Source organism: Acanthopagrus latus, chromosome 20 (genome assembly GCF_904848185.1).
Source record: "Acanthopagrus latus isolate v.2019 chromosome 20, fAcaLat1.1, whole genome shotgun sequence".
In the NCBI taxonomy this organism is placed as follows: Eukaryota; Metazoa; Chordata; class Actinopteri; order Spariformes; family Sparidae; genus Acanthopagrus; species Acanthopagrus latus.
The window spans coordinates 8,303,557-8,411,647 of NC_051058.1; the positions used below are offsets into that span (position 1 = coordinate 8,303,557).

General features: G+C 42.3%; 8 protein-coding genes, 1 long non-coding RNA gene and 1 other non-coding gene across 14 annotated transcripts; 4 read left to right on the forward strand and 6 right to left on the reverse strand.

Moving 5' to 3' along the window:
* Positions 1–7,986: 7,986 nt before the first annotated feature.
* On the reverse strand, positions 7,987–8,059 carry trnar-ucg. The gene has a single exon. It is a non-coding gene; the product is annotated as a tRNA-Arg (tRNA).
* A 7,837-nt stretch (positions 8,060–15,896) lies between these two features.
* On the reverse strand, positions 15,897–18,673 carry msrb1b (methionine sulfoxide reductase B1b). 2 transcript variants are annotated; one of them, XM_037082368.1, is made up of 4 exons: positions 18,450–18,673; positions 17,313–17,455; positions 17,103–17,220; positions 15,897–16,959 (listed from the first exon to the last, which is right to left on the reverse strand). In XM_037082368.1, the coding sequence occupies exons 1-4, from the start codon at positions 18,502–18,504 to the stop codon at positions 16,943–16,945; spliced, it is 333 nt and encodes a 110-aa protein (XP_036938263.1). In that variant the 5' UTR covers positions 18,505–18,673; the 3' UTR covers positions 15,897–16,942. The 2 variants fall into 2 exon arrangements, with proteins under 2 accessions (XP_036938263.1, XP_036938264.1); XM_037082369.1 differs by lacking the exon at positions 18,450–18,673 and adding an exon at positions 17,856–18,172.
* An 869-nt stretch (positions 18,674–19,542) lies between these two features.
* Positions 19,543–21,735, reverse strand: neurl2 (neuralized E3 ubiquitin protein ligase 2). Of its 2 annotated transcripts, none has more exons than XM_037082367.1 (3): positions 21,605–21,735; positions 20,740–21,522; positions 19,543–19,881 (listed from the first exon to the last, which is right to left on the reverse strand). In XM_037082367.1, exons 2-3 carry the CDS (start codon positions 21,489–21,491, stop codon positions 19,857–19,859), a joined length of 777 nt encoding a protein of 258 aa, XP_036938262.1. In that variant the 5' UTR covers positions 21,492–21,522; positions 21,605–21,735; the 3' UTR covers positions 19,543–19,856. The 2 variants fall into 2 exon arrangements, with proteins under 2 accessions (XP_036938262.1, XP_036938261.1); XM_037082366.1 differs by having other exon boundaries at positions 19,545–19,881; positions 20,708–21,522; positions 21,605–21,733.
* A 3,551-nt stretch (positions 21,736–25,286) lies between these two features.
* tex2l (testis expressed 2, like) lies at positions 25,287–43,170 on the forward strand. Of its 2 annotated transcripts, none has more exons than XM_037082364.1 (12): positions 25,287–25,403; positions 30,670–32,110; positions 34,717–34,917; positions 35,918–36,236; positions 37,294–37,568; positions 37,824–37,973; positions 38,681–38,780; positions 39,389–39,521; positions 41,107–41,238; positions 41,628–41,837; positions 42,433–42,553; positions 42,654–43,170. In XM_037082364.1, exons 2-12 carry the CDS (start codon positions 30,701–30,703, stop codon positions 42,825–42,827), a joined length of 3,225 nt encoding a protein of 1,074 aa, XP_036938259.1. In that variant the 5' UTR covers positions 25,287–25,403; positions 30,670–30,700; the 3' UTR covers positions 42,828–43,170. The 2 variants fall into 2 exon arrangements, with proteins under 2 accessions (XP_036938259.1, XP_036938260.1); XM_037082365.1 differs by lacking the exon at positions 25,287–25,403 and adding an exon at positions 30,081–30,099.
* A 9,887-nt stretch (positions 43,171–53,057) lies between these two features.
* LOC119009842 (NADPH oxidase organizer 1-like) lies at positions 53,058–56,507 on the reverse strand. Its single transcript, XM_037081520.1, has 8 exons — positions 56,337–56,507; positions 56,155–56,235; positions 55,611–55,683; positions 55,293–55,476; positions 55,018–55,205; positions 54,796–54,909; positions 54,338–54,455; positions 53,058–53,993 (listed from the first exon to the last, which is right to left on the reverse strand). The coding sequence occupies exons 1-8, from the start codon at positions 56,409–56,411 to the stop codon at positions 53,348–53,350; spliced, it is 1,479 nt and encodes a 492-aa protein (XP_036937415.1). The 5' UTR covers positions 56,412–56,507; the 3' UTR covers positions 53,058–53,347.
* Positions 56,508–70,064: 13,557 nt separating this feature from the next.
* On the reverse strand, positions 70,065–76,271 carry LOC119009412 (glucose-induced degradation protein 4 homolog). The gene is made up of 6 exons (XM_037080665.1): positions 75,831–76,271; positions 75,368–75,427; positions 74,642–74,749; positions 74,455–74,556; positions 74,241–74,371; positions 70,065–71,785 (listed from the first exon to the last, which is right to left on the reverse strand). Exons 1-6 carry the CDS (start codon positions 76,131–76,133, stop codon positions 71,722–71,724), a joined length of 768 nt encoding a protein of 255 aa, XP_036936560.1. The 5' UTR covers positions 76,134–76,271; the 3' UTR covers positions 70,065–71,721.
* Positions 76,272–76,417: 146 nt separating this feature from the next.
* On the forward strand, positions 76,418–79,652 carry atpaf2 (ATP synthase mitochondrial F1 complex assembly factor 2). Its single transcript, XM_037080664.1, has 8 exons — positions 76,418–76,798; positions 76,891–76,935; positions 77,118–77,266; positions 77,457–77,554; positions 77,703–77,783; positions 77,873–77,985; positions 78,112–78,227; positions 78,706–79,652. Exons 1-8 carry the CDS (start codon positions 76,681–76,683, stop codon positions 78,841–78,843), a joined length of 858 nt encoding a protein of 285 aa, XP_036936559.1. The 5' UTR covers positions 76,418–76,680; the 3' UTR covers positions 78,844–79,652.
* Positions 79,653–79,835: 183 nt separating this feature from the next.
* On the forward strand, positions 79,836–94,199 carry tom1l2 (target of myb1 like 2 membrane trafficking protein). 2 transcript variants are annotated; one of them, XM_037080662.1, is made up of 15 exons: positions 79,836–79,990; positions 80,420–80,504; positions 81,234–81,312; positions 81,566–81,715; positions 82,814–82,948; positions 83,074–83,223; positions 83,982–84,098; positions 84,238–84,371; positions 84,536–84,587; positions 86,761–86,929; positions 87,982–88,111; positions 88,540–88,615; positions 89,449–89,508; positions 90,800–90,836; positions 90,944–94,199. In XM_037080662.1, exons 1-15 carry the CDS (start codon positions 79,939–79,941, stop codon positions 91,090–91,092), a joined length of 1,575 nt encoding a protein of 524 aa, XP_036936557.1. In that variant the 5' UTR covers positions 79,836–79,938; the 3' UTR covers positions 91,093–94,199. The 2 variants fall into 2 exon arrangements, with proteins under 2 accessions (XP_036936557.1, XP_036936558.1); XM_037080663.1 differs by lacking the exon at positions 89,449–89,508.
* Positions 94,200–97,929: 3,730 nt separating this feature from the next.
* On the forward strand, positions 97,930–100,828 carry LOC119010439. Its single transcript, XR_005071967.1, has 3 exons — positions 97,930–98,853; positions 99,805–99,899; positions 100,764–100,828. It is a non-coding gene; the product is annotated as an uncharacterized LOC119010439 (long non-coding RNA).
* foxl3 (forkhead box L3) lies at positions 100,400–104,360 on the reverse strand. The gene is made up of 3 exons (XM_037082591.1): positions 104,018–104,360; positions 102,239–102,407; positions 100,400–102,072 (listed from the first exon to the last, which is right to left on the reverse strand). The coding sequence occupies exons 1-3, from the start codon at positions 104,212–104,214 to the stop codon at positions 101,599–101,601; spliced, it is 840 nt and encodes a 279-aa protein (XP_036938486.1). The 5' UTR covers positions 104,215–104,360; the 3' UTR covers positions 100,400–101,598.
* Positions 104,361–108,091: the final 3,731 nt, after the last annotated feature.

Sequence of the window (108,091 nt, forward strand, 5' to 3'; positions counted from 1 at the left end):
ACAACTCACTCTACATACGTTAACCAGTGAACCCGTGCCATTCCAATACTGATAGTGGTTACAAAGATGTTGGGGATGTGTTGGCGTTGGAATCGGCAACAAAACTGGAGTCAGCGAGCCGGCTGTCAGGCCTCCCGGTGGAAACAACCAGGGCAGACAGACAAACACGGACAAAGGTCAGTCAGATGACAGGGAACAGGGTGCAGAAGTTATTTACAGCTGCTTTGACTCAGAGGACAAGAGGACACGTTGGGTTCAGGTGGGGACACGAAGGTGTGCAGCAGGAGGAGGAGCAAGAAGGAGGTCGGGGAACCAGTCCGTGCCGTCCTCCAGAAGGCCTGAGCCGGGGTCAGAACAGCAGGTCTGCTACCAGCGTATAGACAGAGGACAGCGACTGAGCGGGACACTGTGCTTCACCACGAAGCTGCAGCTGCTGGGGGCGATAATGACAAACATAAAGTAGTACGAAGGGTCAGAAAGTCTGCATCGCAAGGAGGTCAGGGTCGGCTGGGTGGATATTTCCCTAAACCTAACCGAGAAGTTTTGATGCCTTTATTTTGAAAGTGTAACCATTGTGCTGTTGCTTTCCCAGATATCCCTGCAACACACACACGTATTTGTTTGACATAACTTTAGATGACAGGGCAGACAAACACAGACGCCCACAGACATACGTGATTTACTTTAAAATCCGATTTATTCTGTAATCCAGAAAAAAAACAAAACAAAAAAAAACTGTGATGACGGAACGCCTCAGTCATAAAGTCCAAAAATCAGGTTTGTCGTCAGTCTCTCAGAATGTCTTATCGGAGCTTATCCTCCATTAGACACAGGTGATGAACAACCATACGGGAGACATCCATCACAGAGGACAGAGACGGGCCGACTAGCCCCTCTGACGCCGTGACACACCAGCCTGCATCATAGCAGCAGCTGGAGTCTTGGCAGATGTGTTGTTGGTGTATTTTACAGAACTGAAACTTGTCCAGAGTTTCAGGTTGGACTCATTTGGGCCATGGGTGAGTTATCTTGGGTAGATCTTATTAAAATCCATCTTTGCTTGAGCTCACACCTTGCCTTCGTTTTCCCCCCACGTAGTTTTCTGACGATAAATGTGTTACAGTATAAATCACAATTTATCGGCACCTCCACCGTACATGTTGTAATATAGGCGAGGTGCTACATGGCAGAGCGTCCATATGGATGATAAATCTGAAGGGGATGACAATATCCAATCGACCCGGGCTTCTTCCAACCTGGCAGTCTGTCAATTTCTCCGAGTCTCTAAACAGAGAAGGCATCATTTACCCTTCTGTGCTCTCCGAGCTCTCCTCCGTATTGATCCGCCGCGATGTTGAAAAACAATCGGAGACGTGCCACTCTGTAGTCAAAGTGATCAATAATGTGAGCTTGCTCTGTGTTGTATAATGTGTTCTGTACAGAGCTGATCGGGGTCTTTGAAGGCAGTTTCTTTAATTTTTTTTTTATTCATACGTGTTTGTCCCAAATTGTTAAAATTGAAATCTTTCAGCATCCTTCTCCTTTATTTAAAACATACAGTATTATGATTATTTATGTGATGGAGTTAAAGGATGGCTGTATCTACTTGATAGTTATTATCTGGCTCATTCAGTGTAATCCAAGTGTCAAGATCCCAGATTGATTTGAAAGATGCTATTCACATCCTTCACACGCGGTTGAGCTCCTTCACCCAGATCAGATGGGATGCGTGCTAGCACTTTTAGCTGGGCAGCTACAGTGAAGATTTTGGCTTTAAAAGAAGTGGAAACACATTTTAATGAATCTGAACAGTTTTGAAACAAGTCTCCAGTTACTTCAGTTGTAGCTGTTCAGAATCTTGAATTGCTGATTTGTTGTGTGGCTCCAGAATTGTTTCGTGGACTACAAAACTTCACCTGACTCTCCATCTGCATGGGGGTGAGTAGCTAATGACTGAAGTTTCACTTTTGAGTGAATTTACCCTTTAAATCTATCACTGTTTTGCTGGTTAACTTTCTCTCCATCCAATTTTAATACTGAAATCACTCCGATAAATTAATTTACGGATAAATAAATCAGTTTTTTAACAAACCAAATTAACAACCAAATTGTTGGAATTAATTTGAGTCAAACGCTAAATATCTTCAGCAGGAGTTTTGCAGTAGCAGGGTTTTGTCTCCTGATTTCTCCTGGTTTAGCTAAAAACTCATCTAGTTATGTGGAATAATCAACTGAATCACCAAGATATCAACACGAACATTTATATTCTTAATAACAGATAATATTGTTTAATAATAATATATGATATATAATAATATTGTATTGTAATATTGATACAATTGTTTTTGGGCACTTGATATACAACTGTGTTTCCAAAAAAAGTTAAGATGCCAGAAACAAAAAGTTCATAAAAACAGCATGCAATCATTTGCACCATTTTACTCCTGAGAGTGACATCCAAACTGATTTGTGAGACTCTAAAACTTGAGTTAAACATCAGCCATGAAGCAGAACATGTAATCAAGAAAATGAACCCAACCTCTGGATTAGACAAATACTGCGGGCACATCTGTCTGATCCAGACTGCCTGATGTATGGGAACTGATGTACTCTCTATGACAGTTTACAGGAAAACACCTGAACTAAGGTATTCTCCACACACACACACACACACACACACACACACACACACACACACACACACACACACCTGTGTCACTGACGGACATCCTCTGCGTTGAATTCCTACCGGCCTGTCTAAGGTCTGAGCTGTGGGAAGACAGACAGCTGTGCAAAGCTCGCTGACCGTTCTGGTCTGTAATTCAGGCTAAAGTCCCTGTGACGACCTGCAGCGCTGCCTCAATGACAGGAGGCCTTCCTCAGCACAGACTTGGTCCAAGTTCTGACTTGTGTGGTCGGAAATTCGAACTTGGCAGGTTCACATTGGGAATCCAGACTGCTGTGTGATCCGCTCGCGAGCTCAGCTGGGCTCTGGCGATCACACTTCAGCACAACTGTACCCTACTGCACCGTCAGCAAATAATCTCAACCCAAAGCTATATATATATATATATATATATATATATATATATATATATATATATATATATATATATATATATATATATATATATATATATATATATATATTTCATCTATGAGAGTGACCCCAATTTATTTCTGTAAAAATGTTGATCAGCCAGTCTCCCCCTGGCTGTCTAAAATTGTGTAGCTTTTTATTTTTGCCTTGAAATAGCAGCTTCAGAGTCTTTGTGATGGTACAGCGTCTTTATCTCATCACTTGTTTCTGCAGTTTTAACTTCAGTAAGAGGGAAGAATCACAGCGTGACGTATATGTTTACATCAAGACACAAGTTTTCAACACGTTGCACTCAGAAAACTGTGGGGGTTGCAAAAAAAAATCTCTACAAAATTTCTACATAATGTTGCTTTAAATTTAAGTCACTTAATATGAACTTTTGATAAAGCTCAACAGTGACTTTTTTATTTCTATTTTCCTTCAAAACCCTTAATGTAAGGACTTTCTGGAACATCCATTTCGGATTCACGTCCTGAGACAAAAAGCTCTGCAGCAGAGATTTCCCCTCAGCGGATCGATGTATGTATTTTCCACAGACGTTCTGTTTTGTGTCTTCTTTCAAAAGGGCTTTTCTGTTTTTTTTTTTTGTGTTTGTGTGCTCTTCACAAAAGCGAATCCCCTCGCTGTTTCAGGTCAAAGTGAATACGCCAGACTTCTCAAGTTGTCCTGAAGGGCGTAGCAGTCATTGTCCTGCAGGAGAGGAGAATACCAGGCATTGTCCCGGTGTTGTACTGGATCAGTGAGGATACAATACATGTGAAGAGCTGTCTTCAAATGGCCTGTTAACTCACCTGGATGGAATGTGTGTGTCTCTCTCTCTCTCTCTCTCACACACACACACACACACACACACACACACACACACACACATACATAGAATCATGTCACTAAATTCCCCCAGACATCATCACCATTAAAGGCCAGAGAGGATTAAAGGAAGAGTTACAGGCACGGCTTCTTTTTAAAGTCAGTCCAAGAGATTCAATCCAAATTTTCTGGAAGAAGCCGTCTCACTTTCCGGGCTGTGATCCTCGTGTTCAGACGGTCACCGCGTTTTTTTTTAAATGTCGGCATCAACCGCAGTTCATTTTCAGACGATCAGCAGTGACGGTCGCCGTGATGGGCTCCCCGCTTCATCTGACTGATAAGTAGCAAAATTAGCGAGTGCAAGACCGAGTTTTCTCCAAGTTCCATCTTTCCTTGAATGCAGCTTCCACTGGTGGTGGCTTTCGCTGACATACAAACCACCGGTTTGTTGACATGAATGGGATTCTCTTTTACCGAGTGGGAGATAAGCTGTCAGAAATTCCAGATATCCCTGACGCGTAATTACAAGACGGATGAGAAGAGATTTTCCTCCCTCGTCTGCTTGTAATTTGAACCTTTTTGACGTGTATGTGGCGCGGGCCGCGAGTGTATTATTAGAACTAGGAATCAAAGTCAGGGATGGCACCGACTCCTTCCAACGAGGAGTTAGTTCATTTCCTGCCTTGTTTCCATGTTGTGTGGTCCGCTGTACAAACTGGAGGCATGAGCATCTCTCTCTCTGCACCCTCCTGATTATTGCCTTAATACAGAGATGATGTCACATCTTTGAAAATAGCTTCATTTGGGTCTTAAGCCCAAATTTTGAGTGCAAATCCTTGTTAGCAGTGCAGTTATTTTGCAGTGCTTTGAGCTAAATGTTCGCGCTAACATGCTCACAGTGACACCCTGCATGTTGGTTGGTGATTTCTCTGGCGATACTGCGGCGATCCTGGCGCTATCACAATGCTGTTCGTCGTTTATCTGATGGAGACAGAGAAGGAAGCATGGTTTCACTTCACAATTGATTGACACTTGATTGATAGCACCGCTAGCAGCGTTTTCCCCCTGCAAAACAAGTTATTTGAACCCAAACCATGATTCCTTTTTTCCCATTCTGTCATTCAACGATTGTCACGGGTGATGGAAATATGAAAAGAGATTTTACAATTCAGCCTGACGGAGCATGAACACACCAGCCGTCTGCCGGACATCCCTTGACTCGTGCTGGTAGTGCGGTTAAAAATAACTGAAATTTACTACTATCATAATTGCTATAAATGCCTTCGAGCTTGTTTGTTGTTGGACGCTCAGACCGTCAAAGGATTTTCAGAACATTGTTGTTTAATGGGGCTCTGTGAGAAAAATGCCATCGGGCCACAGGCATTTTTTAAGTCGGCGTAGCGCGGTTTGCCACTGGGAAAAAATGACAACAATGCTCTTTTTCTGACTGTATCCAGCTGTATCTGCGAACACAACTGCTGCTTCAGCACCCTGCTGCGATACTGCCACGCCGCACCTGGGGCATAAACCTGGTCTGGACACACCTCTTTACTCTGTCAACAAAACAACCTGGATAAAAAAAAGCTGCAGCAAAGACTGCAGATCTTTGATTGACAGTTAATCTTGTTAGGCGCAGAAAACACAGGAATTTGTGTACGTCTTGAAGTCAACAAACCCCTGCAGATTGCCAATTTAAGACAAAGCACAGACATCCAGCAATAGGAGAGCCTGCGCAGCCCCGGCATCTGTGCACTGTGACTGTTGTGTGAAAGCCAGTGGCAGGGCCATACTCTGAGCCATAACTGCAGGGCAGAGCTCTGCGGCGGGCTGGGTAAGTATAGGGCCCGGCAGCACTGTACATTATCACATGGGTGTGGCTACGAGCTCGCTGCTCGAAAATTGTTTTCAAGTGAGGAGTAAAGACGGCACGTAAAGTGCCAGGCATGCCTGCACAGGATCGTCGCCTCGCTGTGTGACACGGGGAAACTTTGGAGGGTAACTATAAAAAACTGTTTGCTGTTTAAAGATGCACTACGTAAAAAACTACTACTACAAACTAAATAAACGTCTTGGTTTTCACGGCTGAATAAACAGAATAAACAAACTGACCTTTTACTTGTTTGTTTATATGCGGCGGACCCTGCCACCTTTCTAGCTTCAAACAGTATTCTGGGGACATTATTGTCCACTGAGAACAGCTTGTTTATTCAGTTATGGAACAAATAGTTGTTTCTGAGTTTGTAGTATTACCTCATTAATATTGTAAATATCAGTTTTAATTTCTTCTCCTGAACCACAGAGTGCCCCTTTAAAGCTCATCGCAGAGGGAACAGGTGAGCGTGGCTGCTTCCATGAAACTCGACCTGATGCCCTCCCGTCTTATCACGTTTCCACATTTACTGCAGGTCATTGTTGTTAAACAGCGGCCTTTGTCCCTAATGAAACCTCACAGTTTATATGCGTTGGTCAAAGGGAGCAAGGGCAGCCTTTTTTGTGTTTACATCCTGACAGATTTTTTAATGATTTTTCTTTATCTTTTGCTATTGATTGTGTAAACTGTGCTGGAAAAAAAGCACCTTGGCTGAGAGAGGTGAAACTGGTGGTTCCTGTTTGTCGGAAACATTCTGGTTCTGTACTCAAAATAATTTATCATCATAAAAATCCTCTCTGTGTAATAGGATTGGGGAGAAATCCACAATAATCTGTAGATCTGTGCTGACAGCATGCTGACAAATCGTATGACTTCAGCTTTTTTAAAGTTCTTTTTGGGCCCGTTCAAACGGTGCAGGAGGAGATAACGCCGTTCAGACTCAGCTGTGTTATGCAGCGTTTGAGGTCCAGACAAAACATCACGGAGAAGAAATAAGTGTATCTCTTGACAAGATCAAGAGAAAAAAATGGATGAAACAAAACGTTACATTCGCTGAGACGAGGAGTCATGTTCTCCTGCAGTTTGACAAAGCTTTAAAAACAATCCCCCGAAATAGAACACCATACAATACGGGCTGAAAAAAGGGGGATGTTTTCTCATCTTAAAACTCTTGATTTTACAATGTCCACTTTTTTGGAACAGGAAGGAATACAGCTGTGCATTTTTGAGGGTTTGAAAAGGTTTCATAAACCCAAAGTTTTTACAATTTCCTGTCTCCATACAAAACACAGGGTCCTTGAACTAACACAAACAGCACCAAAACTGGAACTGAGACGTCTTTATGCGCCTGCATTCGTTCGTCGAGGAATTGATTTCTATCGTCAAGATCAGGCGTTTTTGTGAGGGAAGATTGCGAGCAAAGGAAAACAGATTGCCTCCTAAAAAAAAAAAAAAGAAAAAAGAAAAAATGGAGGACATTGTCAGTTTTTTACTGTTTTAGTGGTGATGAAATGAGAAATAACATGTTAGCTGAGCCTCTCTGAATTCAGGCCATTCTTTCGCTAAGTGATCCAAAAACAGCTGAGGAAGATAGGCCGAAGTCAAATTTAGTCATTTCTCATTATGTTGATGCCGGGATCTTTACAGAAACATCACAGTCATTAAAGTTGGTAGCTAACATTTAACAGTAAGCTTACATAAGGACGTTAGCTTAATGTAATTATGTATGGTAAAATGACTAATCATTTGGGAAAGGACAGGTAAGATGCTTGCTGACAGATTTTAAAGATGCTTTAAGAGGCCTTGTGATTATATCCCTCTTGAAGCTATGCAGTGGTGTAGGGATGACATATTTTTGTGCGCTAGCCCTTAAGTTAGCATCGCCCTGGTTCCCTGGACAAGAACCCTGTGGGATTTTTCCCTTTGGATTTTGGTGAAAATCTCTGTGGCAAACATGTTTTGTTCACCCAGTTCACAAATGAACGTAGTTAAATAATAAGAGGTAAAAAGCCAATGTTTGACTTGTAAAGTTAGAGTTAGTAAGTAAGTTTGAAACTAAAGTTGGCCTGTAAAGAGAGACTAGTGGGTAGAATGAATTACCTACATTTACAAGACACTTTTGTCCAAAGCAGCTCATACTGTAACTGCCACTTTAGGTGCAGTATCTGGCCAATGGATGCTTCAACATGCATTCAAACTGACACAAAGATGACCACGAAGGGACTCGAACCCTCAATCTTCTGATCCGAAGTCAGACGCCTTATCCATTAGGCCACGCGGTCAGGTGCTGGTGTGCTATTGTCCCATCTAGCCACTGTTTTTGACTGAGTATGAAAAAAATTATGCAATTAAAGGTACCATATGTAAGAATAAGTCACGTGTCAGATCTGACTCAAGACAAATGGAGCAACATTATCAAAGTGACTTCTATCTGTTGCAGGACTGAGGTTGGAGTACAGGTGACGTCAGACCCTTTTAACGACAGCAGAGCTATCAGCTGATCTGTGCTTGGCTCCGCAGCGGTAAGCAATCAGCTCGTCTGATAGGTTATCTAACAGGTGTAACTCAAGCTAATAAAGACCACCGTGTAAAATGCGCCGATTAGAGCTGCCTCCTGCTCTCAGGTTTATGTGAGTCGGCCTGTGTGTTCCTCCCGTGCGGGCGTCACCCCGCTGACCTTTTTTCCCCATCTGCATCAAAAAAACCCAAAAACAAACGCCGAGCCAAGAATCTTGGACTGCGCGCTACGGCTCCTGTGCGATTTACTGCGCCGTGTTGTAGAGGATCTCCAAAACCATACGATTTCCATGATCTCCGGTCATGATGTCATTCATGCAACAAAAGACTGGCCTATAATCATCCTGGTCACTTCTTCTTCTCTCTGCGATGAAATTCCACAGAGGAGGATGATATATCAGACTCCGGACCTCGGCTGTAAATATAGAGCCACGCCGCGCTGGTAGACCATCTGAACCATCGGAAGCCAAGGACAAAATGAAAGTGACTAATCCTCTCGTCAGTGTTTGTGGGGCTGCCTAAAGTTGGGAAACAGGAGCTTTTCTTAGAGCCGTAACTTCATCAACACACCTCAGAATCTTTTTATTTGACTGTATGACGCTTTAAGCTGCATAAATCACTGGACTGTGGTGCACGAGGGGGGAGAAACTTCGAAAACTAGCCAGATCTCCAGTAGTCTCGCTGCAGAATTATACCACTGTGAGCTTCAGTCTGACCGACTGAAAGAGACAGGCAGCCTAAACAAACATGACCCCCTTAACCACCAGAACCACACACAAACAATGCTCTCTCACACACACACACACACACCAGTGTCTGCTCTCCAGGTCTGCAGCAGGAGGCCCAGAAGAAAAAAGCTCCTGATTAAATAGTTTCAGAGCGTGCGTCGCTCCGGCTCGGGGGGAACTCTGCGGCTTTGAAGCCAGCGTGCTGTGTTTGGCTGTTATCAGCGCCCGGGCCTGAAGATAACGCAGTTGGACAGGACTCAGAGACGGTGTTTACAAACAGTCAGCAGCGATGTCAGGAGGCGTTCAGCGCGAGGCAGAAATGCTGCTCGGGCCGCACGCTCAAATCAGACGGCGATGATCGGGCTATATGTGGCATGAAACCTGCATGTGCTTCTACCTACAGCTGCCAGACACGCCAAGGGGCACTTTGTGTAAACTTTGAGTCGATTCAGAGCTGCTCCTGTTCTTCCATCTGGTGGCTGTTAAAGGGTCGGTTCACCCAAACTGGACTTCTCAAGCAGTATTTAGAAGTGCAGATTTTCTGAGCCCCGATGCAACGGAGATGAAAAAACAAAACATTCATAGTTCTCAGAGCATCCAAAATGAACATTTTAAAACTGTGGCGACCGCACCGGTTCAGCTCAGGTCTGGCATCGGGCACTCTATTGCTCGCCCATCTGTCATCTCACTCTCCTTCACTTGCTGTCATCTGTCTACTTTAAACGATCCAATAAATGCATAAAAATTCCCAACAAAATCATTTTAAAAGCTCATCTTTCCAGAAACAATGTTGTGGTCTTTCAGCATAGCTGTTTTCTACCAGGAAAGCAGCCCCTGGTGACCCCAAAGGCTCTCCACTGTGTGCTGTGTTCCAATGGGAAGCCTTATCAACCCTGTAAGCAAAAACAATGCAAAATATATTAAAATATATCTTTTAAATTAGTGTCTTGAATGCAGACTTAAATAAAAAAGTAATGCATGCGTTGGAAAAATTCAACAGCAGCAGGAGGGTGAGGGATTCTTGATCGCAACGTCAAAGGTGTTAAAATTAAGGTTGCAGCATCTGAAAGGCCGTTCTCGCACTTCTTTCCAATGTGTGACCGTTTGTGTTTCTGAAATTGACATTTTGACAAAAATCTCCCAGAGAAAGACAGCAGGGTCTGAACTCTCTTTATTCATTCTACACACTGTTTCTTGTCACTTTCCATCTGTACAAATAAGTGCAGCACCATGAATAAAGACCGTCTGACCTTCTGACAGGGTATTTCGCAGCACCTTCGAGTACCTGAAACAGTGTTGTATGCCTTTAGACCATCGCTGGGTGACATTTTGTACATGTCAAGTATACTCTGGCCTTTGGCTTCCAACTGATGTCCCTTTCAATTCTCTGGACTGAGTTGCTGCTGGCTAGTCCTTCTGGAAAAACATTCATTATACATCTGAAACACACTCGAACAGCAGCATTGTGAAATACCATGGTTACATGCAGAACATATAGACACTCAATCAGAGCCGTTGTGAAACGTCACAGAAAGGCAATATGTCAGTAAAGTCCCTTGTTGCTTTCTAACTCAAATCCCATCCGGAGTTGAAAGGTGTCGATACGTCGCCGTTTGCGCCGCCCGTTCACTGACTTATTGAGCAGCAGCTCAATGCTGTGGATCTGCGAGGATGATGTATGGGGGGAATGCGTGCAGGATCTTCAGGGACCCAAGAGATGCTGCTGACTGACACTGGGGATGCAGCGGTCCCGGTGAGCCGGGGCGCTGCGGTCCACAGGCACCGCGTGTCAGGACATCAAGATGGATGGTGCAGATAGACTCTGCGTCCAGAGGCTTGGGGCTAATTCAGCCCAGATGCTGAGTGACTCTCGTCCCATCGATGGACTGGTTAGCTGACTGTCGGACTCTTTCAGACACATTTCAAGATTTCGTTAACAGACCGTCTTTTTTGAACTCATCGTGCAAGTATGAGCTACTCATTCACTCATGTGGAACACCACTCAACCCACAAAGAAACAGCTTGAGTAGCATAAAGTAGGATTGTCTCTGATTTGGCTTGAGACTTTAAAGTTTGTGGAACCCTATATTTCAGGGTTAGGGTTGATCGGATGAGTCACATAAACACTTTGGACTTCTTTTAACTTGCTTCTGCAAGTTAACAGTCGTAACCCTAACCCCAAAACTACGACAATTCTAGCATTTAAAAACCCTCTGCAAAGATCAAACTAGCGGTAAAACATGGATTCTGAGAAACAGATTTGAAATTATTAAAATGGACACTCCTAGTTTGGCAACACTGACAATAATGTTTAAAGAAAAAACTGAATGGAAATACAAAGTTAGAAAAAAAAACACTTTGCAACCCAGTATGTGCCCGACCTCTGGACCACGTCTCACACTGGAGACTAAAAGGTCAGAATATCTTGTCGTCTGCGGCATTTTCACAATAAATTCCCTCAATTTTATGTGGGTGTGGTATTCTGTCGATGGAATCTCCCCTTCAGCCATCTACCATCTGAACAAACACAGAAAAAAGATTATGTCTATGCACACTTTCTCACACGGTGCTTCTAAGTTACTCCCGCATCCATCAAATTGCATCATTTTGCACCAGTGTTTAACATTAATCATCACAGGGAAAATAAATCAAAGTATAAGACATCCACCCCGACAGAAAACTATTGGGCTGCCAGTAGCCGTTAAGCACAGTGTTATTACTTTTGCGCAAAATGACATCACACATCTCCGACTGACAGCGAGTTCGGGCCTGACTGGTGAGGTGTCTTCACTCCAAAAATGTAAATCACAACACATTTGTGGCATCATCCTGAAAACAGAGGTTATCTGACTTCCTGTCAGCCACGACACCGCTGACACGGCCCGATGCTGGTGTGGTAAACCCCTCGGTGTGAAGCAGCTGCCCCCTATGAGTCGAGGCATTTCCATCTAAAGGTTTAATGTCTCTGTGCGAGTGTTTGTGTGTGTGTGTGTGTGTGTTTTGGCTGCCGTGCCCCTCTAATATGCCCTAATATCCATGATTTCATCCACCTGTTTTATGGATCGGGGGGGGCAGCGATGACTGATGGGACAATTTTGGATAATCATCTTATCTGATCTGGAGCTCATGAGCTGAAACCCGAAAGAAATTACAGGCCGTAAATTTGAAAAGTTGCCTATTCCGAAATACTCTGGGGGTTTATCCACTTTGGGAAAAATTGTGTTTCTTCAAGTCTGTTTCTATGAAATAATGTTTATCAAGTCTGGGAAAAGTGTTTGTTTTCATTAAGTACATGAATTTAGTTTAATTTACTCTTTCAATCATTTTGCGGTTAGGGGATTTCTATCTGAGCTGTTTGTGTTTAATGGAAGGTTCACCTGTACGGCCCAGAAATGGAAGGTGAGGGTCCCTGAATGCATCATAATGCTGAAGATGCATCAGAAACGACCCTTTAAGAGGTGCAGCTGCCCTCTGAATGGCCTTTCCTTTTATTGTGTAGGTAGCTCTTTCATGTCTACGCAAAAAACATAAAAATTCTCTCACTGAATCAAATATTAACCTGTCTTTAAAATGTCTCAGGGCCGCCAGGTTAATGCAGCGCTTGACTGACCCAACGGTGTATCATCTGACCTTTGTGGAGATTCACCATTAACCCCAAGTTCTGTGTAAAAGAGTTCACACTTCTTTGACAGAAAGATTTCTCCTCCATGGATGTCGACAGAAAGCACAGTGTGAAACCCAAAGCGTGAGTCATACAGCTGTGATGAGAATGTGAATTATCGCTCATGCATTTGTCACGTAGTTGAGCGTGAATCGCCAAGAGGAAGCATTTTATGAACCACGTCTCTGTTCAGCTCTGTTTGGCATATTTGTGGTCGAGACACCTTGTTGGTGCCAAAAACATCCCTTTGAATTCTGGTTTACTGGGAAGTGGACTTGAAACGCAGTGACGGGAAGGTTGCTGTCATTTATCTCTGTCAACCTGAGAGGAAGGAAAACATGTATCATAGTGTTTTTTCTTGGGAAATGGGGAAAAAAAGACAACAGGGCTAAAAAAGAAGAACATCACAAGAGAGAAAGGTAAGTCAAGACTCAAAGGGTCAAAGCAAAGCATCTTGGGAAACACTGAAAATCACAAACGGCAATGGAGATACAGTGATGAAGCTAAAAATGAAAAGTATAGCAGCGGTTTTGACAATTTTGGGAATCATACGAAGTCGAGAGGAGAAAGTAGAGACTGAAGGAAAATAACAAAAAAAGGAAAAAAACAAACACAGGAACACAAACACACACATGGTTGGTGCCTACATTAGCTAGCTAGCATATATTTTCTCAATTAGCACATTGCTTCCTGTTTCAATACCATAATAACCTTAATAATGGTCCTTCTTTCTCGTTTCATAAAGCTTCGTCAGTTTACTTTACTCAGTTCTTTGGTTCCACTTTCCTGTGATCAGTGCAAATAAAAGAAAATGTTAGCATTCCAGGTTTTTACAGTCAGGTGTGCTGAGTGGATCAAGCACATGATGTTGAACATCATGTCCAGTGTGTGGGTAGAGGTCCTTAATTTTTTATTTTTTTTTTAACTTTTAGATCTAGTGAATTCATTGTTTTCAGGTACTTACAGGTACAGAACATTTTTCAGTTATCAGAGTTTGGTATGGTCGAGGTAACAAAACTATCCAGTTAGGTTGAGGAAAAGATTATAGTCTGGATCAAAATAATAAGTTGCTTTTGTTCTGTTGTTGTTTTTGTTGTTCTATTGATAAGGACAGCCTTACAAGTGACAGGGTCTTTTGATATGGACTTGTAAGAGGTACTATCCTTAGTCACTTCATTACCTGCATGAGGGAATGAATCTAAAAGCAGCACACAGCACTAACAGGCAAGCAGAGCATTTTACTGCTAAACAGAACCAACAGAAAGACACATTTTGGCCACGTAAAAGAGGGCCTGAAAACTGAAAGTCAGACCACAACGCACCAAACTTCACAGACCGATGGAAAAAGCGACGCAAGACGATTTGATTACAGAACTCAACCTCAGTTATCTGATCTCATCTCCTCTGTACGCACTTTTACGCTCATCTCGCACAGCCACCGGGCTACTGTGGAGTCTGACAGGCAGGGCATATAACACAGCCGCTGCCAAGGCTGCGGGTTTGATTGCTAGCGGGACCACCTATATGCTAAAAATGCATGCGCAGAAAACACCCACCGAATGGGACTGCGCTGTGCGAGAGGAACAAACTGCAGAGCGCTCGCCTGCCAGGACAACACAAGATGGAATTTACTCAGCCGTGACAGCCTCGGTGCAAGGTCGGGCTCCTCCACCACACTTGAGGGCTGAAGCTCATTTGAATACCTTTGGCAGCCTTGCAGAAGTCGAGCTGGACGGACGTGGAGAAGGGGCGCTGCAGAACATTCAAATCGTTGATGCTGAGGGTTCAGCGACATCGTATGAATGTTATGATGACCTCTCGTAATTGCACGCTACAAGGAGTGATGTTTTGAAAGAAAATACGCTTCAAACTTTACTTGTCTGTGGTGAGAGCAATAAAACAGAGGTCTGTGCGTGCCTATTTGTGTGTTTTAGAGTCTCTGTGTGTGTGAGAGAGAGTAATGTGCATAAAGACATCAATGCATGCGGTAGCTTAAGGTGAAAAGAGATGTGAGAGATGTGCGGTGTCCAAGAAGAGAATGGCAGACAGTGTGTTGATTGGCACATGTGTTTTTCCTGGGATTTGTATTTGTGTGTGTGTATGTACTTCCTTTGTAATGATAGCCCTCAGTCTCTCTCCAGGCGGCCAGGCTACTCCTCTAAACCTCAGGGTGTTTGCCAACCACCAGAGCCCAGAGGATATGGCCTGCAGCTGGGCCACAGAGAGAGCCTGAGCCCCGGTCCGCCACCGACACAACCAGTATCATAATTAATGCACGACAACAAACAGTCTGTGTTCATATATGACAGGAGGCTTCTACAGGTGCAGCGGCGGGAACATGCAGGTCGCGCGCCACATACGTGTGTCACAAATTGTGAAAATCAGACTTTTCAGTAGCTGGTGAAACTGGGGGACCGGCTCCACCTGTGAGGAGTGGATGCGACGTAGAGGGATGACAGCTCCACCTAGAGGTCCATCTGAAGAACACCTGGTTATCGGCTCAAAGTTGTAAGACTGCCCCACACACCTCCGGCAAGGCCAGTCAGATTTGATCAAGTCCAATCCAATATCAATGTCTACAATCCTGCATTACTCTAAATATTAACCCAGACATAATTAGTTAACCATATTTTATGTATGCTCGTGAAATTACAGATACCAGCCACCTAAATACCACTGTTTTTTTTTCCATGAGGATCCATGCATTATTCCCAGAGAAATTAATGAAAATGTAAAAAAACAAAAAAAAACAAAAAAAAAACAACACCCTATCTTACAATGTTAAAGAAACCATTCATCTGGATTTGCACTTGAAGTTAATGGGGTTCTATTATGGGCCGAGGCCCATCCTCCACCCACATTTCGTTTAAATCTGTTTAGTGGTTTTTGTGTAATGGTGCCCACAAACCAACACACAAACAAAAGAACTTGGAACATGAAACACAAAAAACAAGACCTCCTCTGCGAAGGAAAAAATGATGACATAACAGATCTCTTTCATTTAAGTAGCTATATAACACTGCAAATACAGTCTGTGAAAGTCCTGAATTGAAAATATTGTGTTACTAGGCAAACGTGCTTAAAGTATCAAGAGTATCGAAAGTTATACTTGCTCGCCATCTGTTTTGAGTGTTAAATCTTAAAAGCATATTTCCCTTTGATTTGCAGCAAAATACCTACATGTAGTAAATGAACAGAGAGAGAAAGAAGACGTAAATCTATCAAACTATAATTTATTTCTGGTATCGTTATTGTTTCTCCATATGAATACACTGACAGTGGAGGATAAACACAACCTATCCTTTTATCATACTCAACTTAGATGTCGATGTGAGTTTTTCAAAGTAAAATACAAAAACACAAGAGCTCTGAGAGACGGGGCGCCCCCAAAAACCTTTAAACCGTTTTATTTTATTTTATTATTATTATTATTTTTTTTTAATTAGAGGGCTAGAGGTGGTCACTGAAAATGTTGGGGTGGCTACAAAAAAGCCAGGGTTGGATACTAACAGATGGTGTAAAACCACCTGGGTGGCTACTCATTTAATCTTATTTAAATCATTGATTTACTGGAAATGTAAAGCATCAAATGATTAGCATGATACACACAAACTTCTCATGACCCCCCCAGACCCTCCTTGGGGACGCCACTTCGCTGTCACTGATGATTTCGCACAGGCAAAACATATCGGTTCAAGTAAACCGGCTTACATTCGGTGACTAACAGAACAGGGTCATGCGGCAGATTAACAGTGTTTCTTTTGCTATTGCGTATTTGTGAAATAAGTATACAAAAGTACAGCCTGATGAGAAATCTGGATTCTTCAGTGCATATAACATAGAAGTATGATTACATTTATCTTCGGGAAGTTGTAGAAGTAAATGACGCAATATAATGTCAAAAATATAACATTATAAACCTGCTACATGATTTCTTAAAAACAGCTTTGTTGCTAAAATCGCATGCGTCTACTGATACTTCTCTTAAAAGCGACATCATATTAATAACAAATCAAAGTTAATATGTATTTAATGAGTAGTATTTATGAGGTATTTGAGGAATGTAACTTCTTTTTTGGGAATATTTGCAGTGTGTGGTCCCGTCACTGTGTCACAGGCCGGTCAAATACTCTTCGGCGGACAGGTCGTCCCTCTCGGGCTTTTTCTCCTGTCCACGTCACCCGCTGACCGGACCTGGTCACCGATCCTGGACCGAGCAGCAGATACAGCAGCTGGAGGGGAAACTCAGACCTCGCTCTTTATTGCTTGTCGTTGCCTGCGGCGGAGACGGAAGACAAACACACTTAACTGACACTCTGCAAGCATGTGGATTCTCAGTTACAGCACAACTTTTCATAATGTGGGAAAACTAGCCCACCCCACCTGGCTATGCCTCACTCGCGTCTGTGGTCATCTTACCTTTGCTGGGGACAAACTTGAGCGAGTGGCTGAATATTCAGAAACGAGAGACTCCCTCCTGTGGGCCGTCATTCACAAACTCGTGGCCCAGACCGTTCCCACACTTGCCACACAGAACCTGCACGCATGAAACACAATCACATCAGCAGTAGTACAACAGGGAGGGCTCATAAAACCCACTGGTGGCGGATATGAGATGTTAAGTCGTACCTTGAAGGCGGTTAGAGACTCCATCATCTTGGTGACGCTGTCCTCCCGGATGGTGTCGGTGAAAGCCGGCCAAGGAGATGAGTGGGGGAACTTGGACCGGCTGGAGAACAGCGGGTGGCTGCACTGGGAGCACACGTACATACCTGCAGGGGACGGTCACTGTTAACAGGCGGTGTATTGATTCACTTGCACCTGAAAAAAACACCTAAAGATAAAATAACACTACAGGGCAGTGGTTACCAGCGTGGGTATTGGGACCCCCGGATAAATGCCAAAGTAGGTCTGAGGGGTCACAACAAAACTGTTTTTTATTTTTTAGCTTTTCTTTCTTTCTTTTTTTTGCATTTCTTTCATTGAAATACTCAATTAAATGACCCGAGAGGGAGAAAAAACCCTGAGCAGCTGAAAACGTGTGCCGAATTGCTTAAAAGGTGCATTACACAAGTATTTTGGTTTTAAACGTCAGAAATTGTCAACAGGAAGTGAAGAAATATGCTTTTTATGACGGCTGTGTATCGGTGTCGCAGAAGTTAGCATGCTTACCAGCAAGCCTCGCCTGCTCTCGGTCAAAAGCTCCAGTGTATGCCCTCCAAGTCTGCACCGGTAGCTACACGGCTAACTGAGCTAGCTAGCTAAGGGCAGCTACAGTTAGCAGCAGCTACTCTGGTGATTTGCTGCCTGGTATTTGTTTTGCATCTGACAGGAGGCCAGTCTTTACATACTGCCCCTTTAATATACAGGGGTCACACTTCCACTTTAAGGTTAGAAACACCATAATAGGGTCATTTAACTTTAACTAAAAAACTAAAACTACTAAAAAAAAAAAACAAAATAACATATATATGACCGGTCTGTTTGTGACCGTTATCAAATGTGACCAAAATAATGGAGTAAAAATAAAAAAATAAAGGTGTGCTACTCTTCATGGATGGCCTGTAACCTCAGCTGTCGTCACACCACCTGACCTTCGTCGTCACTCATCACTGTGATATAACACAGTCACTGATCGTCACTTTGCACATTAAATATAGTTAATTTGTATCCGATAAGTATTCACACAGACAGGCCTGACACAACAGCGTCGCTCCTTTTAAACCAGACCACCTGGAGGTTACGTCACAGCAGCAGCCTGCTCACCCAGCTTGAAGTGATCCTTGTAGATCTCGCTGCCGATGAACCGACAGAAAGACATGTCTGCGCGGATCGGAGGCAGGTCGGATAGATCCTGGTCTGGATCGGGGTTTCCCTTCAAATGGAGTTTGACAGCCGACCCGCGGGACACGGTGCTGCTGTCTGCCTGCTCCTGCTGTGTGAAGTGATCCAGGCTGGAGGGTTTAACAGCGGCTCCGCCCACCGCTGCGGTCAGCTCCGCCACCAGAGGTCAGTGTCGGACAACAGGAGGACCACTGGGGCCAAGATCAGTCATCACTGAGGGGAAGGATCAGCCTGAGACACACTGATCCTCCTATTTCCAGTTATTTATGTGATTTTGGATAGTAACATCTATTTCTACAGTAGAATTTATCATCTGCATTTGAGTTGCCTCTTCAATCGATCCATTTACGGTTAATTGTTTTTCCTCGTGTTGTATTCAATTTTAAGATGAATCTGAATCATCAAATGACCATATTTTCCAGTAAGCTCATCGTGACTGTTCATCATCTCTGTTACCATACTGTTAGACATAAAGTTATTGGGTCACTCAACTTTTTATATAACATTCTGACAATGTCAAATTGTTCACATTGTACTGTAAAAACCCAAAGCCTCAGGGAACATTCCATGTAAAAATGTAAATCTCGACCATAATCTCGACTGTGTCACATTCAGGGTTAAAGGACAAATTTGCCCCAAAGTGATAATTCAGTCATGATCTGCTCACCCTGATGCCGAAGGCTGAGCTAAAAGAGTTAGCATGCACCCCGTTTCATGTTTTAAAACAGGTCCTCGTCGAGGCTGCTTAGAGAACAAAAACGCATGTGATGTGATGATCTGATTTACTTGTTATGTGATACGGATTTTTTTAAAATCATCATGCATTCAGTAAACAAGTACTTACCCACTTTGTTGTTAAATGTGTTTGATAGCTTTGAAACTAATATACCTCCATCATCATGTAACATGTAAGAGCACACTCTGTTCTTTAGTGTTACTGAACGAGAGAAAAAAATGATGAATCATATCACAGTTACTCCCTAACATACTTATTGCGAGGGGAAGGTAGAATCACACAGACAGACACTGAACCAATAATATGAATTTATTTCAGTAGTTGTCATCTCAGATGAATGCCTGTGTTATCTGTGCTAGACATTTATTAAGCGCATAGCCCTGTTTGCTTTTTGTGTTATAAATAAAACAGAGTTTTGTCATGAAAATTAATATCCTTTTCTTGGTAGAAGCCAGGAGGGAGCTCATATGATATTTATCTGTCCATTGCAGGTCTGTGTTCTTCATTCATACTTGCAATAATGCTTAAGCGCCTCTGGCAGCTCCAGCCAGTCAATGGCCATCCTGTGGACAATGTGCTTCTGGATGGCCTTCCTACACAACGTCTGCAAGGATGAGACTGAAGCAACGGAGACGGAGGCCAAAAAAGACAAAAAGACAACGGATTAGCAGAATAAATGTTGTGATGAGAAGTTAGATGTTAATAATTGGGAATGTAGCTAAAGCATTAATTAATTGGTGAATGGGTCCCTGGGCCAGAGACAGTTACTATACCTCTTTACAGCAAAGTCAGTCAGAGGACTACAAAGAAATTTAAAATGATCACAGAGATGGTAATGAAATGTCAAGTGATGTAGAACAACTACAAAGAGATGTGAAGCGACCACAAAGGGACTTGAAAACAACTACAGAGACTCAAACAACCACAAAGAGATTCAAAACAACCACAAAGAGACTTAAAAACAACTACAGAGACACAAACAACCAGAGAGAGATTCGAAACAATCACAAAGAGACTGAGAATGACCACAAACATTCAACTGACCAAAAAGACATGCAAAAAACCACAAAGAGACACTGAACAACCAGAGAGAGATGCTAAACAAACAGAAAGAGACACAAAATGACCACAACAAGATGCTAAACAACCACAAAGAGACACAAAACAACTGCAAATAGACTCAAAACAAGCCCAAACAGACATGAAGTGACCACGAAGAGCCTCAAAATGATCACAAAAGAACACAAAACAACCATGTAGACACAAGGCAACCACAGAGAGATGCAAAACAGATAAACAACATCTCTGAGTGGTTTCTGTGTCTGAGAGCTCTGGTTCACCCGGGAAAGAGTCTCTCACAGTGTGCACATAGTAACATGTCTGTGCCCAGGGGCCCATTGTTTCATTATTAGTCCATGACTGAAAGTATCACTGCGACACTCACATCCATACTCCACCTGGACGATTTGGACGCACTTAGTTGCAGCGAAAACATCCACCACAGCGTAGAGAGGCTGGACGGCCGGGATTCCTTTTGCGGAAGCTCCCATGTCCTCACCGTTGATGATGATGTGCATGTCAGCCAGGTCTCGCCCCTTCTGCACGTACATCACTCCTATCCGGCTGCGCCTGGCCGTGGGAGGCAGGGCGTTGGTCTTATACAAGTCGTCCAAAATGTGGCTGTAGCGTCCGGGCCTGCTGCGACCGACCAGCTTGTCTCTGGGGATCCGAACGTTCTCGATGTACAAGTGAGAATCAGTGAAGAAAGTCTTTGGTTTATTGTTGTCGCCCCCTGCATCACCGCCTCCACCTCCAGCAGCATCTTCAGCCTCCCCTCGCCCGAGCCTGTGGCCCCCAGCTAGTCCTCCGTCTCCAGCCTCTGGAGCCTCTGCTACGACATCCTCTATGACCTTGTTGTGGTTGCGAGTGATGGCAAACACCCAGCTGTCTCCTAAGTCCATTAGGTCTGGGATGGAGTATTCAGGCACCACCTCTAAGCCCCTGGGGTCCTTGGCAGTCAGGCCGACCCGCAGGTGGCCGCACCAGCCCAGCTCCTTATCCTCGATCTCTATGAGGAAAATCTCCCCCGGCTTCAGAGGCTGTTTGCTGAAGCACACTCCATTTGCAAAGCTCTCCACCCGAGTGGCCTTGGTTCCTGAGAGGTCCAGTCTGACGTTGGTGCCATGGATGGGATGGAACTCCATGAACTGGTCACAAAAGGGCTCCATTTTCACTTTCGCACCGGTTCAAGCAGTCACTCTGTTTCAGGAGAAAGAAATGGTCAATAACTTCCCAGTGGGATAGCACTAAAAAAACCCACAACAAACAGAGACAAACCTACCAGAACTCTACGGTCAAACAGTTTCACGGCGGGTTTGTGAACGAACACATGGCCAGAGTGGAGACGCAACAACTTGCACAGACGAGATCCCTGCTCTGCCTATCTGTGGGCCACTCACAGAAGCTTCTGGTACAGGGCTATTTTTGAACAGCTGCATATGTCAACAGATGGCAAGGTATGTGTGTGTGTGTGATGAGGGGGGTGGCCAACATGCACTTGCCTACAGTCACTCATGCACAAAGATTGAGGTGGGGAGCCACAAAGCCCCCCCCCCCCAAGGCCCTGCCGCTCATTCAATTTTTCAAACCCATGTAACTGAAGTAACGGCTGTGTAATTATCTTAATACTGTATGCCAGGGAGATATGTTAAACAGCGGGCCCCCCGACTCTAAATATAGTCATGCCATGCAAATACAGTCTGGATTTGATTCATATGTAGAGCAGCAATTAAAACCATACACCAAGATAAAGAGGTCTGCTGAGATTTATTGTGATAATGGAATTACAGATTAAGAATTTGAAGAGGGTGTATATTTAAAGAGGGGAAAATCTCACAGCAGATGCTTTATATTCATTACATAAGGAGAATCCTGCACATTATGTCACTTGATATACAGGGGCCCTGTCATATTTGTCGAAGGGAACAAACACACAAGGCGTCTCTGGCCCCAGTTGTTGTGGTGTGTCCCGCACCGTCAGCACTAGAAGGCCCTTGTTGGCGTAGAATTAATCTAAGCCCCTTTTCCAGTGCCACTTTTTATCAGACACTGTCTTGATTAGAAGTGGCTATATATGGGAGAGTCGTGTCAAAAAGTCCTTTCTTATCACAACAATGGTTTGTATATCCTCTTGTGACAAATACAAACTAGGGTTGTTCCCTCCATGCAGTCTGATGTTGGCTGCAGCCGTTTGTGGTGCGTTCAAGTGCAGCTTTTTGGTTGAGACACGGGCAACAAGAGGCAATGCAACAGTCAGCTTTCAACACAGCTAGGTCTTTCTGTCAGTTTGGTGTGTCTGAGCTAGAACGGTAATTTTGTCGACTCATATCAGTTAGACATACAACATTTTGAAGTAATTTATCCTATGTCTTTTTAGTCGATCCTAAGAAATGATTTCCGTGCAGGACGTGGGACAGAGATCACTGATCAGGATTGAAGCTTTAAGGAGGCAATGTGAAAGAATTTGAGCGTAATCAGTCAAAAATGTATTAAAATTGTCGACATATCATTATGACATCTATGTATTGTGTTGCAGAGAAATCTACCGAAGTTAGCATGCTAACCTGCTAGCCCTGGCCGTCTAGTCGTCCAAACACTAATGCTGCCCTGTTCACCGAGCTGAACCGCTAGCTGCCCAGCTAACTGAGCTAACCAGCTAATGGCAGCTACTATTAGCAGCAGCGATAACTCTGCTGATATGCTGCCCTTTATTTGTTTTGAGGATGAAGACTATGAGAGTTAGCAACTTTTCTGATAAAGGAAATTACCGGTGCAGTCTTCAAACCTAATTAAAACCAATTTTGAGAAATAAAACACTCACTCACATCAGTAGCTATTGGTCAACTTATGTTGGCTACTGTTTGCTAGCTTCAACAAACTTTACATAAATACTGCTATTTAAATTACATTATTGGGTCACTAGCATTAGCATACTATTATATACTACTTGTCACATTTCTGACTACTACTTTGTGATTTAGCATTGACCGTTGACAGCAAATGGATATGGAGTGCTCAGGTCATCAGAACGCTAGAGATCTGTGTTTCTTATATTTTGATTATGGAAACTGTTCTGTAGTCTTTAACCTCCAGCTGTTCTGCTCTCTGTGGATGTAACAGTATGTTCCATATGCAGAGTGCAGCACATTTTCCTCTGCTTGGCCCTGAGTTTCAATGATGAAACACATGGTCATCCATCTCCCCAGGACAGAACGAGTACCCAGCAGCCTCAGTGGCCTGTCTGTGTGCAGACCACCAGAAGTCATGTTACATATTCTATTTAATTTGTGGTGTGACGTCTGGTGGTCTGCACACAGACACCAGGCTGAACAGCAGACACTGGATGTGTCAAAAGTCAGTAAGTTTGACTCATGTCCGGGTCACAACCTTAAAACTGTCAGGTTTGAGGTCAGCATGTGTAATCCCCCTGGACCTCAGCTGGCAAAGGCCTGTAGTCTATCCTCCATGGAAGCATACAGGCTTTGATCCAGCAGCTCAAAGTAAAGCTAGATGAGATCCTTATCAAAGAAAAGTCCATTCCACCCCATGATATTGCAGGTATCTGTCTCCAGAGGTCGCAGCCTCTTCAGGGTGGCAATTTCCTCTCTGGGCTGTCGAGTGATTTCAACATGATTCTTGTTGACCTTAATTGCCAGTCGAATCCTCCACCTTGTCACACCTGCCAGCTGATACAGGTGAGATGAAATCACTTTGTCTTACAGAGCGCAGCAAGGTAAAGAGTGGAACATAATATTACAACACACCACCAAGACACAAAGGGTGTGTGGTTATTATCTGTTTCAGTTCTACTTACTGCTGATGCTCACACTCCTTCATCTCACCTCACACACACCTGAAGGTGTTTTACTCACATATCCACAGGGATTAGATCGTGGACTGATGTTGCTGCTCTGCTAATATCCCATCATGCTACAACCGTTGTGTGTACACACTGTGGAATAAAGCATGAGTGTCAATAACACTTTGATTATAAAGATATAATACAGGAAAAGAAGAATGATCTCATCTGATGATGTCAAAAATTGAATGATGTATACCGTTTTGCTGTGAGGCTCCAGAAACACTTTGCAGACTACGAAACCTCCCGTCTCATCATCGGCATGAGGGTGAACACATAATGACTGAATTTTCATTTTTGGGCGAACTCATCCTTTAAATGCAAGACAAAGGTGACAGATAATAAACACAAGATTGAGGGAGGATGTTTGGGTAAAAGGGAAGTGATTAAAATCTCCAAACTTTTTCTTTTTCTTTTTTTTCATTTATAATTGTGGTCTTGATTGAGTTTTGTCCGTTGTGCCTCCACCCAGCCAGTCAGTGATGGATGGGGGGTTATTGTCTCTCTCCCCAGCTGCAGCCTGCACCACCCTGCCCCGTTCTTCATGTTGTCATATCTGGGGCTTCCACTGGGTTTTTATGTAGGCCAAGATGGAGGGAGGAGGGAAAGAGAGATGATGTGGGGTCAATTATTTCTTTTTTTTTCCCTCGTTTTTCTTTCTTTCTTTCTTTCTTTCTTTCTTTCTTTCTTTCTTTCTTTCTTTCTTTCTTTCTTTCTTTCCTCTCCGTTTGATTACAACATGATTACTCAGTTGTTGCACGGATGCTCACCATGATAGAAAACAACACTATGTAATCCCCTGCAGGCTGAACTTCGCCCATGTTTTGTACAATTAGGCAGCATTTACACTCTGGATGCGGAGTCGTGTGGATGAGTCTGTTGGGGCTGCAGGACTCTTAATCTGGATTACCACGCAGCACGGCCATGATTTTTTTTTATTTTTTTATTTTTTTATAATCAGTTTGGTTGAGCTGTGATTCTCGGCAGCGCGTGGCACATCTGGATGGAGGCAGTCGGTTATAAGGGGAGGTGTGTGCGCGTGCGTATGTGTGTGAGAGCGAGCGAGCGAGCGAGAGAGAGAGAGAGAGAGAGAGAGAGAGAGAGAGAGAGAGAGGGCGATGAGACTCCTCTGTCGGCGGTCTGTGCGCACACCAAATGGAACGGGAACTATCGGCGGAGCGGCGGGTTTAGTCACACTTCCATGCGCAGAAATATTTTCCGGGTGAGTATATCTTCCCAATCTGCGTTTAAGTTGCTATTCTCTTTTAATTTTGCGAAACATCGCCAGCGCTGCAGATGTGTGTATTTGTATCCAAAACTCAGAGACGGAGATAGTCTGGTCACACACACTTTTTTGTGTACTGGCGGTGCGCATTGAAATCGGTAACTTCTCCATCAAGTCTGCATGTCTCCGTGTCCCGTGTGGGTGAGTCGTGCGTAAAGAGAAAGGCTGAAGGTGTTTGTGCCCTGAACATAGCAAGCGCACAAACAAGGGGCCACTTGCTGTTTTGAGTGAATTCATATTTTGTAAGCAAAAAAAACAAAAAGAAAGAAAGAAAGAAAGAAAGAAAAAAAGAAAGCCAAAAAAAAAAGAAAAAGAAAAAAGCTGTGTTGGGCTCTTGATTCTGTGGCAGAATTAATATTTCTCCAGAAAGACTGAAAACCAGAGGGTGTAGCATCTCTCTGATGAATGAACGTGGACAGGGTGGAGTCAGTCATGTGCAGGTGTCCACAGCCCCAGACTTGAATACTCCCACTACCGTGTTTCCTGTCCGTCTCCTCACATACACTTTTTTTCTGTTGCCATACATCTCCAACTTGGACTCAAGAATAAATAAGACTTAATTTTTATCATTCACTGTGAAATCCTCAACCATATGTGCTTGTTTCACCTCCTGAGAAAGCGTTAGCCGCCCTCTGAGTTCACCACAGGACAGCCACTCTCAGGACTTTTGCTGATTGGACTTGTTTATCTGGCAAATTCTCTATCTGTGAGGAACTTGCTTTTCTTTCTCTCAGGGGGACTAGACTTAATTTTCTGATGCTGTGGTGGTCGTGCTCTGGATACAACTGGTCCAGCTTCTCTAAAGAGACCTCCATGCACAGCTCCCTTAGAAACCACTAGTCTGACCATGATCTGATCCTGGCAGAGCCCCTGTTTTGTTTAGAAAATTGGATTTCCGACCTGTTCTATTAATTGCTGAATCAAAATCTGATTATTTCCAGGTTTATCAGACATTATTAGGGAATTGTCAACGTACTCCTAGACTTTTGGACTCAAGCACATTTTAGCTGCATGTCTTATTCGCCTGACAGTCCAAAACTCAGTTTACTGGGTTTACTGTCATATACTCAGGCCGGATTTAAATGGAGAGATGACAGCAGACAGACGTAGAGAGTATTTTAGGGCCCCATGGCACACACACATTTGGTAAACAGACAAAATGAGTCAAATGCCACATGTTTATTACTGTTATTGTTAATTTATATAGGTATATATTTGAACCTTTCTATTTCAAGATTCACACACTTGGTTAGACGTGTACAGCATTTTGAAGAAACGTATTCATAACGCTGTGTATATATTTTCAACAAATAAATAAATATATGAACATAGAAATAAAGTTTTAGATCAGAGAGTCCTTGAGATTTCAGATGATTTTGATGGGGTTTTTTTTCTCCTCTGTCTTGGCCCTAATGCCTGTGTATTAGAGTAGTAGTTCTGTTAATTCTGTTCCGTCCCGCTGTTGTTTGAATCCTATGCCCCCCTCCAATGGTCGCCAGTTTGCCGTACTAGCTAACATTGTGAACACTGACTAATAAACGTAAACGTTTCTAATGTTTGGTGGCAAATGTTAACACTGGTAACACGAGCGTATTAAATTTAATGTTGCTAACACAAGGAGGCTAACGTTGACATCGCTAACACCAGCTCACGGTTACATCGTTAGTGCTAGCTCGTTAATGTTAGCGCAATAGGCTACATTATACAAGGTGCTGTCTATTTTACGATTCTTTTCCACAAACTGGCAACTATCTGGACTCTTGATCGCTGGTGTAACACAGATGCCACGTATTACCAGCGGCGTCATTCACACCTTTGCTTTTAGATTCGGTCCTTTCACTGTGAGAGAAAGACAACTATTAATTTACAAGCCTTCCTACAAGCTCTGTAGACGTAATATTTTCTACACAAAAGTGTTATCCATATGACCTTTAAAAGAAGAAGGAAATGCTTTATTTAACAGCCCACATACCCAGTAATTATCACAACTGATGCGAAAACATTTAATTTCAGTTGAATATCTTCTGCAGGTGTTCCCGTTGGTTGACAACTCATCAAACCACTCGAGGACGCCCGGTGTGCAGTACAGATGTAACTGCACGCATTCCTTTGCTCTTTTTTTCAGAATTCTCCTTAATCGTCTGTATGTGTCTTTTAGCACAAGAATAGGAGCAGTGACAGTAAAAGGGCTCTGAAGGATTGCGATGTCATTAATAACTACAATCAGCACGAAGATGAGCAAGCTTGGAAATACACCCCACCAAATGTTGGTTTTAGACCATAATCCAGCTCTGTGATTTGTCAGATTTCACAGTAAAACCCTGCATTAATGTTAATCTGAGATTGTTACTGTTCGTGTCCGATCAGAGGTTGACACACACACACACACACACACACACACACACACACACACACACACACACACACACACACACAGACAGAGTCAGAGACATGCTGTTAGGCTTAACTGACCATCACTCATTGAGAATGTAAAGGATTGATTGAACACATTGCGGTGAACTTAGAGCAGATGTGTGCTGTGTTTTGTGCCACAGTAATCACATGATCCGTCTGTATGTCACAAACAGCCGTATGGAACGCATCACCACATGTGAGGCCCCGTTCACAGGCCCATGGTGTCATAAAATCAAGCAGATATTGATTCAAAATATACAGTACCACATTTATCCCACTCTTCCTTGTCTTGTTGGGTTTCTTTGTCGTCCTTGTTCAAACCGGAGTTTTGCTCAGCTTCCTGTGGCCTCTGGGGTTGTCACAGCTGAATTCTTTCAACAATGCAGTTAAACCAAAACCCAAAGGACTGAGTTAGGAGAGTCAGTGGAGCTCACACAAACACTTCACAATAAATTGGGTTTCTTTTTTCTTTGGGGGGGAAAAGCCTAAGTAGAATATTTAAAAATGGACACAGACAGACTGATTTATAACTTAAAAACAGAAAGTAGAACATGTTTAAGTTATGCTAGCAGCGAGGCCCAGCGTTGGTCAGTGGATCCCTCTATCTCTGTGGTCCACACAATTTCAATTCATTTTGTACACTTACTGTCCCCAGAGTATTAATCCTACTGACTATGTTGATCCTGACAATTCGTTCACTACTTTGGTTAATTTGTAAATGTATCATAAACTAATATCATTCCCATCAGCCTCAGTTTCACTTTTGGTTGAGTGCTAATTAGAATTTTCCTTTAGCAAGCTAACATGCCAATAAGATGGCGAACATGGTTAACATTTTATCTTCTAAAAATCAGCATGTCAGCAGTCCTAGCAAGAGTTTTAAGCTTGCAGATGTTAGCATTTGGCTAGCTAATAGCACATCTAAGTAGTAGCTCAAAGAGCTGCTAGCATGATACTGTGTAGCTGAAACAATATGCACCCACTGGATGAGTTAACACTAGTGCCGTTATTTTTTCAACTTGGCTAATTTGAATATATAAGTTTAAAGCATAACACATTCCAATCAACCTCAGTTTCAGCTGGCTGCTACTAGGAAACAAAACATGTTTGCTAACACGTTGGAATTGTTCTTGTTGTCCTTTTTCAAGCATGCTGATGTTAGCATTTAGCTCAGTGCAATTCTGCACCTAAGTACAGACTGAAAGAGCTGCTAGCATGATACTGTTGTAGCCCCAGGCCTACTTTTACTCCACAGTGGATATTACTGCTTAGGACCCCTAAAAATATAGCTTCACTTCTTTATTTGGTTCTTTCATAATGAGAAAAAGATCTATTTCTTATTCAGTTGCAAAACGACCTGACTTGCAGCTGCAGTGATTTGATATAAAACCATTTGGATTAGCAGCATCTGGAGCTTAAACACAGCAGTTTCATAACTAGGCAATATGGCAACATTTTCCAGTCCTGTAATTAGCTTGGACAAAACATAGTAAGCTTAACAGTAGTTTAGTGTGCCTGCTGCGTGTGTGTGTTTTCTGGCACCTCGCAGATTCTGCACCCTCTTCCCACCCCATAAAAAAAAAAAAAAGCCAAGAGAAAGGTCTAATGCCGCCTGGCTGCATGTGTGTCCGTGAGGTTTTATCTCCCCACCGTCCATTTTGGGTGAGAGCAGATTAGTCAGAATCCACCAGCTGCTGTGGAATTGGTTGAAATTGTGCCACACAACGCTGTAATACAGTTACGTAAATCTGACCAGTCAGAGGTAGGGTTTAACTCGCATAAAGAGCAGGGCACTTGACCCAGAGAGGCAACGAATGAAAGGGTCCCCACTGGGCCTTTGTGCTGCCTTTCCAGCTTGCTCTCTTCTCCCACAAAATGACAGCAAATAATGCACATCGCCTCTCTGTTCTCTGTTGGCTTTTGTCGGTATCGTTTCGACATGTCAGTGAGTGGTGGCTGCATAATGTGCTGCATGGAAAACGTGCAACCCCACTGACACACAGAAGCCAGTTCGAGGGGGGGTGGACAGAGAGCATCTTTGAACTCTCCTCACTATTCATCTCAGGGTTACATAAGTAAGAAAAAAGAAAAAAGAAAAAAAGAGGGTTGAGACTTTGGGTTTTTTAAGGCTGACAGTTAGCTCTTTGGGGGATGAGCCTGGAAGACACAAGTTGTTACCTCGGGGGGCTGGATGGTGGGCTGAGTATTACCTCGGAGAGTGAGTGTGCTGATGCTTATTTAGTGTTTGTTTGGGCATTACAGTTCTGCTAAAGCCATGCATATACTGTCATTGTTTTGTATGGAAAGGTTGCCCCTTTACTCAAATTACAATTTTGTTCATGTGCAAACAAACTCCCTTCACATAAATGGAGTGAATTCTATTTAAACTGCCAATCAGCCCCGGAAGACATTAGAGACAAGCCAGGACTGCCCTAGTTTGTGCAACATTTGGGGGAGACAGACTGTCTTGTCTATTTTTGCTCGCCTCTAAAACTCCCTCAGTATGTGGAGCGACAGCTTTGGGAGAGGTACTTACTTGGATCGGATTCAGGCTCGCTAGTATTCGTAATGTTGATTCCCACAACTCCTCTGAGCTGAACTACGTGACATTCACACATTAATGTGTAGCTGGCGCTGGTAAGCAGTTTCTGTGAAAGTGACGCACAGCCACCGAAAAGACTCCTTTGCTCTCTCTCCACTGCTCGTCCCCCGACTGCTTTTATTTGCTCTGCCTCTGAGGCTTAATAATGTAGCTGACCGTGTTCTTTATTTATTCTCTGACTCTTAGGTGCCTTGGCCGTGCGATGTAAAGTCAAAAAATGGCAGAGAGTGGAACGAATGGGGAGAGAGGAGGCGAGGATAAAGGAAGAGGAGGTGGCAGACCTCGACAGGAGCCCCAGAGCCCGAATCTTGGTGTTTCACCAGCAAACACCCCCTCCCTTGGGGCCAAGAGGCATCTCCCTCGAGGGATTGTGATCCAGCTGACTGGGACAGAGGGAGACTGGGACAGTCTGGATGACAGCGAGCTTATCTTCTCCCTCGACCACGATGAAGACTACCCCTCCATATCTCTCTCCAAGGAGAGGCAGCTCTCTGTTGAGGATGGCAGGGGCTTGCAGTCCCAAGCTTTCCACGTTCCCCTTTCTCCCTCATCTCCTGGCTCTCTCAGCAACTGCTCTGCCATTGGCCCCAGCTTCCTCTCCCCGGGTCCCTCTTCCCCCACCCACCGACCCCTTGCAAGCCTGGTCAAGTCTCTCTCCACAGAGCTGGAGCCTAAAGAAGGATCCACCCTGAGACCTAAGCCCTTTCTCAGCCTCGTGAAGTCGATCTCCACGGAGATCTCCCGCTCAGAGCCCGAGGTGTCGCAGTCCAAATCGGACTCCCGCCTCAACCTCCACCTGTGGAAACAGCTTACCCAAACAAAAACCCGCAGCAACGGGGACTCTCGCACTGCGCCCCCTTCTCCTAGCTCGCTCTCCCCAAGTGCAGAGGGTTTGAAAGGGGGCTTCTTCAAAATGGAGTTAGAGGACACCAAGAGGAAGCTCTCGGAGGCCGTGCACGAGCCTCTGAGCACCATGTTCAGCAAGATCATGAGAGAGGAGAGTATAGGCAGCCCCAAACACCAGGGGAGGACCCAGGGGGCTCATCAGGCCAGCCCCAGAGGTCTGGGCCGTGAAAGCAGCACGGACACGGTTCTCTCCGAGTCTCCTGTGAGGAACACTAGAAAAACGGATGCTGATGTTTTGCCTGTGTTTGACTGGCCTTCTGTTAGGCATCCTGGGAGAGGTTACCGCAGCCACTGCCCAGTGCATCGCAACAGACACCACCACAGGGACGAGGAGCTGGAAATATGTGCAGACGGTGACACGATGCAAGTATTAGCCACTGAGACTTACCAACCGGCACGGAGCTCACCCGCTGGTCCTCAGGTCCTGGCACCACCCTCAGTTAGGACTTCGCCCCTTCCTCAGCCCCCTCATCCTCTCCCACGCATGAGTTTATTTTGCATGGCAGTCTTGTCCTACGGCTACTTCATCTTACCTCTCAGTCCATACTTCTCCGGCCTGGCTTTGGGATTAGCATTGGGATTCCTGCTAGGATTGCTGCTCATCAGGATGGGTTCCTCCAGAACTCGCTGCTCAGATACTCCATACAGACCTCCACAGACTCTGCTGGGGGAGGGGATTCTGACAGGAGGCACATTGAGCAGGGAGCCTAATACCCTCAAGGTAAATGGATGAGTCATGAAGGAAGAAAATGTCATATTCCTTTTCTCACCTTATTTTCAGCCACATCTCACTCCAACACCGGCACATTTCTCAACACATTTTCAATCTCTAACATCTGAGAAAGCACTGATAGGTGTGATTAAGTCTTGAATTTAATTTCTTTGTTCCACCCAACACTTTGCTTCCGAAGGAGTATTTGTCATTTGGGGAAATATACCTCATGTGCTAAGGAGTGGTATCGATCTTCTCAATTAAGTCTCTTCAAGTTAGATTAGTCTAGATACCATCCAAATGTAGTGGAAAATGTTAACTGATTTTCTAGAAAATCAGCAAAAGATAAAAAAAAAAAAAAAATTGAAAAAGTTCAAATTGAATAATTGAGTTTTGATCCATTCCTGTCATGATATGATGTTAGGATTAGACTGGATTGGGTAAAAAAAACTGGTGGTGTGAAGTGTCTTGTCCAGATCCTTCAGACCACTGCAGAAGAAGAAGGTGCAGCTATATGGCATCATTAAAAGAACGCCAGTCCTCAAACAAATGAAAAACTATGTGAAAATTTGTGATGGACATATGAAGTTAATGTTTGTATATGTTTTGGGGTCACAGGGTCCTTATTGGTCTTATCAGTCTTATCTGATGTTTTTGTCTCCCTAGCGGCTAAGAGGCGTCAGCAGAGGTTTAAGTGACATGCTTAACATTTGTCATAATTCATTTGTTGAGTCACTTTTCATCGCCCTTTTTCATATGTTCGTTTCATCGATACACCGAGAATTGCGAGCCTACAGCCTTTTTCTAGCAATCTTTCCTACTCTGGATTCTCATGCACAAATTGAAAAGGCATAAAAACGGGGACAGAAACGCGCTTATTGCTACAGTACATTGTTACATAATAATACATTCATTTAAAAGAATGGCCATTTTGGGATTGTTGCCATAGCAACTTCAGTATGAATACACCTTAGCAGTCATTTTTTGATCCGTTTCAATAATGCCCCTGAAACTAATAGGTGCTAGAGAACTGTTGTAGAAATTGCCTTTGAAGTGAAAAAAGGTTCAAACCAAACTGATATTTAATATCTTTCTGAACTGCGTACCACTCATCGACATACCTACTTAGTGAGGGTGACTGATTTCTGAGTGAACTTTTAAAGGTTGCTTAAAGGCTATGGGAAATACAGCACCAAGAGTACCTCTAATTAGTTTTTCAGCCGTGCAAGGAGAACAGTTAGAGCGGTGTCAAGCCGGCGTGTCACTTAACTATCTCTGCTGACTGTTTCCTTCAAAGATTAGAGCTTCTGAAAGTGGCGTGCAGCTGCATAAGGTACCCAGAATGCAATTAAAAACTTTCAATAATAAAAAGTGCCCAAGCCGCAGTGGTAATTACTCCTCTCCTCTTGGTTGAGTTTGACACAGGGCAACTGGGTAGGACAGCTACCACCCAGACTCTGTCAGTTCCAAAGGCAATTAGTGTTGGATGCAGGCAGGAGGAAGCAGTAATTTGTCATGTCTGGAAGCAGGAGAATGGGGCTGATAGTGACGGTTGGATATGGGGGGTTTATACCGTCTCAGTGTTGAGATAATTCCCCTGTTTGGTCATTAGCAGTTTGGTTTCAGTCTGAGGAACGTTACAGTGTAAAAGTCAACCAAAGGATTTGTGAGGTATTTGTAAGGTCTTGGGGTAATCAGAGGACAGATCAGTTCTGGTATTTGGTCTGAAATACATTGTTTGCATCATGATCACTTCAGCATATATTTCATGCGAGCAAAGCTTTATCATAAAGCTCGACCCAGCGGGAAGAATAATGTACATTTCTGCAAATTTCAGACATATTGAAACTACTTTTCTATTTCTATGTTTTACCTTTCAGATTCTTTGGGTTGGGTTTTCAGTGTTTTGTTGTGACTTGGTTAGGGTCGGGAGAAGATCATGTTTTGGTTCTGTCGCTGAATTGAAGTGACTACTTGTGGTCGTGCTGTTGTTTTTCGGTTACCAAGAAAGTCCAGGAAGTTATTGTGCCAGGCAGTCATTCCCCAATAATAGTTACAGTATGTAACTCAACTCGGTGGATCAAAGTCTGTCTGCTTTATAAATACATTAAAACAAAACAAAAAAAAAAGGTTCCCTTATAGACGCATTGGTTAATTTGCTTTGAGATCAATTTACTAGGAATGGTTTCTGTGTCTACCCCAATCCTTTACCATCATTAACTTAAAGCCTTTAATTGGTATTGTTTGCTGACAGCAGTATAAAGCCAGGAAGGACAGTTTGCATGGGAAGGCAAATCCAAGACACAATGTTCCACCAAACAAAAAGCTACTTTTTGTTATATTTCATGCATATTTCCTTGCACTAACATTTATACAGATGACGGCATGATGGCAGCCTCACATTCTATATTGCACATTAGTAAATAATTATGTTGAAATCCACTGAGAGACTTTGTCCCTGCTGTTATGCTGTATCCCTCACTTCTGGGCTGATTACCAACACCAACAACTGCATTTTTAAGATTGAAATGAATCACCATCACTTGTTTCTTCTTCCCACTTGGAAGTGTGCATAGCGTTGATTGAAATTGACCCTCACTTCCTACCTTTTTCAGGGCTGGATGAATGAGATGTGTGATTACGACCCAGAAACCTACCACCCAGCTCTGACTCACTCTGTGTTTGCCACCCTGGAGGGCTCCTGTCTCCGTCTGGACTCCCCACGCACCAACATTAGCCGCAGGGCCACATATGATGAGAGAGTCGTCGAGGCCACCTTCGTCAAGTCACGCTCCTTTCAGCTTGCAAAGAGCAAAGTATGATGACTGCCTGAGTAACTGTGTTAATGAGATCTGTGTTGTGTGTTTTTTGGGGAGTTACACAGAGGAACACGAAGGACTCATACATTTTGGGCATTGTTGATGTTCTGTAACGGTTTATAGTCACTTTAGAGCTGGAAGATAATATCAGAGCAAATCTTGATGTTCTTGAAGATTTGAGGTGATTTAAAAGGATCTCCTGGCAGACATGGAAAACAGTATTCATAATTGTGTTTTAATTTCAACAACCTGAAGGTAACAGTTCAAATGTTTTGTGGCCACGATAGGGGAGGGAAGTTGAAAGCGAGGGGTATTTCGTTGGTCTACACTGTAACCATTAGTTTCTTATGGATGAGCACGGCTAAGATTTTACAGCTGCAAAACTGTGTTTAGGTGCATAGTTGCTTACAGCTAATTGCTAACATCATCATGCTAACATGTTCACAGTGACAGTGGTGACATTATTGATGTTATGTGTTGATGTGTTTACCAATTAAGTGTAGCTTGGTAGCATGCTAACAGTTTCTATTAAGAACATAACCCAAAGTACAAACAAAGTACATACAACAAGTGAGCGAATAGCTGCATGAAGTCAGATGATCACCCGAGTTCTTACCAGACCTGATGGTCGACAAACCGACAGACTGACATTACCATCCCAAAAAGCTGCATCGCTATCATGGCTGAAAAAGATGCTAATCTGTCTCCAGGGAACTTGAACAAAAACATTCAGTGTCCAGTTAATGAATGCATGAGACTTCAGGATTATATGATATTGTATTTAAGATTCGTACATTGCCTGAAATTGTTGGTAAGATCTGGGTGGAAACACACAGATGTGGATATTTGCCAATATGAAAGAAACTGTTAAATTGACTTCTAATATCCATTAAACAAACATCAATTGATAATTTATAAATGGAACATTTGGCTGAATTGCACAATTATCAGCTGTCTTTTATGCTGATATAACAAACTCTGCCACTGTTCCTTAAAGGTATTCCTGCTGCCATCTGTGTTGGCTCGGAAGAGGATGTGGAACCCGAAGTACCCCATCTGCATCCACCTGACAGGGGGAGCAGACTCTGAGGTGGATGAGGGAGGAAAGTCGGAGGATAGTTGTGGAGAGGACCTGGGAGCCGAACCAGCAAGTCCACAACGAAGTTCCTCCAAAGATGCCCAAGACCTTCCCATCACTATTTACCTCTTCGGCCGCACAGGACGAGAGAAAGAAGAGTGGTTTCGTCACTTCCTGTTTGCCTCCATGGATACAGAGAGGGAAAAGGAGAGGCCTGGCAGATGTGTGTCCAGATCGGGTACGAGACACGTTGATAATGCATTAGAGAAGAGAAGGCTTCCAGATAAGGCATCTATACAAATGCCATATATGTGTGGATTATGGATTACATGCTCCAATTCTTTGCATTTCAAAGCCGATCCCTTTAGAGGGAACACACAGATCTCGCAGCTGACAGGGTAGAGGCATCAGAAGAGAATCATCTAATGCCCCACAGGCACCAGCTTTGTTTTGGAGAATTGAAGAGAAGAGATGCAACCACAAACATATTACTCATATTTGCTTTTCTGATGCAAATCCTTCACTTAATCTGACATCTTTCACATTCCAATATCCTATTGTGACACTCATGGGAAGTGCTGGTGATTAATAAGAGGACAGATTTTGGTTATTTAAAGGACATCTTGAACATCTTGGGAAATATGCTAATACTATTCGCTTTGGAGTTAGATGCGAAAAAGTAATTTAAGGAGCAATGTGTAAGAATTGGTCAAACGAGGCAGTATATCACCAGAGTAACCACTACTTGCTAACTGTTGCTACCATTAGCTAGCTATCTTGTTCAGCTGTGTAGCTACCTGTCTGTTCTGAAAGCATGGGGCGCCAGGGTGACTGTTAGGGTTTGGGCTAGCTGGTTAGCATGCTAACATCACTACATATCTCTTCAGCATAAAACATAGATAATGCCAACTTCACAAACACACACATTTAAAAAAAAAAATCCAAATAAACATATTATACCTTCAAATTTTAAACATGATTCCATAAAACTGGCATGAGAAAATGCAAATAGCCTGAATGTGATTTTATGCACCACAAATAATCAGAAAAACTGCTGGTGGCACTAATTTCCCAAAATGTGAAAGTATTCCTTTAATTAAGTGCAATTAAACTCAGTCAAATTAATTTCTCATTTCACCCTCTAGAACATTATCTCTTGCTCTCAAAAATCACGCCAGTTACTTCATCAGTAATAGATTAATTTAACCAACAGGCATTCACTTCCAACACACTGATAATAAAAAAATTCCTCTGCCATGTTTATCTTCACCAACCCGGTAAATGTCTCCCTTCAGGTGACCCAGCGCCGGCACAGAGCGTTGGCGCCTCGGGCAACGTACCAATCAGCAGAGGCCCCAGTAGAGTGGACAGCAGCGACGACGACGCCCCCTCCACGCCGCCCCCTTGCAGCTCTTCAGCTCATATCAGTAAGACCCCCAGTAGCACCAGGGGCCTTACTGCTTTGGACTACCCGCGCTACATGGCTCGTCTCCTCGCCACAGAGGAGCTGACCCCTCTCTCCAGTCCTGGAGCCAGCAGTGCAGAGACAAGCCCCACCATCAAAGGAAATGTGAGTCATGTTTGCAAAAAAAAAAAAGAAATGAATGGAGAGAGGCTTTAGGACCACTGCAATGCGAGAGGAATTGCAGTGACCATTATGAAATGGCATCACTCATGAAAGTGGGTCAGCAGAGAACAGAGAAATTCTTAGCTTTTGAAATAATTATTATACTCTTCCCTTGTTTTCTTTTTCTCTGAATTTAATGAACCTGCACATTTCTTGTCCTTGCTCAGCTCTTACCCAGGTGTCTTCTTTTTTTTACAGTGCACCTGTGATCTAGCCGAGCAGCCTGGGTCGAGCCAGACTGCCTGGGCTAACGCTTTAATTGGACGAATCTTCTGGGACTTTCTGCGAGAGAAGCACTGGGCCGACGTGGTTTCCCACAAGATCCAGAAGAAGCTGAGCAAAATCAGAGTGAGAGCTTTTGTATTGAAAGTCACAGAAAAATTTAAAGGTGCAATATGTAAGAATTGGCCACACCTTTAAGTCATACGCCAAACGCATAGGAGACATCCTATCTCTACCAAGTAACTAGGTTAGGTAGTTAGCTCGGTTAGCCATGCAGCTAGTGGTCCAGAGTAAAAGATTGGATTGGTATTACAAGAAAGGCTGGGGCTAGCTTGTTAGCATACTAACTTCAGTCAACACTGCATATCTGCAACACAAATCACACATCAGCATATTTGCCATGATGCAAAGTTAATTAAAAAAAAACTTTTTTGTAAATTAAAATTCTTACATAATGCACCTTTTAAATGGTAATATGAAAGATTTTTTTGTTGAAAACATTGAAAAATGAGCTAAAATTATCAACAGAATGTGAATAAATGTATAGTGGTGTATAATGTGTTTGGTGTCACAAAGATATTAACTGATGCTAGCATGCTAACCAGCTAGCCCTGTCCTGGTTAAAAGTTCCTGTGCTAGTGGTATATGCAGTAACACTCTCCTGGTCCACAAGCTCCAAGTCAGAACTGCTAACTGCACGGTTTTCTATGCTAACTAGCTAAGGATAGCTACAGTTTTGTGAATGAATTTAACTGGCGAATTCCTACATATTGCAACTTTAACTACAAGTGTGATCCATTCCATACCATTTTAAACTTCGATTTTCCTTCCAGTTGCCTTACTTTATGAATGAGCTGACTCTGACTGAGTTGGATATGGGCTGCGCCATGCCACAAATCGCCACTACCTCCAGACCGGAGGTCAACCACAGAGGTAAGTGCAGACTGGAGAATCGAACACTGCAAAGTGTTCTCCGCACAGCCACACTCAGTAACAGCGATGAGCGATGAGTGAGAAGATGCCAGTGTGATTAGAGCTGAGCACCGCAGAGCATCAGATCAGACGCTGTTATCCTGTTGTAATCTCACAGAGCAGGAGAGCCATTAGGCCATGGCCTTCAACATTCAGAGCATATTGGCTTGTGTGTTTGTGTGTCTGTGTGTGTGTCTGTGTGTGTGTGTGTTTTATAATCAGGTGGTCTGGCACACATCACTCCTAATGACGAAGGGGATGTAAGTGTGTCAACGTGTGGGATTTTTTTTTTTTTTTCTGTTTCTCCGCCTAGTCGACCGTTACGCAACTGTCGACAAACGCTCCTGTTTTCATCTGGTTGTTGCCGCTCGGCCCACATGTGTCAGCTCCAGAGGGCGATCTATAATCCGCTGTAATTTATTATAAATTTAATTTCAAGGCTCGATAATCACAGTGAAAGCTGTTTAATCTGCCCACTAAGCGGTGTGGGTCCAGATTAGGCTGTGTGCATGAGCGTTGTCTTAATTTTGGAGGTCTGGCCGTTGACCTCATTGTGTCGCCCCCTGCAGGCCTGTGGCTGGAGCTGCAGCTGGCCTACACTGGTGCTCTGCAGATGACCCTGCAGACCAAGTTCAATCTGTCCAAGCTGGGGAAAGAGGGCGGTCAGGATACAGACTGTGCGATGGACACTGGTAGCCCACGGTCAGTGCTGCACACAAAGCCATCACAGACACCAGGCTGCACGCACACACAACATTCATTACAGCTGTCGACTTTGAGAGGATTTTCTATTGAGTTTTAATTAAAGTTCTTTTGGTGTTTGAATCTCCTGTTCCATATGAAATAATGTAATTGCTATCGGATGTAGTAAAAGCAGGCACTGACTGACTTAATTTCACAATATATGGAAATTTGTATCGATATATATATACACTGAGTGCACAAAATAACCACATTGGCCTGTCTGTTTGTGGCTGATCCAGTGAATTAAAGGGGCACTATGTCCCCAGAACACAGTCTGAAGCTAGAAAGGTGGCAGGGTCCGCCAAATATAAACATGTCATGAAAACAAAGAGAGGTTGTTTATTTAGTTTGTTTAGGAATAAACCTCACTGACGATCTTCTTCGCTGATAAAATCTTCCCCAAATCTAACTTCAAATAACCCAGCAAATCCAGATATTCGATCATTTGAAGCAAAAGTCTAATTTCAATATTCCACTGAAGCAGTTTATGACTTTGATATAAAAGGGGTATTCAGTATTTGTGATTACATTTTTTAATGGTGAAAAGCGGCACAGGTGTCACAGGCAGATGTATCCCAACTTTAAGTCCTCAGTCGGGCTTAAAAAACACCAGCGCCTCCAATCACCATTACGTAACTTTACAGTGGCTTTAATTGGACTTTCCCAGCTTGATGGCAGCATCAGGGGTATTTTCTCAGATTTTAGAAAAGCTCCATCCAAAACCAGGACAGACATCTGTTGGCCGAGCTGAGATGTACTCCTCGTGATGAGTGAACTAAATCTGTGCGGTGAGAAGAAAGATGAAAAAAATCGATACCTCAGTATTTCTATCATCCTAAGGTGCATTTCATCATACTGCCCAGGTCTATTATTAGGAGTTATTGCCCCAATAACAGTAAACCCTGTATTTTCATCCCAATCTTTTCTAATGTGCGTGCACATACAAACACGCACATACGCACGCACACACACGCACACACACACACACACACACACACACACACACACACACACACACACACATCTCCCTTTCTATCCCCTGATCCCTCTAGTCTCTGATCCACAGAGCAGAGATTCACATTACATTGATTAGCGTAGACCTGCCTGTCGTAGGCCCACAGTGGTGAGGATTAGCGCCCGAGCGAGGCTTAACATCAGCTGCCGGTGTTGCATGTGAAGCTTTACACAGAGTAAGAAAACTTTTCATCTTTTCTCGCCACTTACACTTTTAGAGAGTTGCGTCTGTGTGTAAGGCCATAAAGGTGTCAACAGGGGTTTAAATCTGTGTTGTTGCAGATAGAATATGCTGGAATTCTGCATTAAAATGTCTGAAGAAAGACCTTTGTCCAGTGCTTAAACACCTAAAAACAGAAGTCAGTTCCACAGATCGCTGTTGCAGTCTCAAAGTAATCTCTGAGATCTCCTCCCGTCGGTAATTGGCTACAGATCAGAGGAGAAACTGATGTGGTTTCAGGTGTTTATTCCTCCAGGAGGTCTGGCTCTGCAGTGCATAATTTTGCTTTCTATCTGCCCGCTCCTACAGGCCCATCTTCAGCGTGTTGGCCGACAGTGATGAAGAGTCCTCCAGCGCTGGTTCATCTGATGAGGAAGAGCTGCTTCTGTCTGAGCCTCAGGGTCCAGTGGGGGAGAAGGGATCCACACCGGCTACTGATGGGTAAATGCTGATTTAGTATTTTCATTCAGCTCCAAATAAGCTGATGCTGAAAGTGGGTTTTGCCAATTAAAGAAAGTTAAAAATGAATATGTATGAATTGCTACTTTTGTGTGCCAATTATGCCAAAAGACTTTTACATGAACAACGCCTTACAAAGCGAGAAAGTGTAACGTTTAGTAACACCATGTGGTGTGACTTCTTCACAACAAAGGACGGTTCCTGTGCTGTGAATGTTCATTTCTCCAAAAAACAAACTGTGCTGACATCACACTCCAGATGGCTGCAGCTTCCATTAACATTTCAGACTCTCTGCTCTCCTCAGATTCTGGCATTCCGAAATCCGAATTTACCCACAAACTCCTCTCTCCTCCTCTAATCTGCTCTCACAGGACAGCGGGCGGGAAGACTGGAAGGAAGATTTTGAGATTTGTGGACAAAATCGCCAAATCCAAGTATTTCCAGAAGGCGACGGAGAACGAGTTCATCAGGAAGAAGTTCGAGGAGATGTCCAACACGCCGCTGCTGCTCACCGTGGAGGTCCAAGAGCTGTCAGGGACGCTGGTCGTCAACATCCCGCCGCCCCCCACGGACAGGATCTGGTAAGTTCTCAGGCTGCAGAGCAACATGGTGACCCTTTTTCATTGCAGGGCGTGGCCTTCAGTACTGATGTATATGATCCCGCAATTCTTGCGCGTACAAACAGAAACCATTCAAAATCAAAAATTGTTTCGGCTTTGCATCACACCGTAGCTGCTCCAGCGGATTAAAGGAGAGGATCGAGCATTTACAATCCAGTCCAACTCTCAGCGGGCTCGGCTAGTGAAGGATTAAATGTAACCCTGGATTGTGTAATCAGATTACAAAAATAAGTAACTATAATCATTCCGATAATAATGAATTGCAATTGATTTGCATATACATAGACATAGCTCTATGTGTATTTACTATACTTTTATTACATTCAATGCGTACATGTTTACACTCATTGTCACGCTGCTGTAGGTCACAAACACCCTGCAATCTCAGAATCAACGCTCAGTCCACCATGTTTAGCAGCAGCATCAGGTTGGGTTTTGCGACTCTCATCTCCTGCCAAGTGAACATTTATTTATTCCCCTAATTCCACTTTAAGTTGAGCACAAATACTGAAGTTGTAAGAGTCGATGGCGTGGCGATGTCCTCTCTCTCCTGTAGGTACAGCTTCTGTGTGCCTCCCAAGTTGGACCTGCGTGTCCGTCCCAAACTCGGGGAGAGGGAGGTGACCTTTTGTCACGTGACCGAGTGGATTGAAAAGAAGTTGCAGGATGAGTTCCAGGTACAAAAAAATGAATAAAAAATGCTATGTACAATGTTGTCATCTCCCCCAGCTTTCCCTCCCGTTCTCTCACTGCCATGTGTCTTCCCTCCCCTCCCAGAAAGTTTTTGTGCTGCCAAACATGGACGACATCTACTTACCCCTGATGCGCTCGGTGGTGGACAGCCCTCAAGCCTCACAGCGTCTGTCCTCTCAGTCCCAGCGGTCCCAGAGCTCCTCCACAGAGTCCATCGAGAGGATCCCACCCGAGGTCTCCGGGGCAGAGTTGGACTAGTGCCTCGCTGCTTGATAACCGAAGGAGAGCTGACCCCCTCGCAGAGCAGATGTGCACAGAGAGAGAGGAGGGGGACGGACAGGATGTAATGTTACTATTTGCCTCTATAGACCTCGGTAGCTCTTAGGCAGACTTACTGAGCCCCGGTCTGTCTGAGCTGGGAGCTTTCTAAAAGTCCGATGTTTAGCGCTGTACGTGTGACGAAGAGTCTGGACTTTATTTGTAACATCTTAAAGAGCTTAATGACGTGGTGTAGTCCGAGTGAGTTGCAACAGATTACTGTACTAACAACTACAAGTGATACCTTTTGCAAATGTTTACATGTGAATGATTCCTATGAGATTATACATATATATATATATATATATATATATATATATATATATATATATATATATATATATATATATATATATATATATTTATTTGCTGCTTTCCTGTTTACAGCTCAGTGTCACTTTGAATATAATGCGATGGACATTATTGAATAAAAGCTGGACAAAACAGCCGCCAGTTTGATTTCTGAAACTTTAGTGAGACATATCCTTTATAAATCTTACATTTCCCCACCAGCTCCCTCTTTTTCTTGCTCATACTGTAAAATTACTTTGGTGTAATTCATAATCCGTATCAGTTGAGATCAGAATTGTTTCAGCCCCTGGCATCAATAATGGCATAAAATTGGTTGTGCTCTAATTTCAATATCTCGAAAAAAAAAAAAAAAAAAATTTGAGGATAAGTTCACACAAAAACGAAAATCCAGTCATTAGCTGCTTGGCCTCAAGTCAATGAAAACTTAACTTTAACTAAATAACATAATTTACGGTTATGAACTGACAAATTTGGAGCATATTTCAAATGACTGCCATCCATCATCTGCTGGCCTCATTTAACAGGAAGGATAAGATGATCTATAAGTCGGAGGGTGGGGGATGTTCTTCTTTGTTCTTCATTCATGGGCCGATGCTTCAGATTTTCTTTTCCAAATGCAGATCTCTGAATTTAAGATGCAAGAACGGAGGATACTTCCAGCAAGCGCCCGAGCTCGCCTTGCAACTGGGGAGAAACTGTGTGGGAGAGTTTTTCGATAAGGTTTGGCCAGTCGGGATGGAATTCAGCATGGAGATGAATGATGATGAATAGCAACAGAGGATAATGGCAACACGCGCTCATTGGTTGAAGAACAAACTGGTAAATCGATGGCACAAAGGACTGGACGGACAGCGGAGATTTTCAGATGGAGTGTGTGACAAAACAACAACAGAGCGTGGTGGAAAAAATACAGGCAGCCTGAGCAAAAATTCTAAACCAGAGAAGTCCTGATGCATAAAATGGAATCACATGGGAAAGAAGTGTGATAATGTGTGGGAGGGTGTGTGTGTGTGTGTGTGTGCGTGTGTGTGTGTGCAAGTGTGTGTGTGTGTGTGTGTGCACATGTCACTCTGCGGGATACTGTTGAGTTATTTGCAGTATGGTTCATTAGACAGGCCCCAGGACCGAGTTTGAAACTGTTATGAGATGCAAATTCTTCGCTGCAGTGAATGCAATTATTTCGCAGCGGAAACAGTCGACATTATGAAGCCATTTATAATATGAACAACTTATTCACTGCACTTGTTCTGTGAGCGAGAAAAGCCAGCTGCAGGGTCGACGTCTCAGCAGTGCTTGGAAGTGGAACTGGAGAAAACCCCCGGACGGATCAGGCTTTTATGCTCAAGATTTAAGATTAGGAAACGTTCCTCTGCCCTGACCTTAGTGGTCTTCACACGAAAGTTGTTAAAGGATACGTTCAGCCAAAAATGAAAATTTCAGTCCTTATCTCCTCACCCTCATGTCGATGGAAAGTGGGGTTACATTTTGTCCATAAATGCTTCTGGATCTTCACAGCAAAACAGCCCTTCACTGTTCTCCTGAATAACTGAAGTAGGTGGGGACAGCTACATTTAAGTTTTCGGCTAAACAACGACTTTTCAGATCACCTTGAGATCTCAGTGAGACTTGGATTGCATTGAACGAGCTGCATGGAGCCAGTCTTTTTATATATATGGTAGGCTTGTCTTGTATGAAGGTGGAAGATGCATTTTAAGTGGTTTCACCTATTTTTTTCTCTTGATTCAGCATCATGCTGTTTGAATAAAAGAGAAGTCTGTGAAAGAGCAATTCTGTATGGTCCTCCATGAGGTCTATAGTGGGATATAAATCATGTAAGTTGAGACGTAGGGACTACAGGCAGGCAATAGAGGGCAGCACCTGTTCACCATTTAGCATCATGCTAAAGGCACACCTTCTACCTGCCAGCAGTGTGTCTTTCTTCCCATCTTGCGCTCCTTCTTAAAGGAAATGTTCAGGTATTTCTTCTTCAACTCTTAACCCAGTTCCCACATGTAAAGTAACAGCATTATTGTCTGCTGTAATTGTTCCTCTTCTTAGCGCATGTCCAAGGGAAGTGATGGGGGAACAGCACAGCTCTCAGTCGTACCCAGAAAAAAAAATCATATTTTTTCCTCCTTGCTTGAATCCACGTGATGAATAAATAAAACAGCTGCTGATCTGGCCTTCAAAGTAACGTTACATAAAATAATGTAAAAAAAAATATGTAAAATAAATGTAACAGTGAAAAGTGCAACATTTGCCTCCAAAATGTAGAGTGGAGGGTAAAAACGTAAGTCAAAATTCAAATACTCATTACTGTCCTCAGGGCTCAGGGTTGTGACAAAGAGAGAGCACACGCAAGAGAGTCAGCGTGAAGTGACACAAGTCATTTGTGAAGGCAACGCGAATGTCAAGACGACCAAAGACAAAGCCGCAGGGCGAAAAAGGCAGAGAGTGAGGGGCTGACAGCCACAGGGTCATGTGCTGTGGCAGCCAGAGCAGGTGAGCTGAGCTGAGCTGATGACCCCATCTTCGTCCCCACCCTCCATCCCCCAGGCTCCAGGAGGGAGAGGCCGGGCTCCGGGCCATCCACCAGCCAGGGGCCGAAACACCACCGCTGTCAGAAATACAGTCACTTAGGAGGATCCCTGCTCGATGTGTCTCAATTAGACAGCTGAGGTGTCATAATAGCTTGACTTGAAGGTGAAGGTGAACGTACCACATTCTTGAATGTAATAAAACAACACTGCCTCTCCTTGCGTTATATACTACAGTGAAATATAGTCTACTTGATACATAATATTTGGCCTCCTGTTTATCAAGCACATGCTAATTTCTGGGCTGAAGCGTACCAGTTTGCCAGAGCTGCTTCTGTTTTCTGCAAGTCTCTGACTACGTGACAGAATACGTGTTCAACATGTACTGAATGTGACATGAACTACATGTCGCTTAACAGCAAAGGTACGACATCTGTTGTTTGGACGGTAAATGCCTCTGTAAACATTTCAGCTCATATCTGAAGCAGTGTCCACCCACTGTTTTATTAATTAGATTTGATTTATTTTTAAATGTGAAGTTCTGGTTTGGTTTTGACTTTGTGAGTGGGACATTGGAGTAGAACACTACGGAAGCCGAGAGCGGCCATGGATTATTCCTTTTTTATACACTGTCATCTTGTGATAACAACTTATCATCTCGTTATCTCAATATAACAAAGGTTGTTTACTCGTGATAACAAATTAATTAATTTTATTATCTCCATTTAACAAAGATTGTTTTTCTCGTGATAACGAATTAATCAATAATGTGTTCGTCTTGATTTCAACCTACAAGAGCTGCCACAAACGGCTTCTGTAGCCGGCTGTAGCTGTAGCCTACAGGTAAGTTCCACTTTACGTGAGTTTGTTTACTTGACTGGGTTTGTTTAGGGGCTACCTGTTAGCAGATGAGAGGCTGACAAACTCTATCCAGATGCTTCAGCTAAGGTAACATAAATGTAGGCTAACATTAACTTAGTAATGTAATGTGAAATGTAATTAAACATTTACTAATTCATTTAATATTACACATCATTTATTAACTGGTTATCTTTATTATAAGGAGATAACCAGATAATAAGTCATTATCATGAGATAACACTGCATCAAAAACACTGATGCTTTGGGGATTGTAAGTTGGGTCGGATGGCATCCAGAAGTGTGCTTATTTGTTTGGGGGTTTTTTTGTTTTTTTTTATCAGAATAATTTCACTGTCTTAACTCTAAACCAAACTTTTGACTTTGAGTTCATGATAAAATCACACTGAACTATAGTATAGTGTTATGTATATGGTGTTATGTCATTTAAGGTTAGTGATCATGGGAAAAAGTTTGCTTGCACTCTAATTAAAGTTTCTCATAGTGTAATTGGCAGCAATGCTGTCACTAGTCATAAACAGATGTGACTCCTTCAGGGAAGCGCGCCAAACACGTTCCTGGTTAATAATCTCCTCATCTGCAAATAAATGGTGGACCGTGCGTGAGTTGCAGAGCTTCTAACGTTCTCAGCTCTTTTGTGTTTTTACTCAGAGAGGGAATTTGCACACAGTCTTTCCCATTTTATTGTTCTATTGCCCCACATAAAAAAAGAAACATCTGTTTAAATAAGCAAGAATCGTTCTGCTCCTTTCCCACTTCGTGGTGACGGACACACCTCAGTCACTTCTGCTACTTCCTGAACATCCCTGGTTACTGTAAATCCAAACCCCAGACAGAGGTTATGTCATAAAACTGACCTGATGATTATAAAAAACTGTTTGAACCCTAAGGCATCTTTTCCCATCAGCGGCACGTTTCTGACTAATTATTCACCTCAGGCTTCCTTGTCTTTGTCTGTAAACACAATAAATCCTCAACAGCTTTTCGAAAAGTAATCTGGGGCTTTGGTGACTATTTGTAAGAGAAATAAACCGGATCTATATCCTTTGACTGCACGACAGGCAAATGATGATTTGTATATGTATATATATAGACAAAACATAACAATTTAGCTGCATAACTAGATTTCAAGTATGGTTGTAGCATCAAAACTAAAACTGAACTGCAACACTGTGGTTATAATTTGCATGATTTAGTTTCAGTTTGTTTTGTGGCAGACTGGAATAATATCAGAGGCAGATTGTTTGATAAGCATGCACGGTTCTTTGATTTGGCTACACTTATCACTATCACTTATGTCAACAATCGCCTCCCACAGTACATCGGGTAATCACGCGCCACATGTGTGTGTCTATTGCGGCCTAATCCAACATTGCACAAGTACCTGAATGGGGATAACATGGCTCACATTTCAACTGGGGTTTTTTGTTTGACTTTCGAAATCTCAAAAATGCCTCTGATGTCGTCTTGCTTCTCGTACTAATTTTGTGATACCTGCCTCTCGGGAAAGAAATGTAAAGAGAAAAAACAAAACCTCTTCAAGAACCCTCCCCTTTCAGGTGTGTAGGAGTGGATTACGGGAAAAAATGCCAATGGCCTTCCTTGAGCCAATAAAAGGGTGTCTACACCTTTGACCACATTGTGTGCAGGTCTTGGGGGGCAGGCTACTGCTGTGTATGTACAAAAAGTAGTATAAAGCCTTTTGAGGCTCTAGAGGAATCTGAGTATGATCTGATAAATTGCATCCTGTGATGTCATGCTGCAGTTAAATTGCATTGTGGGTAATGTAAGCACATTTGCTCTCGGCCCACTCGCAGAGTGGCGAGTGGCCGAACATTGGCCTCTCTCCGTGGGAATCTCCCTGGTTCACTGAAGCATCAAACTCGTGTCCAATCTGAAGAATATTTCAGCGACAGCACTGGAAATGTAGACCTCGCAGTCAAACTCTAATTGAAACAGGTAGTGATTTCAATAATCCTGCAAATGGATTATTTAGGGAATGTATGACAAATCCAATTAATACAACACTAATGTCCACAATAACATTCTCATATTCTGATAAAAAAAAAATATGAATCAGAGCAGATAATGCTGAGGCATCAGATGTCTAACTGTCCATCATATCACACCATCCAGAATGATGCATAGAAACTCTAGTGGTGACTGCCCTCTTGAATAACTCTATGGTAGATTAAACATATTCAAGTTCACTCTAGGTTGCTTTTCCACTGGACAAAACTGTACAGTGGTTTCTATTCACTATAAACCTATCATGACTTTCTTTGCTTCACCAGTTTAACTGGACTTGACGCAGTGACCTCAATCTCTTTTTAAAAAAAGCATGATTATGGACTTGAATTCAGTCACAGTCGCTCATGTTTGTGGTTTGGTTGTCACACCTGAACTCACCGACCGTTTTCAGTGTGCTGTAGGCTACGTGCAGTGTACGGGTTCCAGCACTACACTTCCTGCTCTAGTATCTATAAATATGTTTTCTTCAATATGATGCAACTTCAAAAAAAAGAAAAAAAAAAAAACAGGTCAGACCTTGTTTGCCATGGAGCTCTGCGGTTAGGTCATCTCAGCCAACGAGATGACTGATTGTTTGATCACTCCCTCTCCATTATTCTTCAGTAATAATTCAGCATAGGCTTCCTCATTTAACCATTACTTATGAATACATGAATAAATAAATATATGATATATATACATACACATACACAAACAAATATACATACGTCCTGCAAAACATAATTTAATTTGTCAGCCATTATCTTATGTATTATAGCTTAAATATTGATTAATTTTGACCTCTATAAACATGTACTATTCCCATAATTCATTCTATATGTTATATTCATTTAAGCATGTATTCTCCAGCATCCACTTACTCACCATGAAGGTGATTAAAGGTGCATTATGTCAGAATTGGCCACCTATTAACAGGGCAGTGACAGCTTATTGCTGCTTACTGTAGCTGTGTTTAGCTCGCCAGCTTTGTTGGCCACGCAGCTAGCGGTCCAGGTGGGAGCTCGGGGGAGTGTTGTGTGTACACCAGTAGCAGAGGAGCTTAAGACCTTCACGATAGGGGACTTGCTGGTCAGCACACTAACCTCAGTAGATAGCTCTGCAACACAATACATGGGGATCATAACGTCAAAACTGTTATTTCTTTATATTATGTGGACAATTTAAGTCATTTTTTGAATGTTTTCCATAAAAAATCTTACATATTGCACCTTTAAAAACACTCATCACAGCGATGGTAAATACCATTAACAGGCTGTATGCTAGGTGAACCTTGTCAAGAGAAGAAAACAACTAACTGCTACTTGGAGTTGACTCGCCAGTAGCATTACATTGGCCTCCAGCATCATCATCACCTCACAGGGCTTTAAACAGGTGACTTTCTTCCTCGCAGCTAGCCTCGTTGTTTATTTTAGAGTAGAGATGAGCTGTTGAATGAACAGTTCACCATACCTGTAGTGTAAATAACCTGAAAACAACAGCAGACAGAATGTTCCTCCTGTTGAGAAAGGCTACTTTATATCTTTGGTAAGGTGAGACGTCTGTCTGAGCAAAAACATGTTCGTCGGCCGCCTTTTCGACAGGTGTTTGATTGATGGCAGCAGCTTTAGCGGTGACTGTAACTGGCACCAAACCACAGGACGTGTGTATTACAAATGACAGCAGAAACATTCTCCATTCAGATTCTGCACCAACAAGGCATGTGCACCTCTGGGCAAACACATCAGAGACACCGCCAGTTTGTTGTCTCTTTTATCGGAGAAATGCACTTTTTGTACAGAAGGCGAAATTGCATTTCTGAGAAGCTACTGTAACCGTTTGAGTCTTGTTTAGGCTGTCAAGTGAATTAGTTAGAAAAACTAGGAGAGTTGAATCCAACATTACCTTTTAGGTTATAGATGGCAAATGATTGACCAGATCGTGCCAGATCTTTTGAACAACAACTTTTATTAGGGTGACTCTTTTATGTGCCTGGTCTATTTGATCTCTCGGTGTATTGATTTTTATTGCCGCTTGTCTTATTTGAAGTCGTTTTTAATGTTTGTTGCATTTGTGAAGCACCTTGCAACCTTTGGACCACACTGCCTTGATCGGCCATCTGAAAAATCAGATGTTGGCATCAGTGACGTGGCTCTTGACTGGTTCATTTCCAGTCCTTCTCTGTTATGCTTAGATATTCCTCCCCTCTTTTGTGGGGTCCATCAGGGGTCTATTCTGGATCTCCTCTTATACAGACCGCCTCTGGGACAAATCAAATTGATTTCTTTTATCGCTACAGAGATAACACATGTTGCATGCATGTCCCTTAGCAGCCTCTTAAACCGATGTATCATGTATTATGCCTTGTCACGCTAAAAATTAAGAACTGGATGCGCAAGAATCTAAATCTGTAGTTGAATGACCCCCAAATTAGAAATGATAACGTTTAAGAAGAGGCCCAGCATAGGTGTTATTTTCAACCGAGGTGAAGTCCCTTCTTTTATCTGTAGATCATCAAATGGTCATTTGTCATTCAGTCTCACTCAAACGTGACTATTGCAACACAATATGCAGGCAAAACATACAAACACTGCAGCTGACACAACACTGCCACCAGGCAGGCATTCAAAGAGAAACTCCCATATCACACAAGTCCTCGACTGGTTACCAGTCAGTTTTAGGATTGAGTTTATGATTTTACTGCTCGAGGCCTTTGCTGGCCAGGTCCCACATTAACCGGGGGTATTTTTTGTAATTACTTCAATCATTTTATCCTCATTTGTATGCTATTTTTTTTTTATCATACAGTACTTTGTAACTTTTCTATATAAATAAAAGTATTATTATACAAACAATTATCGATTTTATTTAATTACTTTTGACCCTCTGGAGGAAAATGTGGCCAGACGGGTAGAAAAACATCACCTGTGGCCAGTGTTGTTAAAAGTACCCAAGAGTCATACCTGAGTCAGTACAAATATTGTGTCCAAATATTACTTCAGTCCTAATGTGTTTGACATCTCAGCTGTCTCGGCTGTAATTTTCTGTTTGTAAATGTACTCAAGTGTCCACAGTGTACATAAAACTATGATATGAATGAATTTCCCCATTGTGGGATAAAAAAAAGGCAATCTTAATCTAAATCTTTTTTACATGTAGTACATATTGTATGATGTAAATGATAGGGCGGCTGATTATCTGCCTGGCCAACTATTTGATCCAATATTCAGCATTTGGCCTGTTTAAAATCAGTGTTCTTTTATCTAAGTGCAATAAAATGAATGCTACGACCCTGAGCAGAGAGGAGACATACTCAGGTGAAGTGCCTCAAAACTGTAAGTGCAGCGCTTGTATTCAGTTACATTCCATCAATGCATGTAGCCGAGACTTCAAACTGCATTAACCTGTTGCCAGAAGAATCTCTGGTATGATCAGAATTGTATTTTTTAAAATTCAGACATCTGTAAAAACTCAACATAGTGTGACTGTCTCTCCGTCTGCCAGGAATATTTTATGTAGAGGTACCTGAAAAGTTAAACCCAAATACGAAACCCGCTCCTCTCTTCTACATTCATTAAAAAGTCATTGGTGAGCGACATCTTGTTTCTTTCTTTTTTCAGATTTTATTGACCTGTTTACTTACACATGAATTCGTAAACATGAACAGATGAGCTCTTCCAGGTTATAATGTACTATGTACATAAAAGGTGCAACAACATATTGAAACCACAAGGGGGAAACAAGGAAGAAGAATGTAAACATGGAAGGAGAGGATGCTTTTAACCACTGCCATCGGATTTGAATGCTATGATTTAGCTCTAAAAATTTACATCAGTAGAAACTATTTACACACAGTACTAATATATATATTATATATATATATATATATATTATATATATATTATATATATATATATAATATATATATATATATATATATATATATATATATATATATATATATATATATATATATATATATATATATATATATATATATATATATATATATATATATATATATATATATATATATATATATATATATATATATATATATATATATATATATATATATATATATATATATATATATATATATATATATATATATATATATAAAAATCTGGGTAAATGTAACACATTTAAAACCCAAAGTACCATTACAAGTGATGTATCAAATAAATGGTACATAATAATTTAGCGGTAATATTATCCTTTTTATCTTTCATCGACAGGTCAGAACAGCTGTGCATTGATTAGTATTACAAACTGAGAGAAGGATGAAATGATAGATCAATAAAACACAGTAAATATTTAACCTCTTCAACTCCTAAAAGCCGCAAAAATTTCTCCTTCAAAACTAGAAAGGAATTTACAGAATTCCTCATTTACGAATGAGTAAAATTGTCACCTTAGCATTTTCTTCTACCTGCTCTGTTTAACGCTTCACTGAAGCTACATTATTCCTACACCGAGTGAAATATTCATACCCAAGATGCCATGTTACATTTGATCATATGGGAAAGAAAAAAAATGTCTAGACGTCCTCATCTACCTTGTATACACAATGCTGCACAAAACGCATTTTACTGGCAGACCCGTGAAAAGATCTGTGGGGTTGAAGAGGTCAAATATTTTACATATATACACGATTAATCAATAAGACTGCAATAAAAGACAGCGTGCTCAAGAATTTAACTTAAAGTGCTATGGTGTCATGCCCTAGCGGCCGTGGATGGACTCTGGCTGAGCCTGAAGCCGGGTCTTGGTGGCCAGAGCTGCCTTCCGGGTCATGGTGGTGCAGCGGTTCAGGATCTCCTCGGTTTTGGGTCTGGGTGGCACCCGGGGAGCGTTTGAAGCCGTCTCGCTGCCTCTGGACGTGACGGACCCAGAGCTCTCTGAACTGGCGCTGGAGCTGCGGCGCTCTGGGAAGCTGTCGGCAGGGGTGCTGCGCCCACTCCCGCCGATGTTAGGCCTCGCTTCCTCTTTCAGACTCTGGGTCGACTCGCTATCTGAGGAGAGGCTGGAGAAGCTTCCCTCGCTGCTCGTGTTGCTCATGCTGCGCGTGCGGCCGTCTGACGTCGAGGGGTCGCCCTCGATCTGTGTTTGCGACCGGGTCTCGGAGAGGACATCAAGGGATCGGGCCTTGTGGAGACGCCCAGGCACGCCTCTGGACGGACCTGCAGGATCCATCCGTGGGCTGTTTTCTTCGCTGGTGCTGGCTGACCGGGAAGCCTGAAGTCCAGCGCTGGTTGCCAGGTTCAGAGTGGAACTATGCAGCTTTCTCTGCAGGCTGAAGAGGCCGGCACGTGGGTTGTTGTATGGTTGCAGGTACATGGAAGGGATGTAACCTCCCTTGTTATTGAACCTAAAGAGAGGAATGCAAGGAGAAGAAGTTATTTCAACCCGTATGTCATCATATCATTTTCATTTTCTTTGACTCCCCTGAGAACAGCTTGTTTACTCAGTATTCAAGAAACTAAATATTTGTATTATTACCTCATTAATATTGTAAATATTACAATTCTGAGTTTGAATTTCTTCTCCAAAACTACATAGTGCCCCTTTAATGAGATCAACTTCCAACAATCAGATATTTGTTCAGTGTTTACGTGTAAAGACACTGGCGGGGCACTGCTGAACGCCTCACAACGTGTTCCTTATTTCCCTATTGTCTATTGTTCTCAGTGCAGACAGTGAGGATCGGGATACCTGATGAGCCACCAGCCGTTGTCAGACTTCCTCAGCACCTCGACCACAGAGCCAATGGGCACAGACACCTCGTCATCCTTCTTGGCCGAGTAACTCCTCGCCGCACAGTACAGGGCACCTGACGGTCAAAAGAAAAAAAACAAGCTCGAATGAGGAAGCGGCCACGGCTGCAAATTTACAGTCTCTCATGAAACGTGACAAATGAGAACAAAAACACATATTTTCTCCCTGGCTGAAGGGATGGACGCATGTCAACTTCCTACAGTTAAAGAGCGCTCCCCAGTGTCGGTTGTTTGTAATAACTGGGCTTCAAAAGATGTTCAGTATGTACAGGACGGTCAAAACCATTTAATGTCAATGCTCACACTGATGCCAGGCTTATTATTAAAGTGCAGCAGTGTAATCAAGCTTAAATGAGATATTTCTGTTTGACAAGTGCGCAGGTGTAAGAATCGCACCTCCGAGCTGGAATCCAGCAGCATCATCATCATCTTCCTCTCCCTCCCATAACTCCAGGTAGGGAGCAGGAAACCAAGCCAGGCGCTTATCCTCGTTCTCCACCAGCCACCAACCTGTGGGGGGGGGGGCAACAAAAAAACACTTTCAGAATCACAGTAAAGAGTGTGAAGAGGTTTTGCATGTGTTGAGATCCAACGCCGCATGAAAGCGACAGCACTGACCTGCAGGGTCTTTGATCAGGACGTCCAGCTTCTCATCCACGGCCGTCTTGAACGGGCGATTCTTGGTATCCTTCGTCTCATAGGCTGCCACGCAGCGGTACGTCTGGGTGACAAACGGGTGGGTGACGCTGCTCGCCACATTGCCCCCTCCTCCGCCAGAGGCGTCGTCGGACAGCAGGATCATGATGCTGATGACAGAGATGTGCCGTTGAGAACAGAACTTCTACAAGATTCAGATAATAATTTGAACCTAACGCTGAGCGTGACAAACCCACCTGTTCTTGGTGTAGTCTGGCTGCAGGTCGTGGTCTTTGGGCATGAAGAACTGCCTGACCTCTGAGCTCTGGGTCACAGCGGCGTCGCACTTCAGCAGTTTGTCGCAGTAGCTCTCCAGGAACTTAATGCGTTGGACGGATCGCTTGGATTCCTTCTGCTGGCGGCTGCTCCTATTGGCCTCCCCTGGACGGAGGAGAGGAAACGGCTTCAAGATTAATTTGCAGAGACGAAGGTGAGCAGAAGAACTCTGTGTGTAAAGTCAAGCGTCAAATCCGTGTCAGAGCTGCTTATTGGACACGCAGTGGAAAAAATCTTACCACTGAATTTGGGGATCATTCGGTCTTTTTTCCGGAGCATGTTCTGAAGAGGGAATCTCTTTTTCAGCTGCCTCTGTTTGGAAAAAAAAAGAACGAAAATACATTATTTCTTATATCTATGCTTTTTTTTTTTTTAATATCAAAGGAGCACTTGTACTTTTGAAGAAGGTATTCAAACACAGCAATGTAATATCTGCAGTATTAATGAATTAAAATGTATTTTTATTTCCATAACTGAATAAACAAGTCGTCCTCAAAAGGAAATAAGGTCCCCAGAACACTGTTTGAAGCTGGAAACGTGGCAGGGTCCGCCACATATAAACAAAGTAAAAACAGTATGAAGTTGTGTTTTCCTTTCAGAGTCAGATTGTTTAATTTAGTCATGGAGACAAAGAGAGCCTCTTTCTCTATCAGTTTATTTATTATCAGTCGATGAAGGTCTTTCTCTTCTGGTTAGAATGTCCTCCTCAAAACTACACAGTGCACCTTTAAAGCTCCTACAGCATCAACAGCGCTCCGAGTGAAGGAAGTGTTTGTTACTTACATGAAACTTCTTGAACTCCTGGAAGGATCTGTAGACAATCACCTCTGCCTCGTCAGACCATAACACAGACATCATGAACACCTGCGCACATTAAGTACACATTAATATATAGCGATGGAATTCAACGATTAAACACGACAATCACAGTAGGAACAACAATGATCCCTGAGTCGGTGGCTCACCTTGAGTTTCGGCGTGTCCCTGTGGACGGACCCGATCATGCGGGCACTGATGACGAAGCGCTGCTCGGCGGCCATGGTGCTCCTCTCTGCTCTGTGCGTCTCTACTCGCTGGAGGACTATCTAGTGTTTGGACTCCTCGGTTCGACTCCCTCGGTTGCTCTGCCCGACCGAGTGCCCAGCTGCGGTTAATATACGTTCAGCAAGAGGGGGGCGGAGACATGAGGGGAAAATCCACCTGAGGGCGGCTGGAGGAGAGGATGCGCACACTCAGGGCGTGTCCAGCGGCGGCAGGTGAGTCAGGTGTGTTTCAAGGCTGCTGTAAAAAAAAAGCTACTAACATCACACGAGTTCAGCAGGAAGAACTGGCGAGGGAAAAAAACAGCACAGTCTCAAGAATACCAGCCTGTTCCTGCTGGCTCCGGTGCCAGATTATAGGTAGAAGTCAGTAATGAAGTCCCCCTAAATTTGTGTTTAGGCCATGTGTTCATAATAATAATCAACCGCTTTAAAATACGCCAGGCTTCTTTCACAGTCACCGGTCAAGGTAATATAATAACTCTGTTAAAGGGGCATTACACAGTTTTGGAGAGGAAACCACAAGCTGGTCTCAGAGAGAGAATAAGGTCCCCAGAACACTGTCTGGAGCAAGAAAGGTGGCAGGGTCCGCCAAACACGCAACGCTGCCGCTTGTTTTGCAGCCACTGCAGAAACCGCACTGACAGTAGCTGTGTGTGAAGCATGCAGGGCATTCATTCAGACAGCCTGTCAGTCAGGTCTGTCAGCAAATCCCCCCCTCAGTCACACTGATTCTATTGGTATTCCAGCATGTCACCCCCCTCCCTCCTCAATCCACAATGAATAACACCTCTTGTACATATATAGAGGCGACATACAAGTAAGGTGTTAATTAGTAAGCTTACCTTTCCTTTCTGATTTCTCTGTTTCCAGTCCATTTAGCTATTTAGCCAAAACACATGGGAGTGTATTGATGTTTCTAGGGTTACTGTCTGCAAGGTGCCTGTCAACATTATAATTCACACGCCAGTTGACAAACCAAGCTGTTTTCTTTGTCAAACAGTTTGTTATTTTTCTCAAGAATTCATGACAGCGTCAGATGCTCCCCTCCCATCTTCCTCAGCCACTTCCTGGCATCTCACGCATCCTCAGCTCCCGTAATTAAAACTTTTTTTTTTTTTTTTTGCACGTGCAATCACTTGACACTTGTCATCTGGCAGCAATATCCCTTATCAGGAGCTGGTGTGGAGAGCTGTGTGTGTGTGTGTGTGTGTGTGTGTGTGTGTGTGTGTGTGTGTGTGTGTCGGCTGAGGCTGACCAAGCAGACGTGTGTTTCAGGGGGGAAGCAGGTGTTTCTTCAAAGTGAGGACTGCATGAGAGGGCCCGGAGTCGGAGGGGGTTATCCCGACCACTCATCAGATGGACGTGGGCAGGGAGTCCTTGTCTGAAGTGGTGCCAGCATTTTATCAAACACACACACACACACACACACACACACACACACACACACACACCGTGGTGTGGTGTAAAAGGTCGGGACTGTCCAGCTCTGTGTACCACCCGAGGAGATGTCAACACCTGAGTACAGCAGCACGAGGTTTCCCAAAGTGAGCACGAGGACCATGACTCTGAATTCTTTTGGGCATCTGTTGTGTCCCAGAACAGTCGCTCGTGGACTGAATGATTTGCTCACGTACATTGTCACAAAGTATATTGTGGTCACACATGGAATTCAAGTCTGTCATTATACCTGATGGGTAGACAATGATTGTCAGCGTCTCTCACCCTAACATTTGTCTGCACTGATGCTCCATTATCAACAGTACCGGACGGTTGGGTGGTGTCAGGGCTTGCAGCAGTAGATCAGGAAACAACAAAGAAGAATGTGATATAGTGCCAGTCAAAACAACACCACACACAAGGTGAGGTAGCAGAGAGCAACCACAACAGGAGTGTGCCCGCCCACAGAAGTGTATTTTGAGATCTTATCTCAGGTTCACGGATGTAGAATTAAAATTAATCTTATCAGAGGGGGTGACTCAGGTGAGGGTTACGCATTTGTGGAAACCTGGTTTCAAACCTCTGAAATTCTACCCATATCTTCTTTCTGATCACATGTGTCAAACGATGCACAGATGATACATTTTAAATATTCGTTTCCATTACGATTCAGCTGTCAGCGACTCCAATACAAATAGATTTTGATGCATCGCGAACTTAGTGTAAGGCGACCTCGCTGAATCATATGACTGCACGCGGCGTCTTTTTCTTCATTTAAATCCCCCACTTATTCAGGAAGTCCTTTATTAATAATCAGACTACAGAAGTCTGCAAAATGAGAGCTGCATCTTTTCAGTACATAACCATTAGAAAAACAATGCATTTATCCATCTGCAGTGCCTCTCGCATTTGCTGTAATCTATAATAATGTTGTTTTCACAGCTTTACGATAAGGCATTAATTGACTCTGCTGCACACACCTCTCTCAAAGTTGATAGCGCTTGTTCAGATCTCGACTGATTGGCTTGCTGCAACAGTTAATAAAATTTATGGCTGCAGACGTTAGCTTCAGGTGAATATGGCTAACATGATTAATAATTGTTTTGGGGCAATGTCTCAGCATTGGTCTTGTCCAGTAAGGCCATGAAAGCCGTCATGTCCGTTTTGGAAAATACTCGGACAGCTTATTTTTTTCTCTGACATACTTCCTAAGCACCGTTAGCCTAATGTCCGGTTTCAGTTCAAAGCATGGGAGCAACCTTATCTCAGTTGGCAGTGCGGATAGACAGACTAATGGGAGGGTTGGTGTTCACACTGTTAGCATGGGAGCTTTGGACCAATGGGAGAAAGTTGTTTTCCTTCCTGGGGCTAGCGAGTTAGCGTGCTCACTTCAGTAGATGTCTTTTTGACACAATACATAGACGCCTTTGATGTGAAAATGGTTTTTGGCTTTTGACTGTTTTAAAACCAAATTCTTATATATTGCACCTTTACTACGTGGAATCAGACTAAGATACGTAAGTATACGTATATGTGAGACACTGTGTAAATACAGGAGCATCTCAAGTCTGTTTTCTAGATATCTGTCCCCAGTCCTGGACCCCCAGCAGCGGTGTAAAAACCAACAGTTCCCTGATGTACCAGGCCCCCAGTCTGGGCTCTTAGCTGTGCAGCTAACTGAGCTACCTAGCTAATGGCAGCTACAGTTAATGGTTAGTAATGTGCTGCCCATGTTGGTTTTGAGTATGAATTCAAGAGGCGGTGAGTTCTTACATTAGGCACCTTTGACGTCCAAAGATCAACATTAAAGTTAAAACACTTACTCATCAGTCTTCTGCCTGGCAGTGCGATGAAAAGACTGTGGCTGGAATAATGCAACATTTTATATATTTATTCATTTAAAGATCATTTTAAAATGTACACATTACATATTTTGACATTTGGAGTAATAGTCTATTGATATGATCTTTATTACATGGAGTTTTATTTTATTATTAAAATGTGTAGGTGTAGTTTCTGGTAACAAGGGAATGGTTGTGATTCATCATGGAGAATTTAGCCTGTTCCAAGTTTACATAACCAGGTTGTACCAGCATTGCGTCTTCAGAACAATAAACAATAGTTAGTTAGTTGATCCATCAGCATCCATGGCACTGGAATTTGTTGCATAGTTTGTTTCGGATTGGAAAAAACTCATTGATCAAGCCCTACCCCTGTAAAAAGCCCTGATCATATTACTGCAACAAAACTGTCCCACGACGTGAAAAGATAAAAATAACATTGGTTCTAAATGACAGAGTCTGTCTTCTGTGATTTGTGTGCGTGCATTCCAGAGGACCGGTGAAGATCATGTCAAGGCTCACAGATCCAAAGATTTCCTTTCGTTTTGTTTAATGAGCATCGGTGCATATTTCACTCTGCTGTTAGATTAATAAATCTGTCAGTCAGAAAGACCGTCCTTCCTCCTGAAAAAAGAAAAGAACAACAAAAACGCCTTTTCGCCAGGCTTTTTTTTCTTCTTCCACACAGCACCATAGTTTGATTTGGACTGGCTCGACAGTCACTTCATTGTTCGACTCGTTTGAAACTGACAATGGAGGCGTTTTTGCAGGTGCACTGGCTTTCATTTTCCTTTATCTGTGCTGAACATTTACAGGAATATGTCACCATCTTGCAAAATGCGGTGATGAAATGAAAACGAAAAAAAAAAAATGCAAAAAGTTCACCCACAACCACGTCATTATCTACTTTTTGTCGTCTACAAAATGACTCTCGACTCAGAAGAACTGAAGTAGATGGGGACTTGTTTTAAAAATTAAAAAAAACAATAGGAAAAATAAAAATTAAATGGCTACATGCAGCTAGTCAGATGTGATCTAAGCCCGTGGAAGCCCAGAGATCCCATATTTGTTTTGAAAATACACTCTTGAACTCTTGCACCCACTTCAGGCGGCGTGTGCGCTCATGCTTTTAGCTCAGACTTTCCATCACTATGGGGGTGAGTAGATAATGACTGATTTTTTTTCATTTTTGGGTAAACTTGTCCTTTAACCTGACAGGTTCCCTCACATTTATTTTTTTATTATTTTATTTTATTTATATTTGGGAGCATTTATTGGCAGTCGTATCTCGCAGACTTGGTCTCCTGTAAATTACTGTGATTACAAACAAGGATAAGGGAGCAGTTGGTTTCTTCTAATGAGTCAGAAGGTTATCTGGTTTTATGTGTTTATTGATATATTTGGTCAGTAATGCGTGTAAGTGTTTTACTGTATTTGATCAGGAAAAGAGAGAGGGGGAAATAACAAACCAGCAATGTGACATGGAGGACGTGACACGGAGCACAGCTGAATGACGAATTCTCCAGGGTGTCAAAAGCACTACGTGAGGAGGAGATTGTTATTGGATCTCTGAAAAGACTTGCACGTTTCAGTAGTGGTATGCGCCCGTAGAAATTTGACTCTGCCTTTGATATCATGAGTCTATTTGAGATAAACGCACATGTATCTAGATCTCTGAATGCCAAAACAGAATGTGTGGCACAGTTTGGCCTCTAGCCAAGACTTTACTGTGTATACTGGATGTGTGTTATCCAAATCTGGGACAGCTGCCATGATAAAAGTTTAAACGGCCTGTAAAACACCTATGACTTAGAAGCTCTATTTCAATAAATGCTGCAGATGTGAACTCAACACTAAAGTGTCAGTTTACGCTGTTAACTGATGGCGTTTTGGTAATGTCACATTCTTTTTAATCCTCAGATGTCTGGAGCCACTTCCTTCTGGATTCTCTGCAGGGACGAAGGTGAGGTCTGTGGATAAGGGCGTGCAGCTACTGAGAATTTTCTCTGTGGCTGTTATCATAAGCATACGGAAGCTGTGCAAAAGTAAATGATCCAGTGACCGTAATCCTGTGGTCAGTGCCAGTAAATCTTGTTTGAGGGATACAACAGCAAGTGTACGGCAGCAGTCAAGGCAAAATTTATCTGCACTCGGTACACCCTGCCTCGGGAACGTGACTCACAAAAACATAACACGCAGTCCTGATATAAGTCATGTGATTCGCAGTTTCTGGAGATGCTTTATCAATATTTTGCTTAAGTTCTATTGTTATTATGTAGTTTTAGAGAAGAAATTCAAACTCAGAATTTTAATATCAGCAATTTGAATGAGGTAATAACACAAACTAAGTAAATAAGCTGTTCTCAGAGGACACAAAGGTCCCAGAACACTGTTTGACACTAGAACGGTGGCAGGGTCTGCCACATATAAACAAAGTGAAGTAGTATGAACTTGTGCTGTCCAATAAGGTCACTTTGTTTGTTCATTTTATTCAGTCACTGAAAAAAGGAAGAGAGTTTGCTAACTGCCGTTAACTGTAGCTGTAGTTAGCCATGCAGCTAGCAGTGCGGGATGTGTTTTTATTTATATCACTTACATTGGAGCTTTAGACCGATCAGGCCAGAAGCTAGCTCGCTGACATGCTAACTTCAGTAGATACCTCTGCTAGACAATCCACAGAAGGACATTCAAAACCGTTATTTCTTCAGATTATGTTGAAAAGTTAACTTTTTAATGTCTGAAACTACACTTCTTAAATATTGCACCTTTAACTACAGGTATCATGACCGTGTTCCAGGTTCTTCTTCAGATGTCCGGGAAAATGCCCTTTGGCCAGGCCTTTGTTTTGTTTTGGGTGACCTCTCACACACATTCCTTCCTTCATGTGTGACAGTGAGAACGTTGCCAGTAATAAGCTCCACTGTAATGACTTTATGTAAGCATCCATCACTGGCCAAGCCTTAAATCAGGCTGACACACCAGAAAGTCAAGCAGGAGAGGCTCCCACCCGACAGATTATTTTTGCGGGTGCTTTTGTGTACCTTTTTTTCCTTCTACCTTTTAAGAAATGTAGTTTGTTTTGGTAACTCTGATGCTCTTCGTTGTTACAGGTTTTAAAAAGCTGATGTTCACGACCACTGCTTCCACAAGATAGGCCTCTTATGTACATGTGGCATTTTTCCTCACGAGGCAAATTGTAGGTTAAATGTTTAGATAGCCAGTTGTGCAGAAGGCTGAAACTGATATCTGACAATGAGTCACTTGTTGAAGAACTGACACTCATACACTAAACAACTTCCTTTAACTCAGTTGGGATCAAACTGCACTTGTGTAACTGTAAATCCAACTACTTGGTTTCAGTGAATGAACTGTGTCGTAGTTGGGCAGTAACTTGAAACCATGTAAGTGAATGATTTCACCTTAGGATATATCTGTACATATTCTGATAAATCAAACAGAGAAGTGTTAACCTGACTTAAGACTTGAAGTATACAGCCAAGCAAGCATCCTAGGATGGCCACCTTAGATTTGTGGATAAAAAGGGTCACTCTGGGGGGGCTTGCCCATTTTTACCAGTTTGGACTGACCAATCAACATGAGGATGCAGACACACAGTAAGTTTAATTATGTCTTAATAACATTTATTCATAAAGATAACAATAACAAATGTGTTGTATTAACACAACTGGAGGAAAAAAACTGTTTCGCAATCTGATCTGAATTACTTTGCACCCCTAACTCTTGGGATGAAATAAATGCACACACACGCACACACACACAAGCACACCCCTGATGCTGACTGCATAAAAGTTGCAGTGGTTGCATGTTTTTGTTTGTTTGATACAACACCTTGATACGAGAGATTTTCCCCGGACACAAAACGCATGCGGCGGAAAAATTGTCTCCCTGGATCGACCGTAAACATTCAAACTCCGAGAGATTCGCCCAGTCAGGGATTGTATATAGTATACTTTGTTGGTTTTTTTTGCGCTGGTGGCTTGCATGTATTTGCTCCATCTCCTTCCTCGTCCGTCGTATCTACTGCCCATTTCAAATGAAGACGCTAAAAGCACTTTGAGCATTGGATGGAGGTGGGCACACGGTGCACCTCATCACGTGATTGGAGTTTTGCAACAAAAAAAAGTGATCTTTGAGGAAAGTAAGCTCTGTGCCAAACAAAGGTTTAAGATACTGGCATGCAGTTCTTGTGCCTTGACTTTTTTGGGACATGATTATCACAATTTGGCATGTTAGCATGCTTACATTTAAAGCTAAGCACCACTGAATACTGCTAAGGCTGATGGGCCATTAGTTTTGCAAGGATGCTGACTGTGGAAGAAAAGTAAGGGGGTCACCAAAGTCATTAGGATTCATTGTCTGGGAACCATGGGTGTCTGTGCAAACTGTAGCTATATGCCTAATAGCTGTTGAGATACAGTATTTCAGTCCAAACCAAAGTGGTGGTCGACTGATAGTGCCATCCATAGCCACATGCTGATAGCGTGGCTTGTTTGACATCAATTTCCTGTACTCTGTAACACACCAAAGCCAAGTACCAGACTCCAGGTAGCCTTGAGTTTAAATGCTTGGCTAGTCTTCTGTTACTTTTGTGCCACAGCATGTCCTAATGACTACATCCCCTTTCTCTTCATCTTACTGTATGATTAATGCCATTCTTGGCAAGGAAGTGGCGCGTACGTGCCAAGAGTAACACTGACATAACACTGGTGTATTATCTGGCATCAACTGTGGTGTGCTACATAATAGGATCATCCTTGAAACCACAACCAATAAGAGGCTGACAAGCACACAGAGTCAACTGTGGTTATGTAGAAAGTGTGTTAAACTAATAATCGGGTCCAAACCTACTAGAACGGTTGTCAGCCCTCACAAGGATTGTTTCACCACAGATCATTTGACCTCTTTAATCTTTTAGCCGACACTCTTAAGCTCCTAAGAATGGGCCCAAACCACATCTTTTGTTTAGTGTATTACTTATACCGATACATTTGATTTGTACTATTAGGCTGTTGCTAAGTCAACTTCAGCTTATATCTGCAACCCTGCACACATTATTTATGCTTTTCAAGCTTGAAGCTTGGAAAACTAAGCCGAGCTAAGAGAACTCAACCTCCTCAGTTCAGTCCGAGGGGTCCTGGTCATTGCCCGGTGCAGGTGAAACGACAACATGGCCTCCCTCTGCTGCCACCCTCAGGTCAGACTGAGTCGCTGCCCCACTGATCGTAAAGGACGTGAGAATACAGAAAATGTCTTGTTTGCTGTAGGGCTTGTTTGACTGTCCCACCTCTCCACATTCCTGCACACACCAGAAGAATGTTGCGGAACTGTAACTGGCACACATGTCAGTCAGCTTGATAAGTGTCACGGCATGTTTGGCCTGCAGGTAACATATGGATACACACACACACACACACACAGGTAGGCTGATGCTCACACAAAGTATGATTATAGATATCACGTGTACTTTTGATCTGTTACACCCTGTGTAAATGATACATACACATGGACTACAGTGCCTTAAGACAATCCTCTGTCGTGTCGAAGGGCCAGATGCGTCCTCTTTCTTTCTTTCTTTCTTTCTTTCTTTCTTTCTTTCTTTCTTTCTTTCTTTCTTTCTTTCTTCTTTTCAGTCAAGTTCTGCACTTAAAGGGCAACTGCACCAATTTTACACATTAAAGTGTGATGCAGGTTTTGGGGAGTACAACTGCATATTTGAAAAAAAAAGTAGTGCAACGCCTTTTGTTTCTCCAGATGAAGCTGCATGTAATCTGATGAACTGTCTCCAGTGTTATAGGGGGGGAAATGAAAAAAAAGAAAGGAAAATTCCTTATGTTGCAGAAAAAAAGAGACACTCAGGAGGACCTTCAATAAACATCACATCCCAGTTCACTTCAAATCTAGCAACAACCTGATACAAAAACTTGTCCATCCAAAACACAAAACACCCTGGCATGAACTGAGTAACATAGATTATGCTGTTCAGTGCAGCCAGGACTGCACAGATTTGTACACTGAGAAGACAAAACAACCTGTCCGAAAATGATTAGCACAACACAGGAGGGCCGAGTCTTCAGGTCTAGACCCTGCTGTCCACTAACATCTGGAGGAGAAAAATCATGCCTTTGAGGACAATGCTGTAAACGTCTCAGCCAGAGAAGATAGACGGTTTGAAAGAGGAGTAAAAGAAATCATCTACGACAACACTTATCATCAACCTACAAGTGTGCTGAATTACCTCCCCAGACAGCTTTGCAACCATTCACACCTGGGCTCACCGAGCCCTGGCAACCCACATGAAGGCCGGTTGAGTCAGTGACCCACAAGTTGCCCTAATGACTCTGAAACCCAGAGCTCACACATATCCTTAACAACTATGTAAGGAAGTTTTCAGAGTTTAAAACCCTGCCACTCCCCTCCAGTTAGTTTGAACTGAAGAAGCCTCTTGGATGAGAGGTGAAACATCTTCAAGAAGCTGGAACCAGTCCAAGTCCAATTGCCTACGATACCGCCCCTGTACGCAGTATACTTGAAGTGTACTTTTTATATACTATATTTTATATACTTAAGAAAAGTATAGTGAAGTATACTTGGCTTATACTGAAAAGTATAAAGAATAGTCTAAGACTAAGTACATTAAAACTTAGACTTACACTTATACTTTAATACTAAAGGTTATACTTGTCCTTTAGTATACTGTAACGCCTGTGTGGAATTTGGCGCAAAGACTGTTGGGTATTCTGTTGTTGTTGGTGTAATTGTGGTTCATAAATGTGTTTGTGAATAAGATGATGTGTAAGACAGTTGTGGGTTAATTCACATCCTTGTTCTGTGGTTAAGTTGTGTCGAGTTAACAAAGATGATAAAAAATGTTGGCACCGTGAGTGAAGGGGTGTTTTCCGGGAGAGACTTCCCGTCTGCTAATTAGTCAGTGTGTAAAGTGATACATGGTGAATCTTTGGCCAGGGCTGGCTAAATTACAAATATAAATCTTAACAAAAGTGTGGACTACAGTATAGTCATTGACTTGTGCTTAAAATTCATTGAATAGAATGACATTATAAACTTAAAATGTTCCAATTTAGTCTAAGGAAGTATTAAAATAATATACTTCTTAGTGTGCTACAAGTATATGGTCCATAGTATACTTGCTATACTTACTTACTATTAGTATACTATACATATACTCAAGCAGACTTAAAAATGAACTTCAAATATACTACTTTTTGCTAAGGGGCACTAAGAATTAATGGAAACATTTGGAATAACTAAATTACACAACTCCCAAAATGTATAACAAAGGTTTTACATTTTTAGACAGTTTAATGCAGAGTTCTTCCATATTTTTTCTTGAAAGAAACTTGGAATCCAAGTAGGATTTTGCATCACACAATAGGCGCTTCCTTTTTGTCCGTGGCCTACCCCAACTTTACATTTTTGGCTCTCAAAGGAAAACAAAAAGTTTGGGCCCCCCCTGCTTTATAGGTTGAGAAAATTCTCCTACAACACCTACAACAAACAACTACAAGCTCCCTCAGTGGAGTTGCAGGAAAATATATCGTCACAAAGCTGAGAACAGGCTGTTTTTCTGAGCTCGTAAAAGGTGGACTTACATGGCTCCACGCTACAAACATACGATGATCATAACACATAACACAGTCACGAGCGCTGCAGTAATTAGCAGTTGCCGCTTAAGGAGAACCGGCATATAGTGTAATCCTGTTTCATAACACATAATTTGATGGCATAATGAGAGTGACACAGAATGAGAGCGATGGTCGAATAAGCTCCTGAGAATTTGTCACATCTTTTGTTTAGTGAATTAGTGCTAGCTGATGACTGACTAACTGATACCAAAATATTTGTATTGTATCATTAGGCTGTTGCCAAGACAACTTTGGTTTACATCTGCAGCCTTGACTACATGCCTGGTGTACGTGCTTTTCAGCGTTGAGCCATGAAAGTTGAGCCAGGTCAATCAGTTTAGAGACAAAATTAATAAGTTGATAGACAAACCCACTCTCAATGGTAACAACGTGAACGTCCGCTGCTGCCACCCTCGGTTCAGGCTGTGTCACTGCCCCACTGGTCGTAATGACACAAGAAAAGCAAACCTGTTTCTCAGCCACTCCAAAGTTCCGTCTGGTTTATTTTTAATCCTTGCTGGACTGTTCCACTTCTCCTGTCACTGGAAACTCCACATACCTGCCTGTTCCTTACAAGTTCCATAACTGTAAGCGATCAAATATGCCTGTACAATCATGTTGCAACATACTGGGCTTGCGGGTAACACAGACATGCACACACGCACACGCAGGAACACACACACACACACACACACACACACACACACACACACACACACACACAGTTGGGCTATTATTAAAATACTAATAAGTTGTTTGTTATATTAAAAGTCCTGCTCAGGCTTTAGGTGGAGTTGTGCCAGAGACCCCTACACTGCTACTACATGTACCTATGTGTGTTTATGTATTGTGTGTATATATGCAGTGTATAATACAGTGCTTTAAGACAGTTGGGTCTCCTTTTATTTATAATCATTCATAATTCCTTGTTTCCTTCCACCACATTTTTCTTTCTTTCTTTCTTTCTTTCTTTCTTTCTTTCTTTCTTTCTTTCTTTCTTTCTTTCTTTCATCCTTCCCAGTTTCTCCTTTACTTCTCTACTCTATCTTTTTATTTTCTTTGTATTTTTCTCTTTCTTTCCTCCTTCCTTCTTTTATAGCTTCATCTCTCTCCTTTCTCGTTCCCATGTCCGTTTCATTCTTTGCTTCTTTGTTTCTTTTCCGCAGAGTTGTAAATTCAGAGGTGGTATTATGTTCATTCTGTTTACAGTTAAAGATTGATAAAAGGTAATAATAATGATAATAATAATAATAATAATAATAATAATAATAATAATAATAATAATAATAATAATAATAAGACCAACACAAAGTTGAAGAAAAAAAGTATTCCATAAATGTTAAATATTCCAATGATAAATCATAGTCATAATTATGACTAGTTGTCTTTCTTTTTTTTTTTTTTATCAAGGCAGTTGGACTGTTGGAAGAAAGAGGTTTTCAGGTTCAGGGCTAGCTGGTTAGCATGCTAACTTCACTGGGTAGCCCATCTACACAATATGTATATGTCTCCAATGTAACCTCAGAACTGTTATATTTTCACATTCTGTTATAAAATTTTTTTTTTTTTAAATTCTCTAAAATTCTCACATATTGAAAATGGATATGTGGCTTGCCTGCAGTTTCTGGTCTTAATACAGAGAAAAATTTCAGCATCTGTCAGAGAATTTTACCAACCAACTTATCTAACCTGTTCAAAATGTATGGTGAAGAATTGATTTGTTTATTGAGATTCAGGGAAATAAATGTAATCAAACACACACACACAAAAAAAAAACTTTATAAACGGTTTCTTAATTTCTCTCAGTCAAACATCAATTTTTAAACTCAACAAAAAACTTAAAACACAGACAAGTCATTCCATTCATGGTGTTAGTCGAGTCTCGACTCCTCTATTTCCTGTCCAGTCAAATTGCAATGACTCGAGTCAACAAGGCCCAATGCAACATTGCAGCAGACTTACTGTGATTTTAGGTTCTTTTACCTTTAACAGCTTTGCTCGGTGAGCACACATTTCCATGCTGCTACACCCACTGAGTTCCTGCCACATGCTTTATTTGCACAAACTTCATTGATTTAAAAAGCACACAAGATTCAAACATAGTGACAATACTAGTTATTTCTTGTCCATCGAAGGTATACAGTAGCATTTCCTCTGTTTGCAACAGCCTTCGTTCTGTGGACTCTTAATGGTGAAAGAAAAAAAACACCAGAGGACTGTATGAAGTGTTTTAACCCAGCAGAGGGCAGCGCAGAGTGAAAACTGACTGTTCAAATGTTCAGTCAGGAGCAGCGTTATGGTTCTTATTGCGCGCCAAAGCAATATCAAGGTTATTGTTTGAGAAAATAAATGTTCTGACTCTATTCAATTAAGGTTGTTTTTTTTTTTGTAATTTAAAAAAGAAAAAAAAAGTTTGAAACTTTGATAATTAAAGGCACATTATGTAGTTCTTGGGGAAGAAATTTAATCAGAAGGGAAAAATCTTCAATGACGTTGATGTCTTTGATGTTTTTTTTAAATGCCCAAACAAACAAAATAAACAAACTCTCTTTGTTTTAATGACTGAATAAACAAACTGATCTTAAAGGACAACACATTTTCATACTGCTTTACTTTGTTTATATGTGGCGGACCCTGCCATCTTTTAGCTTCAAACTGTATTCTGGGGAACTTATTTTCCCTGAGAACAGCTTGTTTATTCAGTGAAACAAAAAATGAAAATCTGACTCTGTATTATTACCCCATTATAACTGTAAATATTAAAATTTGGAGTCTGAATTTCTTCTCCAAAAAGTACACAGAGCCCCTTTAATGCTAACTGTGGTATTAACATGTTCGAAACACAAAGTGGTATATCAGTCAAACAAGCACGAGACACACAGTGAAAAGGTGTTTTTTGATATGATTTTTTAAAATCCATTATCCATTCGTTACAGTCACACCATCAATCAAATCCAGGCTTATTCTCAAATAAACACACTTCTGATCTGTTATAATACAACTCTGATAAGCTTTTACAAACATGGCACCATCACATGGAAAGGGAACATGACAAGGGAGTGTCTTCGTAGGCAAGTTAACAAAAATATTTCTTTAATGCAGATAGATTTCTTTTTTATTTTCTCATATACTATAGGGATAGAATAAAATTCTGTCTCTGAAAACTGAAGGTTTTTTTTATGCTCTGGAGAGTGCTATGTTGAAAGTGTTGCATAGTCGAGGGGACATAAATGTAGGGATAAGTGGGGGGATCTTAATTTAAAACGACATGAGGGAGTTAAAAGCTCTTTGTTTAATGCAGGGTAAAAATACTCTCTTTTTGAATACTTTTGTGTGATTGTTTTGGCTCTAACCCCCTCCACACAGTCAAACCCTTAAAAAAAACAAGTCAAATTGCTTGACTCGCCACCTTGATGCTTCGTGTGTTTTAGGGCACGTGAGTGTAAAATCCTGACTGCAAGCGTTAGTAACATAAAGTCCATCTTTGTGCAAATGTAACTCAATAGAACACAGCAATCACATGTGTTAATCTCCCAAGCAGTTGCGTGGACAGAAAGGGGGGAAGCGCTTTTTTCTTTTTTTTATGTGTCACTCTGATTGCAGCCTTTAAAAGTGCCACTCAGCATCCATCATTTAGAGCAAAATGACAAAATGTCCTCTTGGCGGGCGATCACAGAACCAGCTTAGCTTTAAAAAAATACTGTCATTCTAGCTTATGGGCTGATTAAAGCTCCAATCAATCATGAACCCAAAACCCTTCTCTTGCTTCTTCTTCCACACAGACTTCTTTAGAGAATGTGTTTGTTTGAGCGGACGCCTTCGGAGGAATCCTTGTCCAACACGCAGTCAAATGTGTTTATGTTGCTCACGTCGCGTCGGCTGGATGAAAGCTGGAAACGGTTCTAGTTGCAAGACGAGGAGGGGGATTCCCAGCTCAGCTTATAAAGTGTCTCGAGATGCAGCGCCAAGCGTTTTTTTTTGTTTGTTTGTTTTTTGTTTTTTTAAACCAGACATTAAAACAAAAAGAAAGGGGTACACTATATGAGTCACGCCCAGTCTCTGCTGCTGGTTCTAACTTTACAAGCTCCAGTCTGGGAGCAGTGCTGCACTTTCATTCTTTCCTTCTTCTTCTTATCTCATCCAAACATACATTCATTTGTCCTGTATCCCGTCCACTGGTCAATCAGCTGTCTGTCCACTTGTTGGGAACACGTTAAGAGTTTGCACTTCTCCAAAAAGCCCAAATTCTCATCCCTAGTTGTTCTCCTCCTCCTCCTCCTCCTCCTCAGTAGCATCTGCAGACCTTGGCTTTGCTTTAAGTCTCTATGTCCATCAACAAAAAAAGATCCACGATGCTGGCCGATGTCACCGGAACTCATAGATGGCTGCACTGTGCTCGGGAACGTGGGTGAGGTTTAGAGACTGGTACCTGAAGGGCAAAGACACAGTACGTTAGAATATGTGTATACTGCGTGTCAGTACATCGCATATCTTAGACAAAAATGGGACAACCTTGTCCTGAACACATGCAGTCACGAGCTGATGAAATAGTAACTAGGCTTTTATGCTGCGTGACGTCACTGTTGAGTGGAAATCATCTCCAAAACATCAACTATATATGAGCTACAATAAACCTGACAGCAAGGTGATTTAAAGGGTTTGAAGTGGTTTATTTATCTTTAAAACACAATTGTTAAGTGTACAATGAAACCAAACCCTTTCTGAAATAACATTTATGATCTGTATTTTTATGCAATAGCCGTTTAACATTTATTTGTTATTCATCTGAGTTACATTCAGCCATTAACTCCGCATGAATTAGTTGCATTCATTTTAAGTGGCAGGGTCCGCCATTCACACGCTAACTTCAAACTGCCTTTGCACATGACATATGCATATGATCCGGCATATTCAACCTCATCGTTCTGAGTTTTGCTGTTTTTTGTTTGCTCTCTTCAGGTTTTTCCACCCGTGTGTCGCAAGTTCGGCCTGCCAGACTCAAGTTGACTCCCTGCCATGCACAAGTATCGTGGAATTTAAAAAAAACCTTACACTTAAGATGCTTTTTAAAAGTGACATGCGTTATACAAGTACCAAACTCCTTTCAGGGATAACTCAGTGTGAAGGCTGTGTGCGTAAAATCTGCCAGTGTGCAGTCGAGAGAGAGGAAGAGAGACAGTGTGTGTGTGTGTGTGTGTGTGTGTGTGTAGGATACTGTTAAAGCGATAACGTTATAGCGGTGCATGTGTGTGTACAGTTAAAGCTATTTGGAGATTAACAACAACTCCTGCAGCAAAACCTTAAAAAGCTATAAAGCACGAGACCGCTTTATAGCAGGAAGTTCTGTATGTTTTGTTTATGCAAATGATCGTCGTTGGCCACCACAGTGATAAAAGAACATTACATGGCCAATGATTTGATCCACTTCCTCAACATAAATGCAGTTGTTGCTACTGAGCAACACGTTGATTTCCCTACCCAGGAAACTGTTAATGCACAACACTACTATTCCTAAAATCTCGTGCTAATAAAACCAGTGTGAAAGGTTGGTCTGATGCCCTGATGGATCACAAAGGTCAGCACTGATGCCAATCATACATCAAAAATGTCACTGTAGATCTTTTGCTTGTCTTTGTTTCCTTTTTAAAACGGTGAAGAACAAGAAGAAGCAGCCACAGTGAGTTTTTCTTTTAAAAGAGCTGCAGGTGACAGCTGCAACTTCCAACACCTCAGGTAACATAACCAACTTCTGTGCCACGTGCATGAAATCAGATCGCGGTTGCTCATAGCTTGAACGAAAAAGGGCAGATTACTGTCTGACATATTTATTAAAACTATGTCAATCTGTTTGGCTGCAGAATAAATAAACACACCGTCTGCTCTCCTGTTGTATTTTCTTAAGCCAGCGAGTGTTTGCTGTGGTATACTGCAGTGTAGCAAACTAGCTCTTAAACACAGAACTGAAAACCTAAAAAAAAAAAAAGAGGACGCACAAGGACTTTAACTTTAGTCCAGTTTGTGAAAAAGCAACCTTGAAGTGAAATGTTTCACTAGAATATAAAGATGGATGTTGACATCTGAGAACCAATTGTTAATTATACATTGCAAACCGCAGCCGATGCTCATACTCTACTTTTCTTCATAAGTGTTTTGCAGGGTTCACACCCGAGGTGGTTAAAGGCTGCAAAGAGCACAGAGCTGATACACTTATAACCACACCATTTAATGCATTCGTCCTGAACAACACTCATGTTGCTATTAATAGTTTTCTGTCCTATCAATAGTGCTAAATGGTGACGTTGTGGTCAGTATGACAGAAGAGATGGCCTCAGTAGAGAAGTATTGCAATCAGAGAGAAAAAACACTATTGCTTCCAAATACTTGGTCAGAGAATTGGCTAAGAAAAAAACTGAATGGAATGAAATCAGAGGGCGTTCGTGACAACAGCAAAACCATTATGTGCAAAGGGAGTCGACAGAAATGCCAAATAAAAATTAAAACAGGAAAGATTACAAGCAGGCCTCTGTTTGCTTACAACCAGGCAGTACACCCGTATGAATCAAATGCAGCAAACTGCCCGTTAGGTTGCTGTGCCTCGTCCGTATAAGGTTACGCACAGACAGAGCGGGAGCTGTTCGAAAAGCCGTGTTCATCAACTCATCTTCTGAGCAGCTCCCTCTAAGAAATTAAGAATTGAGGGCACCTTGACAGAGGCTGCGGCAAGCTGGAGATTTTGCCTGTTTATTGACTTTCCTCACCCACATCTCCCAGCTGGTGCGGGATTTGATTCAGCAACCTCGCACTCACAAGTCTGCTGAATCGTTAAAATTTTTTTTAAAAATACTCAAATTCCCCTCGCAGTGACTCGTGTTGTGCTGCGTTACCATTCAGAGCTCCTGTGGTAGTAGTAGCCCTCGATGGTCGCTGTGGATTTCTGGAAGCAGATGTAGTAAAATCCAGCAAAGGACGCGCCGCTGATGTCTTTGATTGTGTGGTCGGGGACGAGGAACTGCTCCTGAGGTGGGGGGGGATGGAGAGGGCAGTTCAGAGGCGAATTACTGCAAAATATGGGCAGGCTCAGTTTGGGCGGCACCTTACCTTCCACCTCATGAAAATATAGTCCGAGTTCTTCAGATCCTCATAGTCGAAATCATCCGAGTTAAACGACTTTGCATACTGGTAGAAGGCCTGGAACTTGCCCTTGACACAAAAAATAAAAGGATTACGTCACGGTAAAGCATCATGCTACAGAGCACGCGTGAAGATTAGGAACGGACCAGCTTACCCAGTGCTTGCGATCCACGTCCTCATCCGCGTCCCATTTTCGGGTGAGAAATGGCCGCTTCCTGCTGATGATCTCTCCCGCGAAGAACGTGGTCAGGGTCGGGTATTCCTGAGAGCGAGAGCAAATGCAAAAAGCACAAACATTGTTGTTTTGTTTGCTGTGGCGCAGCCGACCCCCATACATGCTGTTTTTGTCTTTTTCTCCTCTTTGTAGGTGAAAGAATGTCACGCCCAACGCTAATAGTATGTCTGTCAGTTCAGTGTTTTTTATTCCAGAACAAATTACAGGATGGAGAGTGACTTCTGAAAGTAAACATTCGCTGTTTATTTCAATTCACTGGAGTCAGGATTTTTTTTTTATGATTCCATAATTACAACCTTGGAAATCCTTCAGAATTGCAACTTTTCTGAATTTGAGATCTACCCCACAGTACAACAGGACATTATGCAGACAATGACTCCAAAAAATATGACATGTAACTGAGCCATAATGTCTTTTTTTTTTTTTCATTTTTCTATCACGTTCAATGTGTTTGTTAGTTTGAGTCCTGGCCCCAACTGTGCTTTTGATTTCTGTAGCAGCATAACATGACAGCCTCTAGAATGGCAGAGCCTGGAGCTGGACTGTACCAGTCTCTTAAAAAGGACACAAGCACAATGAGCAGTGGCCAGAGGCAGCTTAAATTATTGATGTTTGTGACTTAATAAAGGGAATCACTCCTCTCACCTCAGTCAGTCCTTTTATCTTCAGGTAGCCACACAAGTAGGAATCCTCCATGGTGACATGCTTATGAAGAGAACACAAGAAACACCATTCACTTTATATGTATGGATAGATGTATAATCCACCTTTCCCTACATACAAGCGACCATAAGTAGGAATGCTGTGATTGATTAAGTGAATATCTAATATCCTCACACACAAAATAGCCATAGACGTGCAGGTTTGCAGGTGTAGAAATGACAAAACAACAACATTATGTTCGATTTCTCTTCATAACCGAAATGGGCTGTGAGGAAACAGTCCCAGGCACTGCTAACGTTACATCCACAGCTAGCTAGCAGGCCAGCGCTCATTGATTTTCCAGCTGTCAATCATCCCAACGCCCGTTTGACAGATCACCAAATGCCCCTGACAGCTCGCCCGAGTGAATAAAAACATACAAATATCCGCTCCACAGCAGTCCCACCTGCAAAACAACCTCCACGTCGTACGAGTTCCCTTTGCTCTTCTGGTGGCCCCTGAACTTGGAGCCGCTGTACAGCAGCGACGTGACAACACCGGGCTGCTGGGTGTTTATCGGAGGCGGCGGGATAAGGGAGGCCGAGGATGCGAAGGCCGCGGCAGGGGAGTCGCTGAGGTATCCAGCGGGGACAGGCATGGTTCCCGCTTCGCTGGCTGGGCACCGACGGCGGGCAGTAGCCGTGTGGGCGATAGAGTCTGTCGGCGTGTCCGAAGAGGAGGGGGGAGGACTAAAGAGGTCCACCGACATTCAATTCCCCCCGTGATTGCTCCACAGTTTAGTTTACTGGGCACCAAGCTCCCAGAAAAGTAAGTGGACTCCGTCGCGGCGCTGTCGGCAGCAGAATCCGCCCTTCTCATTGGTCAACTCAGTTCACCGTGCTAAGATCCTCAACGTCCATTGGTTGGGCTTGCGGAAATGCTCCATGGGAATATGTGGGTGTAGTTTCTTCCTGTTGTGTAAGTGTGCGTATAAGCACTTAAAAAACTACATTTCCCATATATCCAAAGAATTTGCGACGCTATCTGTCAGGCACGGAAGGTCACACGCGTGCTTTTGAACACAGCAGCAGAGAGCTGAGGGTGAAATGTTCGGCGGTAAATAGTAACATAGCGACTTTATAAGGATAGCTCGTAGAGTGTGAACGAGACTTGATGCTAATAAGAAAATATATAGAAATGTTGCATTTAATTAATTGATGAACTGTGGCCATACAGAGGTAGCCTAGCTAAAACAGGCAGCTAGCCTCTCCAGTTAGCTTTTCTTCAAAACATTGCATCTCCACACAACTGCAGCTATGTTCAGGAGCCTTGTTAGACTTCACAGTCAGTTTGGAAATGCCCTTTCAGTCAGTAAAGTGTGCCCAAGAAGTCAGCAGCTTGGGTCTGCTCTGAAATACTCCACAGCTACAGCAGGTAAGATGAGAAGTGGTTAAAAACTCAGTCTTTCTGCAGCAGGATTACATTTGTGAAATTTAACCCTGCTCTATGTTTTCTGCTGTTTTCAGAAAGAAAAAAGTTTTACCAAGATGTCAGCATATCCCAAGGTGAAGGTAAGTGTCAGATTTGAACAAGTATGGCAGTACTGGGACTGAGGATGCTAAATTAATTTTGAAGTGAAAGGATGGATTGTTTTATTTATGCAGAAATTGCAGCTTAACAAGCACTTGCTTCTCCACATATCTGTCATTCTTCTGCTTTATTGAATATCCTGCATTTTTCAATTTTCATCAAGGTGGTGCCTATGAGATAAACCTTGACAGAAGGAAACTGAAAACTCCTGGAGGGAAGCTGTTCGCGGTCCCAAATGAAGCCCTCGCCATCGCTGTGGCAACCGAATGGGATGCTCAAAGGGACACACTCAAGTTCTACACAATGCACATGGTGCGACTCTGGGATTGGATTTGATTTAAAGCAGAGATACTTATCCTTGGGGTCAGACCATATTTAGGGTCGATTTATATCTAGATTGAGGTCCTGTAAGATTTTTACCATGATCTTTTTAAATATCCGATTAAAGAAAAGTTAACTAAAACTGTAACTGACAGAGTATTGGTACTTTCTCTTCCTGCAGACCACCCTGTGCAACACAGCCCTGGACAACCCTACAGAACGCAGCAAAGACCAAATGATCAGTGCTGCCCTGAAGTACCTGGAGACTGATACTGTCTGGTAAAATACTCTCTTTCCTATTAACTCTAACAGGGGTTGCATGTTGTTTCTAATTTTCAATGACATTTAAATATTTTCTTTTTTGATTGAATCCAAGTTACTCACAGTTGTGGCTTTAACTGTTAATGTTTTTTTATGATTTGTTCAGTTACAGAGTAGATGAGCCCTATGGTTTGGTTGAGCTGCAGAAGAATGAGTGGGACCCAGCGCTGCACTGGATTGAAAACAGGTAACAGCTTTCTTCATAGTTAAGGTGTTAAAGACTGTTTCATTAATTTATCGTATTATTAACTTTATATTTTAAAACTCAATTTGCAGATATAATGTCACTATTGGTGCCTCGTCCAGTATTTTGGGTCCTGAGATCCCAGAGGCAACCAAAGAAACATTCAGGCAACACCTGAATTCTTACAACTTCTGGTCCCTGACAGGTAAAACATCTTCAAACTGATCCAAGATAAGCAATTTCATGTGACATAGGTTGTGTAGTAGCTGTAAATTCTACAACAAAAATGAGGAAATGAGCTGTAACGTTAATGTGCTTTTGTGCTGTTCAGGCCTTGAGTTTGTGATCACCCAACTGAAGTCTGTCGTTCTGGCGATGGCGATGATTGACAGACATCTGAGCGTAGAACAGGCTGTGCTTCTGTCAAGACTGGAGGAAGAGTATCAGGTATGAGAGCTGCAAAGATGTTTTTCCATATACTCTTTTGGCTAGCATTATTCGGGTCTGCAATAACCATAAACAAATGAGACCCTGGTCAAGACGCTTGTGATGCTGTTGTTGTTATTATTTTCATGATTTCCCAGAAATCATGGTATTTTTTCTTGCAAAGGCAATATTTGCTTCTTCAGTCAAGGTTTTCATTTGCTTTATCAAGAGCAGAAAGAGAAGGTGATTGTCAATTGTCAGAAACTCAAAAAGGTTTGCTTCATTTACTCTGGATGAACAGCGCCCTCTTGCGTTTAAATCATATTTCCAATTAAATCTAACCTGGTGCAGCACACAACGTCCAAAGCAGTATAAAAGCTGACTTTGCTCTTCTGTGTCTTGGTTTTACCTTCTTGCGGAATTTCTGCAAATGCTGCTCTGTTTGCAGATGCTGTCATTATTCCCTATTTGACCCTCTAATTTGTTTGCCCCTGCACAGATTCGGCAGTGGGGAAACGTGGAGTGGGCCCACGACTACGACATGTACGAGCTGAGGGCACGGACTGCTGCTGGAACCCTCTTTGTTCACCTCTCATCCGAGAGTTCAACTGTCAAACGCAAACTGATGCAGGACTGAGAAGGACAAGCTCCACACAGAAAAGTCTTTGTGAGCACGCAGCAAATCTGCCCTCAAATGGACGTGCTCCCCGGGCACCTCTGTTTATCCATGTGTCTAAATCCGCGCAGACCAACACAAAACACATCCGATTTATCAGCGACAACTGCTGCGTCTGTGATCTGTTATCGAGTCATCTCCCTCCAGTAAAACATTGGCTGGATTTTTGCCGTGTTTTTGTGTGGCAGCTGCCAAGTGTGATGCCCTTCACCGAGTTTCCAGTCAGTTCTCAGTCATCCGTGACATTTTGGACACTGGGCCTGCTTTCGAGAGAATGGTGACTAATGTTGTTGTGTGTTTGGTGGTGGACTGTTAACTCCATGCCTGCTTTCACCATATTTGAATACCGGCAGAGTGCATATGCTCTACTAACAGCACATTATTCATACCAACTGTGCTGTGTGTAGTGTTCTGTCATTGTGTACTGCATATACATAATATTCTTCCACTTGGTGAATCTGCTACATTCTTATTATTTTCTGTGGTAAAGTATTTGATAATGCACACATACCTCTGTAGTTATCGATTATTATTGGCAATATCACCTGCAACGCTACAAAAAAATTTAAATTAGGACTTCATCCACCTCCAGTAGTCATGTTTATTGCTTAATTTTTGTTTCCTTTACAGCTGGATCAGAAATGAAATGGATCAGAGTAATTAAGAGAATGTCACTCTAATTTTTCTCTTCTCTTGGCATCTACTGTAAGCAATATTTTGTCAGTGACATAATTAACTCTGAATTAAAACCAAAACATGGTAAAACTGTTTATGTCTGTCATGATTACAATATGGGTGTGTGTTCTCTGTCTGCATCAGCTCAGGTCAGGGTGAGTGCGGCGGTCATAAAATAGCAATTTGAAATTTATCGATGCAACCTTTGGTGCCTTTTATTTACAATCGCCTACTGCCATGACTGATATCGTAGCTGTCCAATCAAGCAAAAGGTCAGGATTCGTTGACCAATTACGCTGCCCTGTGGGCGGGACATGGTTGACGTTTCCTCATGTATCATCATCATCATCCCATGGACTGAGTTGTTTGTTGTCTAGCAAGATGGAGTTCCTTTTGGGAAATCCTTACAGTACCCCTGTGGGGCATTGCATTGGTATGTAAACAGATGTTTTGACAACTTAACCGCGCGGAGATAGATATCTATGTCCTGGAAATGTGTCTTTGTCGTGTGGCAGTCGTTTACGGGCTCGCTGCCGTTAGCATGCTAACGTCCCTGAATGAGTTCTGTACAGCTGGAACGTTACCGTTAGCCGCCTCGCTAACTAGTAGTAACCTGAACATCTGCTGTCATTGTGCTAGCGGTATCGTTAACAAATTAAATAGGCGTTTTCTGTAACTGCCAATTCATAGGCCAGTCCTTAAAACATTAACAGATACATTTGCTTGTATTTTAAATGCTGACTAATAGCTAAGTTAGCTAATAGGCAGCTAGCCACCAGTGAGCGTCATGTAATTGGTCTGTGGTGTTTAAATGAGACATCTGTGCAGGTTACTCTCCTAAATAACCACTTGTGTCTTCCAGAGAGAGCCACTGACGGCTCTCTGCAAAGTGAAGACTGGACCCTCAACATGGAAATATGTGACATCATCAATGAAACAGAGGATGGGTGAGTGACTAACTGAGAAAAACCAATCAGTATCCATATCTGCTAGTGATTTACTCTTAAAGGCATTAGTTTATTTCTGTCCTCCTTGTTCATGGGCTGCCTACGTAATGCATTGCTACGGCAAGATCTCCTATTATAATCAGTCCTGTTTCTCTTTGCTTTATCTGTGTCACTCTAAGACAGGGAGCCTACTAGCTCTGGCTATGCAAGGTGGACTTAGGCAAGGCCTCATTGCTTATCTCAGCCCTCCATTAACCTTGTAGTGTATGTTTAAGCTGGTGTGTGAGGTCTTGTTTGATTACTGGGTTGTGAACTGGCTCAAATGAGTCTGGCCTGGTGCACTGTACTGTACTGTACTGTACTGTATATCAGCAATCTGTAAAAAAAACAAAAAAAAAACAGGTCTACTTTTTTCCTTCTCTCGTGGCAATGAAAGGGGTGCCACACGCCCACTGCTGTGAGGCTGATTTGATCTGTGTTCGAAGAATTCAGAAGTTAATTATTACAACCCTGGAGTCCCTTTGTCAATACAGAGATTGTGAAAAGCCAAAGAATCATTGACATGTGCCTGCGCCTGGCATTCTTCCCAATTATTGCACGTGGTCCATAGCCATGTCAGTGCCATTTCAAAATGCCCCCTAAAGCCTGCAGTCATTAAGTTCTTGATAGTTGTTTTCATCTGTGGCATAATGTACTATGCCATTCATGTTTGTTTGTGTTTGTGTGCAGGCCAAAGGATGCAATTAGAGCAGTGAAGAAGAGGCTGAATGGCAACAGGAATTACAGGGAAGTGATGCTGGCTCTAACGGTGAGTTAAAAGCAGGATGACAACTACAATTTGTTTACTTACATCCATGTTTGTGTCTCCGTTTCCTCTCATATAATGTTATCTCATGTAAAAGAAATCGCTCGCGGCCACTTAGATTGTATCACATCATTTGCATTCAGGACGGAGCGCACAGAGAATTTGCAATCTAAAATATCATGTCCAGTCTGTGTTTGACTTTAACAGGATTTGATTCACAGATCGCCTAATGTTATTTCCTCTCTGCATCTGTCAGGTCCTGGAGACGTGTGTGAAGAACTGCGGCCATCGCTTTCATGCTTTGGTCACTAGCAGGGACTTTGTCGATGGCGTGCTTGTTAAAATCATCTCCCCTAAAAACAACCCGCCCACGATCGTTCAAGATAAAGTGCTCGCCCTGATTCAGGTAAGATAGCAGGAACATTGCTTGCATCAACTGTCAGTTTATTGCCATGTGTTGTTTATCATGTAAGTGTACTCGTCGCATGTCATAAACCCTAATAGGTTCTTCCCACGAGGCGTGCTGAGTCTCTGCGTTTTCCTTTGTAATGCTGCTCATCAGCGTGAAAGGTTTGCAGCGTAGGTGTTTATTATAATAAGAGTAGCTGTGCAGCGGTCCTGTCATCCCCAGGCAGAGCCTCAGGTAAAGTGCAGTGTCTCCAGGGCTTCAGCCAGGAGCAGCTCGAGTTACCTGTCACAGCTCAGGTAACTGCCAGGCTCATGTGGGCTGCTCTAATTTCCACCAGGGAAACCATGTGACCACAGCATGCAGCATGGACCCAGGAGAGGGGCCATGCAGTAGCTGTGAGAGGAGAGAAGGGGAGAAATTCTAATTGCCTCTCATTTGTGTAGTCATTAGCCAGACAAGTTTGTGAGAAGAAGGCGAGCTGGGAAAACTGTGTGGGAAAATGTAGAATTAAGAGCGCTCCCTTTACACAACAGCAATTATTGTTGTATTACAGTTACCCAACCACCTGTCTCGTCTCTCAGGTGTGTGTGTGTGTGGGCGCTGAGGAGTTTCACGTGTGTGCAGTTAATAGTCATTACAACACTGAAGTCACTCGAAGTAGTTTCATCCTGTTGGTTTTGCAATCGCCCTCATTTATTTGTTTTCACCCAAATTAATAGACCCGTCTTGGAAATTTGAATTTTAGATCAAAGTTGCTTCCAGCTTGAAGTGTAGATTGCTTGTGAATAAAGATGTCCTTTTAAGTTCTTGTCCCCTTTTTTTCTAAAAGAGTGTAATGTGTTTGAACAGTTGTAATGGCCCAGTTTGGCTTAAGCCCATCCGCTGCTGAGAGAGAGAGAAGCCAAGAGCTTTGTGGTTTGCTGACTGAATGTATTCAAGGCAGACAAACAGAAATGATCAGAGAACAGGACTCTTTTAGTATTCTGACATCCCTTGCTTTGTCTGCTGTGTCAACCCTCCCTTTACCCATTGTTTTGTTGTTCCGTCTCACTCTCTCTTCATCTTTGAACGCTTTTCTCACTTTCCATTTTCCAGGCATGGGCTGATGCATTCAGGAGCAGTCCGGACCTCACGGGCGTGGTTCAGATCTATGAGGAGCTGAAGAGGAAAGGCATCGAGTTCCCAATGTCGGAGCTGGAGACACTGTCACCCATACACACACCTCAGAGGGTAAACTAAGCAGCTTAAATGTGTCCAGACGTTACTGTGCAAAGACCCGAGCATAATGTGATTGTCCGCCAGGTAATTTGTCACAGTCTTTTATGTATTTCTCTCTCTCCTTCTGTTGCTTCTAGGTGGCATCTGCCCCAGAGGGCGACTCCACCCTACATAAGTACGCCACCACCACTACTCAGCCCACACCTCAAGCTGTCCCACCAGCCTACAATGCCCCTCAGGTCCCCAACATCCATGCCTCTGGATCCATAAATCCTACAGCTGAACAGGTACAAACTAACAAGAGGACAGACGTCTTCATTTTCAGGTTTCTTCTTTTGTGCCCTGCCATACAAAACGGCATTGTTTGCACCTGTCCAAACAAACCAAACAAAATGGTTTGTGGTTCACAAACGTAACCTTTTTGTCAGACACGGTCTTCACTTCCTCTTTATTGACACCACCTGTCTTGTTCTGAACATATATTTGGGAATTAATTTTCAATCAGGAGGGTTTTTTTACACACTTAATTGGTAACATTGTTGTTTTCATATGACTTAATTTGCAGTAATGTTGTTGTTTTAGCTATGCTTCTATTCATATTACTTCCACAACTTCGAGGGGCAGAAACTGGATGCTTAAACAACAAGTTATCCATACTCTCTGCTTACTCTCAGAGTTTTCATTTGTTATTGCTAACGTACTCAGCAGCTGATCCATTACATTTAGCTATTTCAGCCATTTATATATTTCTTTGTTAACTGCTTCAGCTGGGTATCCATCACTTTTAGCTAACTATTTCAACTTGTTTGAGCAGCTTACTGTAAGTGTTACTGTAAATGTACATTTAACAAGTTGTAGTCCTTCACGCTTAATTTTTCTACTTCACTGCTTGTATTAGCTGAGCTTTCCATGTTCTCTCCAGCAAACGCCCCCCTGGCTGGGAGCTTAGTGACCTCAGCAATACTAATGGCTGCTTGGATAACTTTGTAACACCAGTTTTCCAGGCAATCAACTAATTGTACATGGATTAAACTCTGACATACAGATTTGCCGGCTGCGCAGCGAGTTGGACATTGTTCGTGGAAACACTAAAGTGATGTCAGAGATGTTGACTGAGATGGTCCCGGGACAGGAGGACGCTTCAGATTATGAGTTACTACAGGCAAGGCACCACTTGTGTGTTTGTGTCTAAATTGACAAATATGAAAGTATAAAAAGATTGTTTAAAAACAGTAACCTGACACCGCTGCACACATGTGTGTTTTTATATATTTGTTCTGTGCGAATGTGTGTGTGACTAGGAGTTGAACAGGACTTGTAGAGCCATGCAGCAGAGGATAATGGAGCTCATCTCCTGCGTTTCCAATGAGGCGGTGACTGAGGAGCTGCTGCATGTCAACGATGACCTTAATAATATTTTCCTACGCTATGAAAGGTTAGAAATGTGCATACAAATGCAGATGGAATTTCCTCTTTTTGAGGGAAAAGCATGCACATTCAAACTCACCTTTACATTGACTTGTTTGTTTGCGCACTTGAAGTTCGGTAAGCTTGAGAGTTCTTTGTCCTTTCTTTCATGTTATCCTTTCCTTCTCTCAGGTATGAGAGGTTTAGGTCTGGGAGGTCCTCAGCTCAGAGTGTCAACAATGGGGTGAGTCAGCAGTTCCTAATTCAGGTGGTGAAACACCCAATATTTGCATCACCGCTCATGGTTTCTCATCCTCTGATGTCGGCACCTCTCTGTGTCAATAGTGTGGATTTGCATGAAACATTACCTGCCAAGCTTTACAATGTCCCTTTCAAATTGCTGTTATCTGTCGGTTACCTATCCGTGATTGACCAGATGTACATGCCTAATTAAGTGGAAACCCAACAAAGTCATTCATTGCATTTATTTGCATCAGAAATCTTTTTTTGACAATGCCGTTTACATTTCTGTATTTCATGCTGAATATTCTGCTTTTCATTGTCTTCATACAATACACCCAGCCAGCCTGTTGCATTCAGGTTCTGTCCAGTAGGGGGAAACACTGACTGCAATAATGTAGTTGTGAATGCTAAACTCATAACATTTTAGGAAGGGCTGAAAATTGATCCGGTTGTATTTGGAGATCGATTGTGTTGTTCATGCCAGAATGAAATATAACTGGCAGTCCAGTCACAGCCTGGGAGCGAGCAGAGAGGTTTACTCTGAAGGGTCCTCTTGGATTCATCAGCCAAAAGACCTGGCAGAACTGTTGAAAGCTTTTCAGTATCAATCAGAAGTCATTATTCTTTATTTCTGTATACTTGTGATCTGACATATAGGAGTCTGACTGTCTCCCCAAAGTCTCCCCAAAAAAGGGATAAAAATGTCAGAGTCTAAGTTTAGAACATATTTTGTATAGCAGCACCTTAACATGTCCATGTGCTGTACATCACAGCTGCTCACAGTGTGAACCTTTCTTTCTTCATGCCTTTTATCAGTTTCCCTTTGTCTCCATCTCATCACTCTATTAACTGCTTCACATTTTTTCAACATCTAAAATCTTTATCATCTTTATTTATTTATCGCTCAGTCTACAAAATGTCAAACCCAGAAGTTGTCAGAAGAGTCCAAAGCCCAAAGACTCTTCAGAAGAAGAACTATTATTTTTTTTCTGTTCCTAAGCGGTTTATAATGTTCTGGACAGACAGGAGCTAAAAACATATAAGCCTATTCTCGTAGTTACACAAAGTTACACCAGTATGAATGTGAAAAACAGCATCATATCTTAATAATGACTGAAACGATTAATTGATTATAAAATATAGTTGGCAACTTTTATGTTGATCAACTAATCGATTAAATGACAAGTCCTTGCAGCTCTAGGCTGTTGGCAGGTTGCTTACACTTTATTGGGTTTCCATTTTTAATTAGGCATGGCATATCTTCCATAGTTGCCATGCCATTACATTGTGTCCCTGCACAGGCATGTTAATGGTATTCACTGTCTCTTCCTTTCTGTTCTTTTCTGTTCTTCTGTTTCTGTGGCTAGCTGAGGCAGGCAAGTATGAAAACATTGTCAACCTCCCTAAATGATCAGTGTCACCCCCCCACAGTGACTGTTGAAACATGGCTAAATAATATGGGCCCTGCCTCTCACCAGTATCTGTCACCCCATATGGCATGTTTTGTCTATGGAGTCCCCCAACAGCCAACGATATGATGAACCCAGAAATAGACTGACAGTGACACAAGCTAAAGATTGCACTAAATCACTGTCAAGATGTGTTTGCATTATAACAAAAAGTTTTGGATTTGCAAAATGAATCTTGATACATGAACTCCTGCAGAGCCCAAAGATTCAACCTTCCCTTCTCCCTCCCTTCTGTTTTTCTGTGTTCTTAAGGGGATTGTTTTGTCTTTATTGATAACCAGTACCTTTACACTAAATCACAACACTGTCCACGTGATGATGAAAATTAACTGAATAAAGTTAATTTGTCCATTATTTTCTGGTCAAACACATATGTCCCCCTTAAGAAACGTTTTTTAAGAAACTTACCTAATTTTGTTCTGTCCTAAGTTACAGACATTTTCATGCTCTCCTGAAGCTAACAAACACGTTTTTTGCCAAGCTTGGAATTAAAGTGCACCATGCCTTCATTTTTTGTGTTGACTTTTTTTTTTCTTCCATATTTTCAGACATTCAAGGAACTGTATACTGTTATAACCCTGCCTCTCCTTAGCTTCCCACAAAAGGATTTGTTTTTGCTCTTGTGCCAGAAACCCCCCCAATCCTCCTCTCAGCTCCTACATGGAATGAGAGCGACAGTGTGTCTCATCAGTTCTTTTTCATCAGGTCCTGAGTGAGGCCACAGAGGACAACCTCATAGACCTCGGCCCAGGCTCCCCAGCAGTGGTCAGCAACATGCCGAACGCAGCACCGACTAGCCTACCGGCTGCGCTCGTGGCCCCCGCAGGAAGGCCCTCCTCCCCGGCCACCTTGGCATCCCGCCTGGCTGGTCTTGGTATGTACACCTGGCTTCACTGAATCTGCTTTCTGTCTTGTTAGCTAGGTATTAAGGAGTTTCCTTTAGTGTGTTAATGGTTCTTATGTATGTAAAATATCTCAAAAATGAAAAAATACTGTCAAATACTGCACCAACAGAAGCTCTTCTCTCCCACACAAAACATTGCTCCTGAAATGCCTCGTCATAAGTCCCGACTTAAATTCTGTGACTTTGTGACATCACATTACTTCACACAGAGTCATGCATTTGCATGATACATTTTTTATGAAATCATTTAGCACAACTGCTCTGTTGTTGTTGTTATCTGTACTGGATCAGGCATGTGTGAGCTGACCAATCAGAGCAGACTGGGTATTCAGGAGGGGGGTCTTAAAGACACAGGAACTAAAACAGAGCGTTTCAGACCGATGGGGAATACAGAGTTGCAGCACAGGATGTTACAAGAAAACTGATTTTTTTGAGTATGAAAGCATGTAAACTTATTCTATGTAATTATGAACTTCACAGTAAGCACATGTATCCTTTTAATAAGGCTAAACTGAGCCTCATTTTAGCATGAAGGCTGGACGTAGGGGAAAAGGCCTAGCCCGGGTGTGTTCAGAGTTCAAAACTGTGCCAAATCCAGTGGTCATTGAGGTTGCCAGGCAACCAGTATGATTTCAGGAAGCCACTACACCCGGCTGCTGTATTAATATTTACAGAGATAGACCCTAGTACATACCAAGTGTTAGAGGTGTTGGTAGTAGTAGTAGTCTTGTACTTTGGACAAAGCCAGGTTAGCTATTTCCTAATGCTGCTAGTCTTTATGCTAAGTTAATAAACTCTTACAGTTAATGCACTGATTTCAGTGTGGTATTGCTCTTCTCATCTAATGTTGACTTATTCCTTTAACCACTCCACCTGCACCACTACAAACAGTCAGCAACTTAATTCAGCCACCAGTTGATTCTGCATTTGACATTCATTTACCAGCAGTGGTTGCTAATTCCATCAGCTTCTCTTTTATGCTGGAGGGTAACTTGACATAAAAGTGTATTTCTCCTGTCCAGACATGGGTGCAGACAGTGTGAGCAGTACCTTGAGCTCTCTGGCTAGCTGCAAGCCTCCCGCCCAGGATGACGACTTTGATGTGTTTGCTCAAACCAGGACTGGAGCTCTGTCTGAACCACCACGCAAGAAGTAAGGTCACTCTGTTCTACATTCACTTTTTATTGACCACAGTTTGTGCAGTTTAAAAGGTGTAAATTTAAGTATGGCTTTACAAATTCAACAGTTATTTTGAGGGCTGTTGATGAATTATTTAGTCTATAATATATTAATAAAGAGAAAGAAATTCTACTGTGACATGTTCAACAGGCTTTAACAGTAAAAACTGGAGATGTAAAGTTTATAATGGAAAAGAGAGAAAAGCAAAACACTCTCACCGGAGAAGGTAGAACTGGAGAATCTGTGGCACTGTTGCTGAAAAAGTGGCTTACATGATATATTGATAGTTGCAATTGTTGCATTGGCCTGTTGATTAACGTATTTGGCCCTGGTTTCAATTAAGGAAAACAAGCTCCCTGCAGTATTAATGAAATAAAACTTAGTCTGCCTCCTTTTCTCAGCTCTGCAGCAGAAGACAGAAACGCCACTGGCAGTCTTCCTCCCACTCTAGATGTCCTACAGCCAACTGCAGGAGCGGTGAGTCTCAGTGACACAGGCTATTATGGTCAGCGCGAGCTGTAATTTTCAGTCAAAGAACATTTCGAAGTGTGTGTTTGTTTGTGCATTGAATATTGAGCTGTGCAGCGATGAAGCAGACATTCCCCCCCCCATGCTTTATAACTCGCACTGCTGGATGCTACTAATCGCTCAATTAGTTAACTCATAGAATAAAACAGACCTAAACCTGGCTTGTATGCTATTCTAATTGCAGTTTTAACAGCAGCATCTCAAGGCTTTAGTGCCACCCATTCTGGCTGTTTTTAATGCATTACTAACAAGACTGACATAGTCTTTGTCTTAGCTGTGTGTGTGGCCAACCACACACATTAGAACTGTCACGAAGGAAAGGGAATGAGTGTCAGATTTCACTTATTACCTTGTTTTATATCTGTGACCAATTAGTGCAAAGAGTAAAACACTACAAATTCTGCAAGCTTGATCTCTCTCCACCAGTGTGAATGTGCTCTGTGGGCTGTCGACGGGGTAGAATGGTCAAATGAACTGACTGTGTTTGCTGACTGTCAGGCATGATGTCGCTAGCTGCATTCATCCTCACCAGCTTGCTCAGCGTTCTGCTTATCGACTTATCACCTGTGTGTGTGCTGTGCCACGCTGTCCACAAGCATTTATCACCACCTTTTTTTATTTTCTTAAGTTGCATTTGAGTTAACAATGAAGTTCATTCAAGTCATTTTTTTTTTTTTTGTGTTTGGGCTGGTTTTTTTTTTTTTTTTTTTTTCTTTTCTGTTGTGACATTGCTGCACCCCTCCCCTCCGGCCACCTGTGGCGGTCTTGACGCTGCCCCTTAGGGTGTCGGAGGCCAGTCCTCTGTCATGGATGACATAGAGGAGTGGCTGTGTACTGATGTGGTGAGCCCGTCATGATTTTTATTTCTGCCTGCAGTTCTATCTCTCTCTCTCTCTCCCTCTTTCTTTCCCTTTTCACTCTGTTGTTTTCCCTCATCTGACTTTCAAAAATGGTTTTAAACCCGGAGGTAACACATTTCTTTCACATTTCCTCACTTTTTTATCAATCATATGTTAATGGTTCACTTTAAGTTACTAACAGCGTGCTGTGGGGACAAATAATTTTGTCATTATAATGACGAAATTTGGTAAAATGAGCATGAAGTTTTGAATGTAGTGCGAGTTGCTGCATACAGTGTGAGATGTTCTCTCACCACCAACGACTCTAATCAGTTTGTCGCCTGCCACTGAAACACACCATTTTTGGTTATGAATCAATGTATTCAAATGGATATAGATTCTTCTACTGTGCAAGTTAATTAGTTGTGGCTGAACATTTGCGTAACATATCCCTTTCTCTTCCTAACTTTCCTGACCAGGGCTCCAGAATAATTTCTATACTTTAATTGAATTGTTTAACACATTGGGTCAATGATTGTAAAGGTTCAGATACCTGTGTTTATTAATTTAGATTGCACACGAAAAGGAACTGCGATAAATTCAATTATTTAAGAATAAACTTCTAAATTCCCAGTGCATTACGGTGCCATCAATAAAAAATGATTAGTCACACAGATTTTTGGTTTGCATGTGCGAGCTAACCTGTCGCACCTTGGAACCTCGCAGAAATAATGTTTTAATACCTTCGCTTAAACATTCTACAAGGAACTTTTAACTAGTTATGACACCGTCTTGAATTATACTGAGGCCTAAATGACCCACATACGCAAAAGAGACCATGAGTTATGCACCAAATCTTTTTCAACATTCAACTTTTTAATGTGATAAAAAGGAAGAAATGCACCTGTTATTTTGTGCTGAAGCATTACAAGGGTTCATGCTCATTTTACACACATTTATGAGACTGTGTTGCAGTACTGAGCGATGATATCCAGTGGTTTTGGTTGGGGAAGCAACTGGTTGATTTGTTTTGGTATGCATAGTATTCTGTAGAATAGAAGAAAACTGTAATGATTTCCAAAATAATTCTGGGTAAGTGATAACGACGGGTAAGTGTCTTCTTGTTGAGTGTGTGAAAACTACGTGGTGCTGTTGTGGATTGGTTAAATCTGGTTTTGGGGAACAAGCGCAGGGTCATAATTGTACTTCGTAGTAGTGTGTGGTGGTTTGTTGTGGATTTAGTCGTATAGAGTCAGCTCCCAGGTGTGACATTGTTTTCTTTGCTTTTTAACAGAAAGGAGATGAAGGCGAAGAGGGCGTGACAAGTGAAGGTAGGACAACATCAATCTCTTTATCTGTAGCTCTCCAGCTGTATTTCAGCCAAACCAGCTTCACATTCCCCCGCTTTGTTTTCCCTCTTTGATACAATGCCTCCCAGAGTTCGACAAGTTCCTGGAGGAGAGAGCCAAAGCGGCAGAGATGGCCCCCAGCCTACCGTCGCCCCCCAGTGGTGAAGTGGGCGCCACACAGGGAACCCCCAGCCGCAAGAAAGCGGCGAGGCCGGAGGACGCTTTGCTCGCCATTTAGACCTCCAACCGTCGTCCTTCAGATCCCGGCCGAAGACCCAACCAGCCGAGCAATCACCACCCGAGGACAGACTGACCTGACACTAGAACACACCCACCTCCATCACAACACTGTTCAGTTCCACGCTACAGAGATTTGTACATGTAAAAAGGGAATTATTCATGTTCTCCGTTAATTTCTCGCAAGAAAAGGAAAAAAGAAACAAACAAATGGCCTGTTTTGATCATGACACCAGACGACATGATGACCAGTGTCAGAGACTGTGAGGCAGCCTGCTTTCACCTTCTTCTTCTTCTTCTTCATGAGTGAAGAATCTCCATCCGCCTCCGCCAGTTGTGGACTGCAGAGCTTCATGTTGCAGCTGATCTTAAAAGTAGAGTTTTCTAAAAGAAGCGTCCTGCTGTTCTGCTCATTTAGTAGGAAATGAATTTCGTACCCAAGCCCTTAAAGCATGCATTAATGCCGCCCAAACCTGACCATCTAAGTTTATACATTTAAAGAAACCCCCAACAGAAAACATCACAGTTGTTATTGCTGAAATGGAGCAGTGAGCATACCTGCGAGGATATTGTTTTGGTGTTTGTATCAGTCCCTTTGCAAGTTATTCTGAGTTAAATTGTAAATCTGTAAATGACAAATGTCAAGTTTATTAGTCGTGTGTATATTTAAGCTACATATGTATGAAAGAGATGTTGATTTAATATAGATTTTTTTGGGGAAAAAAGGGGGGTTTATCTTGCAGCTGCTCTGAAAATAGAGAAATACCTCACTGGGGTTTTTCACATTAAAAAGGGAATAGTTATACATCTCATTATTTACAGAATTCCATTTAAAAAGAAGAGAATTTTTCATTGTAAATGATTGGAGCAGCACATCAACAAATGTGTTCTTTATCCTTCTTTAAGTCACCTGTTGTAGATTTCTCTTTGACAGACTTAACTGCAGTTATTTGATGATTTTTGAGGGGTCACACGAGATTATTTTGCTGAGATTTTATTAGCTTGAGGCTGCTGTCAGTTTTTCTTTTTAGTAGTTGGTGGTTGGTATTAAAGCGTAACTTTGGGATTTATTTTTGGGATTATTTAAGTGACAACAGTTTGTTTGATTAAAAACAGGCTGCAATTTAATCTTTGGGGCAATCCCGCACGTCACTTTACATCCACCTTAAATACTTGTTTTTGCTACTACCAGGCTCAGAGTGTTAGGCCAAGTGCCTGACAACAGTATGTATAGTAAAGTATCTCTACAGAGATGGAGCTGTTCGTTAAAGAATTGCCTTTTTTCTTTAATCAGAATGAGCAACTCACCACAGCCACCAGACTCCATTTACAAAAACAAGTTTATCGTTGCAAAACATACTTATTTTAAACTCGACAGAAACTAAATACAACTCAACAAAACCATCTCGGTTTGGCTTACCACTGTTTCAACAATCACCAATTGCGATTTGGGTCCCTTAGTTAACCGCGTTGGGTGGGGAAATAATAAGAAAAGTGGTCTAAAAAATACCAAAGTTACCCTTTAATGCCATCTTCCAGAAAATACTGTATAATTACTCTTGTTTATGTAATCATCTTCGTGCTGAGCAGAACATTTGTGTCCTGAATTTATATGCTTGAGAATTTTATTTGCCAGTCAGTCGGTCTTACTGGTAGCTGAAGAGACTCATGCTGTCGTTAAGATTCACTCTCTGGCCGTAGGTTTTTAGCTCCTGTTTTGGTGTTATGATTCCTGTTCTGAAATCCACTACAGAGGACCAAATTTGTGCTTCTTTTTTTTCTGGGTGTGAAAAATCTGAGATAATTAGGTCGTTCACACGTAGTCCGGTCCTCCAAAACCTACAGCCCCAGTATCTAGAAATGTAATGAGAATCCAATATCACACTACAGATGCTGTTCGCACATTATCGTCGCACATTTTCTTCTTTTTATTTCTTTATGCTGACATCTTAGAAGGCCTGACCTTTCCGATGTGACATTTGTTTTTTCGGAAGCGAGCCGGCTGCAGACGCGGCGCTGCAAATTGAGACATTTCACTCTTTTGACAATAATAAATGCAACATGTTACACAATCACAACAAGCTTGGCGACAAGCGCGCACTTTGACGGTCGCATTACCTTTTCAACTTGTACTGTAAATCACTTAACACTTAACCTGATGTAATTAATGAGATCTATTTAGGAAATGTTTGACAAGCATAGAAATAATTTATTCAGCACTGTTTTATTATTTTGTTCCGTCTTCAGATCAGTATTTGCAATCATTTTATTGTACAAATGGAACATGGGAATGAGAATGTGTTTAGGGGACAGAGATGATCTTATTGGTGTGCGTTTTAGTGTTTTTTGTCTATGGAGTTCAGTTTTTCGTTTTCCTTTTTATACATTGCTGCTGGCTAACGTATCGTCATGGGTGTGTTTTATCGGTAATGCGGATATTCTTGTGAGTTGAATGTGTCCATACAAAATCGAAAACAACCAAGAGCAGTCTACTGCTGATTCATAGCGGTAAGAGAATCACACATTTTGTCTCATGAAGGAAAAACATATTTTTAATAGCTTCACTCACTCTTTAATTCAGTGAACTGACTTGCACATGACGGAAACAGACGATTAACTTTGCTTCAGACACTTTGGAAGAAAGCATCAACGTTGCACATTTTGAAAGGGAAACCTCCTTTGTCCTGTTTTTCCTTGTTTTGGTGTTTCGACTTTGTGTGCGTGTGTGTGTGTGTCAGCTGTTCTGTAACGCAGAAATCTCTCAGTTGATTGAAGGAAAAAAAATAACAGAAAAACAACAAAGCTTCCTCCAAATGTGTGTTTTAAAAAGAAATACATGTTGTTACTATCCTGTTTGATACCGCCCAGGATCGACCTGGTTTATATCCGTGCGAGCTCTGTCGGTGATTCCAGCGTCAAGTCGTCTCAGGCTTGTTTTCTCCCGCGGAGCAACAATCCGTTTCTTTGTGTGTCTCTGGATGATGTGGTAAGAGATGCTGATAAGGGAGGCTGTGCTGCGTGACTGCTACTTTCCTGAGTTGCCTCATTTCTCTTTGTGTTGTTTGACTTCTGCATGAACTCTAATAAAACATAAGCAGTGCGTCCGCATCCGTGTGTTTCTTTTTCTCGTCTTTTAATTTGTCGCTCTTCTGTTTGCAAGCCTTTTCCCCTTGGCATCCTCCGCCCTCTTCAGATTCTAATAGCTGAAGCTGACCTGTAGTAAACCCTTTCCATTTACCTTGCAACCACCACCACCCCTCCTCCTCCTCCTCTCTCTGGAGGCCCGTGGGCCCCACACCAGGGGCTTCCCCATTGGTCGTCAGGAATCGCCTCATCCCACAACATGGCCCCTCACATTCTGCCTCAATCACTGGAGCGTTTTTCCCGGTCAAAAAGAAAAGAGGGGTGTGTCTGTCGGACAGTAGACTGGAACGCACCAGTTCACAGGATCCCCGTCTGACTTCACATGTGCTGTATTTTTTTCCAAAATGTGTAACTCCCTCACCATCTCTGTAAAGTGTGGCACAAAGGAACTGGTGGATTTCTCTCTTAAGAGGTAAATGGTTTTATGTTTTTTTTGTCAGTGTGGTAACACTTGATTCAGCCAAAGAGTTTGCCTTCTAGAAATGTGTTTGTTTTATGTAGGACGTGTTTTAGATTGCTAGATGGAAAGAAAGGTATTTAGATATGCTGGTAATTTTAAGAAACATCATGCTAGTTGTTCAGTGAAAACGTGGTGAGACAGTGATTTAGATTTTTTTTTTTTTTTTTTTTTAAATGAGTCACCTCTGGGTTGTAATTTGGCAAGCAGCACATTTATCCTAACATCATAACATCTGTTGCAGAGGCCCGAGCGTATGGAACTGTCGGACTCTGGAGAATTGGTGTTTGGCAGAAATATACCATGGAGGATCCTTTTTTTTTTTTTGCTTTTTGTGATTTCCCCTCTCCGCGAGCAGTTGTTTAGCACACCCTGGTGGTTTGACCACGGATTGTGATCTCACACACGAGTCAGAGGTCAAACCGAGTGGAAAAAGGATCTGAAAGTTACCACCCAGTAACTCCAAGCTTCAATAAAACTGCATCGATAGCGTCCCAACATAAAGCCGCATAAAACGACAGGAATCTCCACTCCTAGATCTCCAAGATCAACCGTGTGCTTACCAGATTTGCCAGACGAGAGTGGACATGCTTGTCAGGAGCTGTGGTGCATTGTAGTTGCATTGCATGTCATGCTGACACAGTGCAATGGATCTGCTCTGCAACACAGAACTTGGTCATATAACAACTCGCTACCTCAACAAATGCTTTTTCTATACATGAACATCAGAACTGTAATCGCTGTTGTAATATTAAAGTCGTCCATGTATTCTTTGCACTCTTAGATTGGTACTACGTAGGGCTGACTGAGAGTCCCTTAAATAAATATCCTGCTAATTTTAAGCTATATTGTGATCCAAAGTTTGTATGTTGATATTTTATGTCCGCAAAAGCACTTTATAAATACCAGGAATGGGCGATGAAAACAAATACACAATACTTTTGACCATACACCTCGGTAGGGAAGACAATACCTTCACAAAATGTTAACAGGATGAGAGTCTTGATCGACAATCATCAGTAATGTGGATGAATTGACAAAGTGTATAAAGGCAAGTATCAGAACAAGGGGAGCAGTGTGGTAAGTTCAGAAAATGACATTGCTTTACTTCAAGGCAGCCTTTAAAACCAGGAAAACACAACATTAATGCCAACCACAACTTCACAATATCGAGAATCTAAGACCACATATACTCTCGTATCACCATGATGTTAGATTATTACATTACATTGTCCAGCTCTAGTGCTGCCATGTCTTTCACCATATATAGATCAAATAAATACTGTGGCAGTATGATTTTGGCAGCCATATAGTGGCTTTTATTCGACATTGTATGTAAAAGAAAAGAGAGGAATGAGAGAAGGGGGATGTGAGCCAGTGATGTTGAATTTATATTGTTAACCCCCGGGCCACCAGAGCACCCCAATAATTATTATATTCTGCAGAGATATTGATAATCTGTTAACTGTTAAAATTGCCCCGGGACTTCTCGCTTTGATTTTAATGTTACAGAGACATTTGAATTGTCATATATATTCTAAGCTGTGCTTGATATCAGAATACATTATATTTAATGTAATGTAGAGGAATTTATTGGCATCTTTTGTGTGTATTTGCATTTCCCTAATGTATCACTGTACATGTGGCACATGTGGTGGAACATTAAAGGAAAGAATAAATCAATAATTCAACATTATTGCAGTATTTAAATGTACGTTTTGATGCTCATACTTGTGTTGTACTTTCACTTAAAGGTGCAATATGTAAGATCTGGCCACCTCTTGAATTCATAAAGCGAACAAATTCAGGGCAACAAATCACCTGAGTAACCACAAATCACTGATAGCTCAGTTAGCCATGCAGCTAGCGGTCCGGACTGAAAGCTCAGATTAGTATTCCAAGAAAAGATGGGCCGGGCTAGCTGTTTAGCATGCTAATATCAGTAGTTGCTGTATCCCTGCATCATGATATACTTCGTCAAAATTCTTTCTTCCTCACATTCTGTTGATGGTTTTGGTTCATTTATGAACATTTTCAACTATTTCAATTAAGTTCTGACATACTGCACCTTTAATGGGGGAAATATTTCCATGTTTTAGTTGGAAACATTAAAAAAATATCTAAAATGATCAACATGATGTGAATAAATGGCAGTTTTAACATTATGATGTCAGTGTATGGTGTTGTAGAGACATCTGCTGAAGTTAGCATGCTAACCGGCTAGTGCCAAACTGGTTCAAAGCTATTGTGCAAGCAATGTAAGCACTAACACCTCCCTTTTCCCAAGCTCCCATTGTGAACCACAAGCTGCATGACTAACTGAGCTAACTAGCCAAGAGCAGCTACAGTTAGCAGCAGTTAGTGGTTACTCGGGTGATTAGCTTCCCCCTGTCGGTTTATGACTGTGACAGGTGGCCAATTCATACATATTGCAACTTTAAATACTGTTTTGAATGCAGGACTTTTACACAGAGTATTTCTCGTCTGTAGTATTGCTACTGAGATCTGAGTTCTTCTTCCAACACAACCATTATTAAGCTGGAAACGTTAGCACGGCTAACTGAGCTCACTAGCTAACAGCAGCTACAGTTAGCAGCTGTTAGTTGATATTTTGCCGTTACGCTGCCCACTGCTTGTTTGTAGTATGAATGTGCGATGTGGCCATTTCTATATATTGTGCCTTTAATTGAATTTGCATTACCTGACCTGTTGTATTCTATAACATTGCACATATTGTTAGGCGTTACTGTTATGTGTCTAATTTACGTCTGCTGAGTTCTTAGTGGGCTTTGGGCTGCAACTGATCTCAAAACGTGGGTCAAAGGGTCAAATCCCGACCCTCTGGTTTAAGAAAATACTTTTACCACAGGGGAAGTGTTTATAAAATGACAACTGACAAATTCAACAGATATCTGGCAGATTTCCGAGTTAAATTTTTCATCTGAATGTCAGGCCCTTCTCTTTATTAAATTGCCTGTTTTCCATTTTCTTTTCTGGGATAAAAAACCCTCCAGTCAGTCAGCCACAACTGTTTTTTTTTTTTTTTTTTTTTTTTTTCCCCCTGGTTTTCCTAGCAGGGACGTCTTTTTTGAACAGTCGAAATATAAACATAGCATTGATTGACATGCTGTGTTGATTTTCTCATTACTGACGAACACACACACACACACACACACACACACACACACACACACACACACACTTGAAGCCATTTAAAAATAATAGCATATTCCTGCCTTTAAAGTGCACACCGGCTATACCTGCAGCAAGGAAAATGGCAAAGGGCAGAGTGTGTGTGTGTGTGTGTGTGTGTGTCTGTGTGTCTGTGTGTGCGTGTGTGTGTGTCCGTGTGTGTGTGTCAAAGCCCAGAGGCTATTTCACTGATCTTCTTTGGCTGGTAGCTCTTGCTGACATCGGTGTCTTTCCACTGTAAATCACTCACACACTCGGCTCTGGGAAACAAGGTTTTACACTGAAGAGAAAACAACACACTTATATTTATCTCCGTCCCCGCGGTCCTCGCCACAGCCTCGGCAAAATCCAAGCACTCCCGACCAAATGACCTATTTGTGTTTACGATTCACTTCATATTAACGTTGCAGATCGACGCCTTCCCAATCTCCTCCACCTGCGATCCACCGCTGCTTCCCGCCCCTGAGCTGCTCATTCCTACCTGGCGGCGCGCACATAATGAAGTCCCAAACAAACCTCCACTCTATTGCAAATGAGAAATATGGCTGTGCGGGGTAATTATAAACAACCGGCTCGAGATGTTAGGAAGGATTAACCAGAAACGAAACAAATATTTAATGGAGGCCATTCACCGGGGACGCGGCGCCAGCAGCTACAGCCACTACATAATATGTGCATTGACTTTTCGGGCCTGACTGCTGCTTTGCCTTCCTCTTTAGCTGCCTCAGAAGACCCCCCTCCCCACACCGTCGCCTCGGAGCACTTTATGCTAAGTTAATTTACCCAAATATATCCGTGGCATCATGGCGACGGCGGCGGCCCCCGCTATTCAACATCAACAACTTTGTTAATGGAAACTTGCTGATCCATAAACGTTTGCGCCGCTGCAGACGTTCGCTGCGGGGCAGTTCACTTGTGAATGTTAAAAACCCACAGATCGATGAGGGGCATTTGCAAAGGAGGCATAAGGTGTGTTTAATTATAACTGCGTCACCGTGTGTGTGTGTGTGTGTGTGTGTGTTTGTTGGGGGAGGTGCCACTGTTCAGGCTGAGGCAGGGGCCCCTGTATTTAAATAGGGTCACATCTCGGCCTCACCTTGCAAGTGTTATGCTATATTAAATGCCACTCATGTTAAGTGTGTTGAAACCCTCCTCCGACGTAGTCAAGACATAATATAAAGGTTAAATTGAAAAATGTCCCTTCAACGATGCATGATTGATCTCCCATGTACAGGCAGGAAATGTCGGCCAGACCTCCGGTTTTTTTTTTTTCTGTCTCTCTCTCTTTTTTCTTGTCAGGGCCTCTTTTAAGTGTGCGGATACGATAATATTATAATAAGGAGCGACCGGATTAGAATTTAAGTGTCAGTCAATCAGGATTTCAAAAGGTCAGCGCGAGAATTAGCAAAATGCGGGCGGGAGTCGGGCGTGAAACCGCTGGGCTCGGTCACAATGAAAAGAAAATCCCAGGTGATGCTGATGTTACTAATAACACTGTTGGAGAGTCCCAGTGACCCATGACAGTGTCAGCTTGACCCAAATCCATACCACTTACTGATTCTAAGCAATTAGTAAGGTGTTCACAATGTAAAGGGACCAAATGGAACAGAGGTGCTGGGACTTTTTTAGGTCAAAAGATTTTATTTATTGGTGGACCAGTGGCCTCATTGTATTGTACTGTGTTGTTAAAATAGGTCCTTTAAGTTCCCTTATTAACCGGCTTCCTCTACAAAGTGTTGCTCTGCTCACCATGGTCAGATTATGAAAAATTAAAAATTTGAGATCCCACAGTTTTAACAATTTTACCTCACCCCAAAACAAAAATAGCCTCATTTATCAAACAAGCTTTTCTTTCTTTCTTTCTTTCTTTCTTTCTTTCTTTCTTTCTTTCTTTCTTTCTTTCTTTCTTTTTGTTGTTAGAAACATCTGGCGGGCCAAAGTGAACTTTTCTCTGGGCCCACATTCATCCATCTTTGGACTCAGACTGAACGATGTGCACGCCAAACACAACTGAGGTTTGATTTCACAGTTGATCCATGTTGTTGAGTAACCAGCCTGTAACGCCTACTTAATCAAATTACCAAATATATTACATGGTAATCTGTTAAATTTACTGAGGAAATGATGTCACAATGATGATCACCTCTGAAGGTATTCTTAATATCCTGCCAACAGCTTATATATTAAATCATTTCATGGGGCAGTATGCACTCACATTCTGCCACCTCTCCTCTATCAAATCGTACTTTTCAGCATTACCCAGATTAAAGGGGCACTTTGGAGAAGAAATTCAAACTCAGAATTTTAATATTCACCATATTAAGGAGGCAATAATACAGACTCAGACATTTTTTATTTTTTCCATGACTGAAAAAACGAACTGTGAAAATAAGGTCCCCAGAACACTGTTTGACGCTAGAAAGGTGGCAGGGTCCGCCACATATAAAAACAGAGTTAAACAGTCAGAAATAGTGTTGTCCTTTAAGGTCAGTTAGTTTATTCAGTTTATTCAGTCATGAAAACAAAGAGAGTTTGTTTATTTAGTTTGTTTATGCATGAGAAAAAATCAGTCAGTGAAGATCTTTCTCTTCTGATTCAAATTCCTTCCCCCAAACTACACAGTGCACCTTTAACCAACTTTTACCATTTTTTAGAAAAGTCATCAGATGTAATAAGTTATTTTACTTTGAAGTAACCTATTGTAGTTCAAAAATAACTTACAACATAGCTGCTGAAGAACCCTTTCCTCCCTCAGTGCAAATAAACAGAAAATTAAATATTAATTCTTATAAGTTTGGTGTGATTCTTCACCACATGCTAATGTTTACAGTAACAGGAAATGATGTGATAGCCTCTGTTTGTTTTATTTTTTTTTCCAGCTGTGAGCAGCTCCTCCGTCTCCTCTGTGTGTTGGACTGTGAGAGAATGGGGGAAACTGACAAGGCAGGTAATGAGCTCTTTTTCTGTCGGCACCGTTTCCTATTTTTTAGAAAAGTAAAAGTCTCCCTCCGCTCAGAAATGTGTTTTCCTCATTGTTCCTTTATTTGGATGTCGGCCCTCCGCTGCTCAGGAGATGTATGTACAGAGTCTGATGCAAAACAGTTTTTTTAAGCTCAGCTGCATTCATCTTTTTTAATGTGTCCATTGAAATATGTCTTAAAAACACAGAGCTTTCACCATCTGAACTCCTCGTCAGAAACAGCTGTCTTGACATTTACCTAAAGTAAAGAGGAGAAGTGGCATTTCCAAATCTGTCGCTGTTCCGAAATAAATCCAACAGAAGTCACATTGAGATCAGACAGACTGTATTTTCTGGCTTAAAGAATGACAGAGCACAATATATATTTTAGAAGGAAATCATCTCAGCTTGTGTTCTGAAGACGGTTTGTCTCACCTCGTCTGGTCTGTAAAGCATCACCCCTGTACTCCAGCTGCTGTGTATATACATATAGAGAATACTGTAAACTAGTCTATGTCAGCACTGGACACACACAGGATAATGACAATATGAATTATTTCTTGTGTTCTTCACATTAAGATGCTTTTTTTTTTAAGTTTGAAGAGAACCCATCATATCATACTGTACCTCTGTACTTTGCTCCTCATTTACATTTTCAAGTCAGTAAAATTCCTTCTTCTGTCCTCGGATGTCCTCACAGTACTTCCCAGTGTTGGACACAGCTGACAGTGAAGGAATAAGTCCAGTCTCTCCTCTCACAGAGTCCAGAAGTGCAGGTTCAGATGTTGGGGCTCCACGACATGTATGGGCGGCCCCGAGGGCCCTATGTGAACGGGGCCGTGGGAGGATCTGAACCCAGGCAGGGGTGGATCCGGGGTGGATAGGATGTAGTCAATGCTAAACTTGATCTCTGACTCCGGTTTCCCCTGCTGGACGGGGTTCGGGACGAGGTGGCTCTGCTGGGGGCCCGGCCTCGGCCTGTCGGGGTTCAAAGGGCAGAGGGTGGAGTCGGGCTCGGGGCGGCGGGCTGCTGGCACGTGCTGGTTGCTGTGGCTCTCCAGAGGATGGAAGGGGGTTTCTCCCGAGTCACGGAAGCCGATCTTCATGTTCCTCCTGCGCCGGCGTCGACGAAAATTGCCGTTTTCAAACAGGTCGAGCATGGATTCACAGCCGGTGGCAAAAGTCCAGTAGTTTCCCTTTCCCTTCTCATTGCCCTCTGTCCGAGGAACCTGCAGGGAACATCACGAACACTAATGATTCTAAAGCATTACACATGCAGACACCACTGACTATTTCTCCCTCTCTGCCGCAAAGAAAAAGGGCCATGACAAAACAAAGAAAAATAAATATGTATAAAAATCTCTTGTTAAATGAACATGAAGTGCTGTATGGCACCTTGATGAAGCAGCTGTTGAGGGACAGGTTGTGTCTGATGGAGTTCTGCCAGGCTCTCTGGTTGGAGCGGTAGTAAGGGAACCTCTTCATGATGAACTCGTAGATGCCCGACAGAGTGACCCGCTGCTCCGGGCTCTGCTGGATGGCCATGGCTATCAGAGCTATGTAGCTGACACACACACACACACACACACACACACACACACACACACACACACACACACACACACACACACACACACACACACACACGATGTGACAAGTTAAGAAAGGACAACACATGATAAAGACTCTAAACCTTTGTTGACATTCTCTTATATTCCCTCTGTATGTGTGAAAATAGTAATAATTACAAAATGTACCAATGAACTTCTTGGAATATTTCATTCTTTTTTTCTGACCTCAATAATCAAAACCAACCAAAATTAAGATATTCATTACCTATGAATCTGTCTATCATCTTCTTGATTAATCGACCGGTTGTTTGATCTTTAAAATGTCAGAAAATGATCAAAAATCTGCCCCAAAAGCCTAAGATGATATCCTCAGATGTCACGTTTTGTCCACAACCTCAAAAAGCCTATTAGGTTTACTGTCATATCCGAGTGTAGAAACCAGAAAATATTCACATTTAAGAAGCTGAAATCAGTCATCAATTTTACTTTTTATTTTATTTCTAAAAAACAAGTGTTTGTTGTGGCTCTCGTACACATAAACTTAATGAAGTGGTGAATCTTTCCACTGCAACAACAAATTAGACCGAAGAATTTGAAGAAGGTGAGACAATAAAAATTATGGCAAATAAAGATATATGTATATATAAACATATACATGTTTTTAAAAGAGGGATAATAGAAATAGAAATGTACAGTTTGATATTTTATATGTTATGTTACCGTGCATCATACATCTAATGAATAAACTCTTATGAAGACTCTAACAACAAATAAACAACAGAAATATAAATGGACTTATTTGGGGTACACAAAAATTATTCTCAACACCACTCGGAGATATAGAATATATGAAAATGTATTTAATGTTTTACAGCTGCGGCCCCTGAGAGCCCGAAGAGAAGTGAGGCGTCATTATTTGGAGCCGACCTTTATTATCAGTTTAACATCATGTTTATGAGCAGTTCTTGTTTTATTTAAACATCATTCAGTCTCAAGATCAAGAAGCAATGTTTCGTATGTTTTGACATATGAGCTCTTACAGAACAGTGTGGTTTACTTATTGAGGAAGGAATGGGAGGTTTGGATACCATTTTTAATTTTACAATCCTTCATTTCACGTTACTTTGGGGCAAAAACCTATGAAATAACATTCTCCAAAAAAAAAAAAAAAAAGGAAAAAAAAAATCAGCTGAATCTACAACATATGATGCAAACAAATTATGCCTCGTCAACCATTCCATGTTTTTTAAATATGCCTCCTAGAGGGAAGTTGGTTTTTGATCAGTTTTATATGCTAAAAACCATGATACATTGTGTGTAAGCTGGTAAAAACTGATCTAGGTGGCAGAGAAAACTCTTCTTGTTTTACTTTGCCCCCGGAAAATGTTTTACACTTTTTTAAGGAAAACTAAAAAGTGAGGAAATTCTGCATCAGCATTCTCACTACTGTGTCTTTCTAATTCCTTTATATCAAGTAACAAAATCTACAAAATATGTATGACATACTGGTTAACCACACTATGTTGAACAGCTTCCTCAAAGTTTATAAAATAAAAAAGGGGGAAAAAAAAAAGAAGTACTAAAAACTTAAAATCTGCCATACCTGTATGCGGGCCGACACATTTTCTTCTCCTCGTCCGTGCTGGAGGAAGGGTATCCGTCCCCATCGTAGTTGAAACAGTTGAAGGGGTAGTTGGAGTTGTCGAACATATCTGCGGCTCGGTGTGTGATCCGCAGTGTGACTCTCCTGGCCAAAGCCCAGCAGCAACCCCCTGTCCTGCTGCTCTGCTCTGCCACCATGCTCTGCTCCGCCAGCTGACACTCGCTCTGAGCTCGGCTGATGACGGCTGCCTCCAACGCGGCCCCCCTCTCCTCTGCCCCTCCTCGTCCCCGTCCCAGCTGCCGGTCTCCAGACTCAGGACCACCTCTCTGAGCCCTGTCAGCCCCTGTATCTCAACTAAAAATCTCACATTTGCAAATCTAGATTTCATATTTATTTTGTCACCAGCAATGCATTTATTATTTTTTTTAGGTTATTCAAGGTGGCCAACTGTGTCACATCTTTCAGACTTACCTCTTTTAGTGTATTTCGAATTTTAATTCACTTTAAACTTGCGGCTCATTTAAGTCTCATGCACAAATGATAAAACGTGGCCCTCAAAGAGTCAGAAAAAAAGGGTTGAACAACTGCCTTGGAGATGTATCTTGCTGTATTGTTTCTGACAATGCTCTCTTTGTTTTGTGTCAATAGTCCTTGTATTTTTGCAATTACAACCTAATTCTGTGAAATAAAAACCACTCCCACAGCTGTTAGATACATTCAGCAGAGTAGAGGGATGTTTCCTCTCTGAAATGTCGTGTTAAAATGTTGAGCAAGTGGGTTCCAGGCTTCAGTTTCCCCCCAAATTGCTCTCAGCTATGTGCCTGTCAGGGCTGAGCAGGACACTCTGTTCCTTTTTATATATTTGTATTTACAAGATCTGATGGCCCCGGTTGAGCAATAATTGGAGGTTATTTTATGGTCAGCTTACGGGTCCCGGTCCAAATGAGACAAACTCTTTAAACACAGTGATGCACAAATTTAACCTTAAAGTGCATTAAAGGGGGAACATACAGAAAATATTAGAATAGATGCAGCAGAACCAGAGATATCAGCTTTTTCCATCCATGCATTCTTCCTCCCTGCCTTCCTCCTACATTACCCACAAAGCAACCTGACCACATCTCGCTCTCAAATGTGGGAGCTGTTTGTTTGAGTGTAACCCAAACCAGTCAGTGACTGTTTATTAATCCTTCATGGGCTGGATGAGTCAGCAGCGCTTCCATCCAGTGTTGTTTCTGCCATCACCCCAAAGATGTACTTTATTCATTTAGTCTAGAGAGGGTTGGACTGAGGCTTCCTCTTGTGTTTGATTCATTTTGTGTAGAAAAAGAAAAAAATGTTTTATGAAATAAGAATGAGACAGAAACCAAAGCCTGAAGGACGGGAACGGGATCGCAGGTTGGGAAACTAACAAAGGTTCTACACAATTCGCAAAGAAGGTCGAAGCAAACTGGTCTCTTGATTTCTAAAAGGTGGTGGTGGGAATAAAACCCACAGCCACCCACTGATTCTATCAAAATGAGAGACAAACAAAAAAACACGGGACTCAGAAACCAAAGAAGTGGGAGTCACTGATCAGGGGGAAACAAAATGTACAGAAACTGGCCAAAACAAACAAAATCTCAAACACTCAACCCAACAGAAAACGCACCGACCCAACTGAAGGTGTCGACTCCCCGAAGACACACAACCAACTGAGCAGGGGAACTGCAGCCTCCTTATATCGTCTCCCAGCTGACTGAGGGAGAACATCACAGGTGCACCCGAAAGCTTCTGATCACATGTGACCTAGATCCTGAGAAATCCCTGTTCAGGCCCTGTACCAGGACCTTTGGGAGACTCTGGTCTCTTCAACCCAATCATAAGAATAATGTTTTGCAATGTCTTTTTTGCAAACCAGAGATATGTTGAATCTTTAGAGTTCTTTGAGTTTCAGCTTCATGTTTCTTCATCTCAGTGCTTATGCTCTGGTTATGTTTAGGAAAACATCGTGTTTTGGGTGCCACAGACAGCTGAGGATGTCCTGATTTCTCTGGCTTTTGTCACCACAAACATGGCTGGAACAACATCCACTGCTATCACGCTTACGAAAGTTGAAACACAGTCTTGAACTGTGTGGGAACAGCATGAGCCCATTTATGTCATACCTTACACCTCTCTGAAAAATGGAACACTTTAGATAGTATATTACACATTTAAATGCGCATGTGACGCTCTGGAGGAGGGCCTCGCCTCTAAAACCAACCAGCTTCAGGTATGTTGCCTCAGATCATCACTTTCACAATAATGACCCGCTGGATTCTAACGCTTGTGTCTTGTTCAAATAGGTTCCAACAAATATGCGCTGCTCCCTTTTTTTTCAGGAGCTCACCCTCAGGATGGCAGGAGGAGGGAAAAATAAAAGAGGAGGGGGAGGAGGTGAACCTGCTGTGGATACGACATCTGCAGAGCATCCTGCCTCCCTCCCACACCTTACCTCACCCACTCCCGCCTTCCCCTTCTCTACCCTGTACCCTCAACCCTCCTCTCCTAACCCCTGAACCCAACCCTTCCTTACCCACCCCTTGACACAAACCCTCCACCCCTCACCCACTTTATCCTATCCCATTCCATTTAATGCAATAAAATAATAATAAAAATCAGTGAGAATGATTAAATCTCATGTATTTGCTTTCTCTGATGACTGGAAGTGCTGCTCTGTCAGTGGGTCGACCACTTTTCTGAAATATCTAAGATATAAGTAACTATTGGATGTAGAGAAGTTTGGTGCAGACACTCACAGTCCTCTCAGGATGAACTGTGTTATATTTGGTGATGCTCAAAATGTCATCCAGTACTTATGACAAAAAATCTGCTTATTGAAAGGACATTCACAATGATCTGAGCTTCTGGTCTGTGCTTATTAGCAAACATTGCTGCTAACATGGTAACAGGCTAAACTGAGATTCTAAACATGGTCAACATTGTACCCAAGAAACCCGGGTTCAAGGTATAATCTGAGCTTTGTTGGTGTCACTAAAATAAACTAACCCTGAACCTAACTAACATTTATGGTGCAGATAGATAAATAAGCTAATAGTGCTCTTTTATTGTGTTCTCAGAGAGATGACATGTCAACCTGTGTCTTGAAGAGATCTGATCTCAATTCTGTCTATTTGCACATCACTGGAAGAATCTGATACATTAATTACACAAAGAAAGATACATATTTATATATAACATTTGCTGAATTATCAAGAAGGCCCCATGAGGTAGGAATGTGTTGAAAACAGCATTTCTTTAAGATCAAAACCGCAGTTTAAGTTTCTCCTCACGGTGCAACAACTCCTAAAATCGCATGATTTGTAAGGGAGTCTGGGATGTTACCGTTACTAGTGAGATCACTTCATCCATGTCCATGACTTTTACACACACATGGCAGCCCACTTCTTTCAGCAATTATCTAATGCTCCCACAAAACTCAGACCCAGCTTTCTACAAGTGATTTCGCATATGCAGTGGTTCTCCCCAACACCTGTAAACAGGCTTCAACATGTCAAATCAGACGAGTGCCCTTTGACTTGGACTCCAATGAGCTGGTCCACAGGAGCGGCCCGGTCGCCTGAACCCGACTACCAGCAGGATTCTGGGTGGTCCGCAAGACTTTCTAGACCGCCTTCATGTTTTATTTTGCTTCTTTTTATAGCCTAATCTCTCTAACTGTACTTAAAACAGCTCACTCCAAACCAACAAACAATCCTTTGCATCTTTGTTTTCTTTTTCTCTCCACTGACTATTTGGGGTGTGTGTATGTGTGTGTGTCCACTCTGGCAGACGTTTAGTCAACAACGGGAAGTTTTCTAGATGCTATCTATAATGCTCTCTAATGGCCATAAATTGTTTCCGCGTCTATAGAACAGGGGGATGTGTATTTTGAAGGGCTCTTAACGGGGCAATTGGAAGTCTCCCGTGAGGCGACAGAGGCCGGGGAAAACAGCCTGAGGTCCGACCAGCCTCCGTGTGTGGGCCCCGCCGCTGCAGGAGAGGCCTGGTCGGCGGTGCGTCGGTCCACCCAGGGACATTAAAGCCGCCCTC

Excerpts from the sequence above, each read along its gene's own strand:
- atpaf2 (XM_037080664.1), top strand. The coding sequence starts at position 76,681 with ATGTTCAGGAGCCTTGTTAGACTTCACAGTCAGTTTGGAAATGCCCTT. Across the intron at positions 77,784-77,872 it reads CTGCACTGGATTGAAAACAG|ATATAATGTCACTATTGGTG; the intron begins GTAACAGCTTTC and ends CTCAATTTGCAG. Across the intron at positions 78,228-78,705 it reads GACTGGAGGAAGAGTATCAG|ATTCGGCAGTGGGGAAACGT; the intron begins GTATGAGAGCTG and ends GCCCCTGCACAG.
- LOC119009412 (XM_037080665.1), bottom strand. The coding sequence starts at position 76,133 with ATGTCGGTGGACCTCTTTAGTCCTCCCCCCTCCTCTTCGGACACGCCG. Across the intron at positions 74,750-75,367 it reads AGATAAAAGGACTGACTGAG|GAATACCCGACCCTGACCAC; the intron begins GTGAGAGGAGTG and ends TCTCGCTCTCAG. Across the intron at positions 74,557-74,641 it reads ACGTGGATCGCAAGCACTGG|GGCAAGTTCCAGGCCTTCTA; the intron begins GTAAGCTGGTCC and ends TTTTGTGTCAAG.
- neurl2 (XM_037082366.1), bottom strand. The coding sequence starts at position 21,491 with ATGGAGCCCTTTTGTGACCAGTTCATGGAGTTCCATCCCATCCATGGC. Across the intron at positions 19,882-20,707 it reads CGTCCAGGTGGAGTATGGAT|TCTCATCCTTGCAGACGTTG; the intron begins GTGAGTGTCGCA and ends CCGTTGCTTCAG.
- tom1l2 (XM_037080662.1), top strand. The coding sequence starts at position 79,939 with ATGGAGTTCCTTTTGGGAAATCCTTACAGTACCCCTGTGGGGCATTGC. Across the intron at positions 81,716-82,813 it reads AAGTGCTCGCCCTGATTCAG|GCATGGGCTGATGCATTCAG; the intron begins GTAAGATAGCAG and ends TCCATTTTCCAG. Across the intron at positions 89,509-90,799 it reads AGTGGCTGTGTACTGATGTG|AAAGGAGATGAAGGCGAAGA; the intron begins GTGAGCCCGTCA and ends GCTTTTTAACAG.
- tex2l (XM_037082364.1), top strand. The coding sequence starts at position 30,701 with ATGGCAGAGAGTGGAACGAATGGGGAGAGAGGAGGCGAGGATAAAGGA. Across the intron at positions 37,569-37,823 it reads GCCCCACCATCAAAGGAAAT|TGCACCTGTGATCTAGCCGA; the intron begins GTGAGTCATGTT and ends TTTTTTTTACAG. Across the intron at positions 37,974-38,680 it reads AGAAGCTGAGCAAAATCAGA|TTGCCTTACTTTATGAATGA; the intron begins GTGAGAGCTTTT and ends TTTTCCTTCCAG.
- LOC119009842 (XM_037081520.1), bottom strand. The coding sequence starts at position 56,411 with ATGGCCGCCGAGCAGCGCTTCGTCATCAGTGCCCGCATGATCGGGTCC. Across the intron at positions 54,456-54,795 it reads TGCTGGATTCCAGCTCGGAG|GTGCCCTGTACTGTGCGGCG; the intron begins GTGCGATTCTTA and ends TTTGACCGTCAG. Across the intron at positions 53,994-54,337 it reads AACGGCTGGTGGCTCATCAG|GTTCAATAACAAGGGAGGTT; the intron begins GTATCCCGATCC and ends TCCTCTCTTTAG.
- foxl3 (XM_037082591.1), bottom strand. The coding sequence starts at position 104,214 with ATGGTGGCAGAGCAGAGCAGCAGGACAGGGGGTTGCTGCTGGGCTTTG. Across the intron at positions 102,408-104,017 it reads ATGTGTCGGCCCGCATACAG|CTACATAGCTCTGATAGCCA; the intron begins GTATGGCAGATT and ends TGTGTGTGTCAG. Across the intron at positions 102,073-102,238 it reads TCAACAGCTGCTTCATCAAG|GTTCCTCGGACAGAGGGCAA; the intron begins GTGCCATACAGC and ends TGTTCCCTGCAG.